Source organism: Ursus arctos, unplaced genomic scaffold, assembly GCF_023065955.2.
Source record: "Ursus arctos isolate Adak ecotype North America unplaced genomic scaffold, UrsArc2.0 scaffold_5, whole genome shotgun sequence".
NCBI lineage: Eukaryota > Metazoa > Chordata > Mammalia > Carnivora > Ursidae > Ursus > Ursus arctos.
In genome coordinates, this window is record NW_026623067.1 from 14,291,096 (window position 1) to 14,412,274 (window position 121,179).

General features: G+C 44.6%; 6 protein-coding genes and 1 pseudogene across 16 annotated transcripts; 4 read left to right on the plus strand and 3 right to left on the minus strand.

The window, feature by feature from the left end:
- Positions 1–541: 541 nt before the first annotated feature.
- LOC113261947 (transmembrane protein 243-like) lies at positions 542–2,549 on the plus strand (annotated as a pseudogene).
- Positions 2,550–16,287: 13,738 nt separating this feature from the next.
- Positions 16,288–28,481, plus strand: GRM6 (glutamate metabotropic receptor 6). The gene is made up of 10 exons (XM_026507733.4): positions 16,288–16,818; positions 19,122–19,338; positions 19,578–19,713; positions 20,400–20,554; positions 21,863–22,003; positions 22,107–22,307; positions 23,568–23,713; positions 23,811–24,434; positions 27,026–27,337; positions 28,284–28,481. Exons 1-10 carry the CDS (start codon positions 16,288–16,290, stop codon positions 28,479–28,481), a joined length of 2,661 nt encoding a protein of 886 aa, XP_026363518.2.
- A 5,804-nt stretch (positions 28,482–34,285) lies between these two features.
- ZNF454 (zinc finger protein 454) lies at positions 34,286–56,656 on the minus strand. 2 transcript variants are annotated; one of them, XM_026507741.4, is made up of 5 exons: positions 56,450–56,656; positions 55,319–55,416; positions 54,247–54,373; positions 53,733–53,822; positions 34,286–38,940 (listed from the first exon to the last, which is right to left on the minus strand). In XM_026507741.4, exons 2-5 carry the CDS (start codon positions 55,361–55,363, stop codon positions 37,625–37,627), a joined length of 1,578 nt encoding a protein of 525 aa, XP_026363526.1. In that variant the 5' UTR covers positions 55,364–55,416; positions 56,450–56,656; the 3' UTR covers positions 34,286–37,624. The 2 variants fall into 2 exon arrangements, with proteins under 2 accessions (XP_026363526.1, XP_026363527.1); XM_026507742.4 differs by having other exon boundaries at positions 55,762–56,623.
- Positions 56,657–56,826: 170 nt separating this feature from the next.
- Positions 56,827–108,388, plus strand: LOC130542811 (uncharacterized). Its single transcript, XM_057307524.1, has 2 exons — positions 56,827–56,975; positions 105,647–108,388. The coding sequence occupies exon 2, from the start codon at positions 105,973–105,975 to the stop codon at positions 107,143–107,145; it is 1,173 nt and encodes a 390-aa protein (XP_057163507.1). The 5' UTR covers positions 56,827–56,975; positions 105,647–105,972; the 3' UTR covers positions 107,146–108,388.
- Positions 61,068–79,824, minus strand: ZFP2 (ZFP2 zinc finger protein). 9 transcript variants are annotated; one of them, XM_026507744.4, is made up of 6 exons: positions 79,742–79,824; positions 77,232–77,327; positions 69,563–69,689; positions 69,199–69,291; positions 66,328–66,471; positions 61,068–62,633 (listed from the first exon to the last, which is right to left on the minus strand). In XM_026507744.4, the coding sequence occupies exon 6, from the start codon at positions 62,554–62,556 to the stop codon at positions 61,162–61,164; it is 1,395 nt and encodes a 464-aa protein (XP_026363529.1). In that variant the 5' UTR covers positions 62,557–62,633; positions 66,328–66,471; positions 69,199–69,291; positions 69,563–69,689; positions 77,232–77,327; positions 79,742–79,824; the 3' UTR covers positions 61,068–61,161. The 9 variants fall into 9 exon arrangements, with proteins under 9 accessions (XP_026363529.1, XP_026363532.2, XP_057163504.1 ...); XM_026507747.4 differs by having other exon boundaries at positions 69,563–69,695; XM_057307521.1 differs by lacking the exon at positions 79,742–79,824 and adding an exon at positions 79,570–79,723.
- Positions 95,557–113,052, minus strand: ZNF354B (zinc finger protein 354B). Of its 2 annotated transcripts, XM_048220984.2 has the most exons (5): positions 112,900–113,052; positions 111,738–111,823; positions 109,187–109,313; positions 108,370–108,465; positions 95,557–97,296 (listed from the first exon to the last, which is right to left on the minus strand). In XM_048220984.2, the coding sequence occupies exons 2-5, from the start codon at positions 111,801–111,803 to the stop codon at positions 95,717–95,719; spliced, it is 1,869 nt and encodes a 622-aa protein (XP_048076941.2). In that variant the 5' UTR covers positions 111,804–111,823; positions 112,900–113,052; the 3' UTR covers positions 95,557–95,716. The 2 variants fall into 2 exon arrangements, with proteins under 2 accessions (XP_048076941.2, XP_048076942.2); XM_048220985.2 differs by lacking the exon at positions 112,900–113,052 and having other exon boundaries at positions 111,738–112,879.
- A 1,814-nt stretch (positions 113,053–114,866) lies between these two features.
- Positions 114,867–115,338, plus strand: LOC113261571 (60S ribosomal protein L36a-like). Its single transcript, XM_026507748.4, has one exon. It carries the CDS (start codon positions 114,908–114,910, stop codon positions 115,226–115,228), a length of 321 nt encoding a protein of 106 aa, XP_026363533.2. The 5' UTR covers positions 114,867–114,907; the 3' UTR covers positions 115,229–115,338.
- The last annotated feature ends 5,841 nt before the right edge of the window (positions 115,339–121,179 follow it).

A 121,179-nucleotide genomic window follows, 5' to 3' on the forward strand; every position in this document is an offset into this window, starting at 1 on the left:
GCCCTGAGATCCAAAATCCATCTAATAGAAAGATTCAGAAGAAGTAACCATGAATGAAGAGGAGGAAAAATTATAAATAGATTACAGATAAAGATATGGAACCGTTCAAGCTGAAGAAGGCTTGGGTCTTCAGATTGAATAGAATATAAGGTATTGAACATAATGACAGGGTTGGGCCGGGGGAGGCCTACAAAAAATATATGCTGGATGAAATTTCAGAACTCTTTAGGATAAACAGGAAATCCTAGGAGCTACCAGGATATAAAAATGAAATAAAAGATTACCTATGTGTGCCTTGCTACAAGTAATAGAAGATGGACTGCTTCCATTGTCTTAAATGATAAAGGCAGAACAAGAAATTCTTGGGTCGGACTCTAGCTCCAGCAGAATGAGTAGTTGAGTGAGGTCATCAAAAAACCAAGTTTCTTCCCTCCCTCCTCTCTGCTGCTCTGGAGTTGGGTGCGATGTGGACATAGACACAAAATTAAGATTCTGTTGGGAAATAGGAAGAGGGTGTTGAATGGATGTTGGGTGATCAAGAATGCCCACTATTCCCGGCAAAGGAAAGAGGGTGAGGCTGATATCAGACTCTCAGCAGCAGCACTGGATTCTAGAAGACAGTGTGGAGTAAAATCCTCAGATTTCTAAAGTAAAATGACTTAGAACTTGTAATTCTATAACCCTTTAATCTAGCATTCAATTGTAAGTGAAGTAAAGGCATTTGGAAGACGAAAGTATTTGCATAGATTGTAATCCCTAAAATATCTCTGATAGATATACTCCATTAAAAAAATCAAAGAGGAGTGCCTAGGTGGTTCAAGTCAGTTGAGGATCTGACTCTTGATTTCAGCTGAGGTCATGATCTCTGGGTTGTGAGATCAAGCCCCATGTTAGTCTCCACGCTGGGCATGGAGCCTGCTTGGGATTCTCTCTCCTCTCTGCCCCTCCCCCACGCTTGCATGCTCTCTCTCCTCTCTCTCTCAAAAAAAAAAAAATCAAAGAAGGTATAACTTGTATAGATTAGAGGAGAATGTAGTAAGTACATTACTAAAACATCGGGGTTCAGAATGATTCTTGGGGCATATCGTGAAGATAATTTAGTAATAGGATTAAAAGCACAGGTGATAACAGAAGGGAATGGCAGAGAGGATATGATGACAGGCTAAGGTTCTTGTCTTTGTCAGGGGGATGACACAGATACCAACTGACTTCAGATGTAAATTTTTTAAATGTTTAAATATGTATATTAAATTTTTAATAGAGACCAGTAGGCACATGGAAACATGGTATATGACTTCCTAACCAGCCACAGAGTAATCTTAAACTATATTCTTTTATTTTATTTATTTATATATTTATTTTTTTAAAAGATTTTATTTATTTATTCGACAGAGATAGAGACAGCCAGCGAGAGAGGGGACACAAGCAGGGGGAGCGGGAGAGGAAGAAGCAGGCTCATAGCGGAGGAGCCTGATGTGGGGCTCGATCCCATAACGCCGGGACCACGCCCTGAGCCGAAGGCAGACGCTTAACCGCTGTGCCACCCAGGCGCCCCGAAACTATATTCTTTTAAGTCAACATTCTTTTTTAAATATGAATTATTTGATTTATTTTTGCAATTAGATCTTCACAAAGTTGTCTTTTCACTGTGTTTTGTTAACATGAAATTATACTTTTGCGTAGTACACCAAAGTTGGTCACCTGGGGAACAATAGTTGTATATTCAGTTTAACAGAAATAAAAGGATTTTGTCTTAAAATGCAAGATTTTATCTGCTGCAGAAGCTTTCATCATGTGATCACATTATAAAAGTTTTGAAGTAACATTTTTAAATTCTTAATAAGATTGTTGTGTAGGTACAGCTCCCCATCAGGGTAGTGGAGAGCGATCTGCAGCCCTGCTCTACATCAGCCAGCTCTGGATATTTCTTCCTTTCCCGCACATCTAGCCTGTGTCCTGAGCCTCGGCATCAGCCCCTGCACTAGGCAGGAGTGTGGACCCAGGGCACCGGGCTGCTCTAGGTGGGGAGGAGAGCGGGGCTTGCACCAAGCTGCCTCATTCCCCAGGGTGTGAGCACCCACTCACTAGCACTTTCCGCACCTTCCAGCCCACCAGGCCATCAGTGTTCGGAGTCTTGGACCTGACACATCAGGAGGTAATGCTGGCTCAGCTTTGAGTGTTTTGGGGAGAATGAAGACACCCACCAAAAGGAAGGCTTTTCTACCAGGACCTAACTCACCGGTGGTCTGGACCACAGACCTCCTTTCAGAGAGACACTGGCCAAGGATGGAATCACCGCTTTAGCTGTTGGCAGTTTACCTTCCAAATTGTCGAGTATATTTTTTGCTGTCTGCATCTCTTGGAATAGAGTTACTGCCTACTTGTCCACTGGTATCAACAAGGAGACTTAGAACCAAAATTTAGAAATCTAGCTTACTGTATTTTATTTTCTATCATGTATATGTGGGAACCTGTACTTCCATGACGTTGCCAAGCAGAGAGACCTACGAGGTCTCTGCAAAGCTACATATTGGACTTCATCAAAATGAATAATTTTCCACTCATCAAGTGACAGTTTTAGGAGTGTGAAAAGACAAGACACAGATGGGGAGAAGCATTTGAAAAGCATGTATCTGGGGGCACCTGGGTGGCACAGCGGTTAAGTGTCTGCCTTCGGCTCAGGGCGTGATCCCGGCGTTATGGGATTGAGCCCCACATCAGGCTCCTCCGCTATGAGCCTGCTTCTTCCTCTCCCACTCCCCCTGCTGTGTTCCCTCTCTCGCTGGCTGTCTCTATCTCTGTCGAAAAAATAAATAAAATCTAAAAAAAAAAAAAAAAAAAGAAAAGCATGTATCTGGTAGATCTGTATCCAGAATATATAAAGAACTTTCAAAAAACTCTGTTGTGCTACGCCAAACACCCTAATTTTTAAATGGGCAAAAGATTTGATCAGATACTTCACTAAAAAGATATAAGAATGGCAATTAAACTGAGACAGTGTTGCACAACATCATTAATCATTAGGGAAATACCAATTCAGACTATAGGGAGATACCACTACATACCTACTGCAGGAGAAGGGACCACAGCCCCTCAAATATGTCTGCCTCTTAATCCCCTGAATGTGTGACTGTTACCTTATATGGCAGAAGGGACCATACCCGTGTGATCAAGTTAAGGATCCTGAGATGGGGCAATTTTCCTGGATTATCTAGGTGTGCTTGGCATAATCACATTGGTCCTTACAAAAGGGGGGCAGGAAGTCAGAACGGAGGTTATATGATCATGGGAGCAGGGGGACAGAAAGAAAGAACTGAAGATACCACACTGCTGCCTTTGAAGATGGAGGAAAGAGGCTGTAAGCCAAGGAATACCAGTACCTACCACAGGCTGGAAAAGGCAAGGAAATGGATTGTCCCTTAGAGCCCCAAAAGGAAGCAGCCATGCTGTCACGTCAACTTGGGCTCAGTGAAATTGATTTTGGACTTCTGGCCTCCAGAACTGCAAGAGAATAAATGCATGTTTTAAGCCACTGAATTTGTGGCAGTTTGTTACAGCAGCAATAAGAAACTAATACACCTCCTAAAATGATTTAATAATTTTTTAAAAGATAATACAAAATGCTGGTGAAAATGTGAAAAGAGCAGAACTCTCACACTTTGGAAAACATTTTGTCAGTTTCTTTTAAAGTTAAACATGCACTTCCCGTGTGACCCAGCAATCTCACTTCTAGGTATCTACTCAAGGGTAAATGAAAATGTATGTCCACACAAAAACCCGTATGAACATCTTTTTTTAAAAAAGATTTTATTTATTTGACACAGAGAGAGAGTGAATGAGAGAGAACAGCAGAAGGAAAGGGAGAAGCAGACTCCCTGCTGAGCAGAGAGCCCGATGCAGGACTCAATCCCAGGACCCTGTGGGGGCCTGTGGGGGCCCTGTGAGCCAAAGGCAAGCACTTAACCGAGGCACTCTGTATGAAAATCCTTAAAGCAGCTTTATTCATAATAGCCAATGCCTAGGAACTGAAATGTCTACCCACTGGTAAATAGATCAATAGATTTTGATACATTCATGCAATAAAAAGAAACAAATTGCTAACATTTGTCAACATAGATTAATTTTTTTAAAAAAATATTTTATTTATTTGAGAGAGACATAGCGAAAGATAGAGCATGAGCAGAGGAGAGAGGGAGAAGCAGGCTCCCGGCTGAGTAGGGAGCCCAATGTGGGGCTCGATCCCAGGATCCTGGGATCATGACCTGAGCTGAAGGCAGATGCTTAACCAACTGAGCCACCCAGGCATCCCAACAAATTAATCTTAAAAGCATTATGCTAAGTAAGAGAAGCAGTACACAAAAGGTTACATATTGTGTGCTCCTTTATACATAATATACAAGAAAAGGCAAAGCTAGAAGGGACAGAAGTCAAATCAGTGGATCCCTAGTGCTGGGGATAATGAGGGGGAAGAAATTGACTCTAAAGGAGCATAAGAGATAGGGAATTCAGGGCTGAAGAGACTGTATAAACAAACCTTATTCTTTACTAATTTAGTACCCAAGCCCAAACTTCTTTGTGTTGTCCATTTTTCACAAATTTATTGTCGCTTTGTCTAAAAGCTGCCTGCTTTGGTCACTTCTCCGAGTCCTATATTTCTATGAGCTCCTGTATATACAAATTAATGTCTTACGTCAATTTAATATTTAGTTTTTATTTATTTTAAGATTTGTTTATTTTAGAGGGGAGAAGGAGAAGGAGAGGGAGAGAGAGTCTTTAAGCAGACTCTGCATTCAACACAGAGCCTGACATGGGGTTCAGGCTCATGACCCATATATGAAATCATGACCTGAGCTGAAACCAAGAGTTGGATGCCCAACTGACTGTGCCACTAAGGCACCCCATGGTCAATTTAGTTTTTCCAGCCAAAAGAATGTAGAAGGGTAGAGGAAATTTTTTTCCTCCCTACAGTATGACAATTCTATATTTAATTTGAGGAAACTCCATACTTGTTTTCCACAGTGGCTGCACCAGTTTGCATTCCCAGTGACAGTGCACAAGGGTTCCCTCTTTTCCACATCCTGGCCAACATTTGTTATTTCTTGTCTTTTCGATAATAGCCATTCTAACAGGTGTGAGGTGATATCTCATTGTGGTTTTGACTTGCATTTCCCTGATGATGAGTGATGTTGAATACTTTGTCATCTACCTGTTGGCCATCCGAATATCTCCTTTGGAAAAATGTCTATTCAGGTCCTCTGCCCATTTTTTAATCAGACTGTTTTTGAGAGGGGGGTTGCTGTTGAATTATATGAGTTCTTTATCTATTGGGGATATTAATCCGTTATCGGATAGATGATTTATAAATATTTTCTCCCGTTCAGTAAGTTGCCTTTTCATTTGTTGATAGTTCCCTTTGCTGTGTAGAAGCATTTATTATTTTTTTAAAATTAGGAAATACTTGATAGAAGGGTTGGGAGTTATAACTCAGTTTCCTTCTTTGTAGTGTTAAAAAGAAGACAGCAGGCCCAGGATGGAGTCACTAATGTTAAACTCCACATCAGCAAACCAAGACTTAACGCCCAATCTGATTAGTTTCATGTAACCTTTAACCAGTGAACCCGAAGTTACCTGGTCAGCACTGGTTAGGTGGTCCACCTGGCCTGGAACAATGTATTCATTCTCTGTTAATCATTTCCCTTCTCTGCCTCACAGACCTTCCCTTTTCTGCAGCATTTTGGAGCTCCTCTGTATTTGTTAGATTGGATGCTGCCCGAATCATGAATTAATAAGGCCAATTAGACCTTCAAACTTACTTGGTTGCATTTTTATTGTTTAACAGATTCGGTGGCAGTGGTGGGACCGAAGGCGGCTTCCGATGGCTTCAGGAACAACCAGAAACATAGGTGCGGTGTCCCTTTTGAGTTTGCAGTCTTTCTCATGGTTTTCTGGCAGATGGAGTGAGTTAAAGCCACCTGCTCGGATGGCTAAAGCTAAGTTTCAAATGAGTGTTCCCCCACTTATTTTTCTTGTGATAAGAACGACCTTCTGAAGTTTGTGCTTTAACCTTTGCCTCCCAAAGGCACAGAGAGAGAATGCAAGTTACAAACATTTTAAGAGAACTAGGGGAGGTTTGGGGATGGGTGGAAAGGAATAAGTGAACTTTGAACTGCCTCTGGAGCCGCATCTCTAGCTTTGCAAGGATTTGTGAGGTAAAGACAGTTGCTCTCCACTCCGCAGAGAGTGGCGCGATAGCCTAAATGACTGAAGTTGATTCACCCGCCCAACCGCATTATCTTCTGCTTGCTTGGGGGAGGGGGGAGCAATGGCCTAAAAAATTTTCTATCAGGCTCTGAATGTTATCTTTCAATTTGGCCAAATTTCTGATCATAGAGTTATTAGATCCTTTTAAATACCTTGCCAAGTTTCAGCGTGGCCAAGCAGTAAATATTTCGGGCAGCATTAAACAGCCCCGTGGCCCCGGGAGGCACCCTCAAAGAGGGTGCAAGGGATATTATCTTCACAAGATCCGGAACCATTCCCAAAAATCAATAACCAATGCCCTGGATTTGGAAAGGTAAAGGACAATGTGAAATTTGATTTGTCTCTCCCTACCAGGTACTACAGACGGAGATCCAGGCGGGAGAGCTGATTCTGGTCCGAAGTCTCACTTTAGCTGGCTTCTGCCAGTTTCGCCAGGACCCCATCTGCAGGCTCTGAATGGGGTTTAAAGAAGAAGATGTAACTCTGCTATTGACTAGAATTTGGCAAGGTATTTCCTTAATGTTCATTTTATTTTTCCTTGGCTCCAGAAGAATCCCCGAGTCCTGTCAACTCTGAGAGGTACCCACACAGGGGCCCTCCTTTGGGGATAGATGTAGGGATAGATGTCCGTTAGGCCACGAACTGGGTGGACTTCTCTTTACAGTCTCATATAGGCAATTCAGACCAAGGATTACTAGAGCTGGGTATTCAAATAAAGGAGGGTGAAGGGGAGCAGGAGGAGGGATGTCAGGCTTAGGGTCTTTTTGTTTTAGGTACCTCTTATATCTTCAGTTTTTCATTAGCCTTTGCAACAAATCTTCCAATGAAGCTACTTAGGAATTTCGAAGCCCTTTGGAGGCTTCTGCATGCCAATTAAAATAGTTATCCCATTCTGTCTGTTGATTTGGGACCCCTTGCTTTCAAGTGCACCTCCTAAATGATCTTGTCTGATTGGATCATTGCTCGTAATAGCTGTTGTAATTTTCTCTGAGGGCTAGCAGCAGTTTGGTGGGACCCTTAGCCACAAACAGAGTTCACCCCATGTTTCTGTCTAGTCCTATCTGCCTGTAAAGGGAGTGCAACCCACATTTCTGTCCAGCCACATTTTGCCCCGCCCCCACTCTGACAGTTGCCAAGCCAAGTTCTCAGGACACAAAATTCTAGGCTTTCTTTAGTCAGATTGTGGCAATTTCTGTCAATCTTTATAGCTTCTGGGAGCATAGTTCTTAAGCAGGTGTGCTGGAAGGGGGCATCCTGAACTCTTTATAATTTTCAGGATCCCATTTCTCTGACTAAGCCTTTGGGTCTCTGGGAGCCAAACTGATCCCTAAGAGGGATGTGCTGTGGGGTCGGAGACTGCATGGTGTTTTACAACATATCTCGTTGCACGGAAATTTTCTCGAGGTCGGTGGGTGACCTAGTATTAATCTAACCGACTCCAACAAACAGTGCTATTGCCCCTGTAGCCAGGATCGGAGGACCCAGGACTCAAGGGGTAGAAATAGGGGCACCAGTCGGTATTACCCCTAGAGACCCAGAGCAAAACGTTTGCTTCCGGTTCCCACAACCTCATGTTCTCCTGGCCCAGTGGTCTTGAGTTCCACAGTGTGGAACGCTTCCGCCTGGAGACGCAGCAATAATTACACTGAACCGGAAGTTAGGATGGTCACTTTGGACTCCTCGTGCCTCTGAATTGACAGGCAAAGCCAGGAGTTACTGTGCTGGCTGAGGTGATTGATCCCGAGTACCACCTAGGGGAAAGTAGACAGCTACTCCGCAGTGGAATACAGGAGACCCCTTTGGATGTCTGTAGTATCACCACGCCCTGTGATTAAGGTCAAGGTCAATGGAAAAGTGCAACCACCCAGTCCAGGCAGGACCACTAATGGCTTATAGTGTTTATGTTGCAGGATATCAAGGAGAAGCATAAACATCACTCAAAAACATTACCTCCTTCTTGGGGAAGGGGTTAGTTTTTGGTTGTATGCAGGATAGTTGTATCATGTTAATTGAAGTATGACCTTGTTATTACCTTTATTTGAAGCTTAAGTGTGGCTTAAGAAGACGCATATGGGTGCCAAGTAGACGAGGGGTGCTGTGATGTTTAATTTTATATATCAACTTGACAAGGGCCCAGGGTGCCCAGGTATCTGATCAAACATAATTTTGGCTATGTCTGTGAAAGTGTTTCCAGAGGAGATTCACATTTGAGTTGGCAGACTGAATAAAGCAGATTGCCGCCCATAACATAGGTGGGCCTCATCCAATCAGTGGAAGGCCTAGACAGAACAAAAGGCCTACCCTCCCAGGAAGGAACTTCTGACTTCCTGGAGTTGGGTCTTCTTCTGCTGTTGAACTCGAACTGAAACATCAGCTCTTTTTGGATCTCAAGCCTCCTAGCCTTCTGTCTGGAACTTACACCATGGGCTCTCCTGGTTCTGAGGCCTCAGACTGAAACTACATGTCTGTCTATCTATCTATCTATCTATCTATCTATCTATCTATCTATCTATCATTGGTCCATATTCTGTTTCTCTGGACGCTGAATACAGTAGCTAATCACATCTGTAAATGATGAGATTGCATATCTTTAATTCAATCATGCTTATTTTTTTCTTGCACTCTCGTTCTGAGTTTAAAGGAAATAAATACCTGAAATGACTTCATCAGTAAGTATAATATTTTCTGTATGCTTTTGGTAGCTAACTTCATCAGACTAAAGAAGATCCCTAGATTACCGAGTTTTTAAAATCATGAATGAATATTAGATGTTATCAAATGCTTTCCCTGCATCCATTTAGATAATCATGTTTTTTTCCCTTTAATCTGCTAATGCAGTGGATTACGTTAATAAATTTTAAGTCATTAATCTGCTAAAGTGCATTTCTGGGACAAACCAGGCTTACTTATGAGGTTTTTAAGTATTTCAGGTTGCAAATGTTTTGACTAGGATTTTGGTCTCTATGTTCCTTAGTTTGGCTGAAAATTTTATTTCTTGTTCTCGCTGTGTTTTGGCTTCATAAAATGAATGACAAAATATTTTCTTTTTTCTACTCTGAAAATGTTTTTGTGAAGAAATGTGTTCCGCAATAATGCTTCTGTATTGTGGATTAATGTGGTGTTATATGGAAGGTTTCTTGGTTCGTATGCAATTTTTCCCCAGAACATTCATATTTTACACTTCAGGCAAGAGGGTCTAAATGCAAGCAGACCAGCACAGCTGAGAGCAGTCCGACTAGGGAGAACAGGACTCTTCCTGACACCACTGTCTCTCGTAGCTCAGTGTGGCCACCTGCTTTCAGCCTGAAACACTTTTGTGTGGTCTTCATAGCTCAGTGACACAAAATTTCCATCATATTCCCTTTTTCCAAGGTCCTTTTACCTTTCTTTTTTTTTTTTTTTTTAAGATTTTTATTTATTTGACAGAGATAGAGACAGCCAGCGAGAGAGGGAACACAAGCAGGGGAAGTGGGAGAGGAAGAAGCAGGCTCACAGCAGAGGAGCCCGATGTGGGACTCGATCCCGGAACGCCGGGATCACGCCCTGAGCCGAAGGCAGACGCTTTAACGACTGCGCTACCCAGGCGCCCCCTTTTACCTTTCTTAATAAGTGACGTGCGCGCTCTCTCTCTCGTGTGTGTACTTAGATATCTAATAACTTACAACATCTTTTTAACTAGGCAATTCGTTTTTATTAGGATTGTGGTTTTGGGGGTGCCTGGGTGTTTCAGTCAGTTAAGCATTTGCCTTTGGCTCAGGTCATGATTTCTGGGTCCTAGGATCAAGCCCCCAGTCGGGCTTCCTGCTCAGCAGGGAGTCTGCTTCTCTCTCACTCTCTCTCCCTCTGCCCCTCCACACCACTCGTTCTCCCTCTCAAATAAATAAATAAAATCTTTTAAAATAAAGGATGATGGTGGGACACCTGGGTGGCTCAGTCGGTTAAGCACCTGGCTTCTGCTCGGGTCATGATCCCAGGGTACTGGGCTGGAGTTCCACGCATCAGGCTCCTTGCTCAGTGGGGAGCCTGCTTCTCCCTCTTCCTGCCTCTCCCCCTGCTTGTGCTCGCTCTCTCTCTGACAAATAAATAAAATCTTTAAAAAAAAAAAAGGATGGTGGTTTTTGTTAGTGGTCTGGTTCTAAACATGCTTATGGTTTGAGTGGTCTGTTCCAATCCCATTCTTCCCATAATAACTCGTTATCTTTTGTTGGCATTTTTACGTGACACCGAAGTTATCAGGAATACTTACACTGTGTTCCAGCAGAAACACCTGCCGGCATTCCTTGGTTCATTTGTGCCACCTGACTGTATCTGGAATCACCCATGGCTCTTCCCTCTGCCTGGGAGGTGACAACATTGCTCTGTCACACCCTTCATCCAGGTCCAGGTCTCTGCCCACATATGACCTAGAGGACATCTACGCATCCATCTGAATGGCCACGTGCAAAGGGATGCAGTTGGACCCCTACCCACACATCATATACAAAAATTCACTCCACGTGGATCAAAGTCCTAAATGTGAGAACTAAAACTATCAAAATCTTACAATAGAACGTAGGTGTAAGTCATCATGTCTCAAATTTGCCTACGGATTCTTAGGACACCAGAAACACGAGGAATAAAGCATACATATTATTTGAGCTTCATCAACATTGAAAACTTTTGTGTATCAAAGGAGACCGTCAATAAAGTGAAAGACAACCTAGTGAATGGAACAAAATATTTGCAAACCATATCTCTAATAAGGTTGTGGTATCCAGAATATATAAAGAACTCTTACCACTCTTAAAACCACAAAAAGATCAAAACAAAACAAAACAAAAACCAACCTAATACAAAAGGGTCAAAGTATTTAAATAGCCATTTCTCTTAAGAAGATCTACAAACAAAAAGCCCATGAAAAGATGCTGACGATCATTAGTCACTAGGGAAACGTAAATGAAAATCACAGTCTCACTTCACATACACTAGGAAAATAATCAAAAATATGGAAAATAACAAGTGTTGGTGAAGATGTGGAGAAATTGAAATCCTTGTGCATTGTGGGTGGGAATGTGAAATGGCTCAGACACTGTGGAAAACATTTTTATAATTCCTTGAAAAGTTAAATATGGAATTATCATATGGTCCAACAGTTCTACTCTTAGGTTTATGCCCAAGAAAATTGAAAACATATTGTATTAGTCAGGGATCTCCACAGAAACCAGAACTGTGTGTGGGGGGGGTGGTCTACGGAGAGAGACTGAGAGAGAAAGATTTACTTTAAGGAATGGCTCACACAGTTATGCAGACTGGCAGGTCCAAAATCTGTAGAGTGGTTCAGAAGGCTGGACTCCAAGTGTGAAGGCCGTCTGCCGGTAGAACTCCCTCTTGCTTGAGTGAGGCCAGCCTTTGGTTCTATTCAAGCCTTCAGTTGATGGGATGAAGGCCACCCACATTATGGAGGAGAATGTGTTTTACTGAAAATCCACCAGTTTGAATCTCATCCAAAAAATATGCTTACAGAAACATCCAGAATATTGCTTGACCCAGCCAAGTGACATATAAAGTTACCCATCACAAATCCACCCCTTGTCAAGTTGGCACCCATTTGGGTCTCCTTAAACCATACTTAATCTTCAAATGAAGGTAATAATAAGATCATACTTCCGGGGCGCCTGGGTAGCGCAGTGGTTAAGCATCTGCCTTCGGCTCAGGGCGTGATCCCGGCGTTCTGGGATCGAGCCCCACATCAGGCTCCTCCACTAAGAGCCTGTTTCTTCCTCTCCCACTCCCCCTGCTTGTGTTCCCTCTCTCGCTGGCTGTCTCTATCAAATAAATAAATAAAATCTTTAAAAAAAAATAATAAGATCATACTTCCACCTAACGTGACACAACTGTCCTGCATACAACCAAAAATGTGCTAATCTCTCCCCCAGAAGAGGAGGTGAAGTCCTTAAGTGATGTTCAGTCTTCTTCTTCTTGATAGCCATAACTTCAATATAATGATATAAAGTAAAAAATACTTAAATACGATATAAAGTCAACAAATCTTCTGTTACATGATAAGGGAATAAGAGAAAAAAACAAAGCTTGTATAAACATGTTCATGTCACAAAAAATGAACTCATGATAATCACAATCCTTGTTTGTATAACTGCTCATGTGGTCGTAGCTGGTATGTATAATTACCTTCTTCCACTGCCCACTTTATATTCCCTTTGCCCTCAGCACGTTGCTCTTAACCCGGTGAACTTCAAGGGTCTGGGCCATTAGTAGTCTTGTCTGGATTGAGTTCTTTTCCACTGATGATAGTCACACGTCATTCACAATGTTGAGGAACCTCTACCTCTATATCGTTTCAAAACATCTGACTCGTCCCCAAAGAAAACTCTTTGTCCATTAAGCAGTTACTCCCCAGTCCTTCCCCCCACCCAGACGTGGCAACCACGAATCTGCTTTCTGTCTCTCTGAATTTACCTATCTTGGATAGCTCACGTATATGTCATCTGTCCCCTTTTGGGGCTAGCTTCTTTCATTTAGCATAACGTCTTTGAAGTTTATACACATTGTAGACTGTGTCAGTACTTCATTCCCTTTACGACCAAATAATATTCCATTGCATGAAGCTATCTTAATTGTTTCATTCAGTCATCCGCCAATGGACACTTGGGTTGTTTCTAACTTTTGTCTATTATGAATAATGCCGCCATGAACATTTGTGTAGAAGGATTCGTGAGAGGGTCCAGTGGGTGGGGGCAGGCCTGGCAGGGCAGCAACAGAACAGGTGGCTTCTGAAGGCACACGTAGCTCCCATTTGTCAGCACAGGGTGTTCAGGGAGGGCTCAGGGGGATGGCCTCCGGTACAGACAACCAGGTGTTTCAACGACCTCATGCCAGAGACCACGCCATTCCTCTCACAAACCATGTGCCCCCCTCTCAACAAACGAGAAGGTGGACTGTGGGTAGCAACCCCATCAGGGATCAGAATCCCTAAATCCTCGAAGCTAACCATGAAGTGAACCCCAAGAACACAGAGTTTTAAGTGAATTTTGCAATAAAAATCATCTGGTGGTTCAGTCAGCAGGCTAGTCTAAAAATACAGATATATTTAACCTTCCAGCTTTGGGGTTAGAAATGTGAAAACAGGGGCGCCTGGGTGGCACAGCGGTTAAGCGCCTGCCTTCGGCTCAGGCGTGATCCTGGCGTTACGGGATCAAGCCCCACGTCAGGCTCCTCCACTATGAGCCTGCTTCTTCCTCTCCCACTCCCCCTGCTTGTGTTCCCTCTCTCGCTGGTTGTCTCTATCTCTGTCAAATAAATAAATAAAATCTTAAAAAAAAAAAAAAAGAAATGTGAAAACATACTGAGAGCAGCGGCCCCAAGCCTTAAATTTCATTTAATCTTGTCAGCTGAACTAGCTGGAGCTGAAATTATGGACTCAGAAGTAAAAGTTGCTGAGCTTTACAATGGGTTGTATGAGCAGCCCCTAGTCTCCTGTGCTGTGTGGACTTGGGGGAGTCACTCTCTGGCTAGGTTGTGTCGTCTGTTTAAGGTGAACAATGACCCCTTTGCCACTGCATGGGGCTGAATCAGTTATAATGAATTTTCCTTTCTTCGTCAATCCCTGTTTCTTGGCCTCTGTGCCGCCCACTCTCCCACCCCTCCTCACCTCCTTGGCCACCCCCTCCCAGCCTCTTCTCTTCCGTTTTACCTCCTGCTGTTGGGGGACCCGGGGCTTGGTCCTCACCCTCTGTCCACATCTCTGCCCGGGTGAGCTCATCCATCCATGGCTTTAAATGCCACACACTTGCTGATGCCGTCCCAGCTTCATCTCCCACCCTGGCCTCCTCCCTCAATTCCAGACTCATGAATCCAACCACTTGAATGAGATTCTCGGCTTTCCTGTGTCCCAAACTGAGCTCCTGATTTCTGCCCTCCATGGACCTGCTCTGCCCTGGTCCTGGTCCGGGCGTTCTCATGGAATGTTCCCCCTTCCTCTCACATGCCCCAGCCGTGACACCTTCCTCTTCCTCACCCTCAGAGATAGTCCTTCCCCATGCCGGGAGCCCACCCACTTCCCTTCCTCCCCCGCCCCCCCCCCCACCTCCAGCAGCCTGATCACAAACCCTCTTGCCTTCCTCTGCACCATTGTCAGGGCTCTGCCCCAGTTGCTGATGGTCTGTCTTGCATTCAGGAGCCAGTGGGATTCTGGAACCTGCTTTGTGACATCGGCGGTGGCCTCATCTGACCCATTTGGAGCAGGGGAGGGCTGTGAGGAGCTGTGTGAGCCCAGCCCACCCACCTCCAACACCCAGTTTGTATGGACCTTTGTAATGTCAAGCTCGGGGCCTAGCACCAGCTAAGTGCTCCATCCTTCCCAGGTTGTAAATGGGTAAAGGCAGAGCTGGATCCCGTTCTCCTGGCTCCCAGCCTCTGCTAGAGGGAGGTGCCTGGCCAGCTCTGGGAGCAAGACTGGCGGGGCCCTCGGAGGTGGTGGGGAAGGAGAGAAGGGTGACATGGCTTCTGCTCATTCTCTCTGCCTGCTTTGCCCAAATCCCTGTGGCCACCCTAATCCACCCTGTCTAATGGAGCGCAAGCCGGCTCAAGCCCCTGTGGGATGAGTCTGCAAATCCCTGGGGCTGGGAGCTCACCATCTGTCCCCAGGATGCCCTTTGCTCTCTCTCTTTGCATTGGAGAGCCAAATGATGGTAAAAGCGTATCATGGCGAAAGCCCCCTCACCATAGCCCTCAGTGATGAGATGGAGAAACTCAAGTCCAGAGCCTCAAACCGTGAAAGTCATTGCTTCAGACCCCAGAGCCCAGGAAGGCTTTCCACATGACCAGAAAGAACAGTTCTTTAGGGTTCCATCATCAGATGTGAGAGGTCGGGGCGGGAGCTGCAGGGTGAACTGGCCCTGTCCCGTTTTCTCCCTCAAACGCAGTGCGGGCTGGTGGTTTCACACCAGCCGGAGTGCAAATCCTGACGCTGACCCTATGGGACCTTAAATGAGTCACTTCATTCCTTGAGGTCTCTATTTTCCCATCTGCAAAACGAGGCTCAGGGTAAACGTCTCCTCTTTGTAGGGTTATTGTGTGTGTATTAAGCAGAGTCCTTGCTAATGTTAAAGGTCTGCTTGCTGGTGCTTCCTTCCTGGCCAGCCCTGTTCTCCCTCCTGCTGCTCAGGTGTACTGGGCTCATTCAGCCTGACCTCCTTTCTCCCTCCATTCTGGGGGGGGGGGGGGGAACGGCAGGGTTTTGCAAGGACAAAGCTGGGGAGTACCTTGGGCAGCTGGAACCAAGGTCCTGGTGGCTAGGAGAGAGAGGAAGAGAGGGACAGAGAGAGAAAGAGAAATTGACAGAGACAGAGAAGAGAGACAGAGATGGGCAGGGGGCAGAGATAGAGAAACAAACAGAGAGACAGAGAAGGACAGTGTGGGTGTCAGAGACAGCCAGAGAGAGTTGGGGTCAGATACACTGCCAGAGAGGAAAGAAACAGCCCCAGGAAGTAGGGCTCCCTCCTCTCCTAAGAGGGAGGGAAAGGAGTTATAGGAGAGCCAGTTCTGGGCACGCTCCATGTTCAGGAGGGGTCTCTACCCTCAGGGCGGCCTCTCATCCCTTCCCCAGAATCCCTAAATCCTCTCTGGGCCCTGCACATCTGTCACATCCGTGAGCTGACCGACAGCGGCTGGCGCAGGTGAGTGTGGCTAGGGAGTGCGTTTGGTTGTGCGCTGAGGAGGAGGGGCCCAGGGCTGTCGGGGAGAGGCGGCTGGCGCGGTGGAGACAGTGGTCGGGCCGGAGACCCGAGTGATAAGACTGAGAGGGTGTGAGACCCCGCTGGAGGCCTGGGAGGGCAGGGCGAATTGAAAACCCATCTCTTCCCCAGCCAGCTCAGCCAACATTTATTGCGCGCCTCCCCCTCTCCCCAGGATCCGGGGCTCCTTCCCCTTCCCCGCGCGACCCGGGGTTCTGCCTCTGCCAGGTGCTCAGAGCGTCCCCGCGTTCTGTTCCCCTCCCGGCCCTGTCTTCCTCCCGCAGCGGGACAGCGGATGGCCTGGCCCCGGAGCCCCCGAGAGCCGCGGCTCCCGGCGCTGCTGCCGCCGCTGCTAGTGCTATTGCTGGTCCTGGTGCTGGTGCTGGCGCAGGCGGGCACGGCGGGCGCGGCGGGCTCCGTGCGCCTGGCGGGCGGCCTCACGCTGGGCGGCCTGTTCCCGGTGCACGCGCGGGGCGCGGCGGGCCGGGCGTGCGGGCAGCTGAAGAAGGAGCAGGGCGTGCACCGGCTGGAGGCCATGCTGTACGCGCTGGACCGCGTGAACGCCGACCCGGATCTGCTGCCCGGCGTGCGGCTGGGCGCGCGGCTGCTCGACACATGCTCGCGGGACACGTACGCGCTGGAGCAGGCGCTGAGCTTCGTGCAGGCGCTGATCCGCCGCCGCGGCGACGGCGACGAGGGGGCCGTGCGCTGCCCCGGGGGCGTCCCCCCGCTGCGCACCGCGCCCCCCGAGCGCGTCGTGGCTGTCGTCGGCGCCTCGGCCAGCTCCGTCTCCATCATGGTCGCCAACGTGCTGCGCCTGTTTGCGGTGAGGGCACTCTCTCCCCGTCCTCGTCCCGTCCTCGCCCTCCGGTCTCCTGGCAGAAATCCTCAAATCCACCAAGATCAGCGGCTGCTTCAAAGAAACCCCGTCCCGTGGGCCAGATGCAAGCCCGAGCCAGATCAACCCAACCGGTCCACCCTTCCTTGTCCGCCCTGGTGCGCTGCCAGAGCGGCCGTCTGCACACACAGCCCTCTGTGAGAATTAAGGAACCCTACCTTCTGGAAGGTCAAGGGGGCCCCCTCCCAGACGAGGCTGCAGCCTCCGCCCGCCCGGGGCCTGATTGACTAGAACAGGGCAGCCTCTAGTTTAGCCTGTACTTGGGCGCTTGCTTGGGTGTCCTCGTTTGGGGCACACACGGCACCGTGGGGTGGTCTTGTCCCGGGCCCCGGGGAGAGCTCTGGGTAATGAGGTGCAAGTTTTTCCTGGAACCCGGGCCCTCCTTCCCATGGGGCACCTAGGACATACCCCTGACTGCTGGGGTTAGTTCCCTCATCTTTAGGGAATCATCTCAAATGAAGGGCAGCCCCCTCCTTGCACCCTGGGGAGTAGTGACTGGTGGAGGGCATAGGAATCAGGGATTAGGGGCCTTTGCATTAGAGTTGGGGGGTTTTCCATAGTAGTCATTCACTGGGGTTCCACTGGGGTTCGGTAGGGGGAGGAGGCGTTTCTGTCCTTCAGTCTTTCTGTGGAGAGAGGACGGCTTTGCTTCCATCTGGCTAGGGAAGGGGACTTCTGTTTGAGAGTTTCTCTGATTCTTCTAGGCAGGGAGTCTGTTTCTACCATGCTGGGTAGGGGTTTTATCTGGGCCCCCCTCCATCATCTGCATCCATGTAATTCCCCCCACCCCTGTTCCCACTGGGTAGCAGCTTGTCATACAAACACACCTTCTAGTTGGGACAGGGAGAGCTTATGTGTGTTTGCGGCGGGGGGGGGGGGGGGGGGGGAGTCCTCATCTCATCCACCTGCCCATGTTTGTCTGCATTTGTACTTCTGTCCCCTGCCTCGAGCTCTGGTTTCTGTCCCTTTTCCTGTGTCTGCCCCTCTAGGCTGAGTGCAGAGATCTCAACCTCAAGGGCCTTCAGGGGCCAGGTCTGGGGTGTAGGTGAGTGAAGCAGGACCCCGCGAGTCCAGGGCCCACTGCTGCCAGCTCCACCCAAGACAGGTCACGCCCCACTCCCACATTTTAGACACTGACTGCCAATTCAAAAATGACAGAAATGAAGACATTGGTGCATGAAAGGCAACCAGGGGCCAGATTTGGTTCCCTGGGGCCCGTTTTGCAGTTCCTGGTCTAGGAGCAGAGTTGAGGGTTTCCGAATTCATGCATCACTGTGATCGAAGGCGTTTTAGATGAACTTCTCGGAGGAGGTTCGAACTGCACAGGAAGGCGGTTCTGAAGATCAGACTTCAGCGTCTAGACCACCCGGAGTAGCTATAGCGTCCATTACCTGTGCTGGGCCTTTCTCTGACCTTCCCTCCTCCTTCGTGGTTCTTCTTGTTTTTCTGTCTCTCCCCGTCTCTCTTTCTCTCTCCCCTCTCCCTCTTGCTCTTCCCATCACGTCTCCACACTCCACACTTTCTTTCTGCCTTGCTTCAGACATCCCTGTCTCCCCTAGACCAGCTCAGCCCACTCCTTCCAGAACCTTCCTTCTCTTCTGCCCTTCACACCAGGTCCCATCTCACCCCTCTTCTCTGCTAGCCTCCCTTTTTCCTTCTTTCTCAGCCTTCTGCTACCCCTCTCCACTCTCCTTTCACACTTGCCCTTCCTGTCGGCCATTCTCCAGGATCAGCTCAGCCCGTAATCCCAGCTGTCAGTCACTCTAACGGACACAGATGAACCCATTTCCATGCAGGCGCCTCCATTAGGCCAGAAAGAGCTTTGAATCAAATAATGTCTTCCCAGCTCCCCTGCCCGCTCTGACCCTGCCTGGGGCTGCCGCTCCCCTACGCAGACTTGTCCCTTGGTGTGAATTAGGAAAATATGTTGTCTCCTGAGGCTGACAAGGAGTCCCATTCCCCTTGCTGATGCAGCCTGTGCCCAGCAGCTGGATTGGCTGCAGGCTGGACTTGAGCCTCCACTTCCCCTTCGCCTGGACACACTCAGACATCTCAAATACAGAATGCTCCCCACACCCTTGGGCCTCTCTATGTGGCTCTCCCACGTTGACGCCTGGCGCCCTAATCCCAGACTTCTGTGCCGCAACCTGTGTCCTGGATCCCCGCTGCCCTACCTCCCCCTGGGGTCACTGACCGTCCATCCATAGCCCAGTTGTCCTTCCCCATTACAGATACCCCAGATCAGCTACGCCTCCACAGCCCCTGAGCTCAGCGACTCCACGCGCTACGACTTCTTCTCCCGAGTGGTGCCGCCAGACTCCTACCAGGCCCAGGCCATGGTGGACATCGTGAGGGCACTGGGATGGAACTACGTGTCCACACTGGCCTCTGAGGGCAACTATGGCGAGAGCGGGGTTGAGGCCTTTGTGCAGATCTCCCGGGAGGCTGGTGAGCTGGGAGCAGGGTCCAAGGCATCAAGGAGCCTACAGAGGGGGAGCCAGGGGCCATCAGACAGGACCCTGAGATGGGGCGCCAGGTCCATGGTGGAGAGCCTGGATGGTGCCCCTGTGGGCAGGCGTCCCTTTCCTTTGGAGCACTCGGCCCTGCCCCAGTCATGCACGGTGGTGGCCCCGGTGGGTGGGCGGCTGGGTTGAAAAAGAGGTGACTCTGGCATCCCTGACACCCAGGGGGCGTCTGCATTGCTCAGTCCATCAAGATTCCCAGGGAACCAAAGCCGGGAGAATTCAACAAGCTGATCAAGAGGCTCATGGAGACGCCCAACGCCCGGGGCATCATCATCTTTGCCAACGAGGACGACATCAGGTGGGACGGCGGGCACATTCAGTCACCGTGGTTATCAGAGGCTCTCCTTGAAGGCCCTGCGCCCTCTTCTTACACATTCCCCAGCCATACACATCCTCCCTTCCTCCTCCTCCCTCTTCTTGACCCCCCTCGCCCTCCTGCCCTTACACGCTTTTCCTGCTGTCATCTGTCTGGTGCCCCCGGAAACGCACCAGGCCCCGTCAGGATGGAGGTGCTCCAGGACAAGCCAAGGGGAACACGAAGGAATCCCTGTCTGTTCTTACCATTCACAGTGGGGGAGAGACCTGTGGGCAGATCTAAGTGCCGAAAATAAGCTGTCAGGGAAGGAGCCCCAGCGGCAGTTCGGGGGTATCCGCAGGTGGCCGTGGCCCCTGGCTTGAGGCCTGTGTGGCTCCGAGCCAGCAGGAGCCTCTGCAAAAGGAAGGCCCTTCCTCCAGGCAAGTGAGGTGGGCTGCAGTGCACAGAACAAGAGACAAGAGGGCAGGCCTAGGGCCCGAGCCTGGCTGGAACCCCCAGAAGCCCGGGGCAAGTGCCCAAAACTCCCTTTGCCCCACTTTTCCTGATAAATGAGGGTCTGATGAGTGGTTTGGAATGGGATGGAAGGAGAGAGATGAGCAGGAAGTGGCCAGAGGTAAGTTGGAGGAGGCTCTCAGGCCCTCACTCACCCCTTGCCCTATTCCCACCAGGAGGGTCCTGGAGGCCGCACGCCAGGCCAACCTGACAGGTCACTTCTTATGGGTTGGCTCAGACAGCTGGGGAGCCAAGACCTCCCCCATCCTGAACCTGGAGGACGTGGCCGTGGGGGCCATCACCATCTTGCCCAAAAGAGCTTCCATAGATGGTGAGTGCAGGGATGTCCCCACCCCCACCATGTCCCAGGCCCCTGCTCGTCCTTCCCCACGATCCCCTCTTGGGGGCGCTCGTTCTCCCTATCTGTAAAATTGTATCCTGCTCCATGTCCCTTCCTCCCAAATTCTAGGATTCTGAAATTCTGTGAATACATCCCTGCAAGCAATGTTTGAGTTGGGAAAGGAGGAAAAGCCCACCCCACTGTACAGGGTCAAAAATTAGTTGTGCCTTTTCTGTTTTTGTTTTTATTTTAATTCAATGCCTGTCTTCCTCATGTTCCTGGTTCTGCAAGACACACTAATTTGAGGTTTGGGGGAGAGGGAGCAAAACCGAGGGTGGGGACATACTGTCCTGTTGATCAAATCACGAAACCTGCCTCCCCTCCCTTCCTCCACCGTCCTACCTGTGAATATCTGGAAGAATCCAGCAGAGAGGTTCACTTTACAACAGGATTGATCGTTTTCCCAAAGTCTGAACTGAAGTTGCCTTGACGAGGTACTTCAGGGCTATTTTATGAAACACAGAACCTTGTAAAGACTGAGAACCCTGGAGCGCCTGGGTGGCACAGCGGTTAAGCGTCTGCCTTCAGCTCAGGGCATGATCCCGGCGTTATGGGATCGAGCCCCACATCGGGCTCCTCCGCTGTGAGCCTGCTTCTTCCTCTCCCACTCCCCCTGCTTGTGTTCCCTCTCTCACTGGCTGTCTCTATCTCTGTCAAATAAATAAATAAAATCCTTTAAAAAAAAAAAGACTGAGAACCCTGACTTTCAGGGACTCCCCGCCTCTTGGAGGTACACACCGGCCCTCACGCTCTTTCCTTCCCTTAGAGTGCACCTGGTTGCATTTGACAAATTAGAATGAGAGTTGTTTTAGCAATAAAGGCATTTCATCACCAGATAAGATGTCAGAAAGTAGGCCACTTCAGGTCTGGACAGAGAGTTAATGATGTTCTCAAAGTCCTGAGCTCTGTCCCCACTTCTGTTCCACCATTCTCCGTGGTTGTTCTGTGCCTTCGTGACTCAGGTGTCTTATTCACAAAGTGGCTGCTGAAGCTCCAGCCATTACATCTTCACCACAGCATCCTAACCAGGAAAGAAGGAGCAGCATAAGTCTTCGATGTGGCGAGGCTCTGAGTTTACAACAGGATGCACATTCTACCCTGAAGCCACTGGACGGCTTTGAAATCAATGGGCCAGAAGCTGGTCACGTGGCCAGTCCTGGCTGCAAAGTGAGCAAGTGGTGAAGGGACACAGAGGAGTCGATAGTTCAGACGGTTGCTGTCCTCTCTCCTCCTTCTCAGGATTTGACCAGTACTTCATGACCCGCTCCCTGGAGAACAACCGTCGGAACATCTGGTTTGCTGAGTTCTGGGAGGAGAATTTTAACTGCAAACTGACCAGCTCAGGTACCCAGTCAGATGACGTCACCCGCAAATGCACAGGTGAGAGCTGCCCAGGGTGGCACGGGAGGTCAGGGAGAAGGCGGGAGGCCGGGCGGGGCACCAGCGGGGCCGGGCACACTTCTTCCGGGCATCCCTAGGACAGGCGAGGAACGCATCGGCCGGGACTCGACCTACGAGCAGGAGGGGAAGGTGCAGTTCGTGATCGACGCCGTGTACGCCATTGCCCACGCCCTCCACAGCATGCACCAGGCGCTCTGCCCCGGGCTTACTGGCCTGTGCCCTGCGATGGAGACCACCGATGGGCGGATGCTGTTGCAGTATATTCGAGCCGTCCGCTTCAATGGTGAGCAGGAGCCAGATCCCCTCCCACAGGGAAGGGACGCCCCTGGCATGGATTTCTCTGCCGGACCTGGGGTGACTAGGATCAAAGGGATGGGGGAGGCAGAATGGTATCATGTCCCCTGCCAGCAGAGGGCCTGGCACGTAGGCAGGCTCAGACCAAGGTCTGGAAAAGGCCCAAATGGACTCAAGCCACACTCACGGTTTGTGCGGAGAGATCCACTTCTTGTTCACTGACTATCCTTTATAAAATTAGAAAGTGTTCCCCCACCAAATACTGAGCCCCTTCTCTCTACCGAGCTCGCTGTTAAATAGCACAGCTTAACATCACCCCAGACCAGCTCAACGAGCAGGTAGGACGAGCCTCTGAAGAAATAGCCTGATTGTTCAGATGGGTGCAAATCTTTGTACAAGTCTGAACCCACCGTCTCGCCTGGCCAGCTAAGCTCTTTCTCTTTTCTTATTAAATTATGGTGACATACATATGACATGTAGCGTCATATTTACCATCGCAACCATTTGTAAGCGTACAGTTTGGTCGTGTGCACTGTTGTGCAACCATTCTCCAGAACTCTCTTTATCTCCCAAGACTGAAATTCCGTCGCCATTAAACACCAACTCCCCATTCCCCCTCCTGCAGCTTCTGGCAACTTCCATCCTACTTTCTGTCCCTATGATTTTGCCTGCTCTACACATCTCCTACGAGAGGGATCATACAGTACGTGTCCTTTTGTGACTGGCTCATTTCCCTCAGTTTAACGTCCTCAACGTTCATCCATGTTGCGGCTTGTGTCATAATGTTTTTCCTCTTTAAGACTGAAGAATAACCTTCCGTGAATAGGCAACGCTTTGTTTGTCCATTCAGCCCCCAGTGAACACGCACTAGGTTGCATCCACCCTTTGGCTGTTGTGAATGATGCCGCCGTGAACATGGGCGACTCACCTTTGAGTCCCTGAGCTGAGTCCTGGAAGTGGGGTTGCTGGGTCAGGGGTAATCCTACCTTCAGTTTTTGGAGGACCTGCCACACTGTTTTCCATGGTGACGGCACCATTTTGCACCCTCAACCAGCCACGTATCGGGGTTCCACTTTCTATTTCCCGGGGTGCTAACAGTGCCGGGTCCTGATGGGTGGGAGGTTTTTGCCCTGATGACACGGGGCGTCTCTGCGCGTGCGCGTTACGCTCTTCCTTGACCCTGGCGGGGCCTTGTGCCTCTCCGGGAGGGGCTGGAGAGCCCGCTGAGGATGCGGGGCTCTCGCTCCAGGCAGCGCGGGGACCCCCGTGATGTTCAACGAGAACGGGGACGCGCCCGGGCGGTACGACATCTTCCAGTACCAGGCGGCCAACGGCAGCGCGGGCAGCGGCGGCTACCAGGCGGTGGGCCAGTGGGCGGAGACCCTCAGGCTGGACGTGAGTGGGCGCGGACGCGCTGAGCTCGGGCGGCGGGGCGCGGGGCGCAGCGGCCGCCGGACGCAGGTCCCAGGCCCGCGCGTCTCCCGTGCCGTAGGTGGAAGCCCTCCAGTGGTCGGGGGAGCCCCGCGAGGTGCCCGCGTCCCAGTGCAGCCTCCCCTGTGGGCCGGGAGAGCGGAAGAAGATGGTGAAGGGCGTGCCCTGCTGCTGGCACTGCGAGCCGTGCGACGGGTACCGCTTCCAGGCCGACGAGTTCACGTGCGAGGCCTGCCCCGGGGACATGCGGCCCACGCGCAACCACACGGGCTGCCGGCCCACGCCCGTCGTGCGCCTCACCTGGTCCTCGCCCTGGGCCGCGCCGCCGCTGCTGCTGGCCGTGCTGGGCAGCATGGCCACCACCACCGTGGTGGCCACCTTCGTGCGCCACAACAACACGCCCATCGTGCGGGCCTCGGGCCGCGAGCTCAGCTACGTGCTGCTCACCGGCATCTTCCTCATCTACGCCATCACCTTCCTCATGGTGGCCGAGCCTGGGGCGGCCGTGTGCGCCGCCCGCCGCCTCTTCCTCGGCCTGGGCACCACGCTCAGCTACTCGGCCCTGCTCACCAAGACCAACCGCATCTACCGCATCTTCGAGCAGGGCAAGCGCTCCGTCACGCCCCCGCCCTTCATCAGCCCCACCTCGCAGCTCGCCATCACCTTCAGCCTCACCTCGGTGCAGGTGGGCCGCGGGCTCCCGGGGCCACGCTGGGGGCGGGGGGACGGGGGAGATGGACCGCGGCTGGGCTGGGGGTTGTCCTCCCCTCTGAAAATCAGAGGAGCCCTCTTCTATTTTGATTCCTAGGTTAAAAAAAAAAAAAGGCTGCAGGAGACAGGGCCCCACTGTTTTGCTATAAGCAGAACTCCCCCCCCCCCCCGCCTCCATCCTGCTCCATCTCGAGAGAACTGGGTCAGTAAGCTGGGGAGCGTCAGCATCCAGCTCCATTTCTGTAAACACAATGACATTATTTTCCTACACGGAACAGGCTCCTCTACAATTTGGCTCCCATATAAAAAATAAGGCAAAGAGCTATCTAGCAGTTTTTCTCAAGCCAGAAAAAGAATGTTTCCATAAAGGGAGTTCCTGCTGCCCGATCACTGCGGTAACCTGGATGGGAGGCAGGGGCTCCAGCGACCTTACTGTGGAGGGGGGCATCCAGCTCCATAAATGGCCAGGATTTCATGACCTACGTGCAGCAAAAGCAAGAGTTCCTTCAGGGGTTTCTCTAAGGTGGTAACATTATGGCATTGGAAGTTATTCTCATGGTCTGGAAAGTACCGGATGTTTTCTGTGCAAAGGGTACGACTCACGGGCATGTGTGGGTGACATGGTGGCATCGTAGAGCCAGGCCAGTTCTCAGGGCTACGTGGAGGGCCTGTGCTCAGCCTGCTTTGGACATGGCACACTCTGCACTCCAGGCAAGCCCTTCCCCCTGCCTAGCTCTGCGTCTGCCACGTTCATTCCCACCTTCAGGCCTCTGACCCTGCGATTCTCCACAGCTGAAAGGTGTTGCCATTTTCCTGCAGATAGCATGGCCCGAGCTGTCCCTGTGAGGGCCAGAACACCAATGCCCAGTGCATCCCGACTTCTTACCTCCCTGCTTCCCTGCCCGAAACCCCTGTGCTGCCCCTGCCCCTGTCCCACAGGACAGAGATACTTAGATGACAGTCAGTATTTCCGGCCTCGTCTATGGACTCCCCACATTATACCCTCCTTTCCAGAAATCCCAGGCCCCTGCAAAGAGGCACACCTGCATTTTACTAGGTTATTCATCAATATGGTGGACATGAAATGGCATCTTGTTATTTTAATTGCATCTACTTAATTACTAGTGCAGCTGGCCTTTGATGTTTCCTCTTCTGCAATGTGCCTGTTCCTATGCTTTGCTCATTTTCTATTATTTTGTAGTTTTTTGTTTTGTGTTTGTTTTTGTTTTACATGTATTGGATGCTAGTTCCTTATCAGTTACAGGGGTTGTGAAGTTGGTGGGTCTGTTTTGGTTGTTATTCCTGTGTATCTCAGGCCTTGGATAAGAGTTTCTCATAGGCAACTCTTTCCCTACCTAGAAGCTTGTTCTAGGAGGAGCCTCCATACTGCTTTCCTGGACGGTGGGTGGGGTGTTATTAGTCCCTTGTCTGTGGAGCTACTGCCTCTGGAAGAATCACATAAAGGTTCTCCTTCCAGGTCCACAAATTATTAAAAAGCATCCCTTCCTCCAGGATCACACGGCCCCACTCTAGGTACATAGCATGGCACTCAAGTGTTAGCTAAATTTCAGCCCTACCTGCCCCCACAGCACACACACACGCACACACCAGGCAGTCTTGTGCAGTGAACAACCTGCATAAATGAACGGGGCAGCCCCTCCAAGGTCCCACCTTTATGCAGGAATCTTACTTCCTGCTCCCCAGCTCCCCTTGGCTCAAAGTCATGTCTCCTGTCACTGTGAGGGAACTGCTACTCCATCTCCTCCCTGTTAGTGCTTGCATTTGACTTTTTTAAAAAAAAAACATTTTATTTATTTATTTGTCAGAGAGAGAGAGAGCACAAGCAGGGAGAGCTACAGGCAGAGGGAGAAGCAGACTCCCCACTGAACAAGGAGCCTGATTCAGGACTCGATCCCAGGACCCTGGCATTAAGTCAGATGCTTAACCGACTAAGCCACCCAGGCTCCCTGTGTTTGATTTTGATAACCTCCCAGGCCAGCTGGCATCAGCTCACATCCTTACTTCTCTCTGTTTTGTGCCTCATTCTGAGCTTCACTCTGCATTCCTACACGATTTCATTACATTATGTCCAAAAGTTCTCTGGATCTGAAGAAGGATGGGGTCCCTAGGAACTAGGTTTGCCATGTTGCTTGATGGGATCAAGCTAGCATTTTCATGTCTACAGAATGGAGATGGTACCGCCAACACGGGGGGTTGTGAGGAGAGAGAATCTCTGCTGAGTCTGGCTCTTAATCGGTGGGGCAGGCACAGGCTCCTTCCCCAAGCTGGCATGGAGAAGCTATGTTTAGGCAGTCACTATATCTTGCCGGGCTTGGTGATGGTTGGAATACAGGAAGAGGACATCCAGGGCCCCTTACCCAGCCAGCCCTGACATTGCCAGCATGGACAGTCCCCTCCTGGATGGCCCTCCCCTCTCCATGGGGGAATCTCAGGCCTAAACATCCCACTCAGTAGGCCAAGAGCCTCGAGGCGACGCTAACCTGCCAGAGACATTGGTGGGTGGCCAGGCTGGGTGTGTCCCTGATCGGGTGTTGGCTCCCGCAGGTGGTGGGAGTGATGGCGTGGCTGGGGGCCCAGCCCCCACACAGCGTGATCGACTATGAAGAGCAACGGACAGTGGACCCAGAGCAGGCCAGGGGGGTGCTCAAGTGTGACATGTCGGACCTGTCCCTCATCGGCTGCCTGGGCTACAGCCTCCTGCTCATGGTCACATGCACGGTGTACGCCATCAAAGCCCGTGGCGTGCCCGAGACCTTCAACGAGGCCAAGCCCATCGGTTTCACCATGTACACCACCTGCATCATCTGGCTGGCTTTTGTGCCTATCTTCTTTGGCACCGCCCAGTCGGCTGAAAAGGTAATCTGGGGTCCCTCCGTTGGTTCCACTGCCTCCTTTGTTTCCTGCTTGTCTGTGGAAGGGCTCAATTGTCCCAAGAGCTGGGCCACCCACATGCAGGATTGCTTGTTTGTTAATTCATTCATGTACTTAAAAACCCATTCACTCATTCGTCAGTCTCCTTTGCTGCTTCAGTCAGTCCCATTTCCCTTCGTTCATTCGTGTGTTCATCCATGCTTCTAACCATCCATTAACTTGGGTTTTTTTAAAAGATTTATTTTTCTTGGAGAGAGAGAGTGTGTGTGTGAGTGGGGGGAGGGGCAGAGGAAGAGGGTGGGGGAGAATCTCAAGCAGATTCCGTGCTGAGCACGGGACCCAACATGAGGCTCAATCCCATGACCCCGAGATCATGACCTGAGCTGAAACCAAGAGTTGGACACTTAACCCACTGAGCCACCCAGGTACCCCTCCATTAACTTAATTTTATTCAGTTACTTCTTTATATACTTTATACCCATCAATCCATGAATCTGTTGGTCCATTCACTTGCTCATTATTCTGTCATTTATTTGTGTGTATAGCAGAACATGTTTATTCACCCTTGTCGTTCATGTGTTTGCCCACTTGCTCTTTTATTCAATGTGTTCACTCATTTGTAGATTTGAAAACATATCCATCCATTCATTAACATGCTCTAGCCTGTTTTAGGCGTGAGGACCATTTCCCCAGGTGTCACTCGCTGCGAATGAGCCCTTCGCTTCCCTGGGTCACTTGTCCACTTGGTCCCGTGTTATTCATCCTCCTTCCTGCCCACATCAGAGCCACACGATGACCATCACTTCTTCATGCCACAGCGCCTTTGCTTATATGGTTGCCCTTTCCATTCACCCAATGAACACAGACTCGTGGGGGTGGGGTGGGGGAGAACAGGGATGAGTCCAACCCAGTGCCTTCCTCCATGGCTCAGATCTACATCCAAACCACCACACTGACTGTGTCCTTGAGCCTGAGCGCGTCGGTGTCCCTCGGCATGCTCTACGTGCCCAAAACCTACGTCATCCTGTTCCACCCGGAGCAGAACGTGCAGAAGCGCAAGAGGAGCCTCAAGGCGACCTCGACAGTGGCAGCCCCACCCAAGAGCGAGGACACAGAGGAGCCCAAGTAGCGAGTGGGGCAGGAGCGGGGATGGTTGCTCCCTCTCTTCTGTTCTTTTCTTTCTCTTGCTTCACGGTGAAAGCCCAGGTCTGCAGTGAACAGTCAGAAGCAGGGAGTCCACGAAGCCCATGCCCGCCAGGATCCACACTTCATCCCTGCTCTTCCGTGCCTGTTGGCATCATACGTATTTACTGCAGACCAGACTTTCTACTCGTGGTGGGAGACAGCTACTGAGAGGATCCTAGGGAGGGACTGAACTTACACACTCCCTGCTCTGGGTTCAGAGAGCGTCATGAAGCCCCCGGGCTTGGCCCAGCGTGGGTGAGATTTCTACCCAACTTGCCACCAGAACCTGGGGATTGGGCAGCATGCAAGAATGTGTAGATCTCACTCTGGAAATACAGGGCTGGATTTGGGGAGGGGCGGTTTCCACAAGAGACCTGGGGTTCTGTCTTGTGGACTGAGTAACTCAGGCTTGGCACTGAAGGATCAAACCTTGGGTGAGACAGCCCTGTGAGCAAGGGTGGACCTGAGACAGGATGTGGGAGCCAGCAGAGGTTCTGGGATGTACTCCCATGGGGTTACTTGTGTTGAGGTCTTTTTCTCAGGACCTTTGACCCTGGGACCTGGGGCATGTCGCACTTAGACTATAGCTTTTTGCCTTTCCCATGCACACCCCCAAACATGTGTGTGGTGTTAGTGGTGTAAGAATAAAGCAACAGGGCAGCAGTTGCCCTTTTCTGATGCCCGTGAGGGATTATGGTCAGGAGTTTCAGGTTGGGGCCAGTGACAGAGAGTTGTGTCCATGGTGACGATTAATTCCAAGTAGACATCTTAGGACGAATATCAAAACTTTCCTCTCCCAATACTTACTGAGAGGTCCCCTTTGAAAGGCAAGCACGAGGCATGAGGAGGAAGATACTTGGACTTCAGATGCATAGACATTTATTTTTCAGGGTTTTTTTCCTCCCCAAAAGCTTGGTTTCAGTCATGGAATTGTATTCCCCTGTAGTATGATTGACATTTGTTAAATTGACTCTTTTCATTTATCAGTTTGAATTCTCTAGTATCTAATGTCTGGAACTGATTCTGAAAGTCAACCACACTTCATACAACATACAGACTCTTTCCTCTTCCTGTGTTGTGTAAATAGATTTTGACCCTGGCCCCAGGTTTTTTCTGTGTTCCTTAAGTTAATAGGGCTTCTCCTCAGAATAGCATTTTTGGTGTACAAACTCTCCTTCCTCATGTTTTTTGCATTCCTATGGTTTCTCCACAGCGTGAATTATGAAGTTTAATTTATCGCTCGGTGCTTTCCAAAATTCCTTATTTCGTAGGGCTTCTTTCCTTTGTGAGTTTTCTGATGTGTAATGTGATGAGGTGTGTTTTCTTGCTGAAGGCTTTTCCACATTAGTGCTTGATAGGATTTTTGTCCTCTATGAATCCTCGGAGAGTCAGTGAGCTCTGATATCCAAAGGAAGGTGTTCCTATGGTTTTTTGTTTTTGTTTTGTTGTTGTTGTTGTTTTCTTGGTGTTTCTCCCAGGGTGAATTCCCTGTTGTGCAACAAGTGTTGACTTCTAGTTGAAAACTTCCCCACTTTTTTTTTTTTTTTTTTACATATTTGTGATTTTCCCCACTTTGAACTCTGTGACTTAGAGTTTGGATGGTTTCTCAGTAGAACTTTCTACATTTAGAGGATTTCTCCCCAGTGTGAGGTTTCTACCTTAGAGTCCTGTCTTCCTCCTGAAGACTCTCACACACTCCCCACATTCGTTCATACCGGTCTCTCTGATGTGAACGCTTTGCCACAAGCAGGTCCTGGCTCCTTCTTAATGGGCGTCTCATATTCAGTCCACTTGTAATGATTCCCACAGCATGCGCCATTTTGTGTGCAGTGGAGAACACTCTGTTACTAACGTGTTATCAGACGTAGCACATGTTCTCCAATGTACTCAAAGTTTGGACTCCCAGAAGGCTTTTCTATGATCGGTGTGTACAAAGGATCGTTTGGTGTTCAGTGTGGGGTTGACAATTTCCTGAAGGTCTTCCCATGCTATTTACATACATAGTTTGCCTTCTCTGAGGTTCAATCAATTTGAACCCCTGAATAAAGGTGTTTTTTTTTTTTTTCAAATTTGTGGAATTTACAAGGCATTCTGCCTGTGTGGTTTCTTTTATGCTGAATAAGAACTGGGCTATGCTTGTCAGCTTTCTCACATTTGTTGCCCCTGAAGGATTTCTCCCCAGTATGAATTCTGTGTTCCCGTGAAAATGGGGCTCTGGATTGGAGGCTTTCTCACAGTACGATCACAGTGTTCCTCTCCAGTATGAGTTCTCTAAAGCAGGGGAAGATTACATTTTGATATAAACTTTTATTCACCTCTTCGTAAGAGTGCCATCTGTGTCCAGTGTGAGGAGAGTCGTATAAGGAGGGCGTCTCTCATATTAACTTTATGCTGTGTCTTTTCACTAGTGTGAATTTTTCGACACCTCTATTACATTTGCTATAGCTTTGTCACATCTATTGCATTTTGTGGTCTTCGGAAATTTCCCCCCAATTCATTACTTTCATTGTCTCTCACTCAGTGACTTCTTGTTGAATAAATGTAACTTTTCCCAGAAGTTTGACTTGCATTTTCTGCTGCTTTTTTATGTAGTCACCAATTTGCAAGACTCCTTCTGAACTGGAATAAAGTGAACAATTTCAGGTGAATCTTTCCACCGTCGTTTTCTAGAATCAAACCTCTTCAGAAATCCTCCATTATGTTGATACCTTTTTTTCTAAATATGAAAAATTCCCAAGTGTAAATATTTTCAATTTCCTGGGCTTTGAGGAGGGAAGCCTGCTGCCGTGTGGACAGAGTACTGACAGCTATAGGGGGCTGGGAGTTTCAGAGATGACCTTTCAGCCTGTGGAGCAAAGGGTAGGAACAAAGATGGGGTGTAGTTCTGAAGGCAGAGACCCTGAGGGGAGGCTTGGATGAAAGGCAGTCGAGGGTGTGGAGAGGCAGATTAGTGAAGGGACCGGGTTTGGACACTGAGCCTCATCGCTTCCTTCATGGATTATTGTGGCAAGATACTCACTAGTCTGTGCTTCCTGTGTCTTTCCCCTCCATCCCACACACCAATGTCAAAATCACCATTCTGGGGCACCAGCTCCCCGCTCTTACAGGGACGCTGCTGTGGGCCCTGCCCTCTCCCAGCACCTGTGTCTGGCTGCAATTCATTCTCATATTTGCTTGCAGACTCAGACATAGCAGGAAGGGCACACGGGTCAGGTTCCACATGCTGTTCACTGATATAATCTGTCCGATGAAGTATTATTAGCTTATTCTATCAGGGCTCTTGAATGTTGGACTTACCCATACTATCAACTTCTGAGTTGTTGTTTTTTTCCCATCCCGATCTGCCAGACATGGAAATTTCCAGGGGCCACAGACTTTGTCTTGCCCCTGACACTGCAGACTTCTTCAGTTGGCTTTTGTATCTAGAAATTATACAGTGTCGAGGTTAAGACTTCTTGAGATCAATGCCAGCTCTGCCACGTTAGTAAGTGACCTTGGCCAAGATGATTAGCCTCTCCCATAGTCACTGACAGCTAGAGTCACCTTGATCCCTGCAGATACCCACATCATTGACCCCATTTCTCAACATCCACCTTCCCAGTCCTACCAGTCAATGCTCATGCAGACCCCACTCATTACACAAACCCCTCAGCTGACTGGTCCCAAGACCCCATCTCAGACCCCCCACCCCCAAATAGCATTCCTTCCTCAAAACTGCTCTCTAGAGAAAGCTGTACTGTATTTCCCTCATCAAAATATGAATTCTACATGGGTCTGGCTGTGAAGGGTCTTGAAGGCTTTGCTTCCCATGGTTGGCCCAGGGGAGCCATGGAAGGGTTTACACAGGTGAGTGCCGGGTCTGGATCTATGGGGTGGACAAAGTCACTAATGTCTGGAGTGGGAGGTGGCTCTGGGGGGGGGGGGACCAGAGAGATTGGTGAGGAGCCTGAGGCAATGCACTAGGGGGAATCTGGTATATCCCCCCCTTTATTTATAACCCCATTTCCCCCCATCACAATGGCTAGAAATGATAACATTAGGTGTGTGTGAGCAATGCTATACCTTGGTTGAAGTATATTGCTGAAATAAATTAGCAGTTGAGCCTTATGTGGTTAAGTTTTTAAGTTTCTGTATTTAAGTCCTTCCAGTTTTGGAATTTCTTATTCAGTGCAAGGACAATTAATTGGGAAAGAACAAACTAATCGGAAAATTTCCCAATATTTAGGCTCTGGTAAAATTTATTCATCCACAGCAACCACCTGTAGCTTAGAAGTTTGGAGCGTGAAACCTGACACCTGGCCACAGCTTGTGTTTAGAGCACCAGCCAAGCTCGCTGCAGTGGCTGATCGGGCCGTGGTCCCGCCTCTTCCTGTGGAACCCCATCTTGCTAATGCAAGTCCTGACTCTGGGCTCCACCCTCACCTTTTTAATGGCACTTAACCAGCCTCTGCCAGTTCCTGCCTCGTGTGTCCAAACCTCTTCCCCTGTCTCACTCAACTGTGCTTTGTCTGTTGTCAATTAATTCTAGTGAAGCCCAATGCAACCACACAATCTATAGCTGGGCATCTCACAGGCTCTTTTGTGCTACCCCATCTGTGTAAATACGCATCCCACAAACTACAATTATTTTGCTAATTATTTGTGTTTCATTCTGGAGTACATATCTTTTGTATTTAAGTCCCATGAAAGCAGTACTTAGATGCATGCATATGCTCTGCGTATGTACCATGATTGGCAGAAACTATTAATGGCTATCGCTCACTTTCTGTTTCTCTAGCTCTTAGCTTTCGCTTTCTGCTTTTGTGGGTTTTGGTTTTTTTTTTTTTTAAAGATTTTATTTATTTTAGAGAGAGTGGGTGAGGGGTAGGGGAAGAAGCAGACTCCCCACTGAGCAGGGAGCCTGATGTGGGGCTCAATCCCAAGACTCTAGGATTGTGACCTGAGCAGAAGGCAGATGCTTAACTGACTGAGCCACCCCGGCGCCCCAGCTTTCTGCTTTTGGAATACCTCCAGAAGGGCACTCCTAGTAATTACTGTCATTTGGCCTGCCTTGAGGACCCAACCTCGTTATCAGGCTGTGCCCACGAGGTATGCCAGGGCTGATAGGTGTTTGTGAACCCACGGTTCTTGTACTCTCAGGTTCGAGTAGCACCCGAGCCCTTTCTACCTTGCCAACCCAGGAAAGGTCTTTTTGTGGAGGAAGTGGGTCTGGAAAACCACGTCTGGAACACAGTTGCAAGACTGGGGACTTAATACAATACCGTCCCCCTCCCATCAATAGGCACATCAGCTCCACTCCAATGTCTGCAGTCAAGTGACCCTCCAGGGTGACCTAGAATGTGTCCATGAAGGAGGGGCTGAGTGCAGCAGGGAGGCATGTGTGCCCTAGGGCTACAGTGCCTGGGTCACGTCCTCAGATCATGCATGTTACCAGCTGTGCAACTTCTGAAATGCTCTGAAACCCCTCAACTTTCAAGTGGGGACGGGACAGTCTCACATAATTGTGAGGATTAAGTGAGTTAGTATGTGCAGAGCACTTACAACAGTGCCTGGTCTGAGGGATGTCCTCACAGGTTAACTGCTGTCCCCAGCGACTAGGGATACAACTCTTTCTGTTCCACAGCCTGAACTATGGTTTCTGGGGCTGGGTAAGTTTGGATGCTCATTGTGGGCAGGATATAAAGACAAAAACACTTGGAAGCACTACTTTTGGCTATGTCTTAAAAGATGACCAGGTAACACAAATGCAGCTTGTACCTCTTAGAACACTGTGTACTTTTCTCATTTATTTTCAGAAAGACACACTGATGGATCATTCTGTGGCAACAAATTTTAAGAACAGCGATGAGTGGTAGACAGGGTAGCACACAGGATGAGGAGGAACATGCCCGAGTGACCAAACCCTGGCACTGGCAGAGAATGGCCATTAGCACAACTGAGAAGTTCATGAGGGATGGGAAACGATTAAACCTTGTATTTTTCCCCCCTTCACAAACTGGTATAAAAATACTAAAAGTAAAAATATTACCAAAAAAATATATTTAGCAGGAGTTGAGGTGGGGCCGGAAGCTGGGACCCCTCCCGCTGCAGGCAGGAATAGGGTGGGAGTGTTTTATGTGTCCACATCGCCTTGCTGGCTAATCCAGTAAAGGGCAGAAGAGGGCAAAGTGCAAAGGGAAGAGGAGTCAGACAGCTGGAGGCTATGCACTTAGACTAAATTCACGTTCAAGGAAATTGTTGTCTCAACCAAAGATGCATGCAGTTTAGGGCTGTTTTGTTCCAAGACTCTGAGGCTCAGGCACTGTAACCGGGAAGCCCCAGTCTGCTGAGGGTCAAGGTGCCATTCTAAAAGCTGTTGCTGAATATGGAGGAAGGCAACGTCTTGGGCAGACACTGCTGGCAGAGCTCGGCAAGGTCAGGTGGCGAGGGAGAACGCAGGTGCCCGATCTATCAGCTGGAGATGGGAGGGCCTGACATGAGAGCATTAGAGGTATGTGAAAGGGGAAACTGGAGAAATTATTTCCCCCCCCAAGAGCTGGCAGTTTCAGGGGCATTCACGGGAGCCCACAGACAATGATGAATTTAACAAAGTCTAGGGGCTAATCCTCCTCTCAAACCCTTCCCCCGGGCACAGCGAAATTGGCACTCCCACTGGGTTTGCCCACTGGGTGATTCCACAGGCCAGGGGAGCTCTGATGTGTCTGATGTGGGAGACGGGGTCTAGGTCTGCTTCTCTGCCCCCCACCTCTGGTCCCGTCGAGGGGGTGGGGAGGCTGGCTCATTCATTATCTTGTGATGGCGTAGTCGCAGGTGTGCTGGGAACTCTGTGCACTGACAGGGCAGGGAGCAATCCCAGACTGAGGGCCTTCGGCTGCACGGATTCCAGTGCAGGAACAGCTGCTGGATTTGCCCCAGGGATGGAGGAGGCTCTCAGAGGGCAGCCGGTCTCCAACACAAAGTGAACAATGAACTCAGCTGAGCACTGTTCCATGGGGATTCAAGGTAAGAGGGTGATTTTTAGGACCAAGCCATATGGCTAGTCCTGAAGGCATCAATCTGTAGCAGCAAGCAGGATTCCATGCTTCTTGTGGCATCTGGGTTGCCAGCCCTGTGAGGCTGCAGATGAACATGTGTGGGTCCAGCTCCAAAGAGTCCAGTACAAAGAGCTCCAAGTCACCCCTTGAAATGCTGTTTCCCCTGCAGCTTAATAGGGGAGAAAGTATGAGCTGCTGATCACCTCCCAGGAGATGCCTGCCCACACTGGCAGCCTTTATTCCACAGAAGCAGAGTTTAGAGAACTTAGGCTTTAGAGCTGCTGGAAGCTTCCAAGTCTGTGTTCAACCTGGAGTCTACGGGTTCCACCAGAATACAGACTATCCTCTTCTGTAACTGGGAGTCAAGGTGCAGCATTTGTGGGGCCAGTGGGCTGCCCGACTTGACAGCGAGCACTTCCACAGACTAAGAACTCGCCACTCCGTTTCGCAGAACAACGGCTGACTTGCTCTTCCATCTTCATGACGTGGTTCCAGTTTGCAGTCCTGTGGGCTCCCCATCCTTTGTGGTGGGGAAGGGGACAGTGCTACCAGAGGCTGTGCGTGTGAAGGCACACATGTTATTTTCTCTCTGTGATTTCTACTGAGAGCAGTGAAGGACCAAAGATGGAGAAGGAACTGTACCTGCAGGAATAGAATATCGCTAAAACTTTTGGGCATGGACAGTGTCCTCCCAGAGAACATCACGATGCTGATGACCACTTCTTGACCCGTGGAATTACTCCAGAGGTAGCTCACCACTGTCAGAATGGGACAGTCTTTAAATAGTAGAATACCCAGATGGAGGAGAGGAAATGTCCCCTTTCAAATGCAAAAGCAGAAATTCAAAGCTGTTTGTCCTGTGAACACAGTCAAGACCTTCAGAAAATTGGACAGAAGGAAGGCAGGGCAGGCAGGGACCAGGATACAGTTCCTATTCTGGGGGTAAGAGAGATATACTCTAGTGCAGGGGACACAGAGGACTGCCAGCCAGGGAAAGAGAGTGGAGCAGAGCCTTTGAGAACTGGCTTTGGGGCTCTAACTTGCATCAGCTGGTTAGGAAATGGCAAGTCACAGAAGTGGAGGGGGCCTAGAACACCGCTAGGTGGTTGGATTGTCACACCTGAAGTGAGCAGGCCCCTGACTGCTGTGTGTGGGGTAAGTACAGTGCGGAACAATTGGAGGTAATGTCTACACAAACTAAGCCCCTACTCTAAGGTACCATCCCAGTGTCAGAGTCAAGGTGGGGCCCAGAGGAACTGGGTAACCCAAGAAATTTGATCGCCCTCTGCCTCCCGGGGGTCCCGAGTTCTGAATGCTGGGTCTGGGTGAGATATCCAAAATCACGGACTGTGTATGAGGCCAGATCCCCACATTCCCCAAGGGCAAATGGGGTGGTGATAAGTGACACGATGTCACCAGTTAGGAGGTGCTAAATCAAGAGGGACACACCATTCAAATGAGTTGTCCCAGAAAGAGAATATGGGTAAGCAGCCAGTGGACAGTTAAGTCAGGGAAATCTGACAAGATGGATTCAAGCAGAAGGTGGACAACACAATTTAAGTAACTCCGGGGCCAATGCATGGGTGACTGCACTTTCCCTACACTGGCAAAGTGGGTGGATGAGAACAAAGGGTTCCATTAAAAGTAGAAACCCTCTTATATAAAAGTGAACGAAATGCTTATAGATCATTTTCTTACTTTTTTGTTCCTTTGCTTCTCGACCTGGTCTTTTACCATTTTATACTTTCTCTTAATAGTCAAAATGTAAATTTGATTATCTAATTTCTATGTTATCAATGAAGCTTCATTTTGGTTATGATACTTGATAATCCAGAGTAGTTAAACATTACTGGTATTCAACTGAGGCCGTTCCGAACTAGGAGCGCAGCCATTCTTAAATTCTCAAACCCACAATACTGTGAAGCTTGACTCTCCGTAAATAAAAATTCCATCTTCAGGTAAGATTTCATGGCTATTCTCTGGAATGGATTCTCTTACATTCAATAATTAACATACTTAGTCTCAAAGCTCTGCCATATAAACTATAATGCTATCACTTTTCTCCAATATGATGTCTCTGATGCTGAATGAGGTTTGCAGTCTGGTTGAAAGCTTTCCCACATTTATTACATTTATAGGGCTTCTCTCCTGTGTGAATCCTCTGATGTTGAGTAAGGTGTGTGCTTCGAATAAAGGCTTTCTCACAGACTTTACATTTGTAAGGTTTTTCTCTGGTGTGAATTCTCTTATGTTGAGTGAGGGCTGAATGGTCGCTGAAGGCTTTCTCACATATATTACACGTATAAGGTTTTTCCCCAGTATGAATTCTCTGATGTTGGGCTAGGGCTGATTGGTCCCTGAAGGCTTTCTCACACAAACCACATCTGTAAGGTTTCTCTCCTGTGTGAATTTTCCGATGTCGAGCGAAGGATGAATTATCCCTGAAGGCTTTCCCACATTCACTGCATTTATAAGGTTTCTCTCCAGTATGAATTCTCTGGTGCTCAGTAAGGGAGGAGTTCACCCTGAAGGCCTTTCCACATTCATTACATTCAAAGGGCTTCTCTCCAGTGTGAATTCTTTGATGCTGAAGAAAACTTGTACTCTGATTAAAGGCTTTCCCACATTCATTACACTTATAGGGTTTTTCTCCACTGTGAATATTCTGGTGTTTGGTAAGATGTGCCCTGCACACAAAGGCTTTGTCACATATGTTGCATTTAAAAGGCTTCTCTCCGGTGTGTATTCTATGATGGTGGGCAAGGTGTATGTTTCGGATAAAAGCTTTTCCACATAAGTTGCATTCGAAAGGTTTCTCTCCGGTGTGAATTTTCTGATGGTAAGTGAGTGAGGAGCTCACGGAGAAGGCCTTGCCACATTCCTTACATTCGTACGGTTTCTCGCCAGTGTGAATTCTTTGGTGGTGGATGAGGTGTGTGCTCTGGTGAAAGGCTTTCCCACATTCTCTACATTCATATCGTTTCTCTTTAATAACAGTTTTCCGATTTGCATTCAGTTTTTCAGTATGAACTTTCTGATGTTTATTAAGGGTTGAACTCTTAGTGAAGACTTTTCCACACTCACTACACTCGAAGGATTTTTGGCTAGACTGAAATCCCTGACTCTGATCAAAAGATGAGCTCACAGTGCAGTGCCTCCCAGGTTTTTCCCTGGCCTGGGTGCTGAGCACAGAGGGGGTTCTCTGGTGAGCAAGTACCACCTGGCCTCCATGCTGCCATTCTAAAAGGCCACCGTATTTCCAGTGACCATCTCTAGTGAAGCCTTCCTTTATCATCCAGTGATCCAAGTCTTCGTCAGGAATATCCGCCTTGGGAGTAGAGTTCTTACTCACAAGCATAGTCATCCAGTCTGAAAGACATCAAGCATAAACATGTTTTATCTAGTTGGGGTAAGAAGATGAGCCTGTTTATAATGCTAACAAAGAGTCTGCAGTTTTAAGGGCTTCTTGAAGTGAAGGTAGGAAAGGAAAGGGGAAGAGAGGTGAACAGAGGACGTGCCAGGAAGGGGTTGATTTAATGTAAGATCTATGAAGCAGGACAGCTTGGGAGCTTGAGTTCAGAAGTCAGAGGCCTGGGGTGGGATTCTCAGTACAATACTCATTTTCTTTGTGATTACAGAGAAGTTACCTGACTTTCTCAGCCTCAAAAAGCCTACACAGACCCTAATATGCTAACAGATAAGAAAAAAAATGTACTTTGTCTATTTTAGTGGTATGGTCTTAAAAATAAGCTAGATGTGGCCTTAAGAAACCAGGGAAACTAGAGGTCAACACTTGGTAGAAAAGTAATTCAACTCCCATAACTACTAAAAGCAACATTTTTATGTTTTATAGACTCATTTTAGCATTCAGATGGCTAATAAAAAGGCCACTATAAAGGTTGTGTAAAACACTCGTATCTACTAATAAAATTAGGACCTCCTACTATTGGTGAGGAAGTGTTTAGACCATATGAATAATGTCACATCTGTGTGAGGAAAATGTACCATAAGGATGTATATGTGAGGACAGAAAATTAGGAACAAAGCAGCAAATCTGCCTGGATACACCCAGTACATCTTAGAGGGTGAGGCCCTGACTGGGGAAAGCGGTATACGAGTCATGAGAAATGGGACTCTGCTACTGGGATACGAGCCATAGTCTCATGCATTATCTGACAGAATCATTTCTCTCCCCACAGACCAATTCTGCACTTACTCAACAATCGTCTCACTTGGTTTCACGGGACAGGCGTACCTCAGAGATACTGCAGGTTTGGTTCCAGACTGCTGCAATACGGCGAATATTACAATAAAGTGAGCTGAATGAATGTTTTGGTTTCCCAGTGCATGTAAAAGTTATGTTTACACTATACTGTAGTCTGTTAAGTAGCACAGCATCGTGACTAGAAAAACACTGTATATACCACAATTAAAAAATACTTTATTGCAAAAAAGTGCTAACCAGCATCTGAGCTTTTAGCAAAATCTTTTTTGCTGGAGGAGGGTCTGGTCTCAGTGTTGATGGCTGCTGAAGGACGGTTGTCGAAGGCGGGGGTGGCTGTGGGATTTCGTAAAATAAGACAACAATGAAGTCTGCTGCATCGATGGACTCTTCCCTTTCAAGAATGAGTTCTCTGTAGCATGAGGTGCTGTTCTGATAGTATTTTACCCACAGTAGAACTTCTTTCAAAAATGGAGTCAATCTCTCAAACCTTGCCTCAGCTTTATCAACGAACTTTATGTCCTATTCTAAATCCTGTGTTGTCATGTCTACCACCTTCACAGCATCCTCCTCAGGAGGAGATTCCATGCCAAGAAACCACTCTCTCTGCTCATCTGCAAGAAGCAATTCCTCATCCATTCATGTTGTCTTATAAGCTTGCAGCAATTCAGTCCCATGTTCAGGCTCCACTTCTAATGCTAGTCCTCTTGCTCCTTCTACCACATCTGCAGTGACTTCCTGCACTGGAGTCTTGAACTCCTCCAAGTCATCCATGGGCGCTGGAATCAACTTCCAAACTCCTATTAATATTGCTATTTTGACCTCTGACCATCACTTATGAATGTTCTTAATGGTATTTAAAAGGAATCCTTTCCGGCCATTTTCAATTTTATTGCAAGAATTACCAAAATGTGACACAGACACAGGAAGTGAGCCAGCCAACACTGTGGGGAAAATGGCGCCAACAGATCTGCTTGATGTTGCCACAAACCTTCAATCTGCAAGAAATGCATATCTGCACAGCACAACAGAATGAGGTATGTCCGTATTAACAAGCAGAGTTCTGGACTGCATACTAGTTCTTCCTACGTATTGGTGAATATCTGCCTTTTATGTTAAGTCTATTTAAGACTTTGCACTAAGAAATGAAATAATAAGAGCTAGATACTACTTTGCAATTATGCAAAGCTTTCTGGAAAATCCTATCAAGAACAGCCTTCCTCATCCCTTTTTTTTCCTACACACTCCAGAAAATCTACAAAGAGATATAATCAACAAAACCAAACTAAACTAAACTAACCCCTTTACTTATCTGGAAAAGAAAGTTAAACAAGTACATTTCAAAGCTAACATCCTGGGGAGTTCAGAATAATGTTGCTCAAAACAAAAATGGTCAGTTAAATGCCAGGACTGTCAAATCTAACACAATACGGGCTGACTTTCACTTCTGGACCTTATGAAGTAGGCTGTGGCAGACGTTCCTGCAGAAAACAACTGGAAAATCTAAACTGAGAAACAAAAGTTCTGTCTAAAGGCATCAGATATCCCTTGAGGCCAACCTGATAGTCCAATATTTGGTAGAGAAGAGAAATACAGAAAGGTAATCCCAATACTTGCTGGTTTTTTTTTTTTTCCTTATAGAATTTGCTGAATTCTAAAACTTCTCAGGGCAAGAGACCAAAGCTAAGCAGAATTTCAAAATTTTCTAGTCTTAAGAAAATATGGAGCCAAAAACTGAGAGCAGGATCTTCCAAAGAAGGCGGTAGTGCTCAGAGTAAACATGTAATGCTCTCAGTAGGCACTCCTGGAGGGCTACAACCTAGTAGCAAGGGCAAACAAGAGATAGGCAAAGCTTTATAAACACCACACCCCAAGCTCCAAATAACATGTCCTCGGTTGGATTAAGGTGCTTCCCTTACACTCACTATCTGCCAGAAGAAAAGGCAAATCTTCTCTGGAGGAATATAACATCACCCAGAGCCTCTTCACTTCTTCAAATATAATATCAGGGATTCAGTCAAAATGTACCAGGAGTACTAAGAAATTAAGTCAAGAGAAAAAACAGAAAGTAGACAAAGAGCCACAGAACTCAGATATGAAAGTTATCAGACATGGATTTTGAGATAAGTGTGATTAATATGTTCAATAAAACAGATAAGGATGAGAATTTCAACAGAATATTGGAACCAAAGAATCAAATGAAAATTCTAGAAAAGAATATAATAATTGAAATTAAGAACTGAACAGATATGGGGCGCCTGGGTGGCTCAGTTGTTAAGCGTCTGCCTTTGGCTCAGGTCACGATCCCAGGGTCCTGGGATAGAGCTCCCTGCTCAGCGGGAAGCCTGCTTCTCCCTCTCCCACTCCCCCTGCTGGTGTTCCCTCTGTCGCTGTGTCTCTCTCTGTCAAATAAATAAAATCTTAAAAAAAAAAATAAAAGAACTGAACAGATAGATTTAATACTAGTATACTGAACATGGCAGAAAGGAGCAATAGTGCACTGGAAAAATACATAAGCAGAAAACATCTATGGTGAAACTTGCTGAAAAAAATTAAAAAGAGACATAGAAGACATGATGAAGAGACAACATATATGTGATGAATTCTGGAATGGGAGAAGAAAACAAATAGGACAAAAGTGTTATTTGAAAAAAATAAAGGCTGAAAAATGAATTTGAGAAGCACTAAGAGATTCCAGCCAGGATAAATACAAAGAAAACACACCTAAGCACAAAACTACTGAAAACTCAAGTTTATCTTGACAGTTGCTTGAGAGGAAAACAAATACATTACTTTTAAAGAAGAAAAAAATAAGAGTGACAGCCATCTTTTCAACAAAAATAATGGAAGCCAGAAGACAATGAGACAACATCCGGTAGTGTTAAAAGAACATAATTGCCAAACAGAATTCAATAGAAAGAAAATATCCTTAAAAGTGAATATGAAATGGGTATTTCTACACAAATAAAAACAGAGACTGTGTCACCAGCAGACCCATATTAAAAAAAAACAATAACAAGAATGTTCTAGGCATAAGAAAATCCCAGGTGGAAACATGGAAATGTAAAAAGGAATGAAAAGCAATAGGAAAAGTAAATATGTGAATACATGTAAGATTGCACACGATAATTATGTCTCGAGAGGCTGAAAACATTTATGTAATGAAATATACATAGTAAAAATAACATGAAAGGTGGAAGAAAATGGAGTTAATATTTTAAGGTAGGAGCAATAAAGTCTAATAGTTAAAGAAGATATAATAACAAGCTAATACAGGATGAAAATAAAGCAAGAGAAGGCGAAATGGAAGACAAAAGATAATTTAAAGCAGGTGAGTAAAACACAAAATAAATATTAAGATAACAGATATCCAATTCCATACATATTAGTAACTGGTTTAAATATCCTATTAAAAAACTAAGACTGTAAGACTAGATTAAATCCAACTAAATGCTTATTAGAAGAGAAATACCAAAATATAGACACAGAAATATAGAAAAGAAAGAAAAGGATTTATCATGCAAGCACTAACCACAAGGAAGCTGGTTGTATATATTAGACAAATCTTACAATATTAAAAAAATAGACTTTCAGATATTTCACAATGACAGAGGGACAGTTCCCCAGGAACATATAACGAATCTACATTTGCACATAACTTCACAATGTATAAAGTAGAAACCAAGAAAATGAAAAGCAAAACTAGAGAAATCTTAACAATCCTAATAACATATGTTCACACACCACCCTCAATAACTCAGAAATCACACCTTTAAGAATGGAGATGATCTCAACAATCTGATAAACAAATCTGACTCAATTAGTAGACTTGAAAACAGCACACCCAACAACGACAGAGTACATATTATTAATGCATACAGAACATTTACCAAAACTGACCTTATATTGAGCTGTAAATGAATACATTTCACAGGACTGAGAGCATTCAGAATATGTTCTCTCAACTCGGTAGAATTAAGCTGGAAATGAACACCAAAATACCAAAAAGATACTTAAAAAATCCATAGATATTTCTAAATTAAGCAATACATTTCTAAATAACTGATAGGTGAAAGAAAAAAAATCACAACAAAAATTAGAAAATAATTTAAATGATGATAAAAATATGAAACGAAACTGATAGGATGTAGCTAGAGTCATGTACAGAACGAAATGTACACCTCAAGAAATCAGAGAAATAGCAAATGAAACACAAAGGAGAAGGAAAGAATAATAAAGACAAATCAATCAAGAACTTAATAAAAATCGACAGACTTCTAGCAACACTAATCAAGAATAGAGAGAAGGCACATATTACTAATATCAATAATAATAAAGATGACATCAGGATAGATTCCACAGAGACTTATAAGACAATAACGTAATAAGGAAACTTTATGCTAAGAAGTGTGGCCACTTAGACCAAACGCTCAAATTCCTTGAAAGGTACAAAAAAAGAAAGAGAAAATTTGAATGGTCCTACATCTAATAAATAAATTGAATCTTCATCTTAAAACCTTCTCACAGGGGCGCCTGGGTGGCTCAGTTGTTAAGCGTCTGCCCTCGGCTCAGGGCTGATCCCAGGGTCCTGGGATCGAGCCCCGCATTGGGCTCCCTTCCCCGCTGGGAGCCTGCTTCTTCCTCTCCTGCTTCCCCAGCTTGTGTTCCCTCTCTCACTGGCTGTCTAGCTCTCTGTCAAATAAATAGAATCTTTAAAATAAATAAATAAACCCTTCTCACAGGGGCACCTGGGGTGGCTCAGTAGGTTAAGTGGCTGATTTTTTTTTTTTTTTTAAAGATTTTATATATTTATTGGACAGAGAGAGAGAGAGCGAGAGAAGGAACACCAGCAGGGGGAGTGGGAGAGGGAGAAGCAGGCTTCCCGCTGACAGGGAGCCCAATGCGGGGCTTGATCCCAGGATCCTGGGATCATGACCTGAGCCAAAGGCAGACATTTAACAAACTGAGCCACCCAGGTGGCCCTAAGCGGCTGACTTTTGATTTCGGTGCAGGTCATGATCTCAGGGTCCTGGGATCAAGCCCCGCGTCGGGCTCTGTGCTTAGTGGGGAGTCTGCTTGAGGATTCTCTCTCTCCGTCTCCCTTTGCCCCTCCCCCCATTTGTGCTCACACACACACTCTCTCTCAGATAAATAAATCTTTAAAAAATAAATAAAACCTTCTCACAATGAAACTGCCAGGCAGAGATGGTTTCACTAGTGAATCTCTCTAAACATTTAAGGAAGAAATAACACCATTCTTATACAAGCTCTTTCAGAGCACTGAAGAGAACAAACGTTTCTAATTGGTTTTATGAGCTTAGCACAACCTGCCAGAATTTGATGAGGACAATTTAAAAAAAAATTGCAGACCATTCTTTCTCATCAACACAGATGCAAAATTCCTAAAAGAAATACTCAGCAAAAGGAACATAAAAAAGTGATATAAAAAAGGATAATGGATCAGAAATAAGTTGAAATTCAATGTTGTTTTGACATTTCAATCTCTCAGTGTCATTCACCATATTAACAAAATACAGGAGAAAAATGACATCATTCTTTCAATAGATGCTGAAAAGCATCTGACCCAATTCAATACCCAATCGTGATAAAAACTCAGTAAAGTAGGAGTAGAATATAACTTCCTTAAGCTGGTAAAGAGTACCTACAAAAAAATCTACACAAAACATCACAGTTAATTGAAAATATTGAAAACATTCCCCTGAGACTGCAATAAAAAAAAAAAAGTCTGTTTTTTTGTTAATTGTCCTTATTGTTAAATAATATTGCTAAATATTGTTAAAATAATATTGTTATTTTTGAAGTTGCTACCACAATTTCTTTTTTTTTAAGTTTATTTAAATAATCTCTACACCCAAAGTGGGGCTTGAACTTATGACCCTGAGGATCAAGAGTCACGTGCTCTTTGACCGAGTCAGCCAGGCGCTCCATTATTACAATTTCTATTTAACATTGTACTAGAAGTCTTAATGGGTACAAGGTAAAGAAAGAAAAAAATAAAAATATCATTATTCTCAGATAACATGATTATATTCATATAAAACAAAAAATAATCTACAATCTTTTAGAATTAACAAGGGAACTTAGTAAAGGTGCTGGACATAAGAACGATATATAAAAACCAGTAGTCTATCAGCAACAAATAACTGGAAAATAAAACTTTCAAAAGATTTTATAACTGTATCAAAAACAAAAATACTCAGAAATAAATATAATGGGGGCGCCTGGGTGGCACAGCGGTTAAGCGTCTGCCTTCGGCTCAGGGCGTGATCCCGGCGTTATGGGATCGAGCCCCACGTCAGGCTCCTCTGCTGTGAGCCTGCTTCTTCCTCTCCCACTCCCCCTGCTTGTGTTCCCTCTCTCGCTGGCTGTCTCTCTCTCTGTCAAATAAATAAATAAAATCTTAAAAAAAAAAAAAAAGAAATAAATATAATGAAAGCTGTGCAAGAACCATACACATAAAATGGCAAAAAATTTCGGAGAAATTATAAAGAAAACCTAAAGAAATATAGGGATATAACATGTTCACAGAATGGAGTACTACCAATTCTCCCCATTTAAGCTACAGGCTCAGGCCAATTCTTATTAAAATCCCAGCAGAAATTTTGTGGAAGCTGAATAGTCAATTCAAAAATTCTAAAAGCAAAGAAAAGAACAAAGCTTGAAGACTTATATCATCAATTGTGAGACTCATTATAATGTTAGAGTAATCAAAACAGTATTGTATTGCACAACATTAGACAAAAAGAAAGAGAATAGAGTCTAGAAACAGACCCACATACCAACAGACCAATGCAAGAGATTAAAGAACCCCGAATCAGACTCATGCACATGTAGTCGCCATATGACAAAGGAGATACTGCAATACAGTGGGGAGAGAGACAGTCTTTTCAATAAACCATCCTGGGTCAACTGAAGACCCATATGGAAAACAATGAATGATAAATCTTTCACGTTGATTTCAGACTGAAGTATGAAAGACAAAAAAATAAAGCTGCTACAGGAAAACAAAGATCCTCATGGCCTTAAAGTTCTTATGTAGGACACAAAAAGCATTAACTACAAGGGGCAAAAAGAAAAAACAAAACAAAACCACAAAAACCCACACACTAACTGGACTATCTTGTTTATCAAATGACACTATTATTCAGAGTAGGAAACAACATTTGCAACACACACACGCACACACACACGCGCGCACACACACACACACACGACAGCTGAGGATGCAAATCCCAAATTGCAACCCTATCAATCAGTAAGAGACGACCAGACAACTACACAGAAAATAAGGGAAAGACCTATAGGTACTTTTACAAAAGAGGATTCTAGGGGCACCTAGGTGGCGCAGTTGGTTAAGCATCTCTACTCTTGGCGTCAGCTCAGGTCATGATCTCAGGGTTGCGGGATCAAGACCCGAGTCAGCCCCGTGCTCAGCGAGGAGTCTGCTTGAGATTCTCTCTCCCTCTTCCTCTGCCCCTCCCGCTTGTGCGCTCTCTCTCTACAATAAACAAATAAATCTTTAAAACTCCATAAATCCTCAGAGTGGTTGGAAAAAAATTACAATGGTAATACTAGGTCCGTAGGAGGCTATGGAACCCGCACATAGTGCTGGTATACCCACTTCGGAGAACTACTTGGCAGTGTCGACTAAAGCGGGAATACTCATGAACACAGTACTCCTAGCTACACACCCAAGAGAAATGTACATGTATATTCTCTAAGACGTATAGGCCCATTCAAAGCAGTACACTTCATCACAGCTCCAAGCTAGGAATGAATCAAATGCCTAGCAGCAGTAGAAAGTAGAAATGTTGGCAGGTTTACGGAGTGAAATACTGAACATCAGTGAGAATGAACTATTGTCATACGTGGCTAAATCGCAAACATACTGTATGCGCCGAGTAGATACTGGATGATTCCATTTATATAAACTTTAAAGACACGCAAAACAAACCTATGGTCAGGGTAGTAGTATCTTCAGAACAAAAGAAATAGAGGGGATGGGAGGTTTCTGACGTGCTGGTGGCATTCTATTTCTTGTTATAGGTGCCAGTTATACAGTATTTACACTGCAAAAATGTGTTGAGTTTTACCCTTATAATTTGTGTATTTTTCTGGGTTAGTATTACTATGAAACATTTTTACTTAAAAAAAATCCAGCAGATGGCTTTCAAAAAGGATACTGTAGCTCGATAACAAGAACCAACTGCTGGCTTTTTTTTTTTTTTTTAAAGATTTTATTTATTTATTTGACAGAGAGAGAGACAGCCAGCGAGAGAGGGAACACAGCAGGGGGAGTGGGAGAGGAAGAAGCAGGCTCATAGCGGAGGAGCCTGATGTGGGGCTCGATCCCATAACGCCGGGATCACGCCCTGAGCCGAAGGCAGGCGCTTAACCGCTGTGCCACCCAGGCGCCCCCGGGTGCAAAAATTCTTAACAAAATGTTAGCCAATGTAGTCCAGCAATATTTCAAAAACAATAAAGCAAAACTAAGTTGGGTTTTCCGGGAATGCAAGTTTGATTTGATATTTTATTTTATTATTATTTTTTAAAGATTTTATTTATTCGACAGAGATAGAGACAGCCAGCGAGAGAAGGAACACAAGCAGGGGGAGTGGGAGAGGAAGAAGCAGGCTGTAGCGGAGGAGCCTGATGTGGGGCTCGATCCCATAACGCCGGGATCACGCCCTGAGCCGAAGGCAGATGCTTAACCGCTGTGCCACCCAGGCTCCCCTGATTTGATATTTTAAAACCAATCAGTGTAATTGATTGACCACAGCAGCATCTTAAGGATTCAGAAAAGCATTTGAGAGAAATGCCATATCCAGTCACGATAAAACTCTCATCAGATGTGCCAACTTCTTCAACCTGACGTCAGAAGGGCATCTACAAAATAATCCACACCTGACATAATCGTGAAAGATCCAGTGCTTTCCCCCAAGACGGGGGAACAAGGAGGGATGGCCCCTCGCACAGCTGCTGCTCGGCGGGGTGCTGGAGTCCTACCCAGTACAGAAAGGAGCACCCGGACTCGTGTCCACTGAAAACAGTTTCCCAGTTTAAACACACAACTAGTACACAACCCGCGATTCCTGCTTCTAGACACATACCTTAGTGAACACATATGTCCGCAAAGAGCATACGAACTAAAATATATCCACATGAAGAAGCCTTGTACCGGAATGTTCATAGCGGCTTTAGCCAAACCTGAAAATAGCCCAAATGCTCGTTAACGATGACTGAACAGAGCTATGGCCATATGACAGGGCGCTGACTCGGCAACAGCAAAGGATTTCTGACACGTGAAACGGCAAGGAGAAGTCTCGGAGATACCGTGCTAAGTGACAGAAGTCAGACACGGAAGCCTACGTGTCCATTCCTATGAAATCCTGGCAGATCCTGGGGCTGCCTGGGACTAGGGATGGGGGGGATTAACTGCAAAGAGGTCAGAGGGAACTCTTAGGTTAGGGATAGAAAAACATCATTATTTGGCAGAAGTACATTAAATAATCAGCTAAAAGAAAAGTGGCTATTTCTCCAGCAGGGAGAAGGGGGAAAAGGGGGGACAAAAGGGCCACTCGTTTTTTGTAATAAATACCACAGTTTCATGAAATGCATGTATTACTGTGATAAAACTTAATACTAAAAATAAAAAGAACAGAATAAACTCCAAGAGAGTCAAAGGTAAGAAATAAAGGGCAAAAAAACCCCAAAAAACCCAATGAACTAGATCAAGATAAAATAGAAAGGATCAGCAGAGTCAAACATTCCTTAAAAAGTCTATTAACAGGGCGCCTGGGTGGCTCAGTTCATTAAGCGACTGACTCTTGATCTCGGCTCGGGTCTTGATCTCAGGGTTGCAAGTTCGAGCCCCATGTTAGGCTACTCAAAAAGAAAGTCTATTAAAAATAAACCTCTGACAAGATTTTACAGGAAAAAAAAAGACAAAAGTTAAGTACTATTAGAAATTCATGCTTCCGCTCCACAAATACACACTGGGACCCGGTGTGCTGAGGATGTAAGAATAAATAAGACCAAGTCCTTCCCTCGTGGATCTAAGGGTAGAAAGGATCATTTCAACACAACAGCAAAAGCATGAAGATAAAGATCATTAAGGCAAAAGACTGATATATTTTACTTCATTAAGAACTTCTGTTTGTAAAGAGAAAAGAGAAACTATAGGGTGACACACATATTAACCAATAAAATACTGGATTCCTGAATAAGGAGGACTTTTTACAAACGACTAAGAAAAAGAAAAACTATAATAGAAAACGGGCAAAGAACATGAACACGTAAGTCACAGAACACAAATCAGCAACACACGAAGATGTTCGATTTCACTACGAAACAAGGAAATGTAAATTAAAACCACAGGGAGATACCATTTCGCAGGAATGGGCCTGGGAGAATTTTTAAAAGTCCCACAGTTCCCAATTTCGGCAAGAATGTAAAGTAACAAGAACTTGCATCAACTATCCGTGTAATTTGGAGCTAATTTAATCAGTAATCGGGGAAACTCTAGCAGAGTGGAAGAAGCATACGCCCTTAATCCCAGTATTTCTACACCTAGACATCACGCCTAAAAAAGAATCCCAAAGAAGGCGTGTATAAGAATATTGAGTCAGGGATGCCTGGGTGGCTCAGTCATTAAGCTCAGGGCGTGATCCCAGCATTACGGGATCGAGCCCCACATCAGGCTCCTTCGCTGGAAGCCTGCTTCTTCCTCTCCCACTCCCCCTGCTTGTGTTCCCTCTCTCGCTGGCTGTCTCCATCTCTGTCCAATAAATAAATAAATAAATCTTTAAAAAAAAATATTGAGTCAGCATTATCCTGTACAGCAAAGTCTGGAAACGACTTACAGGTCTACCAGCAACAGCATGGAAAAACTGAGGGAATATCAAAGCGCAGGGCTACGCATCTCAACAAGGCTTTAAAAAGCGCAACCTGGGGAAAGGTATCAACTGTGCCCTGCATGTATCAAACTTGAAAGCGCTGCAAAGCTGAACACGACTGCTCAGAGCCACAGATAAATGTGGTAAGACCATGACGAGCAGCGCAGGGCTGCTGGTGTCACATTCGAGCTAGCGGCTCTGGCTGGCACGGAGAGGAGGAAAAGGGCAGTGACGCGGGGCGCACCGGACTCCACGGATGCCCCTACATTTTGTTTCTTCAGCTGGTGCTGTTTCCTTACTCTTCAAACTGCCAAAAAATACAACAGATTCTCTTTTGTATACAGAACGTACAGCCATCAAAATACGTGAAACAAGGAAATGACCACATGCGTAGAAATAAAATTACAACTTATAAGAGATATAAATAAGAGCTGGGTCTCCGAAAAAGAAATTCCCAACAAATGTAAGAGGGGAAAAAAAAAAAAGCAGATAAAATTGGAAATGAGGACGAAGACACAATATAAAGTGTTAAATTTTCAGATGAATGCTATCTATGCTCGGTTGTGAACAAATACACTTCATGGCTCAAAGAAAACAAAAACAAAAACCCCACCAGTTTAAAGCTAATTGGTAAAATGTACAACTGATGTAACGGAAAGAAACCTCCACAGATTAATAAATACGAAAGAACTAAAAAAGTTAGTAGCACACAACCCAAATTAAGGGACCAGCTGGCTATCGGTAGGCTTACTGAGTACACAATTTCTGGGTGACAAGCTGTTTTGGAGGAGGGGAGAAAATGAGCTTGAGGGTCAGATGGGTTTCAATGCTGGCTTCACCCCAATCCTGACTTGCCGGGAAATAGCAACATTAAATCTGTCCAAATTTGTTAACCGTGCTGAGGCCTGGTTTTCTGTAAGTGGGGTTGATGTGACTTGCCTCACAGGCTGTAAGGCCTGAATGAGGCAGTTCGCATAAATGCCCTCGGAAAACACCCGGCAGGATGATGGTCTCCAGGTGCTCGAATGCCAACTCTCTGCTCCCTCCGCAAGCACATGGCCCAGAGAAGAGAAAACCAATGAGAAAGACTTTTTTCTTCCTACGACTGAAAATAAGTGTCTGTTCTAAACCAAGGGTAATTGGTGCAACAATGGAGAAGTTCTAGATGGTTTTTTGAAGTCCTAGTCAGTCATTATGAAGTGAAACAGAAATAAGAAAAAAACCAAAACTAAAAATGATCTAATGAATGCTTTAATAATAATAATTAGAGAGAGACAAGAGGGCAATACATATTTGGAAAGGACTACCATTTCTCTATAACAGCAATTTCTGGCTAAAAAAAAAAAACAAAAAAGATGGTTCCATTCAAAAGTAAAAATGTATCTTCAATAGACAATGAGAGGAACAGCTATAAAACTTTACTGGGAAGTATAAAATAAGACTTTTGGGACGCCTGGGGGGCTCAGTCGGTTAACCGTCTATCACCAGCTCAGGTCATGATCCCGGGGTCCTGGGACTGAACCCCACATGGGGCTCCCTGCTCAGCGAGGAGTCTGCTTCTCCCTCTCCCTCTCCCCCTGCTTGTGCTCTCTCTGTCCCTCTCTCTCAAATGTATTCATTTCTTAATGTATTCATTTCTTAATGAACTCAAATCTTTAAAAAAAAAAAGGACTTCTTTCCATGCCTGATCGGTGCTAACCACTGATCATCCCTCAAGAATCGGCTCAAGGTTTGGGGTGTCCAGGCAACTCAGGAATATGAGGTGCTGGGCCCTGAGGGTCGGGAAAGGCACCTGGGAGGGCCTGAACCACGACCGCCTGGTTTTCCATGTCATTACCCACACCTGAGTGTCAAATGCTTCTAGGAGTATATAAAACTCCTTCATCTTCATACTCCCCCCACCCAAGTACAAGAAAGGACGAGCGGTAATGACGAGTGATGGGGGAATGGATGACGTTATGCTAGAGTGGTAGGACAGTGGATGAATTTCTTTTGCTTAATTCCCCCACCCCCCCTTCTTTTATTAGGACACTGCGTGTATAATACAGAACGAAATACTAAAAAACGCCCTAGCTTGGGTATGGCAGAAATGCAAATTCAGAACGCTACTGGGGTAAGTTAGAAGATCCTTTTTTTTTGCATAACTGAGTTTTCGAGTTAAGACATTTAAATTCCGTAACAGATTGGATCCTAGACATCCCGGGTATAGAGTTATTTATTGTAGGATATAAATCCCTGCCTGTTTTGCTGGGTGAAAAATCAGTACCAAAAGGTTTGAGAAAATACTTTTCCAGCCTACGAAATGCCAGCTCAAAGGGAAATGTCCTAACGTCTTAGACGAGGCAACACGCTCTCTAGAATATTCGGGAGCAAAGGAAGGGGCACCCCTGCTCCCGCACTTAAGCTACCAGACCCACAGCGCTCCTAAAGACAAGTAACCACCGCCCACTGTCACGTTCTCTGTATCCTCAGGCTACAAGTCTGTGCCAGCCACCAGGTGCCAAGTGAGCAACCCGGCAAAGCATAAACCTGGCTGGCCTCGCCTGGTGCTTCCGGCACAGTGTGGTGCTGACAACGGGCAGGGAATAATTAAATGCCGGCGGATCTAGGTACACACGGACAAACCAACATGAAGGCCATGGTGAAGAAGTGTGCCCTGTGCGCTGGGAGGGCTGCCTCAGAAGGCAGATGGCGAGCCGGCCCATCGCACCTGCTGTGCGCAACCTGGCGCGGTTCCTCGTCCCCGAGAACCGTGAGCAGAGATCGCTAGATGCTAAACGAGACATGGGGTGCTGGGAGCAGCCCGGATTACACCGGAGGCCTTTTCCACACTGGAGACTATGAATCTATGCCAAAGAAGGGAGAAGAAAATCCGGGGAGAGGAGGGCCCACGTGCACACGGGGACCAGTGTGGCCATCAGATACTGCGGTGAACGAGAAGGGAAAAGATGTTGTTTCGCAGTCCACGGGCCTGGAGTATTTGTGGAGTCCCTCCCCGTGCCTCCCACACGCAGGGCTCTTACCAAGACAGAGGCCTCCCGACGCGTCCTCCAGCATCCAGTCTTCTCCTTTTCCCAGCTGGGAAAACACATCTGGTTGGGATCCTAACAGTCCTGTTTGTGAGGGGGGAAATGGACCACATCTGTTCATACCAGCGGTAAAATCATTGCAAGGAGGAGACCCAGTCCTTGGGACTTCCTGGAAAAGGTGACCTGATAGGAAGGCCAGAGGACAGGAGAGTTCCCAGAAGGAAGAACAGATGGCTGGGGCCTGACACAGACCATCTGTTCCCACGTCCTCCTCCCTGCTGAAACGGAGAGAGGATTCAACCTCGGCACCTTCGAAGCATCTGCACTTCGACTCCAAAGGGGTCACGTCCCCAGGATACCAGGGGTAGGCATGCAGCAGCCCTGAAGAGAACATCCTCGATCAGCCCACTCCCAGCCCAGTCTTCTGTATGGAACCAGTTTAAGAGTTTACAAGGGTCCCACAGGGATCCCCGGCTGCGAGATCAGCCTTCGGAGGCCCCCCGCTTACCCAGAGAGACCAGGTGGCTGTAGTTCTCCAGCATTACATCCCTGTAAAGGGCCCTCTGAGCGGCGCTCAGCTGCGCCCACTCGTCCCGGGTGAAGAGCACGACCACGTCCTTGAAGGTCACGGATTCCTGTAACAGCAAACCCGTCCCTGGTGACCCGCCGCGACCCCCTCCCATGGCTCTCTGGGAGTCCCCAGGAGCCAGCTGAGAGGTGCGGGACTGTTAGCATAGTGTGGGGCTGGTGTCCTGTGACAACGTAAGCATTTCCTCAGGGTGTCCTAGCGGCCGAGCTTTTATCAGACTTTCCTTCCGGCCTTGAAGAAACACGTATTGTGGAGAAGATACGACTCCTCAGCACCGAGACTTCATACTTGCTGTTCATTTTGCCCCAAACATTTTCTCCCGTCTCCCTCAATCTGCCCAGCCCTGCCTCTACCCCACCCCATGACCAAATCCTACCCAGGCCTCGGTCTCCACATTTCCTCCCGGGCACAGCCTTCCTCAACTCCCTTCTCACCTGTGCAGGCCCAGCAAAGCACTGTCCCACTTTGTTGTGAGTTCTCATTTACTTTTGGATTCCCCCCACTGGGCTGTTAACTCCAAGAAAGTAGGGACAGTTTCCACATCTCTCATCTTTCCAGCATGTCTTAGAGAACATGGCCCATGTACCCAGCGCCTATTACTTGAAGCTTAGCAACTCCGGCTTGTCTTCGGCTGCTCACCTGCTCACCCCCAACACATATACACGGTTCCCATAGGAATTGTCATTCTGGACAATATGACCTTGTCCCCTCTGATCACAATTAGTGCCTTCCTTGGAAACTTCTTGGCTGAGAAGCCGAGAGAGCTGGTGTGCCCTGAGAAGGAGTTAAGGAGAAGCCCAGAGAAGAAAGCCAAGGGTCTCTCTCTCTATATATATACATATAGGAGCAACGGGGTCAGGCCTCCAGCTGAGACTGGATTAAGAAAAAAGCTCTTGGTCAGGGTAAAAAAACAAGCCCACCCTCTTCAACCTCTACTTTCAAAACTTTTAAGGCAACTTAGGGGGGAACACTGCAGCAACTCCCCACTCACCTGGACCATGGTTGGCAGGTGCCTGACGGCCATTCCTTCTTTCATAAGCCCTTTCAGGGACCGGCAGAGCGGGACTTAGGCTAGAAACTTCTACACACCTGTTATGAGGAGAACTGGGTTAAAAGAGATCACAGGACAGTCCAGACTGAGGCTGTGAGCAGTCACATCCTGGCAGTCCTCCAATACCCTGAAGCAGTAGATTTTTGTTCCTATTTGCTCCCAATTCTCTCTCCTCTTTCTGAGGATAGTTCTGCTGGCCTCCACTGTAAAAAGAATCCCTCCCAGCCATTCCCAGCCCTCACACCTTCCCCCAGCATCTGAGTCAAATCCTCCACATCTTCCCTTCTGTATCTTAAATATGTGGGATTTTCCTTGCAGAAAGCACCCTTCAGCCCCAGATCCCAGGCTTTCTACCCACCCTCTGGTCTTTACCCTTAAGTTACCCTGACAGGTCTCAACAGAAGTTTCTCCCCTGCCTGGGAGGGGAATGGAAGAAGTGGGGAAGGATGGTCTTCTTTCTCCTCCAGAGGCAAGCTAGGACGGCTGGATCTTCACTGTCAAGGCCTCTCAGGCCAAGCCCTTCTCTGACCTCAGGCCTATGCCGCTCAGGGGCCCAGTCTGGGTGACAAAGAGCCAGAGGTGGGCAAGAGGCAGTGCATTTGTGCGGCTGGGTGGCGGGGAGGGTGCTGGGAGTCTCATTCATACAACCCACCCTCCGGCCCCCGGCCCGGTCCCCGCGGGAGCTGCTGCTGCGAAGGCGGCTGCCCCGGCCTCAGCGAGGTCCGCAGACAGGGCTCCGACCCAGCCCGGAGCATCCATGCGTGGAGCGTCCACCGGCTTCCCGGAGTCGGCTCCTCCGAGACACACGCAGAGGCCCGGACCGCATCCTCCTCCACAAGCACACTCACATTCGGACCCTAAAACCAACAGCCCGCACCTGGCCGTCCTCCCCTTTCCTCTTTAGAATCAAACCTCAGCCATACGTCCCGGCAAGTTCAGGGCATCCTGATCAGCGTCCTCCAGAACGGACTACGACCCGTACTTACTCGTCCTTTCCCTCCGCCCTTGCCCCCCGGGCCCGACCACCCCACGGCCGCTCCCACTCTCCCGACGCGGCTCTGGCCACCGTGCCTGGTCACCACCGGATTGCCCTTCGAGGAGCCTCTGCCCGCGGCGAGAAACCGCAACCGCCACATCGCAGGCGGAACACAATGAGCTGGAGTCGGCAGCCCGGGTCGTAACTGCGCTTGCGCGTTGCCCGGGGAGCCGCTGAGCCGAATACCCACGAGTCCGAGGACTGCAACCCTTCGGCTTCCCAGACTCCACTTCCCAGAGGGCGAAGCGCTGGCCTGCGCCAAGCGGAGAAAGTGATATCGCGCGCTTGCGCAGATAGGGCCTCGCCCTTCACGACTCCGGGCAGCTTTGCGTACTGAAACTACATTTCCCAGAGGCCACGGCAGGGTCGTCGTGGTGCCCCTAGTGCAGCTCTTCCCCGTGCGCTAATCGGCACTTGCAGCTTTCGTTCCGTTCTAGTCAGACTCGGAGTCCACCTCAGCCCTGAAGTAACGCCCGGGTAAGGTAGAGACCAGCGAGAAGTTGACGACGGGATAAAGTCTGTCGCTCGCCGTGGGGAGCGGTTCCGAGGACGGAGTAAGAGGTGAGAAGCCGCAAAAGGCGCCTTCCTGAAGGAGGACCGCATGGGGACGACCACCTTTGTAGCGGTGTGGCCCGGGGGCCGGGCGGGGGCGCGAGGCAGGGGTGCGGGGCCGGCGGCCACGGGGCCCGGGAGAAGAGCCAAGGAGGTCGAGTGGACCTGGGGGTCGGCGGCTCGCCGGGGGAGGAAGGTGCCCGGAGGCCGCGGGGGTATTCATTTCTGCGGGGGCGGGCGGGGATGGGGTGACCTGTGGGAAATCCCACTGGGGATGTTAAGTTGCCTCTGAATACACGTTTTCGCGGAGCTCGGGGAGGGAAGAGGAGGTTTTAATTTTGTCGGTGGTGACTTGAAAAAAAAAAAGTCAAAAATGTGACCTGAGGCTTGTCAGGGAACTGTCGGCTTAGGAAGCAGGGTCAGTGACTTAGGTCACACGACAGCCTTCTGTTTAGGGTTTTATGGAAGATTTCATCCTCTGGACACTTTGGGAGCACGTGTGTGTCAGGCACTGTTCTAGGGGCTGGGGAGAGAGCAGTGGAACCTAAGCTTGGACAGTATTTGTCAGGAAACCTGGGACAGTGGGCGGGGGTGGGGAGGATGTTAAGTCGTGTTTGGGGAAATCCTCTTTGAAGAGGGAGGCAACCGTGTGAATACGTGGGGGAAGAGCCATCTAAGGGGAGGGGACGGCGAGGTCCCGAGACAGAAGTGTGTGCTTGCTGAGCCTGAGGCTTTGCAAGGCTGGAGGCACTGGAGAGGGCACAGTGAACAAGAGAGCGTTGGACGGGAGGTTTGAAGGGGACCGGGGGGGTCTTGAAGGCCATCGGAAGACCTTTGGATTCGTTCCATGCGGGATGGGCAACCACTGAAGGAGTCTGCGCGAGAGTGACGTGGCGAGCACATTTTGACATTTTGCGAGGGGAGGGGGGAGACCCTCTGGTGGGGCCAGAGGCAATACAGGGAAACTCGGCAGGAGGCTGTTACAACAGTCCGGGGGAGGGACCGCCTCCCACAGTGACATAATCTTGCTGTGTACACGGCACTGGTTTTGAGGGTCTAGTGATTCTAAGACAATTTTCTGGATGCCATGCTAAGGAACCTGAATGTTATTTTGTTTCCAGGTAATTGAGGATGATAGTAACATATTTATGGAGCACTAACTCTGTGTTGGGCACTTTTATAAGCACTTTACATGGGTATCTACCGTAATCCGAAGCAACGCGGTTTGCGCTACTAAGAATAAGAAAAGTGAAGCACCGAGATGTTAAGTGTCTTGCCCGAGGCTTCATGTCTACTAAGTGGACCCCGGGGTCCTGGCCCTGGTGATAGAGGAGAGGTACAGAGACTGTCCTTCTTACTTGTTGCCCAGAATGACTGACAACTGACATACAAGGGCCTAAGGCATCCAAAACTGAAAAAGTAGTGCAGCCTCCATGTAGCTGACCCATTTCTCCAGCTGTTTCCTCTAAAGGTTAATATTTCACCAAGTTTGAGTTATTGCGTCGTCTTAGGCTTCATTGTTTCATTCTTCCTCTCCCCCTTGTCCTGTGCCTTCCTTCTGACCCTTTATTTTGCTGCTGTCTTTATCATTTTCATCTACTTTCTATCCATGTCTTCTCTCTGCCTCCTCTAGAAAGAATATGTGAAGGTAAAGGAGGAAACTAGGTGTAAGGGACAAATATAAAAGATCTAATTTTCCAAGGATACAGTTGTTTCATTCCCCCTCTGTCTTTGTTCCAGCTCCCAAGAGTTAGAGCTTAGAGGTCACATAGCCCAAAGAGACTGACCTGCCCGGGGACCCAGCGTCCATAGGGATCCTCTTCCATTGCCACCCACAAACATCTTCTGTACCCATCGCTTCCTGAGTCCCACCTCTCCCCGTGAAAAATTCCCTTCCTTTGAAAAAGTTTCCTTTAGCTTCTGCCTCTGTCCCAATCCTGTTTTCCCACTTTTGAGCTCCCCATCCCCTCCATCCTGCACCTTCGACTCTCGCACACCTCTTCTTTTCAGTGGCCATGTAAACATACTCTCGCCAGACTGTTCGTTGGCCATAACAACACCTTGCTCAAACCTCCTTTTCTTTGCCTGCCTCCACTTTAGAGGCTGGAAGAGTATTTCTTTTCTCAGCCTCCTTTTGTTCCTGGCCTCCATATAGCACAGCTGTGCTCAATGAGATGTAAGGCAAAGTCTGCTGAGGGGCTTCTAGGACAACCTTTTTTGAGAAAAGGCACAGATGTTGCTAGTGCTTCCCACCCCGTTCTTCCTGCCTTGAATGAAGATACTTTAGCTGAAGCAGAGCGGCCATGATATGACCGTGATAGAAAAGCCATAAAACTAAAGACATTGAATTAATTTTGTCTCTGAAACAATGCCACCCACCTCCAGATTTGTTATGTGAGAAAAAAAAAAATCCTGCTTACTTGTAAGCCTTGTTAACTGGGCTTTCCAGTATTTGTAGCCATAAAGCTCTTCTGATAGATACACCCATTCTCAACGCCAGTCTCCTTCTAGTTGTCTTTCTCAGTGTCTCCTTTTTCAGGCAAGCTAATGAGTCCTTTTCAACCTTTAATTCACTCTTCAACCCACTAATATTTAACAAAGGTTATCAGTAACCAAAACCAAAGGCCATTTTTAATTTTTATCTTACTTTAACCCTCTATGGCATATGAAAATATTAACTATTCTTACCTTATGTGAAATTCTTTTACCTTTGTGCCACCGTCTTCTAATTTTTCCTTCTGTTTTTCATTTTCCTTTTGGTTGCTGTTTCCTCCCAGCTCCTACTGGCTTCACTTCCTCCACTTCCCCTGGTCAATGACAGTGCTCTGAGAGTACCCTTCGTAACTGTCTTGCCAGTCATTCTAGTGTCTATCAGGAATCTTCACTTGGATACTCAGAGACTCATTCAAATGACCCCAGACTGAACTTACCATTGCCCCCCAAAGTCGGTCAACTTTATGTATTCTTAAATATGGCACTCCATCCACCCAAATAAATTCGAGTTCCTACATTTAATCAGTTACCACATTATCTAGATTCTGCCTCATTATTGCTTGAATTCTTCCTTTCCTCTCCCATCCCATGGCCAGTTTTTTAGGTTAGCCCTTGAAAAGCAAAGACTGTATCTTATCCATTTTGATCTTCTAATCATGTCTATTACATATTTAGCACTTAATAAGTATGTATGAATAAATGAAACTGTTTTAACCACTGTCATCACTAGAGATATCTAAAACCTACGATTGTTTTGAATATGTTTTGAATTGCAAAGATGTTGTTCATGTGTCACATTTTTGTGTCCATTAGTGTTTAGCCTTTTCTCCTTTCCCTTTGGTAGAATATGGCACAAAGATACATATCTGAATCCTATGTACTTAGAGACTATATTTAAGTTATACTGTTTTCTAAATAATTAGGTTACTTAACAGTAGTTTAATGCCTGTTATTTGAGAACTCAGAATAGCATGCTGTTGCATTAAGATCTGTACAGTTATTCCATCACCTGGGTAGCAACCAGCCTATGTTTTAGGGGAGAAAATAACAGTGCAGGGGGAAGGGAGGGACATGGATGGATAATAACAGGATTTGGTAGACATAGAGAATTTTGACTCAAAACATCCAGGGAAACCAGATTGTGGAATAGGAGCATCTAGATAACATATATAACAGGGTAAAAGATCAAGGATTTCCCAGTATTGCCTATATTTATAGGTTTATAGCATTTTAGAGCTAATAGGGATCCTGGAGACCTTCTAAGCTCAAAATCCCTCATTTACCAAATAAGGACACTTTGACCTGGTGAAAGTAGGTGACTTGTCCAAGTTAGTGGCAGATCAGGACTACATACCAGGTCTTTGGGCTGTCCAGTTTAGCACTCTCACCTTTTCTCTCCAGTGTGAAGTCTCTGCTATCCAAAGGCAATCTACAGTATGACACAATAGAACTTATCTTTAGCACAAATCTCCATCGTTTAGAACATTAGCTATTTAAACCTTCTGGTGTAAAGGAGTGTTTTACATTCTGAATTACGATTTCTCTATTTTATATGGTTTCTTTGCAGTGGTATTATCTGATATAGTAACTTATACTTCAACTAAAAGATTCCTACAATCATTACATTTATTAGGTTTCTATGTTACATGACTTATCTGATTACCACCAAAGAGTTAATCCTGGTGAAGGGCTCAATGAAAACTCACGTATGAGTCCTCTGATGTCGCGTAAGGTTTGTACTCCGACTGAAGGCTTTTCCACATTCGTTACACTGATAGGGTTTCTCTCCTGTATGAGTTCTCTGATGCACTATAAGGGATGAGTTCTTAATGAAGGCTTTTCCACACTGATCACATTCATAGGGTTTCTCACCAGTATGAATTCTTTGATGTTCAATAAGGTATGCACTCTGGCTGAAAGCCTTTCCACATTCATTGCATTCATAAGGTTTCTCTCCAGTATGAATGACCTGATGTACAGTAAGGGAAGATCGCCCAGTGAAATGTTTTCCACATACCATACATTCATAAGGTTTCTCTCCAGTATGAATTCTCCGATGTTGAGTAAGAGATGAATTCTTGCTGAAAGCTTTTCCACACTGATTACATTCAAAAGGTTTTACTCCAGAATGAAGTCTCTGGTGTTCTATAAGGTATGTACTTTGGCTAAAGGATTTCCCACATTTGTTACACTTGTAGGGTTTTTCTCCAGTGTGATTTCGTTGATGGAGAGTAAGGGTTGAGCTTTTACTGAAGGCTTTTCCACATTCACTACACTCATAGGGTTTTTCTCCAGTATGACTTCTCTGATGTACGGTAAGGTGCATGCTCTGACTGAAGGCTTTCCCACATTCATTGCATTCATAGGGTTTTTCTCCTGTGTGAGTTCTCTGATGCACTGTAAGATTCATGCTTTGGGTAAAAGCTTTCCCACATTCGTTACATTTGTACGGTTTCTCTCCAGTATGAATCCTTTCATGTTGAATAAGGGATGAATTCTTACGGAAAGCTTTTCCACACTCTTTACACTGATAGGGTTTCTCTCCAGTGTGAGTTCTTTGATGAACAGTAAGGTTCATGCTCTGGCTGAATGTTTTCCCGCATTCGTTACATTTGTAGGGTTTCTCTCCAGTATGAATTCTTTGATGTACAGTAAGGGAGGAGCGTTCAATGAAGTGCTTCCCACATACATTACACTTATAGGGTTTCTCCCCGGTGTGAATCCTCTGGTGCTTAAGAAGAGATGAGCTCTGGCTGAAGGTTTTCCCGCATTCATTACATTCATAGATTTTCTTTCCTACAAACATACTTTGCATTTTAATTAATTCAGAATTCTGTTTAGTGTCTTCTCCGTGTGAATTCTGATTATGGGGCCTTTGTCCCACAGGAATACTTTGTTGTATATCAAGGATTGACCCCTGACTAGAACGATGTTCAAATTCATGACCTTCACATGCCCTCCTCTCAGGGAGGGTTTCCTTATGAGTAACGGCCACTTGGTGCAGATGTCTGTCCTGGGTTTTCTGTTGCCCATCTAACCAATTATCAGGTTCCCAGGCTTCCCCTAAAGAAGAAGGCCAGAGACCTTCCCTTTCCATTATTACCCCATAGGATAAATCTTCAGTAATGCTGGGCTTTGTAGTTGATTCTTTGGTTTCAAGTCTTGTCTCCCAGTCTGAAAAAAATAAAAAATTCAAATACACATTGGTTTCTGTGCTGAGAGACAAAAAAAACTGTATAAGGTGGGAATGAGAGAAAGAAACAGAATAACTGTGGGGCACATGTGAGAGCCTTAAAAGATGTCCCTACAATTAGGAAGAAAACCAGAAGGGAGGGAAAGAACAGTGAACCAGTCCATAAATAACAGGAGAACTAGAGGAGATAGTAAACAGAGAAAAGAGTAAGCCTATGTATGCAGGAGGGATGGACACTGAAATCACTGACCTCTGGACAAGGCTGAATAATGGAGATGGAATGAAGGGAAAATATACAGACAAGCTGGGATCAGGGGGAGGCCGATCAGGAAGCCCTGCCACATTGTACCTGATATTCCCACCAGCAGTTTCTTCCCCCCTGCAATGCTGCCTCTAATTCTGACACTAAATCTTTGTACAACACTGCAGTGTGACACTGCGAAAGATTATTGGCTCTGGAGTCAGACACACTTGGGCTTAAACTCTGGCTGTTAACTTAACCCCTGGGTTAGTTTTCACAGATATAAAATAAAGATAAAAATAATCTGATGAGGATTAAGTAAGACAATGCATATAAACTACCCTTCAGGAATATGCTTATTTGGAACATAAAATACCACAGCCTACTTGAAACTTAAGGGAGGATGACACAATCTAAAGGTTCCCCCCACCACCAACTTTCAACAGGCTACAAGTTTCTTATTCTCTTTAGGTAAGAGGGTCTGACAGGGCCCTACCGTTTCCTAAATAGCCATTCGTTAGAGATGTGAACTGGTGGCAGGGAGGCAAAGCAGGATCTGTTGAGCTGCTTGAGATGGTGCTAAAGGAAGGACCTTGTGGCCACTCAGACTTTATTTTCTCAGATTCCACTTCTTATCCTTGACAAAATGGCCGGGGGGGGGGGGCAATGAGAGGCAGAGGACAGAAAACTACAATCTGAGAATCAGCTGTCAGCTTGATCAAAATTACCAGAGCCGAGATCAACCCTGAACCAACAAACCAAAGGCCTGTGGGCAGGAGGCTTTACTATGAAGCATGAAGGATGCATTAACTGGACCGCCTCCTTGCAACCTGAGCTGCTTATGTAAAATAAGAGAAAAAGTGGAAAGCCACGCAGGCTCCACTTCTAAAACACACACACCACCAGGTAACCCCAGAAAGGACCCATCCAATCAAGTGTGAATATCAACGGGCAACACATGAACTGAGGCCGCCTCCTGCCCCATCACCGTATCACTTCCAACTGTGCAATCAAAGCTCTACCCGGTAAACAACAAAAGGGCAAAGGAGGAGCCGTTCACACTGCTAGACAGATACAGACTCCAGACAGTACTGCCCTCATTCAAAGATAAGTGATACACAGAAAATTACAAATGTGGAAATTATGTAGAGGTTCAAGAAATAAGATTTTAAAATAATAAAAACAGGAGAATGAGGAAAAAACATAAAAACCACCTGGAAAATAAACACTGGAGAAAAATGAAATGCTTCCAGTCATCAAAAAGGAAGCAAACAAAAACAGTGACATACTGGGAGGAGATCTTTGCAATACATGGCCCATACAGGACTAGAAACTAGATCTGGAAAACAGTGTCCATGGAACACTAAACCCACCAGAAGAATGGGCAAAAGACTTAAATAGGCACTTAAGAAAAGGAAACGGTGGTGGTGAGTAAACAAGCAAAGATACCCAATCTCAACAGTAACCAGGAGAAGCAAGATTAAAGCTCCAATGAGTAACAGCCACCTGAGTAAAAAAATTTAAAAAGTGCAGACTGGTAGCTTCAGATTTTGGAAGGATGAGCTGTAATGGGAACTTTTACATTACTGCTGGTGGAAATGTAATTTGGTTCAGGTGTCTGAAAAAGTTTAACACAACCTAGTAATGTAGGACAGGCACACAGACTGGGATTTAACAAACCCACCAGTAGGTACATACGCTTAGGGAATCTGCTTTGCAAAGGTACACCACAATTCATAATTTTTAAGGTAACATTGTGCACAAGAGCAAAGAACTGGAAATCACCCAAATGTTACCAACAATAGAATGGATAACTAAATTGTGAAGTATTTATGACAACAGGATAACTGAAAACAGTGAATGTTAAGGATGTCATGTTTGTGTCTCTCCAAAACTCATGTGTTGAAGCCTAATTCCCAATGAGATAAGTTTAGGAGGGGGAGGACCTTCGGAAGTCATTAAGTCACGAAGGTAAAGCCTTGTAAGAAGTGACACACAAAACAGAGCTTGCTTCCCCTCCCTCTGCTCTCTGTCATGTGCAGATGCAGTGTGAGGGCAGCTGTCTATGAAGCAGGAGGAGGGCCCTCACCAGAAAGCCAACCATGCTGGCCTCCCATCTTAGACTTCCCGCCTCCAGGAACTATGAGAAACAGATGGCTGATGTTAGAGCTACCAAGTCTACGGTGTTCTGTTATAGCAGCCCGAACCAACAGAGAACGTTAACCAAAGCTACATAGGATAATCAGAATGAATAAATAATTTAAGCAAAGTCACACAAAAATATATATAGTAAGAGTCCATTCAGATAAAGTTTAAAAACAGACTAAAACTAAATGTATTGTTTAGAGATCCCTTTATGGATGGCAATACTGTAAGGAAAAGCAAGGAAAGGGAATTATCACAAATACGAGAAGAATGGTTACGTCTTGGGTAAGAGGATGTGAATGAGGAGGCTCACACAAAGCACGTCTGAGATAGTAGCAATGTTCTGTTTCCGAACCTGGGTTCTAGTGCCAAGGTGTTTGCTTTCCTTATTATTCGTTCATCTGTATTGTCATGAACTATAAAGAGAAGCAGTATGGCATAATGGTTAAGACAACAACTTTGGAGCCAGGCTACCTGCCTCCACTTAGCTGTGTGACCTTGGGCAGGTTACTTAACCTGTCTGTGCTCCTGTTTCCTCATCTGTTAAACGGCACCTATTATAGAGTGTTCATATAACAAAAATTAGTTAATATTTATAAAGAACTTAGAAGAATATGTAGATTTTTGCTAAATAGTACATGTATTTTACATATTCTTCTGTATGTATGACATTTCTAAAAATGAGAACAACAAAATATTTGCTATTTTGGAAAATATTAATAATTTTAAGCTGAAACATCACTATATACTGAAGAAAACGTAATAGTAAGACTCAGTATACCTTCATGGAATTTGGAGATCTAATTTAAGAAGTTAATTCTGGAGATTTGCTGTGGGAAAAGAAAAATGGATTACCAACAACTTTTTGAAAAACTGACTGAAGCAATTGCTCCAAGAACATGGAATACCAAAGACAGTGAAGCCATGTCTACAAGGGACTGCGTGCTGAGCCTGGAGTCTGCTTAAGATTCTGTCTCTCTCCCTCTGCCCCTCCCTGCCCCGCACAAGCTCACACACACTCTCTCTCTCTTTAAAAAAAAAGGAAAGAAAACAATCATCTAAAAGAAAAATTGGGCCGTGACCTAGAGGTTCTATTTTTGCTAGCTGTACTTGGAAATAAGAAGCCACAGCAAGGCAGGGCAAGAAAGTTACAACTTTTCTGTTTCAGAATTAGCATTAAACTCGAAGGCAGAAACAAAACAAAACAAGAAACCTGTGTTCAACTTCCGGCATGTCATTCCCCCTCTGAACCCGCCTCTCCCACCGAGAGGAGGGCTGGCAGTACCTACCCCACAGGATGGTTATGAGGAGTGAGTCATGATGGCTGGAGAAGAGCCGAGCACAGCACTCAGTCCTCTACGCTTTCTTGTCTTGGTTTTTGAACAGAAGAAGACTAAATGGTAGCTTAATCTGGCAGTAACATTGAAGAAAATCTGGAAAAAACAAGACCCAGAATTAGCACACCACCCATTTTTCGGGCTTCATCCTATGGCTCCACTTTTCTGGGTCTTTAGTTTCTCCTCTCTGCTCCCGTAAATACACTTGAGTGTCTTTGCTGGTAAACAAAGCAGAGGCACTTGACCTCTGACTTGTCTCAGCTCTTGCCCTTTCTTCCTTTTCCTCTAAAATGAACCCTGTTGAAAAAACTGTCTGTAATGTCTTTACTTGTTTGCTTCTTTGCTCATCTACCCACAGCACATTTCCCTCTGCACCAAGAGTGCTCTTCTCCAGGCCAGATCCTTAATGCCCTTCTAGCTAAGGCCAACAGCACCCTCCAGTTCTCAGTTGGCATGCTGTACTCTCCCACTGCTTCTCTCTTCCCTTGGCTCTCCCTACATTCTCTCCTCCTCCTTTGACGACTCTTTCTGTCCCCTTCACTGTGGCATCTTTGGCCCCAAGTCAATCTTATGGCCCTTTAGGGTTCCGTCCTTGCTGCCTTGACCTTCTCATTCCCTCTCCCTGATAATTAATAGTACTCATTGATATGAATGTCACAGATAGGATTATAACTTTCAAATCTGTATTTTCACTTATTTTCTAAAAATTCTACTTGATGCCATTCAGTATTCACTTAACAAACATATATTAAATACCTACTCTGGCAGGCAACGTGCCAGGCAGGGGACATAAAGTTAGCTCAATCATGACAATTCAGTGAGCCTGCATACTAGTGGCTAGACAGACATTCAGAGAGACAAGGCAAATATAATGTGAAATGGATTCATAAACAAATGAAGAATAGTTAGGATTTAGCCCAGTGGAGAAGCCTGAAAGACCAATAAAGAAGAGAGAGGAAAACCCAGGTTCAAGAATACATGTGTTTGCCTTTGCTGCCTCCAGAAAACCCACCAAAATGACAGTGGGATAATGAAAAAGGCATCTATAAACCTACCAAAGTAATCTAGAGAACAAAGGAAAAATGCTGTATACATATACTAAAAAATGAAACAAACCAAAAAAATAACTTAAATATTCTTGTATAGACAAAAGAAATTCATGTATGCATTAAAAAAGATTGCTATTAAGAAAGAAGGAACACTCAGAATGAGAAGAAGGCCCATAGAAATTTAATAAAAAATAGAAATAAATTTTTTTCAGAGAAGGATGGAAAGACTAAGTTTAAGGAAATCTTTACATCTCCTGGCAGTCTTCCCTTCAAACAAGGCCATGCAGTCAACCACAGGGTCTTTGCACCTGTTCCCTGGGCCCAGAATGGTCTACATGGCCCATCACTTTGTGAGTTATCTATCCAACGGCCACCTTCAAGGAGAGGCCCTCTCTCTGATCACTCCATCTAAAATAAAGCTTCTGTTAACTGATCTAGTTCCCTTATGCTGCTTGCTTTTTCCACACAGCACTAGGACTCTGCGCTATTCATTTCCTTCCTTTCCTTTCCCTTCTCCCTCCATGCTTGCTTTCTTTATTAATTTACTATCTCTCCCACTAGACTATAAGCTCCACGGGGAAACTGCCTGTCTTGTTTATTGCTATAGCCACAGTGCGAGGAACAGGGCCTCGTGCTCACAAAATGTTTGTTGAATGAAAAAATTATTTACATAAGAATAAATACATATAGCAATAGTAATCAAACCACAGAATCTATAGTAAAGGCAAAGCCACCATAAGGGATCATTTTATATCTAATAAATTAGCATTAAAAGGCATAAAATATCCAAAGTTGTGCAATATGTAGCAAGAGCCATAAAAAATTCATCTTTTGACCCAGTGATTCTTGTAAAATCCCATCCTTTAGGAAGCTTACCGGAGACTAGCTGCAATGTTCATAAGATTCTTTTTTTCCTGTCAGTACGTTCTTTTATTGATTTCTTTTATTGCTTTATACTTCGGTAACCATACACTATTCAGAGATTAAAAAAAAATATGTGTATCTCTTTAATTTAAAAAATGTATAAGAAGAAATGGTGATCAATGCTTTCATATTGAGTAGAGAATATAAGACTGTAAAATGTATTTTTTCAGAGGAAAGTCAGCAATAACTTCTAACAGAAATTTCATTTGTGAGGGGGATTAGAAACAGTTAACAAAGATTGAGAGGCATTAAGTGCTTAGAGGAGAATGGGGTGTAGTTGAAAATTTAGGAATCAGAGAGGGAATGTATAAAACGTGAGGTTACTAGTGAAAATAACAAGGCTAAAGTCATCTTCATTTGTTTTTAAATGAAGACTATAGAACACATATACAAGTTTGCAACTGAGGAGGAAAAACATTAGTTTCCTTTAAGAAAGCTGACAAAGGTTTAAATGAATAAGGGAAAGAAAGCCGTGGATACAGGTTATGGCCAATAGGAAAGACGCATGAAATAGGAAAGAGAGTATAAAATGGAGGAAGATAGAAAGACAGGGATTCAAAATACAGATGAAGACAGCAAAGCAATAATAATCGGCAAAATTTACTGATGTTCACCGCAATTAATGTGTGCTACAAGTGTAGTAACTCATTTAACCCTCCTCAGCTACCCCTCCCTCCACAGTGAGGACTCTCGCGAGACGGAGGAGGAGTGACGTGAGTAATGCAGAGGCCTCTGAGAGAATATACTGCAGGCAGGCGTGCAGGTCCCTCCGGGAGACGCAGCAAGCTCTGCGGTGATTTCTCCCAAGGGGACACACTCATATAACAAGTCCCTGCAGCCTGATCCGTACCTGGAGAGAGGCATGCTGAAAGTTCTTTCTTCATCCAGCTCAGTTCTTCGAGTTCCAGCTGAGAAATCACATTTGGTTTGGAAAGCTGATGCCCTGCTCAGGAGGAGAGATACTAAATTTGGGTTCGGAACTGAGTATTATCACCACTCCCGGTACCTGTCCTTGTCCCTTCCCCGTCAGGCCTTCTGAAGGTTCCATTTTCCATTCCATGTCCAAAGAGGACACCAAGCAACCACCGTAAAACAATGACCTATCACATCGGATTTCAAGTGCAAATTTCTGAACTTCTGCGGTTGTACAAGGTGTCAGTAGGTGGGGAAAGATGTCAGTAGGGAGGTTTTGAGTTAGAATGAGAGGTCCTTACCCAGTGAAACCACGTCCCTGTAGTTCTCCAGCATCACTGTCCCATACAAGTTCCTCTGAGCAGAATCCAGATGAATCCACTCCTCCCAAGTGCAATCCACAGACACATCCCTGAATATCACTGACTCCTGAAACTATAAATTCCTGCTCAGAGGATTATGCCAATAAAACCCTCTGAGGGAAGTGGGGGGGGGGGGAAGCAGCATTAGAAGGGACAGGATAAAGAGATCTGTGTGAGAAAAATGTCTTATCTGTCAAAGAAACTAAACAAAAAATGTACCCATTATCATGAAATAATGAGAGATAAATGTAATATAGAAAGTGATTTGGGGCGCCTGGGTGGCTCAGTCTGTTAAGCATCCAACGCTCGATTTCACCTCAGGTCATGATCTCAGGGTTCTGAGATCGAGCCCCGTGTCAGGCATAGGGCCTGCTTAAGATTCTCTCTCCGCCCCCCCCCATTGTGTGCTCTCTCTCAAGTAATGAAATAAGTGAGTAAATGAAAAAAAGTGCTTTCACATGTAAGGACAGGAAGAGGAAGTAATAGAGAAATAGGGAAAGGTACCAAAGGCTGCTCCAGATTACCACTGGAAAAGAGCAGTACTGTTTCGACGGCCTCCGTTTACCCCATTGGTGAAGGAGGGATCCCGCGCCTTACAGAGCACAAGATCACCGAACACATGACACCCAGCACCAGACAGAAGAGACTGACAGCAATTTATCAGTCTCATATTCTCATAGCCTGGGGAAGGAGGAGCTACCCACCGTGCAGGGCCACTCAGGGACTGCACTTGTGAACCAGCAGGGGCTGTGGGAGGCAGGCTTTGTGGTGACAAGTGAGGTGACCCTTGGTTACCGTGAGAAGATGCAGTTGGCTTGTTTGAACCATTTCATGGGCTGGTAGGGAGGCGAAACCCATTAGGTTGAGGACAGGGAGGGGTGCACCTGGTCTGGCTGATAGGACAGCTAGGTAGGGTGCTTTTCCTGGTGCGTGGGGGCAGGGAGACCAGGGGAACTCATAGCCAGGTCTCTGGAGCCCGATGAGGCTCAGCGTTGTCGAGGCAGCACATGGAATTTCAGGCTGTACAATATCGGCGGAATCCCGATCATGGAAGGGAAGCATGTACAAACAGGATACATGCAGAATATGGTTGAGAGGACCAAGAAAACACCCAGCTTGACCTGAAAGTGGCATCTTGAATTTATAAGCCCATTTCAGCCTTGTTCTCTAGCCCTTAGACTAGGAAGTAAAACACAATAGGCATTCCGTATCTATTTAATGAGTGTGATGGTTAATTTTATGTGTCAGCTTGACCGGACTAAGCTAAGCCCATATAGCTGGTAAAGTGTTATTATTTCTAGGTGTTACTGTGAGGGTGCTCCCTAGTGAGTCAGTAGGCCGAGTAAAGATCAGCCCGCAGCAATGTGGGAGGACATCATCCAATCCACTGAGGGCCCAAACAGAACAAAAAGCCTGAGGAAGGACAAATCTGCTGGCTCTGCTTGAGCCCCAACAGCCCTCAGACGGTGCTCTTAGCTCTTGAGCCTTCCGACTCGGACCAGGACTTAACACCCTCCGTCCCGGATCTCAGGCCTCTGGGTTTGGAGTGGAGCTAACCCTGGCTTTCCTGGCCTCCAGATTGCAGAGGGTAGATCGTGGGGACTCTTCAGCCTATGGGTTCTGTTTCTTTGAAGAGGCCTGACTAGTACAAGGAGGGAGCGCTGAGTGCTCACAGTTGCACTGAGTTTTGCACTAACAGGAGAGTCACGCACCTCACCTCATTTAATCCATTGGACGACCTGCTAGATGGCTAGCACTAAGGTCATCGTTTTACACATGAGGACTCTGAGGATCAGAATGGCTAAATAATTTCTCCGAGACCACACAGCTGGGACTCCAACCCAAGGCCACCTGTCTCATGTTGTGAGAGGAAAAAGCCAAGAAAAGAACCCTCGCAGCCAACCCCCATCACAGCGAGTGAGAGTGTAGGGAGGAGGGAAAGAGATTCAGAACTGAAGGCTGGGGAGGAAGGAGTGAGTCAAACAGAATGATGACTGAAAAGAGAGCTGCTGGTTGGAAAATGAGCTAACTTCAGCAGAGCGGTGAAGGCAGAAGTTAGCTTACAGTGGAAAAAGGCTTAGTGGAAGATAAGGAATCAGAAGCAGCTAGATGAAATTACTTCAGACTTGGGTGAAAAGATGAGGGAGGACAATATGGGAAGAAGTAAGGACAGGGAATGGGGATAAAGCCATGGAGGAGGCTTTCATTTAAGGACAGAGAGCGCTGTGCTATGTAAGTGGGCAAAGGGGAGAAAAGCAGTGGAGAGAAAAGGCCTGGATACCAGAGACGGGACAAAGCCCACACCCAAGAAATATGTGTATTTTACGTCCTGCTTGCTGTGAACTTCTAGAAAAAGTGTCAGCAATGAGGCATAGTTCATTCTCTTTCTACCTCATTATTTTCTCCTAATATTTATTTAACTAATATATCAACATAATGTCAAAAATCTCAAATATTGTCAAGAAATGTAAAGATAGCTTCTAGTAGGACACAATTATAAGGCTGAATTTCCATTTTATGAAAGGAAAAAAAGGAACCAAGAAAAATCATCAGTTTAACAAATGTAAAGAAAGGAAACAAGAAAGCATAATAAACAGAAATCATTAAATAATCCAAAAAGACGTGATACTTGTATAACAACATACGTGAACAAGCTGACTTTCTCTACTAAAGGACAAAAGCTCTAAAGTTGGTTTCAAAGCTAGCATATCCAAGAGATGTACCTAAACACAGACCGGAGAGTTAGAAAGTAAGGGAGTGTATGTGCGGGGAGAGGGGTCAGAGACAAGATACATCAGGCCAGTGTAAATTTAAAAAAAGCAGGGAGAAAAGAAAAAAGACTAGGAGGAGAACATATGAATATCAGATAAGGTAGAATGTAGGTGGAAACAAAGCATAAGCCCCTTCTTTGGGGAAAAAAGGTAACATCAGAAATAGGACATTCTCTTTCCAAAAATTAATCCACTAATTTTTTCAATAAATTGCCTTGTTGGCTGAATATACTGGAAAAAATTAAAAGCCCAGATTCAGACTCATGTGGGCTGTATGCTGGTCTTCCCACTTTCCTGGATTCTCGTCGGCTTCAGTGCAGAGCTCCCGAGAGTGTCCCAGAGCTTGTCTCTACTGTGAAACAGGCTGTGGCCCCCTGAGCTGTAGAGAAGGGCTGCTGAAGCCTGATTTAGAGAAGCACAGAAGAGCATTTTCAAAGGCTAATGTGAAACTTTCTGTTTCAAAACGTATTTTGTCATAAAACTATTTGTTGTTAACCTCTATTGTCCACAAAATGTATTTGTTGTTAATCCCTTCAGAGGTTTTTCCCTTTCTCCTTTCCACTTAATATGGTCTTTTCTCCCAAGGGCTACATTAAAAGCACAGGGTAACTCATGGTGTTTGAAATAAGCAGCTTCATGGGTTTGTTTCTTCCATGCAAAAGTTTTCTTAAACCTAAAGACACAGGCTTTTTGATATTGTTATCCTTTGAAAAGGTTGAGGATCCAGTGGAATAAATGGGGATATTTTAAATGAGCGAAGTATAATTTATAAAGAAGGTATGACAGTGATGAAGTTTGAGGCACCACAGCAGCACAATGTCTTCAGATATAATTCTTAGCAATCCCATTCTTTTATTTTTTTAAGATTTATTTATTTATTTAAGAGACAGTGCGTGTGTGAGTTGGGGGTGGTGCAGAGGCAGAGGGAAAGACTCTCAAGCAGACTCCCTGCTGAGCACAGAGCCCAATGTGGGGCTCGATCCCACGACTCTGAGATCATGACTTCAGCTGAAACCAAGAGTCGGATGCTTAACTGACTGAGCCACCCAGGCGCCCCAGCAATCCAATTTTTAAAAAAAATCTCAATCATGTTTAAATCACAGTCACAACAAAAATGAAACAGCTCAGAATACACTTAATAGGAATATGCAAGATTCTTGTGATCAGACTTAACAAAAACCATTATGAAGGATCTGAATAAAATAAAGGGTAGGTTCTTTTTGTTTGTTTTTTGTTTTTTTTTAAAGATTTTATTTATTTATTTGACAGAGACAGCCAGCGAGAGAGGGAACACAAGCAGGGGGAGTGGGAGAGGAAGAAGCAGGCTCCTAGCAGAGAAGCCCGATGTGGGGCTCGATCCCAGAACACTGGGATCACGCCCTGAGCCGAAGGCAGACGCTTAACAACTGCGCCACCCAGGCGCCCCTGAAGGGTAGTTTTTTTTTATTCAATAGGAAGACTAAATATTGTAAAAGATGATATGGATTTAATGGAATTCAAATCAGAACTGCATACTTTTTAACAGTTACTGTTGAAGTTTGATAATAGTTAATAAAATTTGACCATAAGGGTAAATGTAAAAGAACAGTACAATAATCCAAAATTTTGGAAAGAAAATCAAGGGGGGGATTTGCTTTATGAAATAACAAAATAAATTCTAAAACAACAAATAAAATAGTGTGGCACTATAGCAGAGATAGAGTGATTGAACGGAATCCAGGAAAACTTATGAAACATATATAAATATAGTGTACATTAAAGGTAGCATTTCCAGTCTATGGAGAAGCAGCAGATTATTCAGGAGATTACATCAATTGGAACACCATCTCCTCAGGAATGCCACTCCGGCTGTGCCCAGCTAAAACAGATGTCACACTCCACCATGCTGCCCTGCTGTGGGGCCTTCACAGCACCTAACAATATCCTCAGTAACTATTTCTTCTTCTCTGCTGCCTCCTCTCTCTACCTCTATAAGCCTGTCTCACTCACTGCTATCTTCCCAGCGTCCAGAACACTGCCTAACACCAGTAGGCAGGTGCTCAGTCCCTGTTTAGTGAACGGATGGATGATGAAATGCCACACCACATTGTTAAATGAAGCTAGATTCTGACCTCACGTTATACACGATAAATTCCAGATAGCTCAAGGATGCCAACTTAAAATAATAAAACTAATAGAAAATATACAAAAATATTTATATAATCTTAGGGTACAGAAAGCCTTTCATAGCACGATTCCAAAGCCAAACAAAGAAAGGGAAAGTTAACTGCATACAACTTCAAAACTTATTTGTAGCAGACGATGTTATAAACATATTTAAGAGAACTGACAGGGAATAAATAATATGGCGATTTATGGCAAAGGATTAGTATCCACACTGCATAAAAGGCTTCTTTTATATACAAACCACCCAGTATAAAACTGGGCAAGGATGTAAACAGGTATTTAAAAGGCCAGAAGAATGTACGTCCATGCTTATTATTGAGGATTTGAGGCCTGCAATATATATTACAGTCTTAAAAAATTTTTTACAACTACATACCTAGTATGTATAGTTAGAAAAAGAAGATAGAATTTAAAGGCAAATACAAGTCCTACTTAGGCGATTCATAGTCCCATGACCAGCCTATAAAGGAAAGATGGAAAAAGGGGAAGAGCTCCAATGCTTCACTGATACATCCCAGGTCCAAGTGTCAAGGTCATCCAAGACAAAGACTGAGGAGCTGTTCCAGGTTAAGGGAGGCTAAGGAGATGTAACAGCTGAATGCTAGCTGTGATCTGGATTGGGTCCTGGACCAGATAAAAGACCCAATTTGTGGCAAAATATGCATAAAGTTTGTAGGTTAGCTAACAGTACTGTGTCCATGTAAGTGTCCTCATTTGGTAATTATATTCTGGTGATGTAAAATGAGAGCTTGTTTCTAGGAAACACATACTGAAGTATTCAGAAATCAAACCCGTGATTGCCTGGGGTGGGGGATGTGGACTGGAAGGGGGTGACAGCACTTTCTGGGGTGAGGAAAATGTTCTATAGCTTCATTGGGGTAGTGAGTATGTTGGTGCATAAAGCTGTCAAAACTCAATGAATTATATGCTTAAAATGGGTTATCTTATGTAAAATTACACCTGGAAAAAAAAGCTAATTTAAAAACTTAACACTATTTTAACTAAATAAAATAAAATCAAGGCCCTGACAGCCAAACCACAACCTTCATCAACCAAAATCTTCTGAATGCTCCCCTTTTAAACCTTCTTTTCTGGAAACTCCCTTTCTTCTGTCTATTTTTGTGGGTTCCATTGCCTTTTATAACTGAGCTTGATAATACTAAGGAGAGAAAGTAGTACCAACAGAAATCACAACCATTAGTACTTGTCTTCAGAAGCCTTCTTTAAACTGGTTCTTTTTATAAATAAACAAGTGACATATCTGAGAGAACCATAATACGTGATCTTATAAATAGAGAAAATATGACGAGTCCTGCAGGGTTGCAGATAAAGTTAAGTAAGCCTAACCTGAAAAAACAAAGCAAAACAAAACTTAGGGTCTCTTGGGGCCAAGTCCCCTTGACATCTTCTTCTTTTTCCAGAGAAGCAACAACTCCAGGTTCTTGTAAAAACTAGCAATTTCCATTTTTTTTTTAAGATTTTATTTATGTATTTGAGAGAGAGAGTGAGTGAGCACCAGCAGAGGGAGAGGGAGGAGCAGGTTCCCCACTGAGCGGGGAGCCCGGTGCGGGGCTCGATCCCACGACCCTGGGATCAGGACCTGAGCCGAAGGCAGACACTTAACTGAATGAACCACCCAGGTGCCCCTAGCAGATTCCATTTTCAAGCCATCTCTCAGGACAGAAAACCCCTGGGCTCCTCACTACTTTTTCACTGCATGATTTCCTTTAGCTGATGGACACTGCTTCTTCCTAGAAAAGTTGGGACCATGCCAACTCCCTTATCAAAATTCCTCCTCCTCCACCCCCGTGCCTACCACCCTAGCAGACACACAAACTCCTTCTTCCTGGCACTTGACCCCAAACTTTGTATCTGATTCCCTCTCATTACCAGTCTCTGCTACATTTGCTCCACCTCTAAAACTAAAATACCAAGCTAGAATAATAATGCTAAGAGCGCCTTACCGAGTACCTCTAACATTCTAGTGACCATCCTGAGAACTTCTTACTTGCATTATTTCACTTGAACTTTCAACAAACCTATGAAGTGTGTATTATTAAACGAAATAAGCCATGTGAAATGTCAAGTAGGTGGCAAACACTCAGTTAATGCTCTTATTTCTATCATCATCATGAGGAACTTCAGAAAAGTCAGGTTACTTACCCAAGACAGGGCAGCAATTAATAGTAGAGTCAGGATTTAAACTCCGGACACTTTTAACTCCATTATAGCAAATCTTCTCCAGTTATCCCTATCCAACCCTACTTTTCCTGGTTGCCACAGGAACACTGACAAGCTGCACACCTAGCCATACTTGTTCTTATTATCATGTTCACATATAATCATCGTGACTGTATCTGGTAGAGATATGACCTCTCTTATGGTCTGTGAGAGTCCGTAAACCCTATAAGCACTCAGACCATCTTTCATATGAGTTTTGTTCCTTTGATGATGCCTGTGTGGCACCAAAAGCTCAGGAGGCCAGGGCTTCCAGCTGAATAAGGAAGTAGGCTGCTGAAGACAGAGCTGAGGGACACTAAGGGGGGCTGGATGGGAAACAGCCAACATTCCGAGATCTCAGTAGCCCCATCCTCTGCAGCGAAGCCCACAGACAGTACAGGAATAAGTGCTAAGGAGTAAGGGAGAGGGGTCAGAGAGAAGTATGAGCTCACCTGAGCTGCCAGTGGCAGAGGCCCAGTAGTCACTGCCTTCTCTTTCCTTCCGTCGTGGTCCTCCTAGGGGATGGGCAGGATCCCGAGGAGGCAGAGCTGAGGGACGGAAAAGAAGCCATGAGAAATGAGACTCCCGCAACAACAGCAAATAAAATACCTACAGATCAACCAAATAAGAAGTGTATGGTACCTTCTTAAGGAAAACTGTATTTTTTATTCATGAAGTTTATTTTGCCAAGCTTATTTAGATATATAAAGGATGAACATATTCGTGGATAGGCTGTCACAATATCTAAGCTGTCACTTCTTGGAAATTAATTTATAAACTTAGCACATTCCTAACCAAGGTATACCTAAGTAATAGTATTTTAAAGATAATTATGGAAAAGATCTTTTTTTTTAAGTTAATTGTGTCATTTATGACAGCCAGGAAACATTAAGGGAAGAGTGGTGAGGGAGAACCTGCCCACCAGATATCATAGAGCTACAATAATTAGAACACACTGTGATGGAACAGACTGAGTCATTCATGCACCAGATATAATGCTGACCACCTACTGTGTGCTAGGCACCATTTCTAGGGGAGAGGGTAAATACAGCTATAAACTAAACAGAGAAACAATTTCTCCATGCCCTCATGGATTATAGTCTAGCAGAGAAAAGGATCAGCAGAACAAATTAAAATCCTACCAACACAAACAATTCAGAAAACATTTTATATGTAAGAATTCAGGATATGAAAAAGTGACATTTCACATCAGTGAAAAAAGAATGAATTAGTAACTTGGAACAAGCGCCAAGGGCTTATACCATTTGGAAAAGAATAAAAATCTGCTCATTAAATCATACTAAAGGACAAAAAGAAACGGCAGATGAACATTTTTGTGATAATGGGATAGAAGGCCCCCTAACAATGACGTCAAAGACCCAAACATGAAGGGATGATTTTCATGTCTAACCATGTGAAAATGTAACACTTCTCTCTAGTAAGAAAACACTGTGTATCACATACAGAATTTAAAAAGAAAACTCAAAATTGCATAAAAATATTCATTAGTGTTCAAACACATTTAAACAATCCTATCGCTCGCTCGTACCTCTCAGAAAGTTGGAGGATAGGAACACCCAGACTTAGTGTGGATCCATCAGGCACCCTTACAGTGCAAATATTTATAAACTACTACTTTTTGGAGAGAGTAAAATGGGAAGGTATCAAAAGCCTTGCTGTATGACCCAGAAATTTCATCTGAAGAGATTTAAAGAATGAGACAGGAATGCAAAGATGTGTGTAGCCAGATGGCCTATATGGTTTATAACAGAAAAAAAAAAAAAAAAACCTGAGAATGTAAAGTCCTAAAGGGAGGATTGAATTTGGCACAGACATACTTTTTCTCACGCTCTTTAAAATGAAAATCGGTATAAGTTTTCAAAATATTAACGTTTTTAAAAAAGTTTATTCTCCACCTGGTTCGAGTGGTACTTACAACAGATAAAACACTTGTAAAAAATCATAGAGCTTTTATTTGTGCACTTTAAACCCTTTCCAAACGTATTTCAAACCTCAGTTTTAAAAGTAAATGGAGAAAGGGACACTAATGTCCACATCTTTGTGTAAAAACAAAGCCTTTCTATATTTATACGCCGACATGTAGATTTTGACAATTTTCAAATAATTTTTTTTAAAGATTTTATTTATTTATTTGACAGAGATAGAGACAGCCAGCGAGAGAGGGAACACAAGCAGGGGGAGCGGGAGAGGAAGAAGCAGGCTCATAGCGGAAGAGCCTGATGTGGGGCTCGATCTGGAACGCAGGGATAACGCCCTGAGCTGAAGGCAGACGCTTAACCGCTGTGCCACCCAGGCGCCTCTCAAATAATTTTTTTCTTAATGCTCCTTTGAATTTTCTGGTTTTCCTATAGTGAACTTATTCTTTTTGAGGGGCTGGGGGAGGCGGAGAAGAAATTGCTTTAAAAAAAAATAAAGGAGTCCCTGAAATAGAAACCTTCATGGGGTCTGCCTCCCCATTCTTAGATGGGTCAAGAGGAGCCCACGCCAGGGCCGCTCGGAATCAGAGATCACAGAGGGCGCGTCCGCGAGATGAGGCGGACACAAAGGGCAGGTGCTGGAGCCCCGAGATCGCGCACCAGGTGCAGCATCCCCCCAAGACTTCCGAAGCGGGGCCCGGGGAAAGCCCGCGGCGGGAAGGGACCCAGGGTCTGAGCCCTTGGGCCCCGGGCCGCCGCACCACGTCGCCCGCCCTCGCCGCTCCCACAGGTGGCGGCCCTCAGCTCTCAGCGTTCCCACCCGGCCGGGCTCCCGAGGCGAGAGAGGGCGCACCTGGAGCGAGCGGCCCGGCGTCGCGCGGGGACCGAGAGGACGCGGCCCCCGGCCCATCCACGGCCTGCCCCGCCCCTCAGGGGCCTCGCCGGGCCACCCGGGCCTCCTCCTGCCTGGGACTCCGCCTGGTGCCAACCCAATCCAGTGCGTCTCACCGCGGCCCCGCACTCACCCTCTCCCAGCAGGAGCGGGAGCAACCGGTGCGGACGCAGCCCTGCCCGGCTCTACGCCCCGGGCGCCGGACTACATTTCCCACAAGGCTGCAGGGGCGCGGCGCGGCAGTGAGAGTGCGCAGCCGCGAGTCCGCGGGAGGGCGGGGCGATTCCAGCCAGAGGACCGTGGGGACCTCCAGCATGGCTGCCCAGGGTTGGTGGGGTGGTATTTTGCGAAGCTGGGAGGGGAGCGTGACGACCTTACCCCGGCTACCCGAAAGAAGCCCTTCCTCGTTAGAGCCTGTCGGTGCTTAACCCATGCGGAGGGGAGAAGGGGCGGAGAGCCTTAACTAAGCCTCATTTTCCTCTTGTGAAATGACGCGACCCCTGCAAAGTTGTCAGAAGAAGGTATTAACGTACCGTGTACGTAGTGGGCCCTCCGTGAATAGTGATTACTGTACCCCGACCGCTAGCTCGGTGTTGGGCGCTACGCTAGGTGCTCAAGATATGCACAGTGTAGCATGCAGCGAAAATGTCTAATTAAACGTATGGCCAGAGTTGTTTCAGCTGGATCTGTCGCCGGCACTTCGAGAAATACATGACATTTGGGACATAACAATATGGTAGCGTAGATTGTGATACTTGGTTTTATCAAGATAAATGCTAATTTTCTCTGCCTCTTTCTACTAGCGTGACAGAGACTTGACCAAACTTCAGACAGTTCCCTCTGAATCCTCTTTGTACTAGGTCACATTGGGCACAATCCTAGCCTGCGGAGCCCTAGTTTTAGCAAGAGTCCTGCTAAGTCAGTTTAGGTAGAAATCCCATTCTTGGTATGTGATCAGTTTCCTTATCCCCTACTCTTGATGTCTACGTCCTTGGCCTGCCTTTGGCAAGAATCCCCAACTTTGCTGTCTCCTTTTGCTAATTTTCCATCCCCTGATCCCCTTACTCTGTTGCTGTAAATTCCCAGCTGTCTTTGCTGTATTGGGAGTTGAGTTCAATTTTACTGAAGCCTCTCTCCCCTGTTGCAGTAGTACTAAATAAAATATTTTATTACTTTTAACTAGTGCCTTAATTTATTTAACTTTATTTTTTGAGAGCTGTATGAGCTATTGCAATATATTGAAAAATATGAAAGTTTTCACAATTCATTTAATCAAGCTAAAGTAACCCTGATAGCATCACAGTAAGTAAAACATATGTCACTACAGCAAGACATAATACCTTGAACCACTTTCTCCGCCACTACAGGTCATTCTTACATTAGAAACTATGTGAACGTATTCATTGTAGTTGTTCTGATAGAGAAACAGTCCTTCATGAAACTCACAACATAGAGTGTGCAATTTCCAAACAAGTAGGCAGAGGGTATGGGATAGGGGAGAGGGAGGACAAAAAAATAAAGTAAAATAAAATAAACCACATATGCAAAAAAAAAAAAAAGAACCAAAAATTTTACAAATAACAGGTACATAAGGAGATGGTAGCAATAAATCCATGTCTAGCAGTAATCACTAGATATGCACATGAACTGAACTTTCCAATTTAAAGAAAAATATCGTAAGACTAGATTTCTAGAAACATAGCTATATGCTAAAACAAGGATACACACATCTTAAAAGTCGAATGTTGGAAAAAGATACACCTTGCAAATATTAACCAAGTGGCTACATTTAAATAAAAAATAACATGTTAAGAAAAAATACCACTAGAAATAGGAAAGGTAATTACATAACTATAAAAAGTTAATTCATCAAGAAAAAAATTAATAAACTCATTTAACAATGTAGCTTCAAAGTATATAAAGCAAAAATTGACAGGAGAATAGACAAATCAATTACAGAGGTATTTTAAACCCGTCTTTATCAGTAACTGGTAGAAAAGCTGACCCCTTCCCCCAAAATGTCACTAAAGATACGGAATTTTTTTTTTAAGATTTTATTTATTTATTTATTTATTTATTTGACAGAGAGAGAGACAGCCAGCGAGAGAGGGAACACAAACAGGGGCAGTGGGAGAGGAAGAAGCAGGCTCCCAGCAGAGGAGCCCGATGCGGGGCTCGATCCCAGAATGCTGGGATCACGCCCTGAGCCGAAGGCAGACACTTAATGACTGCGTCACCCAAGTGCCCCAAAGATACGGAATTTCTGAAGAGCAAAATGAACAACTTTGATTTAATGAATAGACATATAGAATACTGCATTCAAAAATTAATGAAAACACGTTTTTATCACACATTTTTTTAAGTGACCTCATGCTAGGTTATGAAGTACTCTCAAACATTTCAAAGAATTGGTATCGTAAAAGCCACATAATTTCACAACAATGCCAATTAGATTTTTTTTTAAGATTTATTTATTTGAGAGAGAGCATACAAGCGGGGCAAGGGGCATAAGGAGAGGGAGAGAATCTCAAGCAGGCTCCAACTCCCCTTTGAGCACGCAGAGCCTGATGGGAGGCTCAATCCCATGAGCCTGAGATCGTGACCTGAGCAGCAATCAGCAGTTGGCTGCTTAACTGACTGAGCCACCCAGGCGTACCCCATTCAGACATTTTTAAAAAGAATAGAAACTTCTTTAAAAATTTAGGTAAAGGGAATATTTAGAGATTGGGCCAGTCATGCTAACATGACTTTCTTTCTTCTACCAAACTGTCATCGGACTCCTGATTTTTTTCAACTGCCCCACGTTGCAGCAAGTACCTCCTTGGACCCAAGGCTGCCTTTCCCTCCTCAAATTATCATCCCTGTTTCTTTAACTCACTCTGCCTGGATCCACTCCTCACTGCATCCTCGAAGCTCCGAAGGCTCTGAGCTGGGGCAGCCATGGGGCTCCTGTCACTTGGTTCCTGCCTCCGGACACTGTTCTGTACTCCTGTTGTTAAGTTTCATGTCTTTCATCTGGCTTTTTACTCATTTGGTACTGCAAGTCTGGATCTTGTGCTTTCATCACAGGCAGAAGGGGAAGCTTGGGATTCTTTATTACTTTAAAATGACATGATTCTAGCTTCTTAGAATGTTAGATTATTTTCAATACTGTGATTTCCCATATTTTAATAGATTCACAGGTAAGACATTAGTAGATTGCCTCATGTTAAAATAGCTTTTATTTCTTTAATTAGGCGACTCCACTGAGATATTAAAAATCTTTTTTTTTCAGCTTGAGTATAGCTGACACAATGTTACATTAGTCTCGGGTGTATAACATAGTGATCTGACAAGTTTTTACACTTGTTCACCACAACTGTTCACCACTAGTGTAGCTACCATCTGTCACCACTTAATGGTATTACCTATCCTTGAGTATATGCCTTATGCTGTGCCATTTATTTGTTCCTGTGACTTATTCATTCCATAACTGGAAGACAGTTTCTTCCACTCCCCTTTACCCATTTTGCCCATCTCTCCACCCCCCTCCCCATCAGTTTGTTCTCTATATTTATATTTATAGGTCTGATTCTGCTTTTTGTTTGCTTATTCATGTGATTTTGGTTTTGCTTTTTTTAGATTCCACATACAAGTGAAATCATATGATATTTGTCTTTCTCGATCTGACTTAAGGAACCTTTGTACGCCATTGGTGGGAATGTAAATTGGTGCAGCCACTGTGGAAAACAGTATGGAAGTTCCACAAAAATTAAAAATAGAAATACCGTATGATCCAATATTTCCACTACTCGGTATTTACCCAAACAAAACCACTAAATTGAAAAGATATATGCACCCCTATGTTTATTGCAGCATTATTTACAAGAGCCAAGATATGGAAACATCCCAAGTGTCCATCATTGATAGATGAGTGGATAAGGAAGAGGTGATATATATTACAATGGATTATTACTCATCCATAAAGAAGGATGAGATCATGCCGTTTGTGACAGCATGGATGGACCTAGGGCATTATGCTAACTGAAAAATTAAAAATCTTAAGGCAGCAAAGGAAGAAAAGGAAACTCTGGTACAAGAGCAGCCTTCTGGTCACAACAATCGAACAGCCACTTTTCTTTTTCTCTGTATTTCCCACCCAGCCTTAGGACCTTCACCAGCCCTAAGTTCCTGTCCTGGCCCACAGGGCAGCTCTGTGGATGACAGGCATGACTCTGGGTACTTAGAGCCCTGTCATTGCCCACAGAATGCTGGTGAGTGGAAGGTAAATGAGGCCCCTTACAAGGGCAGATATCACATTCCCTAAAACAAAGCAAGAGCCCTTCCAGGCCAGGAATTCCTTCATTAAAATCCTTTTGTTCAGTCAGTTTTCAGATTTTTTCATTCATGAACTTGAATAACATCCAGACACATAGATGCTTCCTGAGAGGTTTATGAGTATGGGGATTGGACATTACTTTGCCCAGTGATGCTGGTTCCTGACCTTCCCATTTAAGGATTTCTCATCTCCCACCAGCAGACATAAAGGCATGTGTGGGCCTTATCAGCAGAGAAGGAGAGTCTCTGAAAACCACTCACATATCAGGAGTGAGCCATGCCAGGGTTCATCAACATTTCTCTGTCCCTTCCAAACCAGGCCTTGGAGAGACCAGGGAATCCAGAGTTTCCTGCAGGAATGGGGAATCCTTGGAAATGAGTTTCATCTTGAGTCAAGGAGGAAGAATCACATTCTGACAAGGACAGTTGCTTTGTGCCCAAGCCCAGGGCCATAAAGAAGAGCTGGGAACAATGTCACTCGATGCTGATGAGTTTGCAGGACTGCCATTGGACTGACTATACATTTGGCCAACAAGTGAACCCTGGCCTGTCCTTATGGCGAAGCCCTGCAGTAGATGCTGGGCCAGAACTGGGAGGAACATATCTCCTCAGGTAGGTCTCTTCTGCATTCGATTTTATGACCCTTAAGTGACCAACATGGGCTGGCCCAGCCACCACACTGTGCCCTGAGCAGGGTGGAGAGTTATGAGACCAGCTTCTGCCCAGGGTCCCATCTGCATGAGACTGGAAAGGACTTAACACTCTGAGCTTGTCCCTGCCTCTCTTTCCTGGTTGCTCCTCAACAACTGGGGCCCAAAGCAATGGTGCCATGGGAGTCTGCTGCCAGCCTGTTCAGAGTGGCCGTGGCGCCTGTGGGAGGCAAGTCCTGAGGCAGTGATCCAGGGACAGAGGTCTGGGCCGCCTAACCCAGCCCTGAAAGCGTCTGTTCCATATAGCTCTTCCATGTGCACACGGCCATGTCCCACTTCCCAGGACCAGCTCCATGGTTGGCCCTTTTACATTCCTGAGGGTCAGTATGGGGTCCCTCCCACAATAAACTATATTGAGGACACCCAAGTACTGGGATGGACCTGGGAACCTTGGGTCCTGTCTGGTCACATCTATACCCATCTTCTGTACTTCTGCTTGGAGACCTCAGACCCCAGCAACAGTGGTGGAGCCCGTCTGACTCTGAACCAGATCTAGGACTTAAATATAGGACTTCATGTCATTTAAACCTGGATCCCACTTCTGTTTGAAAGACGAGGGTTACACCCATTGAACTGCAATATCAGAGGCTTAACATTGTGTTGGGTAGAGTTCACTAAAATAATCTAGCCAGTTGTTTAAAAAAATAAACCAGCAAATAGAAATAAAGATCTTGTGGGGGTGGTAAGTACTCAGATTTGCCACAATATTATCTACAATATTGCCACATATTATATACAATGTCAGGTTTCCAACAAAAATTATGAGATACTCAAGGAAACAGGAAAGGATGAGCTGTATACTGGAAAATAAGCAGGCACCAGAAACTGCCTGTTAATAGATGTTAGATTAAACATACAAAGACCCAAAAAGCTGGAAACTGCAATCGAAATGAAAAATTTACTGGAGGATCTTAACAGATTTGAACTAGTAGAAGAAAGAATTAGCAAACTTGAAAATAGATTGATGGATAGAAATTATATAATCTGAAAAAGAGAGAGAAGAAAGAATAAAGGAAAATGAAAGGAGACCCAGGGAAAATGTGGGGCATGATTAAGCACACTCACATATGTATAATGGCAGTACCAGGGGAGAGAAGGGAGCAAAAAAATATTTTCAGGAAATAGTGACTGAAAATATCCAAAATTTATTGAAAAACAACAACCCACAGAGTCAGGAAGCTCAACAAACTTCAAGTAAAATAAACTCAAAGATATCCACAATTAGATACATCTTATTAAAAATACAAAGAGCCAAAACCAAAGAGAAATCTTGAATATAGCAGAAGAATAATCACTCATCACCTAGAAGGGAAACTTAGTAAGAATAACATCTGTCTTCTTATCAGAAACAATGGAGCTACAAAGCTGTAGACTAACATATCCAAAGAGCTCAAAGGGAAAAATCTGTCAAACAAGAACCACACATTCAGCAAAGCTATCTTTAAAGAATGAAGACAAAATAAAGACAACCCCAGATAAACAAAACCCATCTTGCAAAACATTACAGGAAGTTTTTCAGATGATAATTCAAATTGGCATGATAAAACAGAATGCTGGGAAAGGTAATTGTGTAATTATTAAAGATAGTACATATGCATATTTCTTATCCTTTTCTTAACTGATTTAAAAAGTTTATATAAAACAATATGACATAATGTGGGGCGCCTGGGTGGCACAGCGGTTAAGCATCTGCCTTCGGCTCAGGGTGTGATCCCGGCGTGATGGGATCGAGCCCCACATCAGGCTCTTCCGCTATGAGCCTGCTTCTTCCTCTCCCACTCCCCCTGCTTGTGTTCCCTCTCTCACTGGCTGTCTCTATCTCTGTCTAATAAATAAATAAAATCTTTAAACAAAACAAAACAATATGACATAATGTATTGTCAGACCTAACATTTAGAAATATATGTTTGTTAGTAACCTCATCACAAAGAAGGTAGGTAGAAGGAAAGATTTTGGGGGCTAAGAAAATTACTCAATATAGTAACTGAAATCCACAGAAACAAATGAAGAAAACCAGAAATGGTAAATAATGAGGTTAATATAAAAACTATAAATATTTACTTGTTCTCCTTTCTTTTCTCAGCTTCTTCAAAAGTCATAACATTACATAATAACCAGAACAATGTACTTGTTGGGTTTGTAACACTTATAGATGTGGTATGTATAACAATAATACCACAAAAAGGAAATAGTTATATAGCAGTAATGTTTCTATATCTCACTGGAATTAAGTTACGGTAAATCTGAAGCTGATTTTAGTGAGTTAAGATGTAGAAGGTAAGCCTAGAGGAAACACTAAAGAAACAACACTAAAAATTATAGTGAAAATATCATAGAAATTAAAATGTTTTTTGTAAAATTTCCACCTACCGTAAAAGAGAAATAGAAGAACAAAAAAATATATAAGGCATATAGAAAACAAAAGCTAAAATGCAGTTGTAAATGAAATTATGTCAATAAAAGCCTTAAATGTGAATGGATTACAACACATTCAAAAGGTGAGATTGGGTGCCTGGGTGGCCCAGTCGGATAGACATCTGCCTTCAGCTTAGGTCAAGATCTCAGGGTCCTGGGATCAAATCCCGCATCAGGCTCCCTGCTCCATGGGGAGTCTGCTTTTCCTTCTACCTTTCCCCCTGCTCATGATCTGTCTCTCAAACAAATAAATTTTTTTAAAAAAATCTAAAAAAAAGGGGGGGGCGGAGATTGTCAGTCTAGATTAAAAAAAAAAAGATTGAACCATATGCTGTCTATAGAAGACACATTAGAGACACATTAGATTCAAAGATACAAATAGAAAATAAAAGGATGAATAAATATAGTTCATGCAATTACAATAAAGCTGGAGTAGCTATACTGATAAAAGACAAGATAGACTTCAAAACACAAAATGTTGGGGCACCTGGGTGGCTCAGTCAGTTAAGTCTTCACCTCTTGATTTCGGCTCGGGTCAAGATCTCGGGGTTGTGAGATGTGCCCCTCATTGGGCTCTGCACTGGGCGTGGATCCTGCTTAAGATTTTCTCTTTCCTTCTCCCTCTGCCGCTTTCCCTTCTCTCTCTCTCCCTCTCCCCACCCCGAAAAAAAATGTTGCTAGAGATGAAGAAGTACATTTTATAATGATAAAAAAGCCACTCCGTTAAGAATACATAATAATTCAAGGGGTGAACCATTCTGCATTCCTCTCAGTAAAGTGTGACTGTTCTAGTTGTACTGTATCCTTGTCTGCACTTGGCATTGTCAGTCTTCTAAATTTTAGGCATTCTGGGGTGTGTGTGTGTGTGTGTGTGTGTGTGTGTGTGTGTGTGTGTGTGTTGGTGTCTTATTGTGGTTATAATTTCATTTCCCCCATAATCAGTTTTGAATAGCTTTTTATGTGCTTAATTGACATTTGTGTATCTTCTTAAGTGAAGGGTCAGATCCTTTGGGGGAGCCTATTTGTCTATGAATGTTCTTTATATATTCTGCATTAAAGCCCTTAATCAGAAAAGAAGGTATAATAATTAAAAGCATATATACACTTAATAACAGAGCACCAAAAACATTAAGCAAAAACTGACAGAAAAGGGGGCACCTGGGTGGCTTAGTCAGTTAAGCATCCAACTCTTGATTTTGGCTCAGGTCATGATCTTGGGGTCATGGGATTGAGCCCTGCTTTGGGCTTCACGCTCAGTGGGGAGTCTGCTTGAGATTTAAATAAATAAATCTATAAATATGTATGGTTGCTTAGGATTGGGGGTTATAGAAGGGAATGGGACAGGGGCGCCTAGGTGGCACAGCGGTTAAGCGTCTGCCTTCGGCTCAGGGCGTGATTCCGGAGTTATGGGATCGAGCCCCACATCAGGCTCTTCTGCTATGAGCCTGCTTCTTCCTTTCCCACTCCCCCTGCTTGTGTTCCCTCTCTCGCTGGCTGTCTCTATCTCTGTCGAATAAATAAATAAAATCCTTTAAAAAAAAAAAAAAAGAAGGGAATGGGACAGTGCTAGCTGGAGGTTTTGTTTTGTTGAGGTGATGAAAATGTTCTAAATCTGCTTGTGGTGATGGTTGCACATACCTATGAATATACTCACAACCAGTCCTTTGGGCAAGCCTCCAGAAAGCAAGACCACTGACCGCACAGTTCATTTTTCTCTTTCCCTCTGAGGGAGAAGCTGAGAGTTGGGAGTTTTCTCCTGAATGGGCTTTGCTGGGCCAGGCAAGGGGAGTGGCTGGGGTTCGTAAAATGTCACCAGTTTCACCATCCACCCCAATGCATCTCTTATTGGCTTTGCACTCACCGGGGGTACTGCAACGTCTTAACTGCTTTCTGGAGTTCTCAAAAGCAGTTTGTTCCATAGCTTCTTGTTAGTCAAAGTCTCTGTGGGAGAATGAAGGCCTGGGCCTTTCCAGTCTGCTATTTTGCTGATGTCATTCCTCTGCGTTCATAGTTCTTCTATTATGTTGTACCTCTGAGGTTTCTGATAAGAAGTCTGTTTTCATTTGACTTTTTTCCCTCTGTACCTAAGGTGTTATTTTTCACTCTAACCTCTTTGAAGATTTTTTCTTTGACTTTTGTTTTCAGAAGTTTAACTATGATGTGTTTTGGTGTAGATTTCTTTGGTTTTATGCTTTTTTGGGGTCAACTCAGCTTCTTGACTCTGTAGGTTTATGTCTCTTGATAAGCTCGGGAATTTTCAGCTAAAAATGCTTCAAAGACTTTGCAGGCCAATCCTCTTTCTCCCATCCTTTCTGAAATCCAATGATATGTTACATCTTTTGTTATAGTCCCACAGAACCTGAGGCTCTCTTCATATATTTTTTCAGTCTATCTTCTCTCCTTAAGATTGAGTAATTTTTATTGTTTTATCTTCCAGTCCATAGATAACTATTCTCTTTACCCACTTCTGCTCTTGAGCCCATACAGTAAGCTTGAAATTTTTCACTTACTCTATGTGTTCAATTCTAAAATTTCCATTTGTTATTTCTTCTTTTCCTTTGCTGAGACTTTAAATTTCTTAGCTGAAACTCTGTTTTTTGTTTCAAACATTTGCATAATTGCTTACTACAGTATTTTTATGATGGCTGCTTTAAAATCTTTGTTAGATTATTGTAATATCTGTCACCAGCTTGTTCATGTCTATTAATTATCTTTTTTTTAAATCCAAGTGATCTTCCTTGTTCTTGGTTTGATAAGTCTTATGTTGGGAAAAAAAAAAGTCTTTTGTTGAATCCTGGACATTTTGAATATTGCTGTGAAACTCTGGATCTTATTTGAACCTTCTGTCTCACCCGGCCTGCTCTGATACTGCTCTAGCAAAGGAAGAGGAGGTCTTACTTCATTATGGCCATGGAGGGTAGAAGCCCAACTTCCTCATTTGCCCCCCACCCCTAATACCCAAGGAGGTAAGGGCCTCCTTTTTATTGCTTGGTGGGATTTCTAGTTCCTCACTAGGCCTTCACTGATACTATTCTGGCTCGAGGGTTAGAGTGCCTTGTTACTACTCTTTTGGCCTCCAGTGACACCATGAGGGGGATTGTGGCCTCATTACTGCTGGGCAGGAGCAAAAGCTCCAGCTCTGCACTAGGCCTCCTCTGACACCACTCCAGAAGGGAGGGGGAGGGGATGTTCTCTTATGACTGAATGGGAGTGGGGAATGTCCAGGTTCCCCACGTGGTCTCCACTATCGTGCTGAGAAAGTGGGGTGTTTTTTGCCAGCCAGCATGGATGCATGTCCTAGCTCTTGGCCTTTTCTGACACCACCCAGCAGGGTTTTATGACCTCTCTTTACAGCCTCACAAGGTGCAGGGAGGTCTAGGCTCCCCACTTAGCCTTTGCTGGTGTGGGTAGTAATAGGACCAGTGTTTTTCTGTGTTGTTTGGCTGCAGTAGAGCGGTTAATGTCTAAGAATTTTTTGTCTTGCTAGGGGTACCCCTTTCTTGGCCCTGTGGTTAAAGAAAGCAGGCTCTTGTTGGGACTTTGCAATATTTTTGTGTGTCTGTCTGGGTTCCTGCTTCTTCAGCTCCAAGTCGGGAGCATATGAGGTAAAAAACCCCACAATCACCATATCATTTCTCTTTTCCCGAGGTTCCTACCTGACCTATCTTCTTTCCACTTTTCAATCTTTTCATGAGTTTTTAGATATACTTAGTAGAAAAAATAGGGAAAATTATGTCTGTCTACTCCATCTTCCTACAACAATTCATTTTTAGGTTGAAATTTTTAGTTCATAATGTATAATTTAATTATTTTTATCCAACAATATGTGCCAATAGTATTACTAACAATTTGAATGATGAAAATAGGGTTTATTTGTAGTTCTTTTTGAGCTCATCTCAACATTTCTACACAAAAATGCATAAGATGGAAATATAAAATTTTGAGTTGATCTACACCATTAGGAACCATAATGCAGTAGATGAAACAACACAGTGGAATTTGTAGAGTTGCAGAGGCCGGAGACTATGTAACTTGAAGCAGAATGGGGGCAGACAAATATGCAGGTCTCTCGGCTCTTTGTCCAGTGTTCCAATAGGAAGCTATCTCTCAAAATGAAAAACTTTTTCTTATAGCTCTTAGAAAGTGTATTCCTGAAACACTTGGTTTTATAACCTGAAACATACTGACCTACAATACTAACTGAATTGTATCTTCTGGTTTTGAAAGTATAATTGCACCTTGATTTTGAAAAATGTCACAAGGTCAGCTTTAAGAGTTTTAGCATCTGTGGCAGTTGGCAAAAGACTAGGGCAATTGTCAGACACCAAAAATGGAGATACCCTCTGTTCTCTTTGTACTGCTCACTGAGAACATTTTTCACAGACCCTCCCAACGCCTACTCCCAAGAACCTGTCTTTCAGCCAGTTTCACAAGCCAGAAATTACCAAATCATCCTTCAGTCTCATCAGACAACATAGTCTGCAAATTGACCATTTGCTTCTCAGACATAAACAGTGATTTAATATCTAAAGGATCACATCCCAGCCATTATAGTCTCAGACAGCACTCAAAATCTCTGATAACCTAATTCTAGCTTTCATTTCCAATATTATTTTTTCTTTTATCCTTTCAGGAGCCCTCTATGCCAGCAAAGCTAGTTTCCCCGCTGGTCCCTACAGATGCTGTATTCACTCTCCCTCTGAGCCTTTGGTTCCTATAGTACACTTGTACTTGCCTTTCCCTTCCTCTCCAGGTATTATGCTTCTACCCATTCTTCAGATTTGAATGATAAAAATTCTGCTCTGAATTCTTAGGATACAATCTTAGTGAATTTCTATTTATTAAGAAAGAAACCTGATCTTATACACACATACGCATATATGATGATATATTATGACCAAATAGGATTTATTTCAGGAATATGTCATTGGTTAACATAAAAATTCAGTCAATGTACTTCTTTATTAAAGCATGAAGAGAAAATAATTTGGTCACTTTGATCCAATGCAGAAAATGAATATGACAAAATACTACCATTTGTGATAAAAACTCACAGCACACTAGGAATACAAGGGAATGTCCTTGTTCTGATAACAGATAACCACAAAATAAAGCTAACACATTAAATGGTAAAGTACTGAATGTTATTATTTTATTCAATATTGTACTGGCTTGTGCCATAGAGTACTATAATGTAAGAAAAGAATTTAAAAGGTATTATAAGTAGAAAAGAAAAAATAAGATGGCCGTTATTTACAGATGATGATTGTTTATGCAGAAAATCCAAAAGAATATACAAATAAGCTATTGGGGAAAAGTGAACTTATCAAGGTTACTGGATATAAGGTCAATATACAAAAATCAGTTGTATTTCTATGTGCTAGTAACAAATAATTGGAAAATGAAGTTTAAAAAATACTGTTTATCGTAGTAAAGTAAGCACATCGTGTCCTCTCATGATTCCTTGTCATTGCACAAACTTTTCCTCTGATGTGAGTGCCCTTCCATCCACCTCTACACACCTGTTGAGCTCCTCCATTTCTTTCCAGTCTCTCTTCAAGCTTATCACCTTAAAGCATTCTTTCTTCCTCTTCCTAGTTTTTGTTTGTTTGTTTGTTTTTTGGTTGTTTTTTGTGTTTTGGGGGTTTTTTGTTTGTTTGTTTTTTAGATTTTATTTATTTGAGAGAGATAGAGATAGCGCAAGAGAGCACAAGCAGGGAGGAGAGGGAGAAGCAGAATTCCCACTGAGTAGGGAGCCCAACTCGGGGCTCTGTCCCAGGACCCCGGGATCATGACCTGAGCCCAAGGCAGACACTTAACTGACTGAGCCCCCCAGGTGCCCCGCCCTTCCTAAGTAGTTTTTAAACTATAATTCACGAGCAAATTTTTTCTTAAAAAAACAAAAAGTAACACAGGTGCCAAACATATAAAAGTGATAAAAGTGGAGCTTTTGACACAAGCATATAGAATGAACTCAGAGCCATGACTTTTTAAAAACATCTGCAAATCACAGATCAAAACCCATTAACATATTTTAGTCACCCAAAGACCCCAAAATTGCTACTATAACCAACATCTCTAAAAAATGACATCTTTCTCCTGCTTTACAAAAGATAAGGTCAGCAGGAGGAAATTCCTTCTTCTCCAAATCAGACTTATCTGCATTCCCATCTTTCTGTAGGCTTTTCCCTCCAGCCTAAGGTATGGTTGATTTCTTCATCTGTGCTCTCACCCTAATTCCTTTAGAACATCACAGAAAATTTGTCCTATCTAAAGATCTCTTCTTTAATTCACCCTCCCTGTGTGTATGCGGTTGTGCCATTAACATATAAATGCTCCCTAACTCATTTCTCCCCTCCCACTAGTTCTCACCTTCCTATTAATAATCCAACCTGGAATAATCTGGCTTCCCTTCACCATAAACCACTGAATTTGTCTCCAGTACTCTCCCGGTTACCAATTCCAGTTTACCCTCTTATTACTTGATTTGTGGCACCTAACACTACTGACCATCTGACATTCATTTCACCTTTGGGCTCAGTGACATCTCTCTTCTGGCTGTAGTGCCATTCTCTTCCTTCTAGTTCAATTCCTCCTCTTTCGCCAACTCCTTATATGTTGATGTTTTCCTGGGTTTTATCTGTGACCCCTTTGTTTCTCATTCTAATCTGTACTCTGCTGACCAATTTCACATACCATTGTTTTGACTACCAACTCTATTTTAATTTCTCCTAATTCTAGTCTACTAGCTCATAATTCCCTTTTGGATCTGTACGATCAACTTAACATGTGCAAAATCATACTTGTTCACTCCTGTATTGCCTGCTTGGTGAATGACACCATCGTCCAGCCAGTTAACATGGAAGACGCCTGGGAATCAACCTACTTTCCTTTCTTAACTCACCTCTCCCAATTATTTGATTGTAAAAGTCATGCCATATCTTACCACATTAATGTTTGTCACATATTTTTCACTTCCGCTGCCCCTGCTTGAGTTTAGAGCCTCATTTACTGATCATTCAAGTTACTACAACAGCCCATACTTCTGGGCTCCCATCTGCTCAGTTGTCCTCAACCTCCTAAACTCATTCTCCATACATTATTGTCAGAGCAATTTCCCTTGCATATCATCTTTCATCAGTTCCATAATTTCAGAATCAAACTCAAGTTCCTTAGAATGGCAGTTAAGACCTTTGATTATCTGGTCTCTGCCTCCTTCTCAAGCTTCGACATCTGTCATTCTTATTACTTCATAGACGTTCTACAAATGTGCCATGCGGTCACCCACCTGTACCTTTGCATATGTGGCTCCCTCTCTTTTAAGTACTTATCTCACTCTCTGGAGAATTCCTGTTCTTCCAGAACTGGGCTCAGGCACGCCTGTCTCTGGGACACTATATCTGGTCAAACTCCCTTGGTTAGGTTCCATTCCTTCTTTCTGAGTCCTGTGCAAATCTCTACAAGATGGTCTATAACACAGTATCATTGTAACATCTATTTCTTCGTGAAAACAACTTCAACACATTATGATAATTTGCTTATTTACTCGCTGTTCCCTTCAACCCCATCCTCTCAATTCCTGACTTCCTGAAGATAGGGCCTGTTTCTTTCTCCCGTACAATTTCCAGTGCCTGGGATAGTACCTGGCTCAAACCTGGGATTAAGCAAACATTTACTGAGTAAATCATTTCTAAGGCTTAGAATTATTTCCTTTCTTTGCTTTTGCGGTCTGATTTTTTTAAAAAATTTGAAAACCTCAGGTAGGGAAAACATGCTTTTATTTCATGAAATGGATTCCTTTTCAAGACTTTGCCACAGTGACATGTTCTTTAAATTAGTTCTTAGGATTTCTTTTGCAGCCAACTAGAAAAATATTAATAGCTTTAACCTTGAGGTGACTGCCAACAAACTGTATTTTTTCTACTTAAATTAACATGCTGTTCAGAACACAGCAAGTACAGTTCAATAATAAATGACTTCAAGGGCAACAAAGAAAAGTAATTCTGAGAACAAAATTAGAAATTGTGTTTAAAAAAAACTTTGGGAGACTGTTAGATATAGCTTGTAAATAACAAAAGGATAAAGGAGTAAGAGAACACATTTTTTTCTTTCTCTTTTTTAATGAAAACCATGCACAAAGTTTGACAACAATTTAAGAAAAGGAAAATTCCAAGACTGAGGTAGTTTGCAGTTGCTTTTTTTTTTTAATCTATTATTTGGTCTATGTATGCATATATTTTAAGATCAATTCTGTTTGCTATTAAAATGTGAGTTCTAATAAATATGCTACTGGCTTATACAGTTGGTGTCTTTCTAATGCGAAATCCAGCACTCCTACACCAAGATTTTTCTCATGTTTACATATTACATATAGTGTATAATGCTGTATAAAGACATAGAAAAACCCCACCTTTTACCTTACAAATGGCCAAAATTGTGATTTTGCAATCAAATTACAATTGTGATTTCCTTGTCTAGGGATATTTTAAAAAGTGACTGAGAGGTATGAAAGTTTTCCACATATTTATTACATAGTCAGAGCTTTTTATCCTTAAAATTTAATATCTGACAAGACAAAATTAAAATAGAAAAGCTTTCTCATGTTCATGACATTTATTAAATCAATCTCAAGTATGTATACTCTGCTGAGCTTTGGTTTAAGGCTTTCACACATGCAGATCTACTTTCAAGGAGTCCTCTTCGATGTGGATTTTGTAATGATTAGTAAGGGATGACCTCTGGCTGAATAGTTTCCCACATGCATTACATTCATATGGTTTCTCTCCGGTATGAATTCTTTGATGTGCAATGAGTGATGAGCTTTGTCTAAAAGTTTTCCCACATGTGTTACATTCAAAGGGTTTTTCTCCTGTATGAATCCTTTGATGTTGAATAAGAGCTGCGCTTTGGCCAAAAGATATCCCACATTCCAGACATCGATATGGTTTCTCTCCTGTGTGAATTCTCTGATGATTACTAAGGGATGAGTTGCACCTGAATGTTTTCCCACACTCGTTGCATTTGTAGGGTCTTTCTCCGGTATGCATCCTCTGATGTTGAATGAGAGCTGAACTCTGTCGGAAGGCTTTCCCACACACTTTACACTTACACGGTTTCTCTCCAGTGTGAATTCTTTCATGAATGATAAGCGTCGAGTGGGAACTTAAAGCTTTACCACATTCATTACAATTATATAGTTTCTCACCAGTATGAATTATCCGGTGTCTATTAAGTCTTGAAATAGAAGTAAAGCCTTTACCACATTCATTACATCGATAGGGCTTTTCTCCAGTGTGAATCCGTTCGTGCTGGATAAGAGACGCACTCTGACTGAAGGCTCTCCCACATTCGCTGCACTTAAAAGGTTTCTCCCCTGTGTGAATCCTCTGATGATAACGAAGGGATGAGCTAGACTTAAAGGTGTTGCCACATTCATTACATAAATAGGACTTCTTTCTGAGATGAATTCTCTGACATCCAGGAAGGGATGTGCTGGACGCTTTCCTGCCTGGATTATATCTATGGGGATTTTCTCGAGCATGGATTTTTTGATGTATAAAAAGGCCAGACCTTCTGCTGAAGGATTTACCACATTCTTTACATCTATAGGATTTCTCCACAGTGTGGATTCTTAGGTGTTTACAAAGGGATGCACTGTGGCTGAAAGCTTTCCCACATTCTTTACAGATGTAGGGTTTCTCTCCAGTATGAGTTCTTTGATGCTGAATAAGAGCTGAACTTTGGCTGAAAGCTTTCAAACATTCTTTACATTTAAATAATTTCTCTCCAGTGTGGTTTTTCTGATGTTTACGAAGGGAAGAATTGTGAATGAAGGCTTTTTCACATATATTACATTTATACCGCTTCTCTGCTATTTTGATTTTTGGTTGGTTAAGTACGTTTGAATTCTGCTTGAAACTATTTCTTTGTATTTCATATTTTGAGGGTGTTTTTTCTCTAGCAACCCTCTGTTGCTTAACAAAGACTGATTTCAGGCTGAAATTCTGGTCAAAGTCGGTATTTTTATGGCTTCTTTCTACAGTGAGGATTTTTGTATGGGTGATTGAAATTATTTGTAAACTTTCATTTTTGTCCTTTTGTCTCTTTAATCTGTCTTCATATATGCAGGGTTTTTCTGATATGAAATTCCAGGGTTCATCCCTTTTGAGTCTTTTCCTTCTTAGACTGTGAAATGATGAATCTTGGGTTTGAGTTGACTTTGTAGTTTTAGGAGTGGTCTTACATCCTGGAAAAAAAAAATTGCTAATGATTCACATGATTGGCTGAGACTTAATGTGTAGAAAGAATAAATATTAATGATATTTATTTATTTATTTATTTATTTTTATTTTTAAAAAGATTTTATTTATTTAACAGAGAGAGACACAGCGAGAGAGGGAACACAAGCAGGGGGAGTTGGAGAGGGAGAAGCAGGCCTCCCACCAAGCAGGGAGCCCAATGCAGGGCTCAATCCCAGGACCCTGGGATCATGACCAAAGCCGAAGGCAGACACTTAACGAATGAGCCACCCAAGTGCCCCTATTAATGATATTTAAATAAGGGCTTGCTTTCTGGCTAAAAAATACTAGCAAGAGGAAAAAATAGGAAAGTAACACATATAAAACAATAATGGATGAGGGCAGAAGTACTAGGATGACTCAAAGAATAAAAGAAGCTCATTTAAGAAGGGCGAAAGTGTATATGTAACCAGGAGAATGAATGGGGAGACAGGTTTAGAAGAGTATGAATTAAGTGCAGTCTGGTATCCAAAGCCTATGACAGACTTTTACATTATTTATATGACATTGTTCTCATTTATGTAATTATTTCTAATGTTGAATGTCATTCCTTATTTTCCCACATGGCAGACTGCTCTGTAACCTTCAGACTCAGTTCCAGTGTTAATGGCTCTGTGTACACTTTCGTGAATCCATTTCCCTTATTATAACACTTACTGCGGTATATTTTAATGTATGTACCTGAGGGGGAAAATTATGAGTATATTTAGAGACGATGAGAAAGGCTTCAAAAAAATTCAGCACCATGGACAGTAAAAAGTCAAGAAAATAGGAATTGAAGGATACTTACTTCTTTAACATGCTAAAATACATACATTTAGCCCTAAAACCAGTATCTTATTTAATGATAAACCACTAGAGGCACTTCCACTATGATCAAGAACAAGGGGTGCTTGACTGGCTCAGCTGGTAGAGCATGTGACTCTTGATCTTGGGGTTGTGAGTTTGAGCCCCATTTTGGGTATAGAGATTACTTAAAAATAAAATCTTTAAAAAAAAAAAGAACAAGACAAGGATATCCATTATTTTCACTTCTATTCTAGATGTCTTAATTCAGTTACATAAGAAAAACCAATTAGATGCACAAGGATGAGTAAAGAGGAAATGAGGAAATAAAACTACCTCTATTTGCTGGTGTTATAATATCCTAGCTACATAACTCCAGGAAATCAGTGATAAAACTTGATCAGTAGTGATGTAGCAGGATATAAAATTAACATGCTAAAGTCGATAACCATCTAACAAAGAATTGGAGGACTGAATTTATAAGAAATATAAAAAAAAAATGAGGAAATTTTTAAAACAATCTTGAATGACATTAAAGTCACACATGAACAAATGGAACAACCTCTCCTATTCTTGGATAGAACAACTCAATGTTATAAAAATATAAAGAATATTTTAAAGGAAATATTTAAAGATACCTTAAATCCTATATAGAGATCAGGATTTTTCAACCTCAGCTTACATTTGAGGATGCGTAATTCTTTGTTGTGGGGCTGCCCTGTGTATTAGCACCTACCCTTTCCACCACTCCCACCCTTCCTCAAGCTGTGACAATCCAAAAATTTCATAACATTGACAAATGACAAAATCAGCCCCCATAGAGAACCATTGGTACAAATGAAATAAAAAGGATAGTAACTTGTTAACTGTCAAAACTGGGTGGTGGATACACAAGAATTCATTACACTATCCTTTATATATATATATGTATATGTATATATATATATATATATATATACATACACATATATTTCTATTTTTATTTATATATGTTTATATATATTTTATATATTTATATATTTTATATATGTTTAAGCTTTTTATAATAAAACTAAAAATTAAATCTTTTTCTACTTTCTGTCATTCCATGCAATGAGTGAGTAGATTAATTTTTTCCTCTTAAAGATATCTAATAAGAGACTTGTAATTGTAAAAGGTTTTGCACATGAATTAAAAAATGTCAACATACACAGGAAAAAATCTTTAAAAAATACTTTCACTTAAAAAGACATACTTTCTAAGTAGAAAATAGAATACTTACAGAATGATAAAACGTATGTTTAAATAGTAAATACCAAAGCCTCTGGGTAACTGAAGACCGTGGTAGGTGGATAGTAAGCAAACTATCAAAATTACTTCCCCAAATGATAAGAAATAACTTCATAACTGTGAGACTTCTTTTTTTGTTTGTTTGTTTATTGAAATTTTTATTTAAATTCTAGTTAGTTAACATATAGTGTAATATTGGTTTCAGGAATAGAATTTAGTGATTCTTCACTTATATACAACACCCCAAGCTCATCATAACAAGTGCCCACCCATCCCCCACTTAGACCATCCTCCACCCAGCTAACTGTGAGACTTCTATCCAAATCCTCATCTTCAACATTACTTGAGAAAGAAGAAAGAAAATGCCAAAACTTGTAAAATAAGTGTGAGTTAAAAGAGGAAAAAATGGACATCAAGGAAGATGGCAGAGTAGGAATCTCAAGGATTCTGTTTCCCCACCAAGACCACAATTGAACTGGCAGAATCTGGCTGCTCCAATGATTTTGAAACTGTAGAATCTAATTGAAGGCTGGCAGCTTCTAGGGGAAAGCCTGGTTGATAAATTGTAGGTAATTTCAGTCACTAGCAGCTACCCATGCCCCAGCCCCGTGGCAGGCAGCTGTACTGACATCCCTAAGGTGCCTTGCAGGAGCTAGGGTGACAAGAGCCTAGTTCTTCAATTATTGTCGATCTGGGTTCTAACTAAGGATTACTGCTTGGGGTCATGGAGGTACAGATACAAAAGCAACCTGCCATTGTTGCCCCACTGGCTGAAGCAGCTGCCAGGGGATTTAAGGGACAGAGCCTGTCTTCCCTCTACCCTCTCACACTCACATTTTACCTTTTCCCTCCATATTTAAGTATAAGGACATTCAAAAGTAACTGCATATGGGAAATTTAGAAAGCCACCATACATGCCAAGGGAAACATAAAGGCTTGGAAAAGACATGAGAAAACCTTTAGTTTATATCTCAGGCCGGTTCATAGCATAAAGACACCTGACAACAACAAAAAATCAGTTATATAGAAAAATATATGTATTCATATATACAACTACCAGTTTTCCTTGTTATAAAGTGATTTTACTGAATTGATTTGGACATACTGTAGGTCAAATAATAGTTTCCAAAGATACCAATTGTGGACTTTTTTTTTTTTTTAAGATTTTATTTATTTATTTATTTGACAGAGACAGCCAGCGAGAGAGGGAACACAAGCAGGGGGAGTGGGAGAGGAAGAAACAGGCTCCTAGCAGAGAAGCCCGATGTGGGGCTCGATTCCAGAACACTGGGATCACGCCCTGAGCTGAAGGCAGACGCTTAACAACTGTGCCACCCAGGCGCCCCCAATTGTGGACTTTAAAACTTGACATAACATTGGTAGCTTCAATAGTAATATTCCCCATCAACAAAATGATAAAATAATTCAATTATGTAGAAATACAGAACTCTAGGACTAGCTGAAAACTTGGGAATCACTTAAGCATAATATTTTCATTTCATGAGAAACTAGACTCAGATTAAGCGATTTACCCAAACTCAAATACCTAATAGTAATAAAGCTGGAAATCAAACCAATTTTTCCTAAAACTAGAATCTGATCAATATTTCAACTGATTCTCTATCATCTAAAAATCCAGGCTGTTCTCTAATGCTCCATGCTAGTGTGACATGAAAGTGTTCAGACACTACAATAAGTCATAGTCAGGAGATTCAAGCCTGGAAGAGGCTTTATCAAATAGCTAAGCTAGCCCTCTCCTTGTGAAAAGGAGGAAATATATAAGAAGGAAATCATTCTGGGGAAAGGGGAGAATCTAATTCCCAGAATTATGACATTATAAAATTCAAATGTCTAGTTTGCAACAAAAAAAATTACAAGGCACTAAAAAAAAAAAAAGAGAAAGAGAGAGAGATGACTCATTCAAAGCAACAAAATAAATAGACAAAAAACATCTATGAGGAAGAGATGATGGTGGGCATACCACACAAAAACATTTAAAATTAAAACACTTTTCAAGATGCTCAGGAGAGCTAAAGGAAGATATGGGTAAAGGTCATGAAAATGATTTAAAAAATGAAAATATCAATAAAGAAAAAACCAAAATGAAATATTGGAGTTGAGGGCACCTGGGTGGCTCAGTCGGTTAGTCGGCTGCCTTCAGCCCAGGTCATGATCCCAGGGTCCTTGCTTAGCAAGGAGCCTGCTTCTCCCTCTCCCTCTGCTTGCCATTCCCCCTCCTTGTTCTCTCTTTCTCTCCCTCTCTCTGTCAAATAAATAAATCTTTAAAACAAAATTCTGGAGTTGAAAACTGCAATAACCGAAAATTTCACTAGAGAGATTAAAAAATCAGATTTCAGCAGGCAGAAGAATCAGTGAACTTGAAGATAGGCCATTAAAATTACTAAGTCTAAGGAAGAACAACAAGAAAAAATACTGAAGAAAGTAAACAGAGAGCCTAAGAGACCTGTGGGACACCATCAAATGATCCAAAATAGCATTGTGGAAATCCTGAAAGGGAAAAGGGAAAGGGGCAGAGAGATCATTTGAGGACAATGGCTGAAAACTTCCCAAATTTGATGTGAGATACGAATCTACAAATTCATGAAGCGTAATGAACTACAAAAAGGATAAAGTCAAAGACACCAACACTGAGACACGTTATCACCAAACTTTAAAACCCAAAGCCAAAAAGAGAATATTGAAAGCAGCAAGAGAGAAAGAAGACTTATAACATACAAGGGATCTTCAATAAGATTATCAGATTTCTCATAGGAACTTTGGAGGCCAGAAAGTATTGAGTTGATATAGTCGAAGTGCTAAAAGGGGAAAAAAAAAAACCTCTAAAAAGAGAATTCTCTATCTGGTAAACCATCAAGCTGTATTTTAAGGCACACAATGTATAATGATGCAATTTGTGACAACAGTAACTGAAAGGCGATGAGGATAGAGGTATACAGAAGGAGAGATTTTGTACATTACTGTACTTAAGGTGATATAAATTCAAGTCAGAGTGTTATAAGTTTAGGATGTTAAACATAATCCCAATGGTAACCAAAAAGAAAATACTTACACAACATATATATATAAGAAAATGGGAGGGGAATTAAAATGTTTCACTCCAAAAAATCAACTAAACATAAAAGGAGACAGTGATGCAGGAAATCAGAGACAAAATGATATAAGGCGTATAGAAAGCAAATAGCAAAATGGCAGATTAAGTCCCTCATATCAGTAATTACCTCAAATATAAAAACATTAACTTCATTCTCTAGTCAAAATACAGATATTGGCAGAATGGAGAAAAACCCATAATCTAACTATATGCTGTCTATATAAGACTCACGTCTTTTATTTTTTCTTTTTATTGAAGTATAATTAACATTCAGTATATATTAGTTTCAGGTATACAATATAATGAGTCAACGATTCTATACATGACTCAGTGCTCATAAAAGAGGTAAACTCTTGATCCTCTTTATTTCACTCCTCTCCCCACCCACCTCAACCACTAGTTTATTCTCTGTATTTCAGAGTCTGTTTTTTTGTTTGAATAAGAGATTCACTTTAGATCGAAAGACACAAATAGTTGAAAGTGAGAAGATGGAAAGATATACTTCACGCAAATAGAAGTACCAAAAGAGTTGGAGTGGCTGTACTAGGATCAGACAAAATAAACTTTAGAAAACAAGTTATAAGAGACAAATGATGATGTATATTCATAAAAGGTTCAATTCAGCAAGAAGACATTACATTTACATACCTAATAATACATCCTCAAAACACATGAAGCAAAAATTAACAAAACTGAAGGGAGAAGTAGTTCTACAATAATAGTTGGAGACTTCAATACCCTACATTCAATAAGGGATAGAACTACCTGACGAAAAGAAGAAATATAGGACTTGAACAACACAATAAACCAACTAGATCTAACGGATACATACGGAATGTGCTATCCATCAAAACAGAGATAACCCCCCAAACAGACTTAACTATAGAGAACAAAATCATGGTTACTAGGTGGGAGGTTGGGGGGGGGGGGGTCGGTGAAACAGCTGGTGGGAATTAAAGAGTATACTGACCATGATGAGAACTGAGTAATGCATAGAAGTGTTGAATCATTATATTGTACATCTGAAACTAATATAGCACTATGCGAACTATACTGGAATTTAAAAGAAAGGAAGAAAAAAAATAAATAAAAATGGGCAAAGGACTTGAATAGACATTTCCCTATAGGAGATATACCAGTGGCCAGTAAGCATCTGAAAAGACAGTCAACATCACGAATCAGTAGGGAAATACAAATCAAAACCACCAGATACCACTTTAAATCCATTAGTATAGCTGTGGAAAAAACAAAAGAAACCAGAAAATAACCAATACGGGCAAGAATGTGGACACTGGAACCCTTATCCATTGCTGGTGAGACTGTAAACTAATGTGGCCACAATGGAAAATAATATAGCAGCTCCTTGAAAAGTTAAGTAGAGAATTACCAAGTGCTCCAGCAATTCCACTCCAAGGTACCCGAAAGAACTGAAAGCAAGGACTCAAAGAGAGATTTGTACACCCATTTTCAGAGTAGCATTATTCACAATAGCCAAAAGACGGAAATCATCCAGATTTCCAGTGACGGAAGGATAAACACAATGCAGTGCATACATATAATGGAATATCTTTCAGCCTTAAGACAATGGGATTCTGACAGATCTACACCATGGATGAACCTTGAAGCTATTATGCGGAATGAAGGAAGCCGGACACAAAATGACAAGTGTGATAAGATACCAATTCTGTGAGGTTCCTGGAAGAGTCAAACGCATAGAGACAGAGAACAGAACAGTGATTACCAGGGGCCGGGGAGAGAGGTGGATGGGGACCTGGTGTTTGGTGGGGACAGAGTTTCAGGAAGGGATTTTGAAGAACTTCTGCACCCGGATGGTGGGGACGGCTGCACAGAACTGGGAATGAACTGAACGCCACCAAACTGTACACTTAAAAATGGTTAACATGGTAAATTTTACATTATTTGTACTTTAGCATAATAAAAAATTGTTAGGGGACAATAAAACGTTTTGTCAGCACTGTGGATAAACTGGAACCTCCATGCAAACATAGCTGGCGGGAAGGTAAAGTACAGTTGCTCTGGAAAATAGTGTGGCGCTACCTCGAAAGGGAACGAGGTCTCCATACCTTTTTCTCAAAGCATTTCTTTGAGAAAATTTGTATTTCTAAATCCTTCCTCTGCGTTTTTGATATGAAATGTGTGTAAACCTTGTAAAGCCTCTGTGAACATTATAACCCAAGGATGTTTTTGTTTGTTTGTTAAGTAGGCTCCGCCCAGCGTGGAGCCCAGGGTGGGGCTCAAACTCACAACTCTGAGGTCCAGAACTGGGCTGAGATCAAGAGTCAGATGCTTAACTGCTTAACCAACTAAGCCACCCGGCCCCCACCAATGAATTAAGATCCTGGGAGCCATCTCTTTGAAATGTAAACATCAAGAAGGGAGCCAGGAGAGGTTTTATGAAGGGGAGTGAAATGACCTGATTTACCTGGCAGCTATGAGAACAGAGGTTGGTGGCAGGAGGGAGGCGCAGGGCCAGCGGGAGTCTTCTTGGGGAGGGAGGTGGGCAGGGGACAAGGACAAGACTGACCAAATATGCTGGAGATGCCTACAGGGCACGTGGGCTCAGCTTTCACTCCGAAGAGAGTCACTCTTTAAATCCACCGCCCTCTGGGTCCCTGGGCTGCTAAGGGCAGCACCTTTGTGCCCCTTAGAAAAAGACGCCCCTCGCTCTGTGCGGGGGGGCAGTGCCCAGGCGACCCCTCAGCTGACCACGTGGTGGCACGGCTTCAGTCCCCCCACCAGGCTTCTTACACTGAGATGACAAAGGAAGAGAAAATGACGGGGGGAAACACATCTTCATTGGAAGCTGTTTACCCAGATCATCCCCGCATTTTTAAATTTTAGATTTCAGGACTATTCCACATTCGGTGTAAAGCTAACTCATGCTGTACAGGCTGGTGTAATCACCTCATGACGGCTCTTCTGGAAAAGCCCCACCTCAGCTGTGCTCATTTCTTAAGCGAGAGACTCAGAGGAGACGCACACCCTTCCTGCCACCTCCTTCCATCTCTCAATTTAAACACACGCACCCCGGGAGTGACCATTTGTTTTTCTCTGCTTTGTTTTTCCTATTTGTGAATAGTTTTGAAATACAAATTAATTCTCTCTTTTAGAAAAGGACATGTGGAGGCCGCTAGGGGTTGCAGGAGTCCTACCATGGGAGCACGGGCTTCTCCGTTACTGGCTGTGCAGGGGCAGGTTTCGGTTCTGGTCTAGAGTTAACCGCCCGAGGTCCTTCCAGAACCCCCAGTCCTGCACCTGTCCTCACAGGGAAGGGAGCTGCCCCTGGGACAGAAGCTCTTCTGAGGCCACGTTGGTCACGGCAGACGGAGACGCGCGAAAGGGCTGCGGGACAGATGACCACGCGCCAGCACTGCCAGGCCCGGGTGACCGGCAGCTCTGAGGAAGGAGGGGAGGACGGTCCGTCCCGTCCAGAGACATGCACGTACTACTCAGCTGCGCTGTCGCCCTCAGGGACGTCTCCCCGAACCCGAGGAGGAGGCTGGCTGAGGACTCCAGCCCCGTCCCCCGGTGGCCCCGGCGCCTCTCTGCACAGCTCTGGGCTCCAGCCACACATCCTACTCCCCGTAACCCCGGAATACTCGCTTCACTCAGAGTCATTCATGGATGCGAGGCTCCCGAGGCGCGGGGAAAGGGAAGATCCTTCTCTCCTCGGATCCTTCGTGCCAGGCTCGGCCCCCACCCCGCAGCGGGACGGAAGGCCCTGCAGACCCTCAGCACTTGGGGGCGGCCTCTGCCAGCTTCCCAACCTTTGTGTCTTTCTCCCAAACCAGAGTTACAAAGACAGACATCCAGACAAGGGTGGTTCCCGCAGCAGAAACCTCAGCGCACGGTGGGAAGAAAGCTCCCCTGGCCCAGGGGTTTGAGGAAGGGGACAGCCGGGCCGGCAGCTCCTCTGCGGGGCCCACGGCATGAGGGGCTGTCAGGGACACGTCTGGACCGACAACAGCCGGGACGAGCCCCCACTTCCACGCCAACAGGCCCCCCGTGGTCTGCAGGCTGCTGTCAGCAGAGTCTACACCAGGCCGTGGTCAGGCTACTTCCAACCCCCCAAGCGCCCTGCCTCGCTCTCAGACGCCGACCAAATCCTGTGTCCGGCTCCCGGCTCAGTGGGATCAGGTCCCTGCTGCTATCTCCTGGCTCCGGGCAGCACATGCTGGCCTCCTTTCTCTGGACTCACACAGCCCTTTCCTGTGGCTGGAATACTGCTCCACATCCTGGGATCCCAGCTCCTCCGGGAAGCCTCTGCCCGCACCGCCCCTCCCGCTGCACGCTCTCACAGCACCCTGCATCTTTCCTGCGGGGTCATTCTACACCCCCTGTGCGCTCAGCGCACGATCACTTCTCTCCCCTCTCGACTGTGACCTCCAGCCGGCAGGACCTGCGTCTTTCTGCCCCATGTTGCCCAGCGGAGAGCTCATGCAGCGGAGGGCTCACGCACCGTTCATTATGGGACAGGAAAGCAGTGGCTGGGGGTTTGAACCTCGTCCCTCCCCCATTCGTCAGCTCTCGTCCCCAACTTCCCTGTCAGCCGGCTCTCCAGTTCCTCTCCTCTGATGACTTCTCAGGCTCAGCCTGTCTTCTTCCCTAAGCCACCTCGTAAATGGCGAGGTTTCCTGGGATTCTGTCCTCTGCTCTGTGTCCTCACCTGGTCAGCTCAAGGCGTCACATGCCACCTCTGTACAGACTGCTACCTGATCTCCCTTCCGAGTTCCCACAGACCTCATAGGACTGTTCACCGGCACCCCTCCCCGAACATTCCACTCGCATCTCCAGGGAGACCCATCCCACAGCGAAGTCACCCTACAGCCTTAACAAAGGGGCCCCTCTTCTTCCTTCCTGGACGCCAGTGCCCGTGCCTTTGTCCAGACCCTAGAAACATCTCACCTACCTTATTGCAAGTGTCTCCAGGAAGGTTCCACGTCGGGTTTCCCCTCACTTTCAATTTACCCCCCACAATGCTCCAACGTGACCATGCTTATTAAACTCAAATTATACAAGGACTTCATGAATCTATTCTCTATGAAATGTTCAGATTACATAAAACTGAAGCCCTTTCATTCCGCCCCTTCTCGAATCCATTCCCAGTGGAGCTCCTGGCACAGCTCAGGTGTGTCCCCTCACCTTTGTGTCTGCACTTCCACACACATTATACACACACAGCCACGTCATCTCCCTTTAGCATTAGCGGGGACACATCAGCACGGTGCTCCCTCGCCCGCCCCCAGCTCTGTCCACACCAGCTGCTCTTGTTTCTGACAGTGGCATTCGATGCCGGAGCGGGGACTTGCCCCAGCTTCTCCAGTCACATCCTTACCGGAGGACATTTATATTGTTTCAGATTTCAGCCAATTTTTCTAAAATACCAAGAACTTCAGTCTTCCACTTAAAATCCCTTATTTCCACGGGAAGGTCCCATCTCCGAGTCTTGTCAAAGCCCGTTGTGACGGAGCCCTGCTAGCTTTCTGACACCCTTTCCTTCCTTGGCTCCTTCTCTCACAGACCCTGAGCCTCAGTCAGAATGATTTTCTGCGATTCCTTAAATACACTGTTTGCTGACTGAATACCCGATGTGCAGCCCTCCTCTGAGAACAGGAAGGAATAAGAAGAGACCCTGAGAGATTCACTTGGGAAGTGATTACCAGAGAATAAGAGGAAGCTCGCGTCTGGGGCCTGAACATCACCTCTCTGCCAACTCTGGAGGACAGAGGCCCAGGAGAAACTTTCCCGACCAACATCTCCAAGCCGCACCATCCACTTACCACCCAGACTGCTGCCCGCGCCTCTTCCCGGCCCCTCAGTCCCATCCACTCACCTAGAGAGGGGCCTCCAGGACTTTCTTTCTCTACCTTCCAGGGATCTTCTCCTTGCTGCAACAGGGAGATCACTTTTGGTTTGGAAAACAGGAGTCCTGTCGTAGACAAAAAAAAAAAAAAAAGAGAGAGAGAGAAAAGACTTGGTTTTGTTTTGACTCAAAAAGGCATCACGGATCTGAGTGGAAAACTCAGGGGATGGCACAAAGAGTGGGGTGGGGTGCTTGAGCCGTACCCGTGACCTGAGGACATGTGTGGGGGGAAAGGCAAGGGGCATGGCTTCGTAGTAAGTAGTTGTAGGTTAGGAAATAGGGTTCATGGCTTTCTACAGAAGAGGGAATACGTTAGATGTACAGACGAAATATTTGTAAACAGGTACCCACAGCAAGATACTGTGCACCAAGTGCCCTGTTTACAATGAGAAAGCACCATCTGACTCCCGATCAAAGATGGATCATACATCGTTCGTCTGTCTGGAAGGGAGAATCGGGAAAGGCTGGAGGCAGGTTACTGAAGACGGCTGAGGGATGCTCTCTGCTGTGAGCTGAGCAAACAAATCACAGAAAATCATAGCAGGAGAATGTTGCCTGAACTATGAGGGAATTTCTAACGTGCAAGTATGTTAACCATCCCACGCGTGGGACAAATCCACGCCTGTAAGGGGAAAGAAGTTTTAAATATTTACTTATTCACAATGTGTACAATCCTAAGGCAAAATTCAGCTACAAGTTCCTGTTGACCCATGGCTTCTATGCAGGGAAGCAGGTGCTGACTTATGCTAACGTCTGACTTTCTCATCTACAGGGACAGTTCCCTTACCCAGTGAGACCAGGTTAGTGTAGTTCTCCAGCATCACTTCCTGGTACACGTTTCTCTGAGAAGGACCCAGCTTCCTCCACTCATCCCGCGTAAAGAGCACAGCCACATCCTCGAAGGTCACCGACACCTGGAATGACAAGCCATCCCAGCTCACCCAGGACCTCCCATCACACAGAGTGAAGAAGGCGGCAGTGGGGGGTAGATGGACTGCCATGAAAGGCTTCTGATGTTATTCCGGTTTCTGAAGGCTTCAGGTAATTTCTTTAATGAACCGTCGGCCAGTGACACATACTGAGCAGCGTGAAGTATTAACCAGGCCTGTGGTAACCACTATAAGGAGATGTGGGGAGGAATTAAGACCAGTGGAGTGTGAATTAGAATAATCTCACTCATGGCGATTTGATAATACATATTAAAAGCTTTAAAATGTGTTTATTCTTTAACTCACAAATTATTGTATTTGTATTATAATGAACAGTACACAAAAATACACACAGTGCATTTATCATGGTTTCGGGAATAGCAAAAAAGTAGAAGCCAACTGGCAGACAAGATAAACACATGAAATAATTTGATCAATGAAAGAAAAATGTGTGGCTGGACAGGACCATACACCATCTCCCAGCTCAATCCTCATTTTAGAGATGGGGACCAGAAGGTCCCCAGGCAGTCAGGATCCTGGGCCACATACTTTATCAGGGGCAGAGGCAGGACAATAACTAAAGTCTTCTGTTAACTCAGCACTCGGTATATTCTCTTTCTGGTCTTAAATGCCATCACAGAGTCTTACACAAAAGCCCACGCAGTACGGACATATGGGAGCAGGTGAGGTTAGGGAGAATGCCACATGCATTCACTCCCCTGCAAGGATGGAGAACATTCTGGGCAAGACAGCAACATGGCTCTGTGGGAACAGGAGAGGAAAGCTTTAGAAAAAAGCAGCCCAGATGTGCACTGGCCGGCCCCAGCCCGAAGATCAACCACCACCGCGTTTCATGGGCCCAAATACAACAGGACAGCGGAGAAGAGCTCCGGGAACACGGGGGCTGGGTCTGCCCCGGGTTCTGAAAGAGACACCAGGGGAATGGCTGCGCAGTGACGAGCCTCGGCCCAGAGGCCAGACACGCTGGGGTGCGAATTCAGGTTACTGTACATCTCTGAGCCTCAGTTTGCTCATGTGTAAAACGGGGATGATCACTGCTGTGCTGGCTGAGAGTGAGAACAAAGGCAAAGCCCTCAGGCCGACCCCCAGCAACATTAACTGTTGCTGTTAGATGAAGACGAGCAATGAAAGGACAAGTCCTAGCGACACGGTACAGCAGTTCCCACCTGTCAGCATGAGCGGTATTATCACCACGGTAGCATCATCCGGCTCCCACGACCACCCCATGTTGGGCATCTGCTAGTGCCCAGCCCCGATCTAAACACTTTCCACGCACTAACTCCCGTGATCCGCCCACCTACCCCGTGAGGTCGGCATGCTTGCTATTCCCATTGTCCAGGCGAGGAAACGCAGGGAGAGATGGAGCTATTTGTCCAAGGCCCACAAACAACCAAGGAGATGGGTTCAAGCCCGGCAGTCTGGCTTCAAGCCCCGCTTCTTACCCACTGGAGACCCTGCTCTCCTCTCCTGATATCCCGCGAAACCCTCCCCTGGGGAGTCCTCTCTGCCCCTTGCAGTCCAGAGATCTCTCCAACCGTGTCACCTCCAACACGCTTATTCTTTGTTCTTGCACTGGCTCACCCGGACCGGGTCCCTCCCCCATTTCCAACAACAGAAGGATGAAAATGGCAGGTCAAGAACAGTTTTCAAGAGAGTGTAGAAGCAAGGCACATGATCCACAAAGTAAAGAGGGAGAAAAAACTAACAATGGTGGGTTGGAGAAGCCTAGGGAAGGTATCCTAAAGAAAAGCCGAGGGTAGGGGCTCCTGGGTGGCTCAGTCGTTAAGCGTCTGCCTTCGGCTCAGGTCATGATTCCAGGGTCCTGGGATCGAGCCCCGTATCAGGCTCCCCGTTCAGCAGGAAGCCTGCTTCTCCCTCTCCCACTCCCCCTGCTGGTGTTCCCTCTCTCGCTGTGTCTCTCTCTGTCCAATAAATACAAAAAGAAAAAAAAGGAAAAGCCAAGGGTAGGGAGGGAGACCAGGGCGAGCCAAGGAAGCAGGGCCAGAAGGAACTGCCAGGTGTGTGTGTGTGTGTGTGTGTGTGTGTGTGTGTGTGTGTTCTGTCACCACAGGGCATCTGACCTGTCAAGTTAGTAATCATACACTGAATTGAGATTAATGAATAAAAAGAAGTGTCCATTAGGAAAAGAAAAGAGAAATACTAGACCTGGATTGGCAGGGAGGAGGCAAACATTCCCTACAGAATTCACCCTCCACCTGCGTGGATCAACTCCTCAAGGAGAAAAGGGCTTGGGCTCCAAATGCTGGAGGAAAGTTGTACTGACTAGAGAACTTCAGTTCAACGGTGGGTAAGTGCATAAGTAAATCTATCTATCTATCTATCTATCTATCTATCTATCTATCAGACCTGAGATGGCAATGAACTCACTTGAGACCTTGCTTCCCTCGGTCCCATAGCCATATCTTCTTTCTGGGCTCTTCCCCGAGGATGCATGCAGTCTCCAGAAGGCAGATCTGAAAGAGGAAAAAGGGAGCCAGGAAGGAGAAGCCCCCTCTGCTTTTCAGCCCTGAGAATCACCAGCTCTGAAATCCTTACACCACCTGAGAATGACACCACGTGCCCTGGGAAAGGGAAGTCAGAAGGAGCTGGGGGTAGGCAGGCCCAGAGACAAGGACCAGCCCACAGGGGTCCGGGCCCCAACCCTTCCCCGAGTGGCTCAGAGAAAAAGGCCCTAGGACTCCAGCTGCAGTAGCAGCAGCAATGAATCACTGAACCTCCCCGCGGGCCAGGCACCGCCCCCATGGCTCAGTCCCGCAGCACAGCTGGCATTGTCCACGCCTGTTTTACAGATCAGGAAACAGGGCAGAGCGGGAGCCACCTGCCCCAGTGCATACAGCCAGCGAGGGCGCACCGGGATCCATACCGCGCGCTCCAGAGCACCTGCTCTAACCTCACTGCCCGCAGGGGAGAACTTTTCTCCACCTCAAGCTGCCCCCCGCCCAACTCCTCCCCCTCCTGTCAAGGAATCTTCCTTTTAGGTTTTCAGAGAAAAGTGCTTCGGAAAAGGTTGACAGCAGTTTTCCTCCGGCGGCCAGAGGGCTGCCGTCTGGAGGAGCAGGCACAGAAGCCGAAAAGCTGGGTTCCAGTCCAGGTTCTGCCCTGGAGGGAAGCCGGCAACTCACTTCTATCGGAAAACACATCTCTGCGCCTGCAGCCGGGAGGGGAGCGGCGCCGGGGAGGGGCGGAAACACCGTTCCTCACGTTCACTGACAGCCCGTAGCAAATCCAAACGCCGGCAGGGCCCCGCAGGTAGCGCGCTGGGCACGGGTCCGCAGGGAGCAGGAGGGTGACCGGGGCCTGGGCCAGTGGGGACAAGTGCCCGACCTGCCGCGGTCACGGGCGCGTCCGCGGGACGGCCGGTGCGGGGCAGGCGGGCACATCGGGGGTGCCGGCCCTCGGCCCCCCGCCCGCGCCCACAAAGGCCCCGCTCGCGCCTCTCGGGCCTGTGCCCCGCGCGTCCCGGCGCCGCATCCTCCCGAGGCCCAGGTCCTCCCTCCGTCCCGCATTCCGCCGACCCTCCGCCGCTCACCTCGCCAAGGCCTCGGGGTTCCGGGGGCTGCGCCTCCCGGCCGTGCTCCACAGGCCGAGGCTCCGGCACTGTCCTGGCAAACAGCAGCCCTGGGTGGGGAACCCTCCTCGGGGTATGCCTGGGCTGAACTCCGGCCGCGAGCCGGCTGTCCAGAGAGGCGGGGCAGGGGGCGAGTTAGGGACGGCCGCTAATGCCCCTGGGGAATGTAGTCCACGCGAGTACCTATGCATTCTGGGAAGTGTAGTTCTCTGCGCTTCTCTGCAAGGCGGGGGGCCGGTCGAGCCTGTCACGTGCCCAGTTCCCGCTTCCGGGCTCGTGGTCACTCCCCTTCGGCTGCGAGGGCTATGGCTCCTGGCTCCCCGAGAAGGAAAAAGGAGGTCCGCTGATTGTAAGGCAAGTAGACAACCTCCGAGAACAAACCTATTTCCCCGTCGGTCATTCAGCCAGAGTGTTTTCAGCACATTCTTGTGGCAAGCGCTGCCATAAGTGGTTGGAAATCAGTAAGTGAACAAAACAAAGATCATTGCTTTCGCGAACTTTTTTGGGGTATTGATAGGGAGCAGACAGTAAGCCATGAACATAATTATATAACATTTTAGAAGGTAAGCGTTATGGGGAAAAACGGAAGGAAACCAGGGTGGTGGCATCTGGGCGCGTTGGGAAGAGTGAGTGGGGTCTCCCAGGCAGCCTTCCCTGATTGGTGGGCGGAGGGAAAGGGCATTCCTGGTCAGAGAAGCCAGTGGTTACCTTCTCTTCTTCCCAGGGCGGAACATGTCCCATTGAGAAGGTTTTATAAATAGATAAAAAAAAGGAAAAGAAAAATGCACCTGATGCCACGGCACAAAAGTTGTTAACGTTTTGGTGAACATCTCTTAAGAGCCCTTTGAACTCCATCTCTCCTTCGCTGCCAGCCTCCTTTTAAGAAAATGGAATCTTGCAGATAGCACTTGTAACCTAGTTTGGTCTTTTCCCCCACTTAAGAATGTACCTTGAACTTGGGGCGCCTGGGTGGCTCAGTTGGTTAAGCGACTGCCTTGGCTCAGGTCATGATCCCAGGGTCCTGGGATAGAGTGTGGCCTGGGGCTCCCTACGCCTCCCCCTCTCTCTCTGCCTGCTGCTCCCCCTGCTGGGCTCTCTCTCACTCTCAAATAAATAAATAAAATCTTAAAAAAAAAATGTACCTTGAACATTTGAATTTGCCAAGAGATACTCTCTCTCAGTAATGTTTTGAATGGCTTCAGTGCATCCCATTATGGCTTATTAAATTTTTTAGTTAAATATATTTAACTAAATTATGCTTATTTAACGCCTGTTGTTTGTTATATTTTTTCCAGTTTTTTGCTCCATTAATATTTTCATACCTATAGCTTTGAAGATTATTTTCTTAGTTTAAATTTCTTGAATTGAATGACTGAATCAAGGACTGGTGGCATTCTAGGCCCATTGCCTAGTTGCCTTCCTGGAAGCTTTTTACAATTTTTATTTCCATAAGCAGTTGGTAATAATTTGTGCTCTGCCTAACGCCCACGCCTACTCTGGGTTTTTTGTTTTGTTTTGTTTTTAATGCCTTTTTAAAAAGCTTTTGTTTATTCAATAGGGCAAATTTTTTACGTCTAATTTTGAGTACTTGTAAAATTAAATATGATCTCATATTTACTGAGCCATTTAGATATTTTCTGATATAAATTGCCTGTATATGTACTTTATTGAAATGTTCAAAATTTTGGTCATTTTTAAATGCTGCATATGCATAATTTTTGTAAAGAAAAAAGTGCTTTGTTTACCTGATTGTGAAAATTATAAGAAATTTACACATAGTATGTGGAATGAAGAAATAGTAATAAACACTGATTACATCTATCCATATATGCTATTGTGTGTGCTTACACACAGTTGTGTATGAAACAAGAATAGAGTCATATTTTTCATACTTTTAAAAATGTGAAATATACAGAAAGGCAATTAGAACATATAATCCACTTTCCGTGCCGATAGCGCTCTCGCAAACATGGTGAACGTTCCTAAAACCCGCCGGACTTTCTGCAAGATGTGTGGCAAGCACCAACCCCACAAAGTGACACAGTACAAGAAAGGCAAAGATTCTCTTTATGCCCAGGGAAAGCGGCATTATGACAGGAAGCAGAGTGGCTATGGTGGGCAGACTAAGCCGATTTTCCGGAAAAAGGCTAAAACTACAAAGAAGATTGTGCTGAGGCTTGAATGTGCCGAGCCCAACTGCAGATCTAAGAGAATGCTGGCTATTAAGAGATGCAAACATTTTGAACTGGGAGGAGATAAGAAGAGAAAGGGCCAAGTGATCCAGTTCTAAGCTTCGTATTTTGTTACATTATGAAGACAGTAAAATCTTGAGGTTCTGTTCACTTCATTGGGTCGCAGTTGGTCTTGTAAGAGGGAAATAAACTAGTGCCATCAATAAAATTCCCCTTGTGGGGCAGTTTATGCCTGAAAAAAAAAGAACATATAATCCAATAATAACACATAATTATAAAGAGAAAACCCCTGAAAACATCCACTCAAGTTGAGAAGTAGACCCCTTTTCAAATTAATAGTAGAATCTAGGTGATGGTATATGGGTGTTGACTGTAAAATTCTTTCAACTTCACTTCGTGTTTGAAATTTTTCATAATAAAATCTGGGAGAAAACTCTGTATAGGGGTTTGAGTCAAAACAGATGACCACCATTCCTCCTAGGTCATCCCTCTTGCAACTAAAAAACCCTGGGCATAAATAAACAAGCATAGGAAGACTCCAAAATGTGAAAAGAAGAAGGCAAACTGCAGAAACTTCAGGGCTGAGGAGCGACACAGTAGTACATTCCCTTTTTTCCTTCTCACCTCCTGAATCTTTCAGCTAATGCATTCCAGAAGCTTCCATGCTAAAACCTCCAACAGACACAGACCAAAAAAGCTCTAAGCCTGTTCCCCTTAGTCAAAACCAGGAAAAGGGTGGCCAAACAGAGAACTTTGTTGGTAATACCCACCTTCCTTCAACCAAACACCAGTGGAGAAACCACCCTCCCACCCCCATCTGAACCATGGAAGCCAGAGGAAGTTGCATATTTTTCTCAAGTGGAATGAATGGAACTATCGGCAATGAATTCTCTATCCAGTGAACGTATCATTCAGGAATAAAAAGGAAATAGAGACATTTTCAAAAGATACCTAAGAGTATCATCAGCAAACCTATCCTTAAGGAAAAACTAAAGGAAAGACTCTAAACAAAGTAAAAGATAACAACAAAGGCTTGAAACCATTGAAAGAGAAGAACATCAGAATGGGAAAAACAGAAATATTATAAAATAATCTATCCTGCTTCTAAGTGTCTTAAACAGACATGATGGTTGAAGCAAAAATAACACCATGTCATATTCTCCATGTATTCAGTGGGAATACGTAAGACGATTATATTTTACAAGTGGGGAGGCAAAGGGTCCTAAATGAAAGTAGGGTTTCTGCACTTGGCTGAGTGCTAATTCATGTATGTATACTGTTGTATCTAGAGCAACTGCCAAAAAAAAAAAGTTACAAAGTGATATACTCTAAAACACTACACAAATCAGAATGGAATTTTGAAGATGTTACAGTAACCTATGAGGCCGGAAAAGAGACAGAGAAGAAAAGCAGCAGAAAACAAACTGAAAACAAACTAGAAATCCTTTGTCTCTAATTAATCAAACGGCTCACAGTAGGCTAGATACTGACTCTATCTCAAGGTTTGTTGTTTTTGTTTTTCATTTTCAGACCAGAGTAATAATAATTTTTAAGAAAACATGCTGCTGGGGCGCCTGGGTGGCACAGCGGTTAAGCATCTGCCTTCGTCTCAGGGCGTGATCCTGGAGTTCTGGGATCGAGCCCCACATCAGGCTCCTCCACTATGAGCCTGCTTCTTCCTCTCCCACTCCCCCTGCTTGTGTTCCCTCTCTCGCTGGCTGTCTCTATCTCTGTCGAATAAATAAATAAAATCTTAAAAAAAAAAAAAAGAAAAGAAAAGAAAACATGCTGCTGAACTAAGCCAGTCACAAAAAGACAAATAGTGTGTGATTTTACTTATGCACTCTACGAAAAGTAGAATGGGGGTTGCCCGGAGTAAGGGGAGTTAATGTTTCACTGGTAGAGAGTTCTGGTTTTGCACGTTGAAGAGTTCTGGTGATGGATGGTGGTGATGGTGGCCCAACACTATGAATGAATTTAAGACTGCTGAACTGTATGCTTAAAAACAGTTGATGGTAAATTTTATGTTATTTGTATTTTACCACAATAAAAAAGTTTTGGGGGAAAAATCACGCGCTGTCAACATTCTGTACACAGTGGTGTATCCCTTCAGGAGTTTTTTGAGGAATTGCAGGTTCCTGGGAATACGTGAAGACTTCCCCAGGGGCGCATAGTTACTGATAATTGGGTTTTTTTTATTAAAGATTTTATTTATTTATTCGACAGAGATAGAGACAGCCAGCGAGAGAGGGAACACAAGCAGGGGGAGTGGGAGAGGAAGAAGCAGGCTCATAGCGGAGGAGCCTGATGTGGGGCTCGATCCCAGAATGCCGGGATCACACCCTGAGCCAAAGGCAGACGCTTAACCGCTGTGCCACCCAGGCGCCCCTGATAATCGTTTTTTAATTGAAGTGTAGTTCACGTGTACAGCGTAGTTATTCAACATTTATATAAGGACATGATCATCGTGATGAATGTAGTCTGACTTCTTTCACTTAGCGTAATACCATCTAGGTCCTTCCATGTTACCACAAGTTGTTTGTTTGTTTGTTTTTTTAATGGCTGAGAAATACAGCATCTTCTTTACCCATTCATCTATTGTTGGACACAGAAGTTGTTTCCATTTCTTCACTATTGTACATAATCTTGAAATGAACATAGGGGTGCATATATCTTTTTGATTTAGTGTGTCTTTTTTTCCTTTGGATAAATACCCAGAAATGGAATTGCTGGATTACATGGTATTTATATTTTTAATTCGTTGAGGAACCCCTGGACTGTTTTCCACGCTGGCTGCACCAATTTACATTCCTGCCGACAGAGCACAGGATCCCCTTTCCTCCACAGCCTCACCAACACTTATTGTGTTTTTGATCATTGCCATTCTGACAGGTGCAAGGTGGTATCTTATTGTGGTTTCGTTTTGTATTTCCCTGATAATTAGTGATGTTGAGGATCTTTTCACGTGTCTGTTGGCCATCTGTATGTCTTCTTCAGAGATATGTCTATTCGGGTCCTCTGCCCATTTTTAAATTGGATTGTTTGTTTTTCTGATACTGAGTTGCGTGAGTTCTTTATATATTTTGGATACTAATCCATTACTGGTTATATTATTTGCAAGTGTTGTCTCCCATTAAGTAGGTTGCCTTTTCATTTTGTCGATGGTTCCCTTCACTGCGCAAAACCTTTTTCATTTGATGTAATCCCATTTGTTTATTTTTGCTTTCGTTGCCCTTGCCTGAGGAGACAAATCCAAAAAAATATTGCTAAGACTAATGTGCAAGAGCTTACTGCCTATGTTTTCGTCTGGGAGTTTTCCAGTTTCCAATCTTATATCGAACGCTTTAATCCATTTTGAGTTTATATTTTGTATATGGCGTAAGAAAGTGGTCCAGTTTCATTCTTCTGCATATAGTTGTTGAGTTTTCCCAGTACCGTTTATTGAAGAGACTATCTTTTCCCCATTGTATATTTTTGCCTCCTTTATCAAATATTAATTGACCGTATAAGTGTGGTTTTATTTCTGGGGTCTCTATTCTGTTCCATTTATCTGTGTGTCTATGTTTTATCTATGTTTTTGTGCCAGTACCACACTGTTTTGATTACTCTAGCTTTGTAGTATAATTGGAAATCAGGGACTATGATGCCTCCAGCTTTGTTCGTCTCTCTCAAGATTGCTTTGGCTATTTGGGGTTCTATACAAATTTTAGGATTATTTGTTCTACTTCTGTGAAAAATGGTAAGGATTGCCTTGAATCTTTTAATTGCTTTTGGGTAGCATAAACATTTTAACAATATTATTCTAAACCATGAATGCCATGTATCTTTCCATTTATTCATAACATCTTCAATTTTTATCCTCATTTTCTCACATTCTTAGAGTACAGGTCTTTCACCTCATTGGCTAAGGTGTTCCTAGGTGTTTTATTCCTTTGGATGCAGTGGTAAATGGGATCTTTTTCTTAATTTCTCTTTCTGAGAGTTCATTATTAGTGTATAGAAATGCAACAGATTTCTGTATATTAATTTTGTGTTCTGAAATGACTGAATTCATTTATTCTCAAGTTTTTTGGTGGAATCATTAGGGTTTTCTATATATAGTATCATGTCATTTGCAAATAGTGACAGTTTTACTTCTCTAATTTGGATGGCTTTTATTTGTTTTTGCTGTCTGATTGTTGTAGCTAGGACTTGCAATACTATGTTGACACGTGGCAAGAGCAGACATCCTTGTCTTGTTCCTGATTTTAGAGGAAAGGCTTTTAGCTTTTCCCCATTGAATATGGTGCTAGCTTTGCTTTTGTCATACAGGCCCTTTATTATGTTGAGATATGTTTCCTCTATATCCACTTGGTTGAGAGTTTTTATTATAGATGGATGTTGAATTTTATCAAATGTTTTTTCTGCGTCTGTTAAGATGATCATATAATTTTTATTTTTTGTTAATGTGATGTATCATGTCGAATGATTTGTGGATTTTGAACCATTCTTGCATCCCTGGAATAAATCTCACCTGATCCTCGTGTGTTATCCCTTTAATGTATTGTTGGATTCAGTTTGCTAATACTTCGTTGAGGATTTTTGCATCTGTGTTCATCAGGGATATTGGCCTGTAATTTTCCCTTTTCTGTTTGTTGTCTTTGTTTGGTTTTGATATCAGGGTAATGCTGGCCTCATAAAGTGAATTTGGAAACATTCCTTCTTCTTCAGTTTTTTTTAGAATGGCTTGAGAATGATAGATATTAACTCTTTAAGTGTTTGAGAGAATAAATGTCCTATACTTTTGTTTGTTTGAAGTTTTTCGATTATTGATTCAATTTTATTAGTAATTGGTCTGTTCAGATAGATCTTTTTCTTCGAGTCAGTGTTAGAAGATTTTATGTTTCTAAAATTTATCCATTCCAGCCTGGTGCATTTGTTGGCATTTAATTTTTATAGTAGTCTCTTACAATCCTTTGTATTTCTGTTGTGTTGGTTGTAACTTCTCTTCCATTTCTGACTTTATATATCTGAGTCCTCTTTTTTTCCTTCATGATTCTGGCTAAAGATTTATCGGCTTTGTTTATATTTTCAAAGAATCAGCTCTTGATTTCATTGGTCATTCCTATTGTTTTTTCTTTAGTCTCTATTTCATTTATTTGTGCTCTGATCTGTACCAGTTTCTCAGTCTTCCCTTGTTTTTTGTGACCTTTACATTTTTGAAGAGTATTTTGTACAATGACTTTCAATTCGGGTTTTACAGCCTTTCTCATGATTAGGCTATCATGGCTTTGGGGGAAGAATCTGAAGGAGGTGGAGGACCCTTCTCATCACATCATATAGGGAGCACGTAATATCATCATGACTTCCAGTGACGATATTAACCTTGATTACTTGGTTAAGGTAGTATCATCTGCCAGGTTTCTCTATTTTAAAGTTACTGGTTTCCCTTTTCCATATTCTAGTCTTTGGAAGTAAGTCACTAAGTCCAGCCACCATGAAGGTGGGAGAAGAGGATTAAGTTCCACCTTTTGGCAGGTAAGGGTGGGAGAAGTATTTACATATATTACTTGGAGTTTTTCTGTAAGGAAAATTTATCCCCCCACTTATTTGTTTATTCAATCATTTGTTTTCATCAGTATGTGCTCATGTATATTTATTTTATACTTTGGGTTATAATCCAGTACTACTTTATTTATTTTGTTGCTTGAATTGTTCTAGCTTTGGCCATTGAGAGCTCTTTCTTGTTGGCTGCTATTTCCCTCTGTCGTGTCCTCATCCTTTTTTTTTTTTTTTTTTTTTTTTGGCTTTTCCTTACTTTCTTATACTACATGTCATGTCTGCTGACAATTTCAAGAAACTACTCTTTCTGCCATATTCTGAAGGGTATTAAATGGCAGATTGTATTTGAACATCAGGTATGGGAAGTCTGGATCATGCTCACATAACTTGGCTCAAAAGTAATTTATATGTCCATACTCAAAGACGTAAAAAGGAACAAAAATAATAACCCATCCTTCTTGGCAAATATTTCCACGCTACAGGGGCAGGGATATGTCTAAATATCACT

What these genes read in the sequence shown, in the direction of transcription:
- GRM6 (XM_026507733.4), top strand. Translation starts at nt 16,288, where the DNA reads ATGGCCTGGCCCCGGAGCCCCCGAGAGCCGCGGCTCCCGGCGCTGCTG. An exon ending in TCGAGCCGTCCGCTTCAATG is followed by an intron (nt 22,308 to 23,567) that starts GTGAGCAGGAGC and finishes CTCTCGCTCCAG; the next exon opens with GCAGCGCGGGGACCCCCGTG. An exon ending in CCGCCCAGTCGGCTGAAAAG is followed by an intron (nt 27,338 to 28,283) that starts GTAATCTGGGGT and finishes TCCATGGCTCAG; the next exon opens with ATCTACATCCAAACCACCAC.
- ZNF454 (XM_026507741.4), bottom strand. Translation starts at nt 55,363, where the DNA reads ATGAAAGAAGGAATGGCCGTCAGGCACCTGCCAACCATGGTCCAG. An exon ending in ACCTGCCAACCATGGTCCAG is followed by an intron (nt 54,374 to 55,318) that starts GTGAGTGGGGAG and finishes TTGCTGTTACAG; the next exon opens with GAATCCGTGACCTTCAAGGA. An exon ending in GTCGGGAGGCCTCTGTCTTG is followed by an intron (nt 38,941 to 53,732) that starts GTAAGAGCCCTG and finishes GATGTCTTTCAG; the next exon opens with ACTGGATGACTATGCTTGTG.
- ZFP2 (XM_044387317.3), bottom strand. Translation starts at nt 62,556, where the DNA reads ATGGAAAGGGAAGGTCTCTGGCCTTCTTCTTTAGGGGAAGCCTGGGAA.
- LOC130542811 (XM_057307524.1), top strand. Translation starts at nt 105,973, where the DNA reads ATGCACGTACTACTCAGCTGCGCTGTCGCCCTCAGGGACGTCTCCCCG.
- ZNF354B (XM_048220985.2), bottom strand. Translation starts at nt 112,112, where the DNA reads ATGGGGGCGGTGCCTGGCCCGCGGGGAGGTTCAGTGATTCATTGCTGC. An exon ending in CGAGGGAAGCAAGGTCTCAA is followed by an intron (nt 109,314 to 111,737) that starts GTGAGTTCATTG and finishes TTGTCATTCCAG; the next exon opens with GTGTCGGTGACCTTCGAGGA. An exon ending in CACTAACCTGGTCTCACTGG is followed by an intron (nt 108,466 to 109,186) that starts GTAAGGGAACTG and finishes TGTCTACGACAG; the next exon opens with GACTCCTGTTTTCCAAACCA.
- LOC113261571 (XM_026507748.4), top strand. Translation starts at nt 114,908, where the DNA reads ATGGTGAACGTTCCTAAAACCCGCCGGACTTTCTGCAAGATGTGTGGC.